The 109,499-nt window shown below is 52.3% G+C and overlaps 1 protein-coding gene across 1 annotated transcript; it reads right to left on the minus strand.

Annotated features, from left to right (window-relative positions):
* Positions 1-15,417: 15,417 nt before the first annotated feature.
* Positions 15,418-87,511, minus strand: MGAT5B (alpha-1,6-mannosylglycoprotein 6-beta-N-acetylglucosaminyltransferase B). Its single transcript, XM_053994629.1, has 17 exons — positions 87,279-87,511; positions 80,924-81,036; positions 60,822-60,966; positions 47,142-47,254; positions 45,998-46,071; positions 44,408-44,578; positions 43,482-43,646; positions 42,336-42,505; positions 33,357-33,488; positions 31,897-32,030; positions 30,290-30,420; positions 27,873-28,028; positions 26,747-26,893; positions 24,456-24,572; positions 17,801-17,875; positions 17,091-17,365; positions 15,418-16,041 (listed from the first exon to the last, which is right to left on the minus strand). The coding sequence occupies exons 1-17, from the start codon at positions 87,344-87,346 to the stop codon at positions 15,843-15,845; spliced, it is 2,385 nt and encodes a 794-aa protein (XP_053850604.1). The 5' UTR covers positions 87,347-87,511; the 3' UTR covers positions 15,418-15,842.
* Between the last annotated feature and the right edge of the window lie 21,988 nt (positions 87,512-109,499).

Here is a 109,499-nt window from a genome sequence, read left to right on the forward strand (position 1 = left end):
AAGGGGGGGGGGGGGGGGGACATAATTATAAATCTATAAAACTTCCCCCTCCTAGCATATACATAATATTTGCCCTTTCATTGTGAGAGTCAACCATGGCATTACTCATGTATCACACCACAATCCAAGCTCACACTGCAGTTTGGAGAACCCCCCTGGACAAAGGACAAACACCAAACAGGCTTGAGCAAGGCAGCCAGCACTTCCACAGGTCCCTGTTCCCATCACATCACACAGAGGGAGCCCACTGCTGCCTGAAAGGCCCTAAAAAGCTTTGTTCAATACCTGTGTGGTTGTTAAAAAGCCTGGCATCGATTCTCTTTGCACATCCCCGCCAGCCCATCCCTCCCTGACCTCCCAAACCGCAGCGCTGGGATCCCTTTGTGTGGCAGCAGTTTATGTAACACATTCAAAATGCATCAAAACTCTGCAGAGGCACCTGCAGAAAGGCCTTCTGAGCACACCTAAAGCTGTTTGTTCACCAGATGGGAGATACAGGGCACAATCTACTCACAGGGGTATTGCAGAGTGTGCTCTTTGCTCGCACGTCCTGGCACTACCCTGCAAACTTCCCAGGAATTCAGGGGTGCTCAGGATTTAATAGCTGCAGGGATGAGGCTGTGAAAAATAAATGGGCTTTGTTTGGTAGCTTCCTGCCACTTGTGGGAAACAAAGTGGTTTCAAACCCCACGGCTTTTAATGCTGGGTATTTTTGAAATAAAGAAGTGAAGGAGATTTCCAGCTGACATCTGAGCAGCAAGATGAGCTTGGGAAGAGCTGGGGAAGGAGATGGATGCTTTGGAAACACTCAGCCCTTCTTCCCTGCCACAGCAGCACTGGGAGAGAGTGAAAGAGCCTTCAGCCTCACAGGGTCTGCATCACACAGCTGTGGGATGTGACCCCCATGAATGTCACCTCTCCGAGGTGCCGAGGTTTTGTGCAGGAGCATAAAAGATTTTGGGCAGGAGCAGAGGGGTGTATGGGGTGAGCATCACCCTGCTCACCTCAGGCTGGCATTTGAGGCAGGATGAAGAGCCTCAAGCCCCAGCTGCTCACCTGTGGATACACAGCCCAGCAGCTGGAGGAGGCATTTCCCTTATTTACAGCAACTTCCCGGGACCCCAGGTCAGAACTGAAAGTGCTTTTTGAGAAGCTATTTAGACCTCTACAGAGGAACACACACCATCTCCATAAATTCCAGCTGTGTCGAGGGCAGCAGGATCAGAGAATGTGTCCTGACCACGAATCCATCAATCTCTTCAGGAAAGAATCAATTTTTATGTGCTCGTAGCTGTGGGGATTATTGTTGACCTTGTGTGATCATAAATAGAAGGCACTTTTGGCACAGTCCCTGCTTTCATCTGGCTCCTCTTTATCTTCCTCTCTCTCTCCACTTCCCCATTTTTGGAAGGTAGCTGCCTACTTTGCACCTGCCTACAGCAACCTCCTTTGGAAACATCCATGCATCTTTAGCTGCTAAAGGCAGAATCCTGTCAGAGAATCACAGAGTGCTTTGGGTTGGAAGGGAGCCTAAAGCTCATCTCATCCCACCCCTGCCATGGCAGGGACACCTTCCACTGTCCCAGGCTGCTCCAAGCCCTGTCCAACCTGGCCTTGGGCACTGCCAGGGATCCAGGGGCAGCCACAGCTGCTCTGTGCCAGGGCCTGCCCACCCTCCCAGGGAACAATTCCTTCCCAACATCCCATCCAACCCTGCCCTCTGGCACTGAAGCCATTCCCCCTTGTCCTTTCCTCACTGCCAAAAGTCCCCCCTGGTGCTCCTGGGCTCCATCTCCGTTAGGGAACGCAGTGCCTGGGTTCCCATGAGCAGGACACAGCCCAGGTGGGGGAGTGGGGCACAGAGCAGCCTGGGACATGCCCCCAGACCTTCACCATGCCCCTTCACACCTCCCCACAGCTGTGCTTTTTGCCACTCTGCACCCACAGGTTGATGACCCCAGGATGAGCTGGGCTGTTCTGCCCTCCTCCACCCAGCCCCCACAGCTGCAGGAGCCCGGGAGATCCATTCACAATCATCATGAACTCAGGAAAATTGGGACATGAAATTGGGACATTGGGACAACGCATGAAAATGAACTATTAATATTAACAGTGGCCAGCCAAGGCAGTGGGCAGCACAGAGCCAGCCAGCCCTGCTGGTTCTCTGGATTCCCAGCCCAGGCCTGCCTTTTCCTCCTTCTGCAGCACCCAACCAATCAACTGAATAAACGAGGAAGCAGCAATTAACCCGGCCTCTCCATCAGCCTGCTGCCCAGCCTCTCCCAAATGGAAGCTCCCTGCTGCTCCAGGCAGCTTCAGAGCACAAGATCACTAATTATTGTTCACCCTCTGCTCATCTCCACCCACACCTGGGTCAGCCTGAGCTTCCCAAAAACCAAGGAGAGGCTCTTCCACAAGGTAGCTGGGGTAGGGTATTGCTGCCACACCCGCTGTGACCTGGGGTTTTCCATTCTTCCCACTCTGCAGCCTCTCCCCAGAGCATCTTGCCTCATTCCTGGGAGCACCACAGCAGCTTTCAGCTCTGGGGTGAGCCACGAGGCTGGATCGTGGCTTTAGGGATCCCTCAGGAATGAGACAAGGCACAGGTTCTGTGAAATTACTGACAGAAAGAAAAAAAAAAATTTTTTTTTTTTTAAATTTTTTTACAGACCCATCTCCTGCACAGACAGGCAGGTCTTTGAAATTTGGAGTGCCTTGTAAAATCTAGGTCAGTTTTGTGAGATTATTTTGAAGGAGTGGAAAATCATTCTGACAACATCAAACTGCCCCATTTTGGCTTTTTTTTTTTTTCTTCTTCTCCCTCTGAATGAAGTGCCTTGGAATGACTTTTAGTTCTTTATAATCTAGTGAAGTTAAATCAAAGTTAGAGCCGAATAAAACGCCCCAAATGATTGGTGACAGAGCTGTGAAGTCTCTCCATGCAGCCGGCAGGGAGCAGCCGGGTCTCTCACCAGGCCAGCACTGCCACAGCTCATCAAGTGAGACAGTTCAATCGCCCCTTCCCTCTCCCTGCCCCTCCTGCAAGCCCAATTCCCTTCTCTTTCCAGGCCAGCAGACATCACCCTGAGAAACAGACCCGGGGAGTCCTGTTCCCATCTGGGAACCGCTGGTGGCCTCTTCATGGGGGAACGAGAAACGCTTTGCATCGCGGCAGAGCAGCACCCCGGCTCGGGGAGGAAGCTGGCACCCATGTGAGGAGACCCAGCTGGGGACATGAACCTGTGTGACAGCTCAGTGTGAGAGCCCTGGGCGTCACCAGGATCCACTGCTCCAGGGCAGATCCCCCTGATCAGCATCATCTGCACCCCTCTTCCAGGAGTGACTGACCCCATTTACTGCTGTCACCTGCCCTAAACACAGCCTGAGCAGAGCCAGGTGAGGCTGCGAGCAGAGCGGTGCCAAAGGGGACAACAAGGCCACCCCATGGCAGTGGGTCGCTCCAGACCCTTCAGGGAGGGCAGGGGATCACCCCAGACCCTTTGGGGAGGGCAGGGGATCACCCCAGACCCCTCGGGGGGCTGCAGCTGCCCCATCTGTGAGAGGGCCCCCACCCCAGGGTGCTCTCTTGGCCACCACCTCCAGCCCCCTCCCCGCACAGCTCATCAGGCTCTGCCTGTGAGGACAGCAGAGAGAGCAGGTGATAATTTCATTTCCCTTGCAAATGAGCCCACGTTCCTTCCCCATCCCCAGCACCTCATCAGCAGAGCCATCATCCCCACCCCACTCACTTCAGCTCATCCCCCAGCCCTGACAAAGCCATTCCCACCTCACCATCTCACTGCAGACAGGTTTGCTCACCAATGAAGTTACTGCAGTTAACTATTAATATTAACAAGAACAACTTGCTTTTCCAGCAGACATGGGTCCCTAAATCACCATCCAGCACCAGCTCCTGAAGCCATCACGTGTGGATTGGGATGGGATAATGCAAAAGGTGCCCTATACAGAAAAGGTCTTTTGTGCATGTGGGAACGGGGCTGAGGTGTGAGATGTGGGTGCAAGAAACTGGAAAACCCCAACAGGTCCCAGCCCAGCACAAGGACCCCCCCAAATCCCCTCCACTCCTCACAGGGAATATTTTATCCCTGTTTCCCCACCCCTTGCCTTCCTCCATCGAGGCTTTCCCAATCCCACTGCTACCCCTGCAGGGTGGGGGTCCAAAATCAGCCAGCCCAAATCCACAAGCTCTGCCAAAGCTCTGCTTTGCTGTACTTCAGCATCCCTGGGAGCTCTCCTGGACTCCACAGACCATTCCCATCACAGGTGCTTTAAACTACACCATGCTGGAGCTCAGGAATTAAAACCAAGCCTGAAACCTTCCCAAGGAGCTCAGAGCAAAACCTAGCTGCAGAAAACTCCAGAAAACAAAGATTGGGAGCTCCTGAGTCCCCTCCTGGTCAGGGGAAGGGGGCAGGCACTGGATGGGGGTCACAAGGGGCAGCCACTGGGTGATGGTGTCACCTCCTGAGGTGCCACCTGCCCGGGATCCCCACTGGGATTAATGCACACACCCCAGTGGCATCAGTTCAGGTCCCAGCAGTCACCAACCTCCCAGCGAGCTCTGATCCTGCCTTGCCTTGGCTGGAAGCCCTGCAGGGAACAGAGAAGGAGCCATTCAGGGGGGGATTCCTTCTGCCCCCCAGAGCTGTCCTCACCCTGACCCAGCCCAGCCCCTTGGTATCCCCCTACACCTCTGCCCTGGATTTTTTAAGGCACTGGGGAGCCCTGACACACCAGAGATGGGCTCCATCCTGCCCCCAGCCCTCCTCCCTGCAAAACAGATGGGGACCAGGAAAAGCCAGGAGAGCCAGCAGGATCCAGCCCCACTCTCCTTAATTTCTGTTGAATAATTAAACCCTGGGAAGTTAATACTTTCTGCTTAAAAAACACCAATTCCAGTGTTTGTAATTACTGTTTTATTGAAGCATTAAAAATTAAAGGGCATGCTGAGGTTACAGTGAACACGAGAGCTGTGTTCAGCCCCAGCCAGGGCAAGCTGAGCTCTTGGGCATCAGCCCAGCACTGGGGGGGCACAGCCCCTCAATCTACCCCCAAAACCTGGGGGTCTGGGCCACAAGCCCTGCCCAGCCCAGGCTGCCTCCCTGAGGAGAGAGCCCCCAAACCATCACCCCTGTGGTTGTCAGCACCTCCCAAATCTCCCCTCAGAGCACAGGGTGGAGATTTCAACCCCCAGAGGAACCTCAGGCCCCGCAACCATCCCTGCTCCTGCAGCCAGGGTCAGCCCAGAGCCCCCCACCTGCAGCAGCACAGCCCAAATCTCACCTCTAACAACACTTTAGAGGCCCCAGGTGCTCCCACCCTTCCTGAACCAAGGAATGGGCTCACTGAAGGCCAGGCTGGGCCCATCCTACTGTGTCCAGGCCCCTGGGAATAGAGAATAAGGGCAGAAAGGTGTTTTTAGTACCACAGCTGTGAGGAAACCTCCTCTCCTCCCTCCCCTAGGTCTCATGAGTTCCATCCCTTTGCCATCAATTCATCCCATCCCAAGGGGAGATAGCCTTGGGATTTGCAGCCAGAACATCTCCTGGCCCTGCAGGGCACGTCTGGGGGGAGAGGATGCCCTGGTATGGGGCAATTCCCCACCCCAGGGAAAGGGGACACGGCCAGTGCTGTGTCTGACCAGGCAGGGCCACAGCAGAAAATGAAGGGCTGGAAGTGCCCGTGAGTGTTTCCACGCCCATGGAATGGGGGAGTGGGCTGGTTGGAGAATCACCTGCCCTGGGGAGGTGCTCAAACCTGCAGATGGAGGATCCCTCTACCAGCTGCTGGGTGTGGGGAAAAAGAGGAGAAAGGATACAGAGCTGCTGGGGGCACTGGGCAGGTGACCCTCGGATCTCCCACCCCACCTGTGGCAGCCAGAGCTGTGCCAGTGATGCCTCAGGTTTTGGCTTTTATATTTTTCACATTCTGTGCTGCTTTAGTGTGAGGGTCTGGGCTTCATATGAGGGGATGGTGAGCTCTCTGCACAGAGCAGGGAGACAAAACAATTCCTGCTCCAGCTGGGGACCAAGGACAAATGATCCAAACCTCAGGCCCAAGAGCACAAACAACGTGGGCTGGAGAGAGAAAAACAAGCAGGATGGGAGTGCATGGGCTGAAGCTGGAATGGGACAATGAACTCCAAGGTGCAAATGGAGCAGAGCTGATCCCAGTGAGAGCCCCCGGGAGCGCTCATGCATTTTGGGACCATTTTGGTTCATCTTGGGTGCAGCCCTGGCTGGGCTCTGGTGCTGCCCAAGGTGGATCCATGGAGGAGATCCTTTGAATAAATCCCTGCTTTACTCTTTAGCTCTGTCCTGCCTCTGCTCTAGGCCAGCCTTCACAAGGCATCACCAGGAGCAAAGCTGGAAGGGCCAGAGGCATCCTGGAGTGTTTGAAACCCTGTGGCACAGGGAGCCTGGCCCGTGGGCAGGGTGACAAAAGCCACCTCGGTCCCCATTGAGGACACCTCCCTCTTGAAAAGGAGAGGCTCAGCCCAGGGGTGTCGTGGCCTCTCCTGTTTTCCCAAAGTCCTACTTCAGGAAGTGAAACAAACACAAAACCCAAACCAGAGGTGTTTTGCTGCTTTGGGTGGAGAGGAAGAGCAGTTCAGGGCTGTTCCCATTACCTCAGTGCTGCCAGGCCAAGAGCATCCCCATCCCTCCTGCTGCTCCTGCTGACCCTCATCCCAGTCCTGCTCTTCCCTGCCAGCCTCCCCTCAGGAGGTGCCTCATGCTGCAATCCCACCCTCGGCTGCTTTCGTGTTCCTGCGCAGCTCCCAGGCCTGGCTGCTGCAGGCTGGGTGGCTGGGAGCCCAGAAATACCCAGCAGCTCTGTGCCCAGAAATACCCAATACCTCTGTGCCCAGAAAAACCCAGCTGCTCTGTGCCCAGAACTGCCCAGCAGCTCTGTGCCCAGAAATACCCAGCAGCTCTGTGCCCAGAAATGCCCAGCTGCTCTGTGCCCAGAAAAACCCAGCTGCTCTGTGCCCAGAAAAACCCAGCTGCTCTGTGCCCAGAACTGCCCAGCAGCTCTGTGCCCAGAAAAGCCTAGCACCTCTGTGCCTAGAAATACCCAGCTGCTCTGTGCCCAGAAGTACCCAATAGCTCTGTGCCCAGAACTGCCCAGCAGCTCTGTGCCCAGAAATGCCCAGCAGCTCTGTGCCCAGAAATACCCAGCTGCTCTGTGCCCAGAAATGCCCAGCACCTCCATGCCCACCACGTTACCCCAGTCTGGGCTGCTCTGTTCCCCACTTTGGGCACTTGTTACTCCAGTTTGGCCCCTGATAACCCACATGGGGGGGATGCAGTGGGGTTCAGCCCTGCTCTGAAGCCTCAGACCACCCCAGCCATCCCATGCCACATGGATCACCACCCCCCCACCCGTGACCAGTGGGATGCCCCCATAAACTCCCACGGTTTCCATGGCAGTCAGTTTCCAAGCCTCTCACCAGTCTCCATGGCAATAACTCTTCTTGCTCCATCCAGGGTGGTGGGGCACTGCCAGGGCTCCCCAGAGCACCCCAGCAGATCCCCCAGTTTCCCCAGCACTCTGCCCTGCCAGCAAACCAGTACAACCAGTGCAGCTCACTCCACCTGCACGGACAGAGCCCGTGGGGTACCTGAGCAGCCGGGTGAGGCACAACCTTCCTGCAAACTCCAGGAAAATCCAATTTCCTTCCCTCTGCCAGCCCCTCACCCCATCCCTGCTGGTTCCCCAGTGCTGTCTGTGTTCTGGGGCTGCCTGGCAAGTACTTGGCTCTCTCCCAAGCCGAGGGTTGCAAACCATCCCCGTGGCAGCAGAAGGAGACAAGCTTTGTAAAAGTGACGCACGGCAGATGCAGATTAATTTTATTTTACAGTCCTGCTGAGAATTTTGAGCGAGTCACCAATACGGGGCTAAAAATACCACCGGGGGCCTCGAGTTTTTATTTTTCCTGTTCAACAACACTTACAACGAAAACACCCAGCCAAAATAGCAGCTACAAAACCGGCTGAGCCCCTGGTGGGTGATGGAGGAGCTGGGGGTGGGCAGGTGAGAATGCTCTGGCTGTGCTGGGGCGGCCAGAGGAGGAGGAGGAGGAGGAGGAAGAGAAGAAGCATTCCTCTGCAGCAGAACAGGCTTCCAAGGAAGAGAGCCCCGAGATCTGTGGTGCACAATTCTCTGCAACTTTGGATGATGCTGAGCCAAATGTAAGGAGCATAATCCTCTATTTTCTGTGCTGCTGAATATTGGCAGTGTGATTTTGTCAGTGAATTTGTTCTTTCTGGTGTATTTAATGGAGCTTTGTCTGACTGCCCTGGTGCATGCAGGACCCTGGGCATCCAAGATTCCCTTGTGGCCATGCTGGCAGCCAGCCTTTGGGGAGAAGCCTCTCCAGGAGTTCATCTTCCAGCCTCCTGGCCAATTTTCAAAAGAGCATTGGCAGAATCTTTCCCAGTGCCCAGGGAGGAGCCAGGCAGGTGTGGGGGTTTTACATCCCACGGCTCTGGAAGCAAATTCCCCAAGGTAACAGCAAAGGTGTGCTGGGGTGCTCCCACAGGAGCTTTGTGAGCAGGAGAGGGGTGCAGGGAAGAGGTTCAGGGGTTTTTCTGGTGGGATTTAGGGAGCAGGAGTGAAGCAAGGAGGGTTTGGAGGGAGGGCTGGGCACAATCCTGAGCTGCCCCTGGGATCAGAGGGGTCCAGAGCCCCTCGTGTGATCCAGAACAAAGCAGGAGGACAGGGCTGCTCCATATCCCTGCTGAGGCCACCTGGCACTGCTTGATTAACGTGCCCAGAGAAAGGAGGACAAGCAGATGTTTTTGGTCTTTGCAGCACAAAGCAGCAGTGGGGAAGTCCCTGAAATGTCCCTGCACTTTGGGTTTCCGGTAGGAGCCTGCTCAAACAGGAGCAGGAGCAGCCGAATTCGCAGCATTCTTGAAAAAGTGGTGATGATGAAACTCAGTCAGGGGACACTGAGTCACACAGGAGTGTCCCCTCACCTGTTCCTCACCCTGGGGAGCAGCAGGTCAAGGGACCAGACCCAATCCCCTCCCCAAGGGGACACCCGGGTGGCAGCTCTGGTGTCACGGACACATCACTGCACGACCTCCCCTTTGTGATGCAGTTAAGAGAGAGAGAGCAGCTGTGACTTGGGGGAAAGATGATTGATTAACCATTATAACCCCAATTACAGCTTCTAATTGGGATTAATTTGGTGAGTTAATTATGTGTGGAAATCTGTTGCCTCCCACTTTTCTTTTATGAACTTGCTCCCGAGCCCAGTCCCAGCCTGGCCACACCTGGGCACAGCTGGAAGGGCAGAGGGCTGTCACTGCTGTGTGGTGACACAGAGATTGTGGTGGCACTGCTGCTGACAGCCAGGGGGGCTCCACTTTAGCACCCAGCCACTGCCACTGTCTGACCTAGGTGCAGAGATGGCAAAGGGTGGGGACGGGAACCAAGAGGGCTCAGACCTCAGTGCCAAACCTGAATGAGCCTTTGCAGAGGGGCAGGGATGTCACAGGAGCCTGGGGACAGCCAAGGAACATCTTCTTGCCCCCTGAGGGGCTGAGGAACCTCACAGGTAAATCTGATGGAGCCTCTTCCCTGCACCCCTCTCCTGCTCACGAAGCTCCTGTGGGAGCACCCCAGCACACCTTTGCTGTTACCTTGGGGAATTTGCTTCCAGAGCCGTGGGATGTAAAATCCCCACACCTGCCTGGACCCTCCTTTGTTTCCAGAGCAAACCATGCAAGGAAATCCTGGTGTGCCAGACTTGGTGAGAGTGAGGGACAAGGGGCAAACCACACCCAGGGGCTCCGTGGGCAGCAGAGGTGCAGGACTGGGAATGCCAGGGAAGGGAGGAGCAGCAGCTCCAGTGCCCAGGCTCTGTGCAGCAGCCAGGGCAGCTGGGGGTGCCTTTCCCTGAGGAAAGCCTTGCTGGAAGTGCAGAGCAGGATCTCCCCAGCTACAGCTTCTGCAGAAGGACATGGGGGGGTCCCTGTGGGTCCAGAGATGCTAGAAATGCTCCAGGGCTGGAGCCCCTCTGCTCTGGAGCCAGGCTGGGAGAGCTGGGGGTGCTCACCTGGAGAAGAAAAGGTTCCAGGGAGAGCTCAGAGCCCCTTCCAGGGCTTGAAGGGAGCTGATAACAAAGATAGGGACAGACTTTTTAGCAGGGACTGTTGTGATAAGACAAGGGGTGATGGTTTTAAACTAAAACACGGTCATTTCAGACTGAATATAAGGAAAAAAATATTTATAGTGAGGGTGGTGAGGCCCTGGCAGAGATGCCCAGAGAAGCTGTGGCTGCCCCTGGATCCCTGGAAGTGTCCAAGACCAGGCTGGATGAGGTTTGGAGCAACCTGGGATAGTGGAAGGTGTCCTGCCCGTGGCAGAGGTTGGAATGAGATGAGTTTTAAAGCTTCCAAGCCAAACCATCCCATGATTCTGTGATTCCCATCTGTCCCAGCACTGTCCAGGCCTGCTGTGCTCCCTGTTCCATGTACAGACCCTGCCCTGCTCCCACTGCTGCACACAGCCAGACAGCTGGCAGAGCTGCTGGAGCTCCCTATTATTTTTCTCAGCACTCTCCTGAAAATTAATTAATTCCATTAATTCATTAAATAAACATTCCTTCACGCTCTGAGCCAGCTGTGCACGGTGTCAAGCTGCAAGAATATCATTCATTGCCAGGCTGAATTTCCAGGTCCCAGTCCCAGTGACAGCAAACTGGGGGAATTTGGAAGGAATTGGGTCTGGGAGTGAGGGTTGCAATGCAGCATTCAGCAAAAAATGAAAATGAAATGCTTTGCACACAAAGCTCTGGAGTGGCTGCATTTCCATGCAGGTTGGGAAGTCTTCCCTTATTTCTTAGTGATGCTGTCAGATGCTTTGAATCCTTAGATGAAAGGCACTAAATTAGGCCAGATCGTTGTTTCCTGTTTTCTGGTTTATATTTAGAGAGAAGCTGATACCTCTGGCAGCTCTAACACGAAAAACAAACTTCTCTCCTGTTTCTAACTGGTCTCTGCTGGAACCTCAGTTCCAGAGGGTGAAGGGTGGTGGGAGCCCTCTGAGAGATGGAGAGGAGATGGGAACACCCACCATCCCCTTTCCTCTGGCATTCCAGAGCCAGCAGCCAGGGCTTGGGAATGGACACTTCATTCATTCATTTATTCTTGCCCTCCTGATGCCCTTTGCAGGCAGCAGTGGCAGCTGTGCCAAGGAGCCCTGGCTGGATGCCAAACGCTACAGAGCCACCAAACCCCCCCAGGCATTCCCCTCTCTCCCCATCCTCCCCAGATTTAATTTCCCCCCTCTCCAGAGGAGCTGGATGCTGAGGGCTGGGTCCTGGCTCAGCTGCCACCCTCCCTGGGCTGGGAGATGTCCCATCTTGTCCCCTCCTCAGGCTCGGGCAGGAGAAGCTGCTCCCTCAGCATTTCTGCTCTGCTCTGGGGATGGCTCCTGGTATTTCTCTGCCTGCCTCGGGGAATAATATTGAATGGGCCTTATCTCTCCCGAGAAAATATCGATCCCGAGTTTTAAAGGCTTTCCACTAACGAGCCACAATGAGTGGTAGCACTGCTGGAGCTGATAAAACCGGGAATGCTCAGCCCCACTGCTCTGAAAAGGACTTTCACCCCCAGTCCACGTCCCTTCTGCAAGATACAATAATATAAAGAATGAAAAAGAAAGAAAGAAAAAAAAAGGCAGAAGATTTTGCTGCTCTTTTCACCCAGTAAGTCTGAGGACAGATTTTCAATTTGTTCACTTTCTTCACAGCTCTGGGTTTGCCACAGGGAGAGAGAGATGAGGGAAGGGGACAGGAGATTAAATGCATTCGTTTATTTTGGGAAAGTCATCCTAAAGGGGGAAAATAATATTAAAAAAAAAAAAAAATAAAAAAGAAAGAAAGAAAAAAAAAGTAGGAAAAACCCTGCCATCAGGGAGACAGGACTCAATTAAAGCAAGACCTTGAGATCCACGAGGCAGCAGTGCCGAGCAGGGTCCATCAGCCATCCCTGTCAGGCTCCCGGAGGCTGTGTGGCAGCGAGATCCATCACCTGGGGAAATAACCGCGGTGCTTACATCTTCAGCAGCTCCTTGATCTGCTGATAAACCCGTTAGGGGAAATAAATGGGTTTCTCCTGCCCGGACCGTCCACATCAGCGATGCGATTTGCCGTTTTACCCAGCCGCTGATAAGCAGAGGATCAGGAGGGAAAAGCTCCTTTAACCATTTGCTGATAAAGGCCGAGATAAGATCGGAGCAGCCCCGTGAGCTCCCCCGGCTGCGATTTCCAGCCCCGCTCGCTGCTCCGGGCTGGCTCCGCAGGGCAGGAGCTGCTGCAGGAGAGGTGCCGGGATGCTGAGAGGGGACGCAGGGCAGGGACCACCCATCCTCCCCCCACTGCACTGGCAGGGGAAGGGTTTGGTGCCAGCGACATTAAAATAGGGAGAAAAAAAAAAAAACAAATCAGCTCCATAAAGAAAGTTCTGGGTGGAATTATTTAGAAGAAGAGTGAGGCTCAGAAACATAAATCGCCCCTGGCTTCATTTCTAGGTAAGGAAAATGGATTTCCAGAACAATATCATTCTTTTGACACGCCTGTCCTGGTTTCACAGCTGCCAGAAAACAGGTTAGGAAAAAAATGCAAGACATTCCAGGAGACTCTCCTGGGTGGATGCTACCAGAAATCTGGAAATCAAAAGGTCCAACCCCACCCTGAGGGGACCCCAGGGCCTCCCCACGCACCCACTCTGGCTGTTAAACAAACTGTCCCAGGCAGCAGCACCGGAGAGTGCAACTGACAACTCCTCATTCCGTTTTGTTTGGGTTTATTCACAGTTTTGACACCATTTCCCCTTCTTTTCCCCCTCCCAACTGGGGATTTATTCTTTGCAATTAGCTGTGGGAATTAGAACCATTTTCATATGGCTGTGGCTCTGCTTCCCTTCAAATCTCTTTCATGCTCCTGCTTAATAAATTGTGAATTTGATGTTGGCATCCTCAGATCTCCCTTCCAAATGGAAATGTGTCCTGGCCAGGGTGACCAGGCTGGAGACCTACTCAGAAAGAGCTTGGGAAGGCAGTTGGGATGCCCCAGTGATCACCAGGCACAGCCAGGGCAGAGAAAAGCATTTCCAGGTGACAAAGTCCCTTCTGTTCCACAGCAGCTCCATTCCGTGCTGCCACCTCCACATCAGGGTGCCACTATGCCCCTGGCACGCACACACCCCCCACATAACAAATATTTTGATGCCAATTCTGTGCTCAAAAGTGATGTTAACACCCAGCACTGGCATTCCCAAAGCAGCCCAGCCCCCAGCCTGCCCCGTGGGATGTAATCCATGGGATTTTACAGAGCAAGGCATGTGGGATGTGGAAGGAGGGGCTGCCCCAGCACCCACACTCTGGTCCCTGCTACATCCAACATCCACGAGTGATGCTCCATCACCAAAGGCCAAAGGAGAAGCTTTTTCCCCAGGCAGCCCCTGAGCAGGACTCGGTGCCCACTAACGGGGCAGAGACACAACAGGCAACAGCAGAGCCTCACTCAGCCCCATCACCCACATTTACAGGCTGGCTTGAGATCCAACCAGGTTCCAGACAGATCATTATTTCCCATGACAGCAGCAAAGGTGAGCCAGCCACCTTTTATTTCAGCCTGGAGAAAAATTCTCCTGCCAGGGGATAATTAGGGCTCTCTGCAGTGGGAGGCAGCGCTGCACTGCTGAAAGGTGAAGGCTATTTTAAAAGCAGCTGAGCAGAAACTGTGGAAAAAGCTGCCCAGGGAGCTGATGTGTAACAAGTGCTGCCTCACGAGGCATCCCAAGACTCTTGGTCTTTAAAACTTGCTTAGATCTCCTATAAAATCTGGTTTTATTTGGCTTTTACAACCCTGGGAAGTGAACTGCTGGTGGTTCCTGCTGGCAGACCCCCGTGCCTCTCCCAGGCCAGCTCCTGCCCACCCAGCACTGGCAGCAGTTTGTGCCAGGGGATGCTTTGAGGCTGAGATGAAAGGTGCTGTGGAGAGGTGTTGCTGCTCAGGTCTGCAAAGAGAAGCTTGTGCTGCTTTTATTTAGACACACGCTGGCTGCAAGACACAAAAATTGTTTAATCAATCCTTCCCCTCGGCCGGCGTCACAGGCAGGATGGAGGCTGCCCACGCAGTTTGGAGCTGAAGATGATAAATTGCTCTGGGATAATAGAAGAGTCTCCAGCTCGTCCAGGGCAGGATGTGGCCAGGCTCACGTGGGGGGTGCCCAGAGGACACAGCACCCTGTGGTGACACAGCAGGGACACGGTGAGGGTGGCTGGGCTCTGCTCAGTGCTGCAGCTCAGCTGAAGGAATGGGAGTTTCTCCCAAAGCCTGGCACCAGGAGGACAGGCTGGAGGTGCCAGGGGTGTGGCACAGCTCCAGGGCAACCTCCTGCACTCATCCTGCCACTGCTCTCCATCAGTCACTGCGAGCCAGAGGGGACAATTCCGCCAGGGATCCTGCAGTGACAGTGCCAGGTCAGGCTGCCACCCCACCAGCCTCCCTCACCAGCCAGGCCAGGAGCGATTCCATGCAGGGAAGGGCTGAGAAGGAGTTTCCAGCCCCTGATTTTCCAGCCACACGTTTTATGGCATGCAGGAATCTCCCCATTCAACCTTGCAAACAGCACCAGCCTTACAGCAACACCTCGCCCTGGTGAGCAACCCTACAAAAACAAACCAGGTCACCCCAGCCAGCACCAACCCAGCCAGGGGACGTGCCAGGAGGGGACACATCGGCAGTGGGGGTGGAACCACCCCCAAAGCAAGAGGAACAGCACTAAGGAAAGCTGAAGAAGCAAAGAGTTCTATGGAAGATGGTTGCTTGGAGCTCATCCCTTGCTGTGCTGGCAACATCTGGGGCACACAGAGTCAGGATGTTGCTCTTGAGCTGCTTTGCCCTCAGTCAGTGCCCACTAGGAATTCCTTTCAGGTGCCCACCAGGAATTCAGTGCCCACCAGGAATTCCTTTCAGGTGCTGCAGCACATCCTCCCCTCTGCCCACTCAGCTGAACCCTGAGCAGCCCCTGTGCCCTCACCATCACCTCCAAACACCCCTGGGGGGGATGTTCAGCTCCATGCATGGCCCAGCAGGGTCAAGAGCAGCCTGGAGGCTGGAGGGATCGCTTTGGGCACCTCTTCCCTGCCCAGGGACCGGCAGCTTTCCCCAGAGCCCACCCCAACCCCATCCCACCACTGTCCAACCCACACTGGCTCTTCCTGGAGCTACCAGGGCGGCAGTCCCCAGCGTGCCCATCTAACCCAGCCACTCTCCTTGTGCTTTGTCCTCCCCCAGCTCCACACCCACAACAGCCACCAGCATCACCCCTGTCCCCCCCTCTGTGCAGCTCTGCCCAAGAACTCCCACAGAAGGGCTGGGTGTGGATTCCCCTTTAATTTACCACTTGTCAGGGGGAGGGTTAAAAAAAATCAATAAATAAAACCACTTAGGATGCTTGAAGAAGATGAAAACCCTGAAACTGCAGTCTTCTGGTGGCTTGTCCCTTTGCCAGAGGAGGGGAAGGGTGCCCCCAGCCCCTCTCTCTCTCCCCACCACCCCATCCCAGCGCCACCACGTCCAGGTGGGTTCGGATGCGATCGGACGATGCTCCTCGGGAAGAAAATGACTCCAAAGTTCAGGACGTGTTCACTCACAGCTGGCTGGTGGACGAAACAGCCCCCAGAGTCTGACAGCCCCGGCTCACCCACCGGGAGGGACCTGTCCCAGCTCCTCGGCTGCTGCGGAGTTCTGAGGAGAAGCCACCCGGTGCCGGTGCCACGAAGGCGGTGGGGACGCCCCGTCACAAGCAGTCCCTGCACAGAGCCACCTGTCCTTGGCGGAAGTCGCGGCAGGGGCAGAGGCGCCGGTACTTGGCGTTGTGGCCGGCGCAGCTGAAGAGCAGCGGCTCCTTCTGGAGGTAGCACTCGTGGACGTTCTCGGCCACCGCGGGGTACAGATGGTTCATCTCGTACTCGGTGCTGTCGCACGCGATGCTGAGCCTGGGGGCCAAGGCAAGGCGGTCAGGTCAGCTGAGCGGCCTGCTGGGGGTCACTGAGGGTTTTTGTCCTCCTTTGCTGATCTGTGTTTGCCACCCCTTGGCTACACGTGAGCGCCCGTCACCAGCCCAACACGCCACGCAGCAAGGGGAGAGCCTGGCAACTCAACCCTGCAGCCCAGAGATCGCCCTGTCCCACAGATGGCTCAGAATCACCCACAAAACCCCACCCGAATCTTTGAGCTGGACTCGTTGGTCCTTGTGTGTTCCTTCCAGCTCATGAAGTTCAATGGTTCTCTTACAGCCCCTTGTTGACCAACTCTCTGTGGACACCTCCTACTGCAGATAACATTCCCTGGAAGGGACAGGGGATCAGTGAATGCCCACATGCTCCCTGTTAGCTGGGATTAGCCAGAAAACTGAGGTGGGCATCAGCAAAAGCCCCGAGGAGCAGCAGAAATGCCCAGTGTGGGTTTTAACACCCCTCCCCTCCCAGATGGAACAGTAGCACTGGCATTGCCCTCCCACCAACCCTTCTCAACCGACGAGTCCCTGAGCCAGCTCGTTTTAAGGTCTGGAGGAGGACGTGTAGGGGGAAAGAGTGAAAGCCAGGCCCCAGCTGTAATTTATCACATAAAAATGTCAGCGGGACACGCGGCGCCTGCCTGACCAGCGTGACAGCTCCGGCAACGCTCGCATTTAAATTGCCCAGAGAGCAGCACAGAGCCCAGTGGCAGATTTATACTCTATTAAAACTTCACCACTGTGTGTTCAAAATGCACTTTTATAGAGAGAGACATTAAAAAGGAGAGAGCATGCAGGAGGTGGAGAGGAATGGGGTTGGAAAGAGGTGGAATCATGCCTGGAAAGGCTGTTGTTGCCTGCTGAAGAGTGAAACTGGGTCCTGCCTGCACTGCCATGGCCATGAGGGCTCATCACTGGGATTTTGGGAGGGGGAACATGAGGAAAAAGGGTGCAGGGGATGGGGTGAGCAAAGGGAACGTCATCTGGCTGGTGGCCCCCCACAAGCTCCCTGAGAAGGCCCCAACTCACTGGAGAAACACCTCCTCCTTGTTGAGGAACCTGAAGAAGGTGGGCTCGCAGACCAGCCCGTGCCGCCGGCACGTCTCCGTGCACGTGTGCTGGGGCTCCGACACCCACACCTGCAGCGAGGCCACCGGGGGCCACGCCTGGGGGGCCCACCCGGCGCTGGGGGACCACACCAGGTGGGTGGAGTTGGGGGACAGGGCCAGCGGGCTTGGAGAGCTTTGCATAGCAGGACTCTTGGTCTTGGGAGACGGAGGAAGAGATGAAGTGGTGCAGAAATCCTGGTGGCAGAGAAGATAATGGGTCAGTGCCCTGAGATGTTAACAGTGGGGAAGGGAGGCCGCTGGTGGGACAGGAGGGCACTTGGGATGATGACTTTGCTCATCAGGTTGAGGTCACCTGCATGCACAGATGGCACCTCCTGCTGTGGGAGATGGACCTCTGCTTCTCTCACCTCTTCTTCTCCCAGTGCTGCCTTACTCTCTGCAGCTGAAAGGCCCTGACCCAGCCCCAGCACCCCCAGGTGTCCTCCACCAACCCCCAGCACCTTTAGCCCATGACAAACCTCCCCCAGCCTCATCTCCTGGTGCTCTCTGCAATCAGGGCACTGGCAGCACAATGCCCACGGGAGAACAGGGATGCTCCCCAGGGAGAAGAGGGAAAGCTGCCACGAGGACAGAGATGGTTCCCCAGGGAGGACAGGGATTCTCCCCAACCTGGTGCTGAATGTAGGCGTGGATCCGCTCCAGCATCCCCTCGCAAGTGTACTCGTAAGGCAGGTAAGGCTCCACCTGTGAAGGGTAAGAGCAGAGCACAGGCAGCAGCTGGGGACAGCCTTGCCCTGCCCCCGAGACAGCAGAACCTCGGGCATGGCTCTCCCACCCACCAAAGCTCACGACTCGTGTCTGTCCAAAGCGAGCACGGAAGAATCCTAGGGCTGGAGAAAGCTCACAAGCCATAAAGTGATAAAGAGAGAGAGAGATGTACTTTGGGTTCAACCTACTGGTGAAAATGAAATCACCCCATTCCACTTTAATCTCCCTTTTCTCCACTTTTAGTAAGTTTCAAACCAGTAATCAGTAATTCAAATCAGTAATTTAGTAAGTAATCAAATCAGTTTTCATCCAATAGGTCACTTCAAACTAAAGCATGAACTGTTCCAGCCTACAAAACACTCTGCAGCTGTGGAGAAGGGAGGAGCAATCTTAAAAAAATATATATTTTTTAAGGAACTTTCTGCCCTGGCAAGACATATTTTCCATATTCCCTTATTTTTCCAGAGAGATTTTGCATGAGGTGCCAGTCCTGGGACCTCCCTTCCCCTTGTGTATCTCTGCAGAGCTTTATTCAGAAGGATTATAAGCAAAACCACCCAAAGATAATTAATCCAGAAAACACTGTTGCTTCTATTTTCTGAGCTCTGCACCTCCAAAATAGCTATTTCCCTTTGAAGTACCTGTCAAAACCAAGCTCAAAGGCTCAGTCTGCTGAGAACCCTCTAAGCATCTCCCTGCCATAAATATCCCACCTGAGATCTCAGCCAGGCTGGAAAGCACAGCTGCTTCATCTAATTACAGATGTGCACGCTAATCAGGGCTGACACAGTGACAGGCACCAATCCTGCCTCTGAATTCCTGATGGGCTCTCAGTTAACTGGGGCAGAGTCCTCTGAAAGCAAAACTGCCTGTCTCGGTTTCAGAGCCAGGCTGGGGCTGCCTGGCAGCAGTTTGGAGGAGACAAACCACCCCTTGCTCAGCATCACCAGTGCTCAGTCTCATCTCACCACTGCTTCCATGGGGGGCTTTGCCCAGGACCCCCTTTAGCCAGGCATAGTGCAGACATAATTCCAGGAACTGCCTCATCCCCCAGAATGCTGCAGCACGTCACACAAACCCTCCTTGTGCCTGCACATGTATCCAGAGGTGATGCTCCAGGTGCAATCCCACCTCTCCACAGGCTCCCAGGGGCCCTGGGGGATCCCTGGGCATCAGGAGTAGGCTGGAGCCCACTGCAGCCCCTGCTCCTCCAGCTCCTTTCCCTCTCAGGGGGACCCCAAAGGCTCTCACTTCCCTCTGCTCCCCTCTCCAGGTTTTGTTAGGATTCAGCTCGTGCACTCAGGACTGAGAAAATGCCAATTTTGAGAAGATAATTGTTTAATTAAAATCTGACAGGCTCGGCCTCTTCTCAACAGCCACGTTGTTAATGGCACTCCTCACGTCGGGGGAGCTCAGGATGTCCCCAGAGCCCTGGGAGGGACGAGGAGGAGGAGGAGGAGGAGGAGGAGGAGGAGGAGGAGGAGGAGGAGGAGGAGGAGCGGGGTTCTGAGGTGGGGATCACTGCACCCCACCCCAGAATGATGCACAGGATGGCATGGGAGGGAACGAAGGGGCTGGTAAGATGGACTTTGCCATCCTTTCCTCAGGTGGGAGAGCTTCCCAGCCCCAGTGCTCTCTCCATCAGCCAGGCAGGGAGTTACTGGCGTCCCTTGGGGATGCCACCACGAGAGCCCTGTATTTAGAGTCTCCAGCTGGAAGGGAGGATGAAGTCTCCTTCATTCAAAAGGAAAAGAAAGCGGGGCAGAAAAAAATCTGAACGTCATCAGACAAATAAGTAGAAAAAGAATGCAATTCTGTGCTGGCACGTAACAGCAGGCTGGAACATTTTAACCAGCTATTTTCACTGTGATGTTTAATGTGCCGCTCTTTCAGGCATAGTCTGAAATGTATAATTTTCTATTATGGTCCTGTATGTTTGACTTTAATATAATGAAGCCTCCTCCCTTCACTACACCAGAATATTGGGTCTATTAGATTGCTTGTGTGAGGACTGGTTTTGACAATGGGAAAAGCTGAAGGCCCAGAAAATGACGGTGCTTGCAAACCTCTCCTTCTCCAGCCTCTAACCCCAGGATAACAGATAGAATCCATCACTGGGACAGCCTCCACCATCCCCTTTCCCAAGGGGACACCGCTTGTCTCTCTGCCCCCTGTCCCTGTGCTGAGATTTGATCTCTGGGGTAGAGGGGTTCGGCGCTTCCCTGGTTTTAATTTTCCTTATAAATAGTTCAGGGATGCAAACCATCAGGGAAACCCAGAACTGCTCCCAGTGAGATGAATGGCAGAGACACAGCCTGCCAAAAACCTTGCCCAGCAGCTGGAGGGTGACCTGGAACGGGTGTCACCTCCAAAAGGATGAGAGAGGGCAGCACAAGGGCTGCTCTTGGGGGGAAAAACATAGATTGCAAACCCAAGCCACGTCCCAGGCATGATTCAGCTCTGCCTCCAGAAGGAAGAAGTTTCTTTCAGGCAGAACTAGGTTGGGAGGGACGCCGGCTGCATCCCAACTGCTCTGTTTGCACACAGGCAGCAGCCAGCCCTGCGCCTGGGGAGCTCTGCCAGCCCAGCAGGAGCTCTGGGATGGCACAGCCCGCCCCGAGCTGCAGCCCTGGGGGTCAGCAGGAGAAACTGGGGTGCTGCAGTGACACCGAAATACTGCTGGGAATCAGCAAATCCCCCTGGGACCAAAGCTTGTTGGCAGCTCGACCACACCAGAATTCCTGCCAGGTTCATCAGCCAGCTCCCAAATTCCCAGACAGGCTCCCAGCATCCTGGTGCCCAGCACAGCTTCCACCTGATGGCAGAGCCAGTTTTCCAACATGCCATATCCCCAAAAATGTCTTACTGAGTTCTGGCCTAGAAGATGCAAAGCATCTGCGGGATATGTGATTTTTCAGTCATACGACAACAAAAAAAATCCCTAAATTAAATCAATTTCAGGTCAGTTTTCAATTTTCAATGTTTTCACCCATCAGGGAGGGGGAAAATGTTGTGTTTCAGGTTCAATCTGTCTGAGTTAGTGAAGCAAAGGGAAATGCATCATTTCAGATCCAGCATTCCTTTCAATAAATTGGCAGGGTATTTCCAAACAAAGGCAGGCAGATGGGAAACAAAACCATAGTATTTCATTCCAGTAATTTTGAAATGAAATGTTTTGACAGAAAAAAAATAAATTGATGGTGGTTATTCTGAAACACAGACAAATTTATTAGATATTCCGATAACAGAACACCCCATTTTGCCTTTGGGGAAAAAAAAAAAAAAAAAAAAAAAAGAGTCAGTAAAATAATTTCTCCGAACTCCAGTAACTGGCTGGGAACAGGAACACTAAATTGCCCAGCTACCATCTTTCTGCTGCTTCTCCTGCTAATGCCCTTGTTTTCAATTCCTGCTGTAACAAACAGTATTTTAAAGACAAGATACCCATGGACTCCTGGAGCCAAAGCCCATAATAAGGCTTTTAAACCTGTAAGGTAGGTCAATTTTTAGGCTTAATTGCTTTGACAGCATCTCTAATAAAGCAGACCTTTCTATTTGAAAGATAAAAAGGTTGGGGGCGGGGTGGGGGAAGAGGCTGCTGTAAGTTATTCACACTCACTCCCTGTTCTGCTCTGGGAGGATTTCTACAATTTCTTTAAAACCCCAGAGAGGTGAGCTGTGGATTAACTCCTTGGTGGGAAGGAATCCCTGCTCTCCAGAGTGACTTCGTGTCCCAATGCAAATGAGGCCTCAGTGACTGGAGTTGTTCATCTGAGGCAAATTTAGGACTCCCAGCAGCTGAGGGTAATTCCAGAGGCTGGGATGCTTTATGGGAGGGCAATACAGAGTGGAGGTCCTGATCCCACAGTGGTGAGAGGAATGGCAGATTTGTCTTTACAAACAAGCTGTGGGTCTGCTGGTAGATTAAACCAGCACTGAGAGAAGGGGAAGGATTCCACTGATTGATGAATGGAAAAAAAGATATTTGCCTGTACAAACAAGCTGTAGGTTTGCTGATAAATGAAACTGGATATTGAAAGATGAAAGACACAATGGGGAAAACCCCTAAATTCTTTAAGAATGAAAAATTAAAAGGGAGGGTTGTACATTAGAGGGAAATCTCTGGTATCAGGTGTATTGGAAGTCTGAACCTCTCAAGTACCTCAGGCAATGGGGAAAGAGAGAAGGGAAATGTGGGAAATTAGGATAAAAAAGAGGCTGTGTCCTCCAAAAATTGGAGAGACCCCAGGGGAATGCCCCATGGCCTCTCCTTTTATTTGAATAAAGTAAAAGGACTCCTCTGTCTCCTTTTTGGACATAAACCTCTGATGTGTGGATTAATTTTCCTGACAGTGGGAATGAGGAGAAGAGCTGAGACAGGAGCTTGGTTTGGAGCACACCAGGATGGGCACAGCAGCTGCACACTCCAGTGTGCCCAGTTCTGGACACCAGCTCCTCCTGCCCAGTGCCCATTGCGCCACCAACCCCTTCCCTGAAATCCTTTCTAGTTCTTTAATTTTTAACCAGACCATTAGGCACCTAAATGACCTGGTGCACATCCAGTGAACACCACAGCAACACAACACAGCTGTTCAGGAACCAGCACAGCCCTTTCATCCAGCCTCAATCTCACCAGTCTTGAATTATTTTAACAGCACAGCAGCACCAGGCTTCACTATTTTCTTTCTTCTCTTTGGAAAAACGGAAAATTTCCTTCTCTCTCTCAAAATAGCTCCCAGTCTCCTACCCACAGCAATTCCTTCACTTCAGGGCTGTCTCCAGCCCAGATCGTGGAGGGTCAAGCTCTGACAGCTGGCCTGGCAGCACAGCAGCAGGGATGTCATTATTTTTAATTTAATTCTAATCGAGACACGGGAATGAATGTGCAGAACAACAACTGTTTTCCTAAGTCGGGCTTGATGAGTCTTTACAAACTCACAGAAAAAATGAGTGAAGAGCTGCAGTGATCTGGGAACAGGAATCCCAGAACAGGAATCACCTGGAGGAGGTGAGACACAGGGCGATGGCATGGCCACGTTACCTGAATCAGGTCCCCAGATTGCCACAGGCACCCACCTCTGCAGCTTCTAATGCAGGGAAAAGCAAGGATGACCCTTCTCTGACCAGGATCACCCCTGTCCCCCCCAAATCCCACCCAGCCCCTGGCAGAGCCCGGGTTCCACAGCACATCCCTGTCCTCCAGAGAGGATGGCTCATCCCAGGTGAAGCCAATGGCCAGCAAAATAGCAATCAGCACTTTCCTTCCTGCTTTAATAATCTGGACAACTTGAAAGGCTCCTGCCACTGGGTGGGAGCTAAATATTCATGAGAGAGTGTTTCCAGAGCGGGCGCAGCAGGAGTGCTGCCTTTCCTGGGGTTCTCCCCTTCCTTACATCCCTAACAGAGGCAACTCCTGAAGTCATTCCCATCGATTTGCTCCATCCAGAGGAAATGGTCAGTGAAGTGGGGGAAAGGCAGGTGCAGAGGGCTGCAGCTCTCTGCGTTTATCTTTGTTATCAACCAGCTCCCAGAACTGCTCTCCACCTCCAGCAACCTCAGCCTCCTGCTGCCAAACCTTATCTCAGCCTCCCCTTGCTCCAGGACTACCCCCAGGATTCCCAGGGGATCCTTCAAAGGCACAGCTCTGCCCTGGGGAAACACCTACAATGCAAAAGGAAGGTGGGAGAACATGTGGCCCTGGGGCTGCAGGAAGGGACCAAAAAATCCAAAGGAGAAAGGAAAAGAAAAGGAGAGCCAGGCTCCAACATCTGCTGCTGCTTGTTATCTTAGGTTGGAAATGGGGGTGTGTGTTCCATTCCCATCAGTTAGAGCTGGGGCAGTTCTCTGCTGTTCATTGGCAGTTTGCTTTATCTCTCCCACACCCAACCCTCCCTCCAGGAGATCTCTTCTGTTCATGGCCACTGAGTGTCCCTGCATGGCTGAGAAAATTCCATCATCCCATGGGGAGATGCTGCGCCCAGGGGAGGAGCCAAGCATTCCTACCTGGATCCAATCTGACTTTGGAACAGCACAGCAGCCTTTGCCCACTGCATTCCCAGAGGAGCAGCTTTCTGCCCCACTGCATTCCCAGAGGAGCAGCTTTCTGCCCCACTGCATTCCCAGAGGAAGCCCAGGCCCATCTCCAGCAGCCCTGGAGCTTCAGAGGAAAACTCCAGCCTTGTCCAGGATCCTGCTCCAGCAGGAGCACAGCTGGCACTGCAGGAGGGCTGAGCCCCCATGGAATGGCACTGCTGCCACCACCCTGACCCACAGGCTGCCACGGCCTGCTCTGACTCTGGCAGTGGTTTGTTTTCTTTTTTGTACTATTGCATTTGTATTTTTAATTTTCCTAGTAAAGAGCTGTTATTCCTATTCTTGTATCTTTGCCTGATTGCTCCTTAATTTCAAAATTATAATAATTCAGAGGGAGGGGGTTTACATTTTCCATTTCAAGGGAGGCTCCTGCCTTCCTTAGCAGACACCTGTCTGTTCAAACCAAGACACTTGTCCAAACCCAGCAGCGGGGAGGTCACCCCAAAACTGCTCTGAGGCGTACCTGTGTCCTCATGATGGTTTTGATGGCAGCTTCGAACTCCTCGGAGTTGTTGTAGTCAACAGTCCACACGTGGGGCTTCCCGATGAAGTCCTCAGCATATGGGTGTTGGGAGGACACCTGAAACACAGTGGTGCCAGCTGGGTTTTGCAATCCCTGCTGGAATGGCTGCTGCTTCCTGCTCACAGCTGGATGGCAAAGAGGAGCAGCAGCCTCACCGACAAAGTGGGGTTTGACCCACTGCAACAGGGAGTGCTGGAAAATGGTTTCCTCTGGATCCAGCTGCTCCCCAGCCTCAGGATGATGTGCTATAATTCCCACTGGGTTGGGATGCCCCAACAACACTGAATTCCTTTGGCAGCCCCCAGTATCTCCATCTCTGAACCCCAGGAACAATTTAACCTTGACCTGAGCCAGTCTGTGGATCTGGATGGTAAAAACACACCAAAGCAGGAAAGGTGTGTGAAGGCACCACATCTCCCAGGTTTGCCAGGTCTAGAAACAAGGCAGAGAGAAAATCCATTGCCACTGAAGGCTGGGAAAGGCTGGCACTGGGAGAGAGCAGTGCTGGAAGCTGCATCACCCTGATGCCACGGGCAGTCCACGCACTGGTACTCCACAGGTACTGACATCCTTGCTTTTCCCTGGGCTGCCCACCCAGGTGATTTTTGAGGATCTACCTCTTTTGTTTCAGCCCTGAGGTGCCTTTACAGCCCTGATCTCCTCTGGGAAAAGAAGAGAGATTTTGCTGAGCAGAGGATGTGTTTTGGGAGCACCACAAAACATCAGAGCAGGGCCTGAACCCCTACCAGCTGGAGGAGAAGAGCTGTGTGGTTTATCCCCCTCACTGCCGTCCTTCCTCATTTCTCTCCCTGCGGATTGATCACCTCTTTCCCCTTAGGCACAGAAACACCCCGAGGCATTTCACAGCCCTCACCCTGGCTCCAGGCTGAGATACAGCTCCAGCCCCACCCAAATGGGTGTTAACACCTAATTCAGGGGTGCATGGGGCAATTGGGGGGGCAGGACAGCCCAGTCCAGCTGCACAATTAACACCAAATTCGGGAGGTGCTGGGGCAATCAGGGGGGGCAGGACAGCCCAGTCCAGCTGCACAGCCCCCAGCTCGCTCCCTGCTCAGCGAGGGAGCCTTGCACTGCATTATCCACTTTATTAATAATAAAAGAGGCAATTTTCCCAAGCCTTTAACTTTTAAAGAGCTCCTGCTCTACTTAGATTGAATTCCCAGTGCTGGGCAAGCCTGGGAGGGATTTCATAGCCCTGGCACACTGTGCAGGTCCTGGTGTCCCTCTGGGGGGACAAAGGGATGAGCAGGGGGCATTGCCCTGGGCTGGGAGCAGGGTATGGGGAGGTGGGGATCTGGGCTGGTGGGGAAGGAGCTGGGAGTCTGCAGAAGGCTCCTGCACAACCTTCTCCTTGGAAACCCCAAACCTACAGCACAGCCCCTTCTATCCAAGGCAAATCCCAAACAGGAACCCCATCTGCAGACATCCACAGAGGAAATCTTGCAGAAAGAAAAAGTAACCTCAGCTTAGCAGCTGCCCTTCCCCAGGCTGGCCCAAGGCCTGGGGCCAAGGGAGTGGCTCCAAGCAGCCCCCACACCACACTCGTGTTATAGGTACATATTATAATATTGGCTTTTTGCAAATATTAAAATGGATTCTATATGTGTACTGTTAAAGTGGCTTTGCTATAAAGATACAGATTTTATTTCTGTTGTTAACTAAAAGTTAGAAATGGCTGATATAGATATGATTGTATTAAAATGCCTGCTTGGATGGGATAATATCCAAGGAATATATGATGAGGACCCTACTACTGATATGCCAACTACCAACATTTACCATTGGTAGAAAGTATGGACCAAAGCCCAAAAACTGAAGGTGATGATAAAAAAGGACTGAAACCCCAACCAAGGAATACACATGCTCTAAAAAGGCAGACCTGAGGAGGAACCATGCTAAACAGTTCTTGGAATATGTAATTAGTTTGGGGGAAAGTTTACTATTTATATATATCAATTTTCTTTTATATTTACTATTATATTTATATTGTTTTGTCTTTACTATTATAGTTCTATTGTTTATGAATATGTAACAGGCTGATGGAACAGAAATGGTCTGTAAAGGGTGTTTCCAAAATAGCTGGTGTGCTCCTGGCGGAGTGCCAAGAGGCACCCACCGTATATCTTTGCTTTATTGTCTTTGTCTCTTATTGTACTTTATTAAACCTTCTAAATGTTTGCAGGAGAGTGAACGCTGTTTTCCACACTTGCCTCTCTGGACGTGGGCTTCCCGCGGAAGAACTCGTGGTTGAGGGAGCTGTGGGGAGGGTTGAAGCGCGCCTGCAGGAAAACGCAGCCGTTGGCGATGGCCTCCAGCGGGGCCGGGCCCTCGTAGGGGAACCCAAAGCCAATGAAGAGCTGCAAGGCACAAACACAGTGCTGCTGAGTGATCTTCCCCACAGGGAAACCTCCCAGATAAACCCAGCAGCATCTCCTCTCTGCTGCTCTGCTCCTGCACACCAAGCCTCTAATGGGGTTCAACAAACTATGCTGAAAATTCCCCCTTTTCACAGAATTCACAGAATCACTGGGTTGGAAGAGACTTTCAAGATCATCGAGTCCAACCCAGCCCCAGCACCTCAACTAAACCCTGGCACCCAGTGCCACATCCAGTCTGTGTTAAACACACCCAGGGATGGTGACTCCACCACCTCCCCGGGCAGCCATTCCAGAACTTTATCACCTTTCTGTAATAAACTTTTTCCTAATATCCAACCTATATTTCCTTTGATGCAACTTGAGACTGTGTCCTCTGGTTCTGTCAGTTCCTGGAGAAAGAGCCCAACCCCACCTGGCCACAGCCACCTTTCAGGAGCTGCAGAAAGTGATAAGGTCACCCCTGAGTCTCTCCTTTTCTCCAGGCTGAACACCCCTAGTCCATCAACCACAGCCATGGAGTATCCAGGAGCTGCAAGATCCCCCGTGGTGCTTACAACCATCGCTTTGGCCCTGCATGGAGCAGCATTGCTTTGCCAAAGCTGTTTGGGCTGGTAAATCAGGAATATTTCCCCCGGCACCAGCTGAAGGCGACAGGGATGCACCCACGCCCACACACTCCAAGAATCTCGTTTATTTTTATCACAGCTATAAAGTGAAAAAAAAAAACCCATACCCACTCAGCAATAAATGAATTAATGAGGAAACTTTGCACTCTGCCTGTGGACAGTCTGCAAGGAGAAACTCCTCAGATACATCTTGATCCAAAATGTGCTCTGCTCCGTTCCTACCTAATTATCCGGGCTGAGAGGCTCATGGTTAATTATCCCAGCTGGGAGTGCCTGCAGGCCTGGGAGGAGCACAGATAATGGGGGACAGGTCCTGGGATGCCCTGACCCACCTTTGCCTTCCTCAGTAGCTGCTGGAACTCGTGCTGGGGCAGCAGCCCGTGGTTCTTGACGAACGCCGGCACCTCGGGTGGCCTCTGTGTCTCATAATAAACCGTGCCATGGATCTCCATGTACTTGTTGAGGATGGCCAGGAACTTCTCCTTGCCCTGGGGAGGAAGGCAGACATGTGAACTACACCAAAGGATGGGTCTGACCTCCTCCCCATGGTTATGGGGGGGTGGTAACTCTCAAACTGCTGTCCCAGAGCACCTGCCATGCTTCAGGCAGACCCACAGCAGTGCAAAATCCCCACCTGTCCCTCCTCATGCTTTGGAAACACATCCTGGACTGCCCCAGGCTCCTGGAGAGCCCGAATGGCTGCAGGATCCATCACTTTGATCATCAGGTTCCTGCCTCCCCGTCCCCTCCAAGGGCAGCTTCCACTCTGGAGCTGCTGAATTAAAGGCTTCAGAGGGTTCAGAAGGAAGTCTGCAAAGACCAGAGCTTGCTAATAGCCTCTTATTCCAAGTAACAAGTTCCAAGGATTTTCTCATTCAGATTTAATCCTGTTTCACTACCTGGAAAATGAAGAGGGTCATCAATTTTCTTCTCTTGGAGGCTTCCCTCCAAGCAGCCTTTCTTTTTAACAATTTCTCTACTGCAGAATTTTTTTTTGCTTGAAAAAAGCACAAAGGGCCCATCCTTTGGATGCCGGGTTTCCCAGTGCTGCAACAGCCCCAAAAGAGCAAAGACCAAGGGGAATAAGAAGTTATAAATGGGGAATTTGAGAAAACTCTGTATGTTGCCTTAAAGCCTCCTCAAATGTTGTATTTCTGCCCTCGGCCATGGATCCCTGGAATCCTCCAAGGCTCTAAGGCTTTCCCAGCTTATTAGAACTTCAGCTCCTATTGTGAGCCAGAGGCAAGAAGTTCAGAGGGGTAGGAAATGAGAAATAAAGGGAAGGGAGGTTTAATGAAATGTTTCTAAATGTCAAAAACATCCTGCTCTGGAGAGGGTGTTTGGTCCAAGGCTGGTAAATGAGCACCTGGCTCCAGAAGATGGAGGTGGTCTTTGCCTTTTTACACCTCAAAATCACTCAAAATAAGGAAAAACTCCTCTATTCCCTTCTCTATTCCATGGAGGGTACAAGATGGGAAGCAAAGGCCAGGCAGCCTGGCCTCAAGGAACCAGCAAGGCCCAGCCCCAGCCTCTTCACCCAGCAATAAATGACCCCAAATATGCAGTTTGGGGAAAACTGATGTTGTTTGTGAGTTCTGACTCAAAACAGCAAATGCCTGTAGCACCCTGTGTGGAGGGAAATGTCCTTTCTGGGGTTTGAACTCTCTTTATTGCCTTCCCAAATTACCTTGACTAAGCTCCAAGGAAACTTCTGGATAAGAAGGGGCAGGGGAATGGTAGAAAAATAAGACAAGATGTTGCAGTTCTCCTAAAATGAGATTTAGTGTGTTTCAGTATGGCTTTTAGGGAGCCCCCGAGCCGGGCAGAGGCAGGGGGGATTTGCTCTCAGACCTGGGCAGTGATGGAAAACCCACAAACATGGGTAAAGAGGAGATGGGGTGGCTGGATCCTGGCTCACCACAAGCATCCCTGCTAATTAGCAGCTGCTAATCAGGAAAGCTGGGAAGGGGAGGAGGTACAGCCCCCACTGCATCAACCCACATCAATCCCAGCAGCTCCAGAGGACCCAGCCCACGTCAAGGCAAAGTCAACTCCGACAGAAACCTTTTCTCTCCCGAGGAGAGGTGCAGAGGCAAAGCCCAGCAGCAGCTGGTGTGGTACAGTACCTGCAACTGGAGCAGCCCCAGGCGGTGCACAGAGGGAAAAATAGAAATAAATCAACAGACAAAGAGAATTAGCACCTTTTTACAGCCCAGGAAGGAAAAGCAGCTTGCTAGCTCTGGATAAGATGGGGGGAGCATGCAGAGCCCCTCTGGAGAAGCAGGGGGGTGTTTTGGGGGTCTGGAGGGGCTGTCCCCATGCAGTGACCCACCCCTCTCCCCCAGGTGTTCCAGGCTCGGGGAGCACGACCCCTTTTCACAGAGTGCTTGAAAGCAGACACAAATTATCCCCATCATAATGCAGCAATCACTGCAATTAATTAGTGGCAATGATTATGATTAATTACATAAAATCATTGATACAAAATCCTCAGTCTCAGAGCCTGCAGGGAGGAAGCACCACCCAGAGCAAGGAGCAGGGAACGGTGTCCCTCCAGCCTCTCCGTTTGTTGGAGGCTCTGGATGTGTCACATCACTCCCCCAGGACACAAGGATGGTTCTCCACAAACACACCCAGATCTGCACCTCCACAGCTCAGGGTGAGATCCAGAGGCTGGGGCTGCCTCCCAGCTCTGCCTGTGCCCACCCCTGCCTGCCTGGCTTGTCCCCACCAGCCCAAGGCCACCCACCTTCCAGATGCTGGCCTCCTTGCCGTACACCACGGCCATGCTGCTGACTTTGTTGGCCTTGATCAGCTGCCTCTCGGTCTGGTTGAGCTCCTCCGACACGAAGCCCATGAAGGAGTTGTCAGGGGTGTGAGCTGTGGGCACAAAGGGGAGGAGACAGGTGGCTGGAGAGATGTTTTTTGGGATGTCCCCAGGGTTGGGGATACAACCTGAGCTGAGCCCAGCTCCAGAGCCTTGCTGGAGCATGGAGGAAAATGGAGCTTGAATCCCTATCCAAGCAGCTCATGGAATCCAGGCTTCAGAGCCCACTCGAGCAGCTCTTCACACAGTGAGGCATTTAAGGCTGCCAGAGGGGCTTTACCCAGCTGGGAAAATGGAATGCCTGAGTCACCCAGCAGCCAGTGGGACACTGGGCTCCTTCCAGACACGCACATCTCCTGTCTGTGCCACAGGCAAATCCCACTGAGCTGCTCTCACCTTCAGAATCCCAGCAGAAAGCAAAGCTGGCTCTGCAACCCACACCACCCCAGCTGGAAGCTGCTGGCTGTGCCCTGACTGTGCTGGAGCAGTGGAAGGAGCCTGGTCTCTCTCCCTGCATCATTCTGTAGCCCAAGAGGTGGCCCAGCAGGAGCAGAGCCAGGGAGGACAGCACTGCCTGAGCATCACCTCGTGGAGGATCTCAGAGCCCCAGAACCACCTGGCAGGCCCCCACTGGTGCCTGAAGTTTTTAGCTTTTATATTTTTCAGATCCTGTACTGCAGTAGTGAATAACTCTGGGCTCCATACAGAGTGTTAGTAAGCTCTCTTCAGTTTGGTCAGACAAAATTCTCCCTCTAGGGCTGAGAACCAAGGACACCATCACAGCCTCAGGCCTGAAAAGTATAGATGTTGCAGTAAGGTAGAAAAATTATAAGAAAAAGGCCTCAAAAAATCAGGCCTGCTCTGTTGTATCAGTGGCTGGCCTTGTCAAGCTAGCACTTTGCAAGTTCCATGTGCAAGCAATCCTGTTGTGAGCAGTTAGTTAGCATAACAATCTATTCCTGGGTGAAAAACAACTAGCACCTGTATAAACTGGTTCTACACCGTTAGAAAAATGAAAACTATCTCTCACAAACAACTTTTCAGCACATACACACCGGGGGTTTGAGTGACCAATCAGTACAGGGTAATAACCTGTTACCTTGCTACCCTGACCAATAAAGTAATTGGCAAGAAAGCTCCTGGCCAATTGGAGTCACACACGAGGTTTGTAAAACTGGATAAAAAGGAGTTATGTGAATAAAGAATGGGCTTTTCCACCATGAAGAAAATGGAGTCTCGTGTGAATTATTCCGATATATAAACAAAAGTGAATTGGGGAGAAGCAAACTGTGAGAATGTGACTTCGTTACCTGAAGCTGTAATTGGACCATTAACCCCTGATAAGCAAAAAGACCAAACTTACATCTGTCTGCAAAACTCGTGACCATCGTCCATCCCGGGTGTAGCCTCTGCCAGGCTCCTGCACTGCCCAAGGTGTAACTATTGAAGGCCTTTGATAAATACCCACTTTGTTCTGCAACTGAGTCTAGCCCCTGTTGTAGGCAGGCACTGCAGGCACCCCCACTTACGGAACATGGTCATGAACTGGCTGGGCTGCAGGTTCCAGTAGCCCCAGTTGGTGCGGTAGCCGCGCAGCGTGGCGTACTCCTCGTGGTTGTAGGCTGGCTCTGTCCCAAACGTGTCGATGACCCGGACACGGCACCTGCGGGGCACACACCCCCTGAGGACATCTGTCCCCAGGAACCTTGTCCCTGGTCTGCACCCCGAGCAGAGTGAGAGGAATGAGGGATTTGTCTTCACAAAACCAGCTGTGGGTCTGCTGGTAGACAAAACCAGCACTGAGAGGTAAAAGAAACAATGGGGAGGGTTCCACTGAGTGATGAAAGGAAAAAGATATTTGCTTTTACAAATAAACTTTAGGGTTGCTGATAAATGGAATTGGATATTGAAAGATGAAAGAAACAATGGGAAAACCCCTAAATTCTATAGGAATTAAAAATCAAAAGGGAGGGTTATGCATTAGAGGGAAATCTCTGGTATCAGGCATTTCAGGAAGTCTGTACCTCTCAAGTACCTCAGGCAATGGGGAAAGAGAGAAGGGAAATGCAGATCTGCAGCTCCACAGCTGCGTCCTCCAAAAATTGGAGAGAGCCCAGGGGAATGCCCCATGGCCTCTCCCTTTATTGGAATAAAGAAAAAGGACTCCTCTGTCTCGTTTTTGGACATAAACCTCTGATGTTTGTGGATTAATTTTCCTGACAAGAGGGTGCAGCAGCATCCCAAGGAGCCCTTCCCAGCACTGCTCCCTCCTCACAGGACAATTTTCCTTTGCAGGACCCTTAGCTCCCAGACAGCTGCAAGAATGATGAACCTCCCAAAAGCTTATTAATGCCTTTCCCAATATCCTGGGAATGCTGAGGCAGGCACTACCAGCACAAGGCTGAGGACAGAAGAGGAACAACAAGCAAGGCAAGAACAAAACAAGCTGAATGCAAAAGCAAATGCATTTGTAATAAAAGCAATAACGCTGCTTGTCATTTTTCTCTCTAATAAAATTGTGTAGGATAGTGGAAGAGATGGTGAAAAATGTAATAAATAGCAGGTCTATCAGCACTAAATTAAACCGCAGATTTTCCAGGCTGGTGATATACCAGGGGATGATGACATTTGTCTTGATGCTCAAGGAGCCAGGGACAGGGCTCCTTACAAATTCCCAAGGCTCACCCTCCCCTGCATGCTGTGCCCACCCCTGGCTGCAGGAATGGAACGGAAGCACGCATCAACACACTGCAGGCACATGCAGGGTTTGGTCTTTCCCCAGCTCTCTCTCTTTTATTGAGCTTTTATCCTAAATACCTGAGGCTCAGAATGCCTCGTGCCGTGGCACCAGGGGACACAGCAAGGCACCAGGCAGGCAAAAATCAAAGGTAAAATCAAAGGGTCTGGCTCCTTGGATTGGTCATTAGCATTACTCTTTGCTTGCTAATTAATGAAATGGAGATCAAGAGTTGGCAGTGGCTTTGCTTACCTGTATTTCTTAAAGGAGAGCCCCATGTGCTGCTTCATCTGCTGGAGGCCGTGGTAGTCGGTGTAAATCAGGTCAAAAGGCAGAGGACTGGTCAAGGGGCAGTTCCCCCGTCCTGGAGGCACCCCTAAGTGACTGGGGAGAAGCAGGAGGGATCAGCCCCAAAGCCCTGCAGCACAAGCTCTCCTTTCCCTGCTGGGCATTGAGCAGGAGCCATCAAACAGCTCCTCTTTGATGGAGGGGGAGGCAGATGGTTCTTCTCACCCCAGTTTTTATTTCCCAGACCAAAGATCTGGAGGGTCCTGGTCCCTCCCCATCTTTGCACCTGCTCCAGCTGAGTTCCTGCTCCTCCCACATGGACTGTGAGGCACAGCATTCCCAGCCAGGGCTCACCAGCATCCCAGTCCCCACACACCCTCCCTTGGACCTCTCTTGTTGAAGACACCAGATTTCATTTACTTTCATTGCAGTCACACCAGTGACAGACTTGTAAAGCCACATCTATCCTCTCCTCTCTGCCTGCAAGGCTCCCAGCTGGGCCTAAAGCTCCCTGTTCCCAGCTCCCCATCCCTCCCAGCCCACCCTGGAATGTCTCTCTTATTCCAGTCCTTACCCACCACATCCCAGAGCACTCTCAGCTTCTCCTTGACTCTGCTGGCAATGCCTCTCCTTGGATGTTGGGCACATTTAATTCATATTTCTCAATTTTGGTCCCATTTATGAAATAATTCCATAAAACAGGGGGCAGCTGGGCCCTGGGTCTCATTCAGGGGGTTTCCAGCCAGTTCCTTACAAACAGCCACACTCAGCCCCTCTTCCCTCCTCCAGTGGATAAAATGCATTATGAAAATCCAGATAAACTTGACTGACTGTAATCTTTTTATCAAGACCATCAGTTACCTCGCTGCCAGGGTGAGATGTGATTAATCCAGCAAGATACAGGGCTGGTAAACCTGTGGTGTGTCTCCTTCCATTTCCAATTACCTCTGTGAACTGATGAATCTCTCTCTCTCCAAAGCTGTTTCACCAAGTGTACCACTGATGTCAGCCTGACAGCCCATCTGCTTGTCTGGACCATGTTTCCTCCTTCTCAGAAAAAAAACCTCCTGTGACACCTTCCAGCTTCAGCAGGTTTCTAAAAATCCATGTTGCTTGTACTTGTGATTTCCCAGTGCCAGTTGCTCAGAGGCTGATTCACTCCACAGTTTCAATGCTCTTGTATTTTGTTTTTCCTCCTAAAGATGATAATTCCTCATCCCCATAGCTCTATTCACACCCAAAAAGCAGCAGTATCCTCATGGAAAACCAAACTGCTGAGCTGATTTGGTCCACTCAGGCTGTCTCACTCCCACCATGCAGTTGTCCCATTCCATTCTCAGTCCTTCCAACAAGGCTGAGGAATTCCTGTTTTATTTCACAAGTCTGAGCTCAGACACTGTGAAATTTCACCCTTAGCTCCTGCCTGCCAGGACGTCTGTCTTTGTTTTCTTCTGGGCTCTTCGCTTACTCCAAACCCCTATTTGGAGATGGGAATTTGTCCCAGCCATGCCTGTAGGTATTTTCTCTTCTGTAGTTCAGGCTTTACACTCCCAGGCTTTGAATCTTTCCTTCTCTGTGACCTCTCTTACTGCTTCTCTCAATTTCTCAGCATTTTCCCTTCTGAACCTGAGAATTCCCTTTCCAGCCCTAGCTGGGGTTAATCTGTTCCTCAGCTGAAGCTCAAATGGACCCATGGTCCCGGGGTCCATCCTCTGAGGAGCACTTCCATAAGGTCCTCACCCCTTGCTGAGCCCTTCAGCATTTCACCTGTCAATTCCGTGGCTGCTTCCAGAGGGAATCGATGCTTTCCCATCCAGGGAAGGCCAAGGGACACAACTGTCACAAGGATTTGCTCTCCATCTCTCACTAACATCAGAAGGGGCCACACAGAGCCAGAAATTTGTTGGCCATAAGAAATATGATAAAGGGCTCTTGGTTGGCTCCTGGCCACACCTCCCTCTTCTTCTGAACCTGACCTGGTGGAACATGCCCCTGCTCATTGCAGGGGTTTGGACCAGAAGAGCTTTAAATGTCCCTCTGAACTCAGACTTTTCTATGACTCTGATGTGGCTCCAAGTCCTTGAGCACTGAGCACCAAGATCCTTCTTCCAGCCCCATCCCAACCTGACAACAGTGCAGGGTCACCCCAAACTCCCGACCATGACAGGGACACCAGAAAATGTGTAAATGTGGAACAACCACGCTGGCCAAAGCCAGAAAAAGCAGAGAATTTCAATTTAAGACAAAGAGCTGCTTTTGCAGCTGCTTCATTGCTCTTGTCACAAGGAATCTCAGCACCAGCTCAGGGCAGCCTGGCCGGGGATGCCGCAGGGGGAACAGGTTGCAGTTTTGTCACTTTTATGCACAATTTTACACGACAGGACTGATTGGGAAGATGGCAGGAATAGAAAGGCTCTCACCTCCCACAGCCACCTCGGCACAATAAATAGGGCACCAAGGAGACTCAACCTCCCAGGAAGGCTGAAGGGGAATTTTTAAGCCAGGATTTTGTAGAAATGGAATTCTAAACAACGCATTTGCTCACACAGTGCTGCTTTTTCCCCAGCCATCAGACAAACAGTGATTTACACCAACCTGCACTGTGGTGGAACCAATCCATAAACCTTGTATTTAACTAAAAATCCCCAAACCATTACACTGTGCTTGCAGCACACACCATCCTCTGGCTGGTACGTGTCACACAAGCCACTGCACTACAAAATAATCTGTAATTTAAGGAAGCCCTAACCAAGCTTGACGAGGGGCTGCAGGAGGCAGCAATTAGTGTAACTCATACTGAAGCTTCAAAAAAAGTTCCCACCAGTTGGGAAGAGCAAGTCTGATTCTCCCAGCTCCCATCAGCACCACAATCTGGCACACATCCCCTCTCCAGGTGCTCAGGACTTGCCACATCCATTTATACTCCCTGTACCATGGCTGTGTGGCTGGAATAGCTCAGAGAGCAGGAGCAGTGGCTTTGAGCAGAACATCTCTTCATTTATCCCCCTTATCCTCCCTAAACACTTTATAACCACTGATTTTAATATTCCACTCATGCAAATCCAGCCTGCACCTCTGAGATGGGGGCGGGGGGAGAATTTTTTTTTTTTTTATTCCTCCTTATTTAAACATTCTTTATTCAGGCTTTCATCATTTGCCAGTTAAGTCAACTAATTTTCTACTAAACCCAATTTCACTCATGGTTGGAGTGCAATTTCCCTGATTTTTCCTTGTGCCATGTACTATTAATGGCGCTTGAAATTACGCAAATAAAATTGATGAGCGCAAACGCCGCCTTCGCCGCCAGCACAGCCCAGGGATCTGCTGGGGAATCCTCCCCTCCCAGACCAGCCATGGGTGGTGACCAGCTCAGCACCCCTGGCTAGTGGTCCGGGGGTTTGTCCCATCCCAAATCCCGGATCAGAGCATCGGCTGAGCCCTGGCTCCTCTCTGGGAGGGAGCAGCCGGAGCGGCTCCGATCCAAGCGGATGCCAAGCTCGCCTCTCTGCCAGCTGCCTCCACCAGCTGTGCCTACTCCAGAATAAATCTCCAGCAGCTTCTTGTCCTGCTATTTTCCTCTCAGAGGTACTTTAATCAGCCAGGGGACCGTCCCCTCCCTGGGCATGGTGCAGGCGCTCTGGAGTCAGATGACTGCGGGGTTATCTTTACATCCCATTGACCTATTTTCAAATTAACCCCACGTTTCTTTCTGCGTTATCACTCCTGGTGCTGAGAAGTCCAGCACTAAATGGATCTCGTGGGCATCTCCTGGCAGCCTGGGCCAATATTTTGTATTATATTTAATTGCATCTTCTCTGCCCACATCTGCTGCCATCAGCAAGGCTGAGAACAGAGCAGGGATCCTGTCCTCGCTGCTCCCTCAGCTGAAAGAGCCCAGCAGGCACAGGGACATTATCCAGGCATGGAAGGTGCCAGAGCCAGGCCTGAGCAGCTCCCAGGGGTCTGTGACAACCCCATCACAACCAACAAGTGCAAATCTAAGTCCATAAAATGAACATCCTACCACCTGCCTTCTGCCTCCAGCTCTTCTTCCCCTGCTGGAATAAACACTCCCTGGAAATGAGGATTTCAAACAATTTCAGCACCTGCAATGGTTTCACTTTTGCAAGGTGCACCTGGACTGTTTCTCTGGTCCATCATTGATCCTGTATGACACAGCCCTACCCATCCAGGGAGGAAGTCCAGTAATCCTTTTATTTATTTCAGAGATCTGGAGATGCACAGGACAGTGCCAGAACAAACACTTCTTTCTGGTCGGAGATTAAGCAAATATGAAGGAACTTCCCAGGAAAGGAGAAATCAATCACTTGGATTCCTGCAGGGAGCAGCAGAAACTGAGCACTCACGTGCTGGTAGTGCCTGGGAAGAGATGGGTTGTTCTTCTGCTGTCCCAGCTGCTCCAGCAGCTCCAAAAAAAGAAAGAAATTTTCCCCTGTGAGGGTGGTGAGGCCCTGGCAGAGGCTGCCCAGAGAAGCTGTGGATGCCCCATCTGTGGGAGTGCCCAAAGGCAGGTTGGACTCGAGTACCAGGAGCACCTGATGCTCCATTAAAGGCTGAAGGTTCCTCCCCAGCGGTGCAGAGCTGATCAATCCACAGCCTTCCCATGCAGCTCCATGAGGATCACACGGAACCAGCCACTTCTGGCTGTTTCCACAAGCAGTTCCTTTCTCTCCCACACAACAGCAGGGCTGGTTTTGCCAGCTGGCGTGGGGAGTGAAGCCAGAGCCTGGGCATGGTGCAGGTTTTCATGTGAACAGATGCAAGACTGAAAGATGGCTTTAATCTGCCAGGAGACAATCAGAAATGTGCTTTCTGGACATCGTGTTTCCATCTGAACGGCCCTTTTTGCAGCCTGAGCACACCTCAGTGAGCACGGAAAGAGGAAAATCGCAGCTCTCACTGTGTGCCAGGCACTGAGAGGAGATGGGGGCAGCGGGAGCAGAGCCAAGTCCCAGCACAGCTCCAAGGGTCCATCCACCCCACCCCAGCACAGGGAGGGTGGCTCAGCACCCAAACCACACGCTGGCCACAGCAGGAAAGGGCTGCCAGCACAGGATACAGGCATGTGCTTCAAATCCAGCGCTTTGCCAGGACTGGAATTAAGAGTCCAGATCTTGACACAGGAGCAATTAAGCTCCAGGAACACTTTGTAAAGCCCTGACCCCAAGAGGCATCAAATCCCATTTCCTTCGACTTTCTGTCCTGCTTTATGAGCAGTTAATTTCATGGGGACCATTGAGAAAATCACCTTTCAGTGCTTTTCTGAAGTCCCCAGCAGCTCACAGGTCTGCAGCCCCTTCTCCCCCAGCCTCTCCCTTAGCCCCAGAAAAGCAGCTGGACGTGCCAAGATGACCACTCCCATGGCTCAGTGATGAGGGTAGGAGCTGGAGAATCCAGGAGTGCCCCTTGTGCTGCTTCTCCCAGGGAAAAAGGCTGAGAGGATCCTTCCTGCCTGACCCCAGTCCTGCCTGACCCCAGGGCACAGGTGCTCCAGAGGAAAAGCCTCAGTTTATTAAAGCTTTTTTTTGTGGGCACAGCCATTGCTCCAAAGTGCTGCTTGTAATTTTCCAGCATCTACTCATGAGCTGCCTCATTAACAACCCAGCTCAGAGCTTTCAGGCACTTCCCACTCCTCCCCTAGCAAGCAACAACACCAACACTGGCCTGGATTCTCATTTCCCTGAAAGCACTTTTGGGCTACCAACACAGCACCAGGAGTCTTCAGCAAGAATCAAGTGTTGCTGTTCAGATTTGGGTGCTTCTTCCCTCCCTGCTTCAAGACAAGGCTCAAAATGCTGCTGGCTGCCCACCCAGCACAAATCTCAGAGAGAAAACAGCTCCTGGCTCCCTGCTCCAGCTCAGCAGTTCGTTTTCCTGCTGGGAAGATGCACACAGAATCACGGAATGGTTTGGGTTGGACGGGAACAGATAACCCCATGATTCACCCCTTGCCTCTCCAGAGGCACCACAAGCAGCTCACAAATTCACTGGAGTTGAAAGGAGAATAAACACCTGCACTTAGCTCAACTACAGGAGAAAAAATAGCCCCTGGTAGGACTCAGCAGTGGAATTCACAGATCTTAAGAGTCTGTAGTGGGCAAAAGATAACCCAAATAAACTGTCCCTGAAAAACCAGTCTGTGATCTCAGACTTCACAGGGACATTTGGACAGTGCCAAATGAAGCCTGCAGATTCCCTGAGCTCTTTAGCTTTGTTCCAGATTAGCATCAGTCCCTAAACCAGAGGAAGAAGCATTTGAGCATTTGTCACCCTGCTCCTCACTGCTGGGCAGGGAGAGGTGCCCAGCACACCCATGGGTGTCAGGGTGTCACACTCCCAGCATGTTTACACCCCCAGCCCTCCATCACCAGCTTTTTTGACCAGGGCCTTACTTCTCCTCCTTCATTTTCTTGATCCTCAGCATTCCTGACCCACTCCAGACCACCTCCAGGCACTGCTGCATTGCAATCAATACAGATGCTAATCATGAACAGCTCTCAGATAACCACTGGCTAAAGTGTATGCAGGCAAATCTTCCAGTGATCCCTTGCCAATGATCAATACACGCAGAAAAATCAGCTCAGAAATTTAAAGAGACAAAAAAAAAACCAAAAAAACAAAAACAAAAAACCACACACACACACAAAAAAACAAACCAGGAGAGAGGTTAATCTGTGCTGAATAATTTATGGGCTCCAGTGAAGGCTTTGCTGGGCTGGAGCAGCTACAGCTCCCAGCCATGAAAAGAGCAGGGGTTGCCAAAGAAAAATACACAAGAATGGATTCAACGTCTCACACTGCTGGAGTAAAATATCCCCAAACCCACCCCAGCACTGCTGCAAGGTCAGCAAGACAGCCAGGATGGGAGAGGACAAATTCCAGCTCAGTCTACAGAGGTGCAAAGCTTTGCTGTTTCAGGAGGGTGCAGGGGGCAGGAGGGATAAGGAATCAGAGTGCCTGGGTGGCCACTTCCCCAGGGACAGGGATTTCTCTTTGCTGCATCCCTGCAGCCCAGCTCCAGCCCTTTGTGCATTCCTGGTTCTCTGCAACCCCTGCCCAAAGCTGTGCCTACAGGTAAAATGCCTCCAGGCTTTAAGGAAGAGCCCAAGATTAACCCTTAGCACACCTCAGGACTAATTACTCATGTTCTGCTAAGCCTCCCACTCGCTGCTGGTCCAGCAAAAGCTTTTCCCAGCACTCCTTAGAGGCAGCAGCCCAGCAGCAGGGATGTCACTGACAGATCTGCAGGATCCAGCACCAGGATTGCTGGCACCACTCGTTCCTCCCCTGGCACAGAACCTCTGCCCCCCTTCGTGACACCCACATTAACCCGTCTCTTGAGGGGCTGCACGAAGGTGCCAGTGCTGGCCCTCCAAGCACTGAGCTGGGTCTCCAAAGGGACAGAGGGGACATGCTCACATCCCCAGCTCCTGCCTCCACTCACCCCAGCCCATCAACATGACAGTGAGCACTCCATGTGGGTGTCCAGCATTTAAAACATCACCAAAGCCAGGCACAGGACACGTGCTCAGGGAGGTGGGGACAGTTTCTTGGACACAGAGAAGGGCAAGATGTGCAGCCTCAGCCCGGCTTGCTCACGTCCCATCTCAGCTGCCGAGGGGAAGAAATGGAGCTGCCGTGCCCAGGCGTCCCAAGGGACACATCCAAATATCCAAATCCACGTCAGAGAAGGAGCTCTCATCACTGAGAAGTGATGTGGATGCTCCCAGGCTTCTGGCACAGGCAAAATAATACAGGCAGCAGGGCAGCTCTGGCCAGAGTCACTCACAGGGGGAAATGGGTGCTGCAAAGGCACCCCGTGAGAGCGGCAGCTCCTTCCCCTCCCTGAACAGCCACCACGAGGTTTGTCATTACAAAACACAAACAAGAACCACACAACAACAACACAACCCTCCCAGCCATTAACTCCTTTCATCCTTGACTGCACGGGTATTATTTAGCATGTCACTCCCACCTCTTTGAGGAGATGCTGCCTCTTGCATTAGGACGGGGATTTTTTTTTTTTTTTTTAGTTAATTAGTTAGGATTTAATTCCGTCCATTAATTCTGAATGTTGCAAGGGCTGGGTTGGGGGGGTTTTGTTGTTTTTCTCCAGGATTGTTGGGTTTTTTTCACTCCCTTTTCAGCATGGCTCATTGTGTGGCTGATGCTGGCTTAGCATCTCCCAAAGCCTGCCCAGTCCCCGAGGCAGCTTCAAGATTTCTTGATTTATAACCCATCTAATTTGCAAACCTTATGAGGTGACAGAAGGCAGCAGTGTCAGCCCAGTAATAACAGAACAGCATCAGCAGAGGGGAACAAGGCCCGCTGTTAGCTTCTCCCTTTTTCCATCTATGGGAAGGGAAGGGAAGGGAAGGGAAGGGAAGGGAAGGGAAGGGAAGGGAAGGGAAGGGAAGGGAAGGGAAGGGAAGGGAAGGGAAGGGAAGGGAAGGGAAGGGAAGGGCAGTAACTGCTCAACCACCAGCAAAGCCCTAGGGGTTGAGTGCAGCCATACATGGTGAGAAGAGCCAGTGACCTGCAGGACACCAGCCCAGCAGGGAACATTCCTGGGGAATTGGGTGGCAAAGGGAGCTTTCCCGTGGCCAGCTCCAGGCAGGTGTCAGGGGACACAGGTGATGCTGTGTGCTGGCAGCAGGGAACCATTCTGCTCAGATCCAGCACTGAAGCCACAGGGCAGAGCCCTGCTCCAGATATGTCCACATCAGCTCCATGCAAAGCATCACCTTACACCAGTCCTTCCCATCTTCCTGGGATGTAGAAGGATGGGATCTCTCCTAGCCACGATGCTGGTGTTGCAGTACAGCACCAGCACTGTCTGAGATGCAGGTGGGCAAAGAGCCTCCCCCAGCCTTCTCAGACCTGGTGCTTCCACCCAAGACCTCGATGCAACCCAGCACCCACCTCTGCAGCTCCTTCAGGGAGACCGTGACCCTCAGGCTGTGTCCCAGCATGAAGAGGGCAGCCAGGATGTCAGCCCACTGCACCATCTCCCCCAGAGGGCCTCCCTTCAGCACCCGCGGGCTGAAAACGTCCCCGGACTCCTCCGTTAGGAAGCCAATATGGACCAAGATCTGCAGAGACAAGGAGAGGTATTGTAAAATGCAGGTGAGCCCAGTGGGAAGAAATGAAGATGTCTGACTCCAGTTCAGAAGGCTGAATGATTTCTTTATTATAACTGTGCTATAATACATTAATATACTATTTAAAGGAGATACTAAAACTACAAACCTACTTTTCTAACTACCATATCTAACTCACAACTTGTGACCCTGTCTGGAGAGTCCATCCACAGGTGGATTGGATTGGCCATCAGGCTCAAACAATTCTCACCAGAATCCAATCAAGCAATCACCCCAGGTAAACAATTCTCCAAACACATTCCACATGAGAAAAACAAGGAGCAGAAATAGAAATTGTTTTCTCTTTCTTTCTCTCTGTGCACCTCTATGAAAAATCCTGAGAGAGAGAGAAATGTGCTTGCCACAGAGAGGGCTCAGCACTGGGGAAAGGGACAATCTGGGTTTTCCAGCCCAGAATGACTTATGGGCCCTGATTCCCTCCAGCTCCTTTGCAGGCTGTAATTACTCAGGGAGCTCATTCAGGTGTGCAGACAAATGATCTATGTCCAATTAGCACAGACCCAATGGCCAGGGCCTGGCCCTTTGACTGCCACTGTGTGTCCCCAGGCCTGGCTCCTGTTCTCCATGTACATCACAGTCTGAACCACAGGCTGGAGCTGGATTTCCCAGCACACAGGGGCCAAAGGCCCAACAGAAACCAACAGGAGGGCAAGGAACCTCAGCTTATCCTCAGAGGAGACCTGTCACACTCCAACGGCAGCCGGACACCATCTCCACCCACTAGGACCCGTTTCCAAAATCCACCCCACCGCTCAGCAACACCAGTCCTGCCACATCCCAAATACCTGTGAAGTCATGCCCATGGACAACAGACCAACCCTACAGACCCACAGGCTCCCATAAATGAATTTTCCTCCCAGCTGTCCCGGGCTCAGCTGCCTGCCCGTTCCCCGAGAGTGCCCCGTACGTGTTTCTGGTCCCGCTGCCGTCCCGCCAGCCTCTGCTCGAGGCGCCGCGCCGCCCGCAGCCACTGCTGGGCCAGGTGCCGGATCCTCTTCTTCATGAAGCTCAGGGACTCCTTGCCCGTGCCGATGAGCTCCAGCAGGCGAGCCAGGTCCTTCCGGAAAGCTGCCTAGGGAAGGAGCACGCTCTGCACGGGGAGTGTAGGGAAAGCGGCCGCCAGAGGAGCCCCTGGGCTGCCCCGCGGCCTGGGGCAGCTTTGTCCATCTCAGCAGAGGTGATCCCAGCCCTTCCTGCTCCGCTGGAGCCGTGGCAGCTCCTCCATGCCCCAAATCCCAGAGGGACCCCACGGCACCCAGGGGAACCCAGATTCCTCAGCAGAGGAAAGGCACGGACGTGTTGGAGTGGAGGAGAGGAGGCCACAAAAATGATGGGAAGGATGAAGCATCTCTGCTGTGGAGACAGACCGAGGGAGCTGGGCGTGTTCAGCCTGGACAAGAGAAGGCTCCAGAGAGATCTTCTTGCAACCTTTCAATACTTACAGGGACTTATAAAAAGACAGGGACAGAATTTTTAGCAGGGCCTGTTGCAACAGGACAAGGAGTGATGGCTTTAAACTTGAGCTGATTCAGACTAGATATAAAGAGGAAACTTTTTGTGGTGAGGGTGATAAAACACTGCCACAGGTTGCAAAGAGAGGTGGTGGATGCTCCATCCCTTCAAACATTCAAGGCCAGGTCGGGCAGGGCTTGGAACAACCTGTTCTACTGCAAGGTTCCCTGCCCACAAAGATCCCCTCCAACCCCAAGCACCCTGTGACTCTGTGAAAACCCACCTGAGGCATCATGGCCCTGCTGACACTGAATGTTTATTTCTGCTGATGCCTCCCCCAAAACCCCTGGCCCAGCAGAAGCCAGGCTGGGCCCACCTTACCTGTGCCCGTGGCGGCGGCGGCGGCGAGGGCACGGCCACCGTCTGGTTTCGCCAGGGCAGGGGGGGACAGAACCACTCGACCTCGCTGAGGTAGATGAGGAAGGAGCACTCGGTGCCGTCCACGCCAAAAAACGCATAGCAGGGGTCAGAGGTCCAGCGGGCCCTCATCCACTGCAAGGGACAAAGAGACACGTGGGGCTCACGGAGGAGATGTGCCAGCCCTGCCAGCTGCCCCTGCTATGGAAAACCTCTGTTCTCCATCCCCTTTCTCTGTCCGGGAGATAAAAATGAAGGGCAGAGGGTGGAGAAAGGGCTGCAAACCCAGCCCCAGTGCCACGGGGCTGGTGTTCACCCACTCGGGGCCTCCAGGGAATGCGGGGCAGAGGAAGAGCCAGGAGGGTTTGCTGGGGGTTCCCTGGGTCTCTAGCACCGGTTCCAGCCTTCCCTGGGGGCACAGCCATTAATCCCCAGGAAATGATTCACCACCAGGATTTCTTCTGGCTGGCTTTGCTGGGGAGCTGCTGATCTTATCGCCCCTGGGGCAGCAGGGCAGGAGACAGATCTGCCAGCAATCCCCAGGGATGATTTCACACGAGGAGAGTAACCAGGGACCAGAGCAGCGATTTATCATCCCCCACAACGGCTCTTGCCAGCCTCTTCCTAATTCAACTACAAAAACAAATCTGCTCAGGGACAGGTTGCTGTGCCCAATCTGTAAAGCACAGCCATCACCAGGAGGGGAGATGGGATTACAGCCTTCCACAATTGCATTACATCCTGAATTTACTCAAATCGTGGAAGGAAAGGATGGCTAACACCCCTGAAAGTGAAAAATCCAGCCCTCCCCATAATTTTCTTGTACCCTTCAACATCTTTCCAGGGAGACTGGGCGCTGCAGAAGCCTGAGCTTGAAGCAGGTTGGGAAGAGGAGGGAAAAGGGCAATGTTTTTAATTAGCTGATGTAAATATGCTCTCTGACAAAGCCATCATGCTCTGGGCCAAGTGCCAGGCTGCATTCCAGTATGAAGAGCAGGTTGGGTCAGGCAGGGCCGATTGAGGTGGAGGTCCTGGCCACCTGAACGAGGTGCTGCTCTGGGCAGTGCTGGGCTTATTCCCCAGGCACCAGGGAATGCTCCAGATATCCAGAGATGGTGTGACAGAGCTTCCTCCTCGCTGTGCTTCTGGCATTGAACACAAACTGCAGGCAGGGAGGGCTGCAGGCAGACATGGTCTCACAGCTGATTCTACTGCAGCCTGTGGCTTCAGTGCTTTGTACCACTCCAGTTAAGGTACATTTGGGGAAGGTATTACTGGGGGAAAACAATCCCATTTTTGTAGCAAAGGCTGCCAGAGAAGGTTGGACACCTCCCTTGTGTTTTCTCTTCAAAGCACAGCCCTGCTTTGCTTTTCACACCTTTGGCTCTGCTCCTCCTCCTTCAATGGGCTGCACCTTTCCACCATTAACAAACATTTTATTCTGGAAAACATCCCGTTCCCCACTGCCCTTCCCAGTTTAACCCCCAGGGTCACTGCTTTGGGCCCTTCCATCCCAACTGGAGACCCTCTCCCAGACAGGGAACCCCAACTCACCTCCACCTTCCCAGCACAGTCGGGGTACTTGGGGTCCCTGGGCACCTCACACTGATCTCTCCTGCCTTCCATCACTGCAGAGAGACAATTGGGGCATGGGGAGAGCTGGGGCATGAGAGAGGAGCAGCTAGAAATGCTGTGAGGAGAGGGATGGGATGGGATGGGATGGGATGGGATGGGATGGGATGGGATGGGATGGGATGGGATGGGATGGGATGGGATGGGATGGGATGGGACAGGGCTGGCAGCCCCCAGGCATGCTCACTGGTGCCACAGCTGGCTGGGAGACAGCCCCATCCCACTGGATGGAGCGGGACATCAAGATGTGAAGCGTATACTTCCGAAATCAAGGAAGAAACAGAGGAAACCACCCTGCTTCAATGCTGGGAATGTTCTCTTTCCCTGAATCTCAGCAGATCCATTTCCAGCATTTCCCTGCACCCTCTGCCTGGTGCAGACCCCAAGTTCCACCTATCCCCACTCTTGTAAGTAAGCTGCAGGATCTAGGGAAGTACTTGACAGCCTTTATGCTGTAAACTTGCAATAGAAACTGTCCTGCTGAGCTGCTGGAAGAAGACTCAGCCCCCAGGCTGAGTTCCAGAATAAGCCATAAAGCGGTTAAAATGGCATCAGGATCTTTTCTCCCTTCATGGCTGGGTCAATAAAAGCCACCAGCCCACCTCTAAGCCCTCCTTTGCCCATAATTGAAAAGCATGAGGTGCAAGAGGCAGCGGAAGGATCTTCAGCCTAAACCACAAGAACCACACAGGCATGTGGGGAAACATCTGCAGAGCCCAGCTGCCCTCCCAGCAGTGCCACAGTGGGATGGGAATGTCTCTCTTGGTGCTGAATCCCAGCCCTGTGAATCTGGATCCAAACAACCAAATTTTTCTATCCAGGTGCTTGTGCTGGCCTTGCTCCTCACCTTTAATTTTGCATTTAATTCCCTGGCATTTACTCCTGACAGCCATTCAGATTTGTCACCACTCGTCCCCCTGGCAGGCACGAGTTTCCCAAGGAAGGCAGCCTCAAGATCAGCCTCCATTTCTGGGACTTTTACCAAATTTGTCATGGTTGGACCTTCCCAAGGGCACAGCACAACACCCAGGGGGTTTGGAGCACGGGGAGCCCCAGGGCCACTGACCTTTCCCATTCAGGAGGCTGTTCCGGAGAATCTGATCCACCTTTATTGCAATGTCCGACACGTTCTGAGCTATGGCCTGGATCCTCTCCATCAACCCAGCTGCTGGCTGGAACCTGGGAAAGAAACCAAATTAACCCTGAGAACTTGATGTCTCCCAGTGGTGACACTCAGAGGTGCTCAAAGCAAAATCCATGCCCTTGGAAGCTGCCAGCAGATTGAACTTAGCTCCAGGATGAAACATGGGAATGCCTGGTGCAGCATTTAACAGGCAAAGAAGTCACTGCCTTCCAGGAGGTTTGATTGAAAACCTATTTAAATCAGTGTTTTATACATATTCTGCCATTTTTTGAAGTGTGCTGTTAAACATGGATCCACCTGTGCATTTTATGTGGGGAAAATATTAAATAGACTGACAAAAAAAAATGGTTTTTTTCTTATTTCAGATGTGCTGTGTTTGAAAATCCTCTGCTGTGATAATTGGCCTTGCAGTAGGAAGCTGTGCTGGGAAAAAAAAAAAAAAAGGAGAAAAAGAATAAAAATACAGAGAAAAGAAGGTAAAACTGAGGATGGCTGAGGAAGTTTATGGGCTTGGAGCAGAGTGATGGAAAACACACAGGAGCCAGCCCATCCACCAAAGGCGGGGATCAGCTTCTCCTCCCGAGGATCAAGTGATAGGACCAGGCAAAACAGCCTCAAGTTGCACCTGGGGAAGTTTAGATTGGATATCAGGAAAAATTTCCTCACTGAAAGTGAGGCCAGCCATTGGAACAGCCTGCCCAGGGAAGCAGTGGAATCATTGTCCCTGGAAGTGTCCCAAAAATACCCAGATGTGGTTCTTAGGGACTGGGTTTCGTGATGGGCTTCCAGTGCTGGGTTGATGGTTGGACTCAGTGATATCAGAGGTGTTTTCCAACCTAGAGATTCTGAGATTCAGGTGAGTGGATGTCCAGCAAGGAGCAGTGTCACCCTTGCGCCAAGAATGACACAAGAACAGAGAGACGCAGCGCAAAAAGGAAGAAAAGAAGGCTTTAATGGAAAGGAAACTTCGGCTTAAATAGACCGATACGATACATTCTATTTGATTGGTTAGTTAATAAAAACATCTTTCTCACACACCATCCTTGAGGGGAACAGAAAAGCAAGGTGGAAAAACACCACCTGCAGATTGTTTAGATTAACAAGTTATCACATTCCTACAACACACTAAAAATTCTCACAAGCCCCTGTGAGAAAGGATTGCCACTTCTCTCTCCCTGACCAGGCTGGCACCCACAGAGCAGCAGCCAGGGCTGTGCAGGACAGGGAGCCGGGGCTGAGCTGGGGACTGCAGCCCCAACAAAGCCCACAGGCACCTTCCACCAAGGCTTGAGGTCAGATCCCACCAGCTTGGATTGCTGCACGAGCTTCCATGGAATCAAACCTGGAATCAACACCGTCCTGGCTGAAAAGCCCCATTGAAGTGATCAAAGGAACACGCTGTGTGAACAGGAAAACAGAGCTCTGTAAAGAGCCTGGGTGTCAATTAAAACCTGGTGTAAGCTAGAAAAAGGCAAAGAGAATTCCATCCATCAGCAGTGGAGCCCTGCCAGGATTTACAAGGAGCGAGCCCTCCCGCTCCAACGCCTCTCCTGTGTCTTGGTCTGAACAGACAGGTGTCTGCTAAGGAAGGCAGGAACCTCCCTTGAAATGGAAAATGCAAACCCCCTCCCTCTGAATTTTTATAATTTTGAAATTATAAGGCTCTCGGGCAAAGATATGGGAATAGGAATAACACTTCTTTATTAGGAAAAAATAAAAAATTAAATATATATATAAAAATAGAAATGCAGTAATACAGAAAAACACTGCCAGAGTCAGAGCAGGCCGTGGCAGGCTGTGGGTCAGGGTGGTGGCAGCAGTGCCATTCCATGGGGGCTCAGCCCTCCTGCAGTGCCAGCTGTGCTTCTGCTGGAGCAGGATCCTGGACAAGGCTGGAGTTTTCCTCTGAAGCTCCAGGGCTGCTGGAGATGGGCCTGGGCTTCCTCTGGGAATGCAGTGGGGAAGAAAGCTGCTCCTCTGGGAATGCAGTGGGGCAGAAAGCTGCTCCTCTGGGAATGCAGTGGGGCAGAAAGCTGCTCCTCTGGGAATGCAGTGGGCAAAGGCTGCTGTGCTGTTCCAAAGTCAGATTGGATCCAGGTAGGAATGCTTGGCTCCTCCCCTGGGCGCAGCATCTCCCCATGGGATGATGGAATTTTCTCAGCCATGCAGGGACACTCAGTGGCCATGAACAGAAGAGATCTCCTGGAGGGAGGGTTGGGTGTGGGAGAGATAAAGCAAACTGCCCAAGGAACAGCAGAGAACTGCCCCACCTCTGACAGATGGGAATAGAATACACACCCCCAGCACATATTGCATTTCCAACCTAAGATACCTGCACTTCCACCACAAACAGCCACCATGTCTCCACGAGTTATCCCAGTAAATAATTTCCCCTTTTACAGTGTTTGGGTCATAAGTTTTCCCTCGTGCTGCCGCTGAGGTCGTTATAATACAAGGGAATGTCACATGCAGTGAGCAAAACTAAAAGGGCTACCTTGAATCCTCATGGCACAAAAAATATGTGCTGATGTCAGGTCCTTCGTGCTGAAGTTTTATGTTTGTTCTCCAGCAGATCAGTGAACCTGAAGGCTGGGATTTAAAGTACCTCTGTCCTCAAGGCTAAAAAAATCCTGGTTTTATGAACCGACACTGCTTCGGTTGTTGATTTAAAGTCCATTTGCCAGCAGCAAGCAGCCCACATTTTTCCTTCTGGCATGGTTTACGACCATCAATATTCAGGCTGCATATCTCCACAGGGAGCCACTGATCTTGGGCTTTTAAGAAATAATAATTAAATGCAGAGGACACCATTGCCCCCAGGTCACTTCCAACCTTTGCGGAGAATAAACCCCAGGTATCCTGCTGTAACCACTGCAGCAGGGAGGCTGCTCATGAGACCCTGGGAAAACATGGGCACAAAAATAACCTGAGAAAGCTCTGCTTGTCAGCATGGCTCCGAGGAGATAAAATTGTCCTGGTCTGAAAGCTCACAACCCCCCATTTCTGAAACTCCTTTTCCACCAGCAAGCAGCCCCAGACCTTACAGGTGATGCAGAGGCACTCAGTAAACACCTGGGATGGGCAATTTAGGAGGAAACATCCCATGGATGCAGTGAATTTAGAGCCAGTGAGCCCAAACTCCTGTTTTCAACAGGAAAAGGATCTGGGCTTGGTGAAGATGCTCCCCAGGTTTCTCTCTTTTCTCCTCATGGCAAGGAGAGAGGATGGCCACAGGCACAGCAGCACTGTTCTCACCCTTCAGAGCACTTAGATTAGCTCACAGTCCAGCTTCTGCCTCTTCCCAGAAGCTATCCCAGTCCTCACTTGCTCCCAGACACCCAAGGAACCAGGTGACCCTTAAAAATCAACAGCAACCTCAGCCCCCACCTCCTCACTGATGACCTCCAGACTTCAGCTCAGCCAGGGCGGAGCACTGGGCAGCCACAAAAATGCCCAAACAAAAATCAGGATCGTTATCCTAAATAAATGGCTTTCTTCCAGCTCAGCCTTGTCCTGCAAGGCAGCCACAGTGCTGGCTGATGGAGCTGGCACAGGCTCTGTGCCAGCTTGCCCAGCTCTTGTGAAGCTACAGCTGCTCCCCAAACACAAAGATTTTACCTCAAAGCCCTTGATGCAAAATGTATTTCTGAGCATCACACTCCAGTCCTCCAAACAAGCCAGGCATCGCATGAGCACCACAAGGCTTTCCCCAAAACACAGAGGATTACTGGAAAGGGACACTAAAAATGTCCACCATGACTTCTGGAACATATGAAAGTCATGCCTTGTGAAGGCTGATGTAGGATAGAGGCTGGACAGAGTTACAGAATAAAGCAGGGATTTATTAAAAGGATCTCCTCCATGGATCCACTTTGGGCAGCACCAGAGCCCAGCCAGGGCTGCACCCAAGAGGAACCAAAATGGTCCCAAAATGCACGAGCGCTCCCGGGGGCTCTCACTGGGATCAGCTCTGCTCCATTTGCACCTTGCAGTTCATTGTCCCATTCCAGCTTTAGCCCAGGCAGTCCCATCTTGCTTGTTTTTCTCTCTCCAGCCCACGTTGTTCTTTTGGGCCTGAGATTTGGATCATTTGTCCTTGGTGCCCAGCTGGAGCAGGAATTGTTTTGTCTCCCTGCTCTGTGCAGAGAGTTCACCATCCCTAATATGAAGCTCAGACCCTCACACTAAAGCAGCACAGAATCTGAAAAACATAAAAGCCAAAACCTGAGGCATCAAAAGGAGAAGGAGAAAGGTAGAAATGTCCCTTCAAAACAGAACCAGGCTCAGATCTCCCATGCTCCTCACCCTTGCATGTCAAACTGGATGCCTCCAAGCCCTCGTGACATTTTTCTGAGCGAGGGATTTCACACCTGGGGAGAAGTGCCACGCTCCCAGCTGAGAGCAGTGACAGGTGCCAGTGTTTGTATCTGCTGGGTAACAAGGCCATCACGGGAGCAGCAAATTTCGTGTAAGGCATTAAGGAGGTGACAAGCAGGTGAAGCATAAGTTACATCAACTACCAGCACAGCGATTTGTCACCCAGGCAGGGGACAAGAAAATAAGGCATTTAAAGGTGTATCTCCAACATGAAAAGGTTCTGTGTGCCTCGTAGGAGTTTGATGCCTTGTTAGTAACTGGAGACACCAGGAAGGACAAGGTAAGTGATTTGTTCTACTCAACAACAGCTCAGCAGAGCAGGAATACCCCTCCACGTGGTTGTATCCAAGCCAGGATGCCAGCACAGACCTTGCCAGCCCAGCGGAAAAAGAATCTCCCTTCTTCCAGCATCACCACTGCCCAGGGAGCAGCTTTGTGCCTTTTCCCTTCCTGCTTTTTATATTTTTCCATAGCGACATGCTAAATGCCACCAAAATGTGCTGGCACTGTGCCAGCTATTGAAACTACACTAAATTACCACAGCTTTTCTAGAACAATTTTTTCCCTGGGACCTTAAAACCGTTTACTACAGCAAATACAGTATTTTACTCCTAACCATCAATATAGATTTTGTCTTTATTATTTTCAGATTTATATTTCCCCCCGTTGATTAAGATTCAGATCACACTGTGCCTTATAATGCTCTGTATACAGTATTCATCTCCTTTCAAAAACTGCTATTAAGATGTATCTTTCCCCACTGACAGATCATTTGCCATAGAATATAGCCGGAGGTTGGGTTTTCTGTCACTTTTTTATGCATTAATTTGGTTGCCTTCACTTTGCTCTTGTCCCCAGCTCGGCAGCACCAGCTCAAATTCAGCCTGTTTATCCCTTTACAAGCCACTGTATTTTTATTGCCTTTTATAAAAAGTGGCATTATGGAAAGATGAATCTCTTTCTCTTTGTGTGTTGTCTTCATAATACAAGCCCTAAACATATTTGTTTGCTCATCCGATATTTCTTGCTATTAACTTGTGAAAGCCATGGCTTTGGGAAGACCAATACAGATGGAGAAAAGCAGATGTTCTGAAGATAATACATCAACAAATTCAGCATTTGCACAGAGCAGTTTACCCAAGGATTTCCACTTGCTGACATCCAGTGTCTGTGCTGCCATTTGCCTCTTTAAATATGTTTTTAAGTTTTTTGCCCAAAGACCCAAAGCAGAGCAGAAAGCGGCAGGGCTGGGGCTGCTGTTTCACTGCTCTGGGGACACAAATCACATCCAGCCCCACAGCAGCCTCAGTCTCCAGGTCAGGGAGCTGAAATCCCACAGGGAAGGGAAAGGGAACGCCAGGGGACAAGGATCTTTCCTGTCCTCCTGATTCCTGCTGCAGCTTGTGAGGTGCTGCCTGTTCAAACAGCTGGGACATCTCCAGGAGAAATGAGCCCCAAGGGCATCTCCAGCAGGTCACCCTGAGGGCTCAGGCTGCTCATCCCATCCACCCATCTGTCCCTTCATCCCCAAGCCCTTCCAATGGGAAACACTCCGAGTGACCCAACTCTGTGAAGTCACCAACTCGGTGGCTGGAAAGCTCAGGGGTCCCAGGGATGTGGGGAAAAGCCCTCATCCATGTGCCAAATAACAAGAGAAAAATAATTTAAATGTCCAAGAAGACAGAGAAATTAAAAGCTTTGCTCCACTAACATAAGAAAATACAAGTAAAACTCATCCATGCTGGAGGAAAAAACATTTTTGGGAGATCCATGCCCTGGTCTGTATCTCCACATCCTCTCCGAGATGGCTTGTATCCAAAAATCCAGAAACCAGGGATGTCCTGCCCATGTGGAGAGGGCAGGACACAGACACAGGGCGGGTTTTTGGGTGGCTGATGCTGTAAAATTTGTGTCCCAATCCCCTGACAGGGACAATCCCAACACAGGAGGTGTAGCACGAGAGGCAGCAGTGGCTCAGGAGGCTCAGCTGTGCAGTTTATATTTATTGGCCTTGTAACCCTGGATTTAATCCTCATCACTCCAGTGCTGTTGCCCTGAGCTGGGATGAGCTGCCAGGCCTTGGACTGAGCTGCTGCTCCTGTGGGGGGAGAGCAGCACACCCCGTGCTGTGCTGGGAAGTGCAGGGAGGGTTCCACATCCTGCCCCACTTGGGAAAGGCTCAGACCCCCAGCGAGCAGAGCAAAAGCCCAAAGCTTTGCTTATGATCAGCATGGTAGAAATTTAGAGTCATACTGGAGGAGAAAAGTGCAGGGGCTGAGGCCCAGGTGCTTTGCTCCCCCCTGGAGTGGGCTCTGCCAGGTCACTCAGACCCTCGGTGCCTTTCCTGAAACTGGACAAGGACAGGGATGTGGCACCTGGCCTTACACATGTGAGAAGGCCTATGCCACTGAAAAGTGGTTTTATTCTTCACAGGCTGCTCCTGCTAGTGAACTGGATGAGAAATTAAAATTAAATAAAATTATTAAAAAAAAAAAAAAAAAAAAAAAAAAAAAAAAAAAAAAAACCTAAAAAAAAAAACCTAAAAAAAAAAAACCACAAACCAGAGGGCAGCATTTGTTCCCAGTTCATTTTCTGTGGTCTCTGTACATCCCAAGGTTTTCCACCTCAGGGTGACACAAACAGCTCAGTCTCCCCTCCACAAACACCTGAGAAAAGACCTGAGCTCACTCTGGCCATGTTTGTGCTCACTGGGAACTCACCCTGGGAAAATATCCCAGAGAACATGACTTGGGATGGGAGCATTCCTTGGAAACTCATTTGAAGCAAATACCAGATGATGCTCGGGCAGAGCCCTGACTGAACTGCTCCAACACCAAGTTACATAATAAATACAGGAGCATTTAACTCACTAAAGCACTTCCATTTGTTTTCATTTCAGTTGATTGTGGGTGATATTTCTCACACAAATACTTTTCTAAGAATCCCTGAGCTAACCCAAAGCCCATGGCTGCACACCCTGGGGGGGGGACACTGACATTTCAGTGAGCTGGCAATAAACTTCATGAAAAAAATGATGAAAACCAGCTTTCCAACCAAATCCTGTAGTTCACTAGCACAGCCAGCAAAGTACAACCAACACTATTAATTAAATTATTTTATCAATGCTATGAAGTGCTTTGAGATCTTCCCCAGGCAGAACACAAGGCTGAAGCCACAAGCCCAAACCTTCATTTTTTTCCTGACCCTCAGAGCAGAACTGGGCTGAGCCACAGGCCTGGGCAGCTGTGGGTTTATTTATGGGATCATGAAAAGGAGGGTTATGGGATCACCACTTTGTTGGGGCATAAATCAGATATATTTACCTACAGGCTTGAGTAGCCTGATGCAGGCTGGGAGAAACCCCCTTCAGTGAGCTGGGAAGGCATTGCCAGCCTCACAGTCTTGACTAAGAGGGACCTGCCTAAAACTGAGACCAAAACCACCAGTTTTGATCAGAATCCTTAGGGTAGAGGATCCCCTGGGGCAAGACACATTCCTCAGCTCCCCATTTCCTTTGCCAGCTGTGTGTTTGGTGGTCAGGCTCTGTTTAATTTTAGCAGGGGTATTTTGGCAGCCTGTGTTTCCACTGCCAGCACTACACCCTGCCCAGACACCCCCTTCCATTCTGTCCATGCCTGAAGCTGGGAAGCCCCTGAGCCCATCCCTCTGTTTGCTCCAAAATCAGGGGATCTGCTGGAGGTTAACAGGCTCTGATTTTCCTTGTGGGGTAAAGCAGACACACAGGCTGGGTAAAGGCAGCCCCACACCACTGCCCCAGCACTGCCCCTGTGCAGCCCCCCAAAACCAACCACAGCACAAAAAAACACCAGTGACTGCACTTGGCCTCAGGTGCTCATTCAAGAAGCCTCCTTTACCAGCCCTGTGATAAAGCAGTTTTCAGTGTGTCAATGGTTTGGCACGGAAATAAAATAAAATATTAAAAATATATATTATATATATAAATAAAATAATAAATATAAAATATAATAAATTTAAAACTAACTAAAATTTTAAAAATAAGCAGAAAGCAAAGCCTACTGCCAAATTAAGTTCAGCAAATTGAGCAGGAGGTGCTGGGGGAGGTGCAAGGCTGGGAGCAGGAGGGGAAGGTGTGAGTGACCTGGGCATACCTTGGCACCTGTCCTATCACCATGCTGGTGATGCCCAGCACCAGCCACCTCCCTGCTCTGCCTTAGAGAGAAAAGCAATTCATCTCAGCTGCCCAGGCCTGAATTCCCCCATTTATGTGCTCTCCTGATCCTGATGGGGACTCCAGACCAGCAGTGAGTCCCTACACTGTGCCCATCCCCTCCAAGTAACACTGAAATCATCCAGGGCCAGGTTGGAGACATCCTCAGGAGCTGGCAAGAAACAACTCATCACCTCTGCCAGGATGGAACGGGCTGTGGGACCTGTGAGGAAGGTGAGTGCTGGGGAGGAAGGCTCCTGTCTCCTGATGCACCCCTGCTTGGTCATTTAAATGTCCAAGAGGATGGAGAAATTAAAAGCTTTGCTCCACTAACATAAGAGAATACAAGTAAAACTCATCCATGCTGGAGGAAAAAACATTTTTGGGAGATCCATGCCCTGGTCTGTATCTCCACATCCTCTCCGAGATGGCTTGTATCCAAAAATCCAGAAACCAGGGATGTCCTGCCCATGTGGAGAGGGCAGAACACAGACCCAGGGCAGGTTTTTGGGTGGCTGATGCTGTAAAATTTGTGTCCCAATCCCCTGACAGGGACAATCCCAACACAGGAGGTGTAGCACGAGAGGCAGCAGTGGCTCAGGAGGCTCAGCTGTGCAGTTTATATTTATTGCCCTTGTAACCCCCAGAGCTCAGCTCAGCAGGACCAACACCCAGCAAAGCCAGGCTGGACCACAGGACGGGTCTTACCTCCCCTGGGCTGCTCTGCACAGCTTTGCCCCCTCCCCTCGCTGCAGCCCCCACTGAGCCCCTCAGGAGATGGGGAGACAATGCTCAGAGGGGTCCAGGTCTGCTCCAGGCTCACCTGGGCAGCAGGAGACCACAGCATTGGCAGTGATTTCACTGCAGCCAGCTCTCCACCGGCAACAATTCAGGAATTAATAGAGCCAGGCTGGCAGGATGCAGGAACATCATCCATTTAGTGTCATATTGCGAGACTTTTAATTACTGGGGGAATATGGAGTCATGTAATGATTACAAGAACAAATACTTAAAGTGTGTGGAAATTAACTGAGCCTTGGCAGTAATTAAGCTTGAAGATTAATCAGGAGTTAGCAAATAACATCCTTTCCAGGCTATCCACCATGTGGGGAGAGAGATGACCAGGAATGCCAGTGCTGCAGACCCCAGCCCCCCCCTCTGCCATGTCCCTGGGGGATGAGGTGGGCAGGGGCAGCCCAGCTCCTGGAAAAGGGCTTCTCCAAGCCCCAGCACTGCTGGGTTACAGTGCCAGCTTGGGTCAGCCACTTCACACCCCCTCCCCTCCTCCCCTCCCTCCTAAGCACTTTTCAGCAAGAGATCAACACTTCCCCTACAAACTAATATTTCCCTTGCCCAGTAAACAGCTCTCCAGGAGGCTTCCATAAGTACTCCTAATTTCCTTCCCCTCTGATGATTTACGAGGGTTGCATTCAATTAACAGCAGTATTGATTTTCCTGCAGCTGACTGGCAGCCTGCTCGCCCTCGTTAGGGAATCCATCCTTCCCTTCCCAGCACGGGCAGGGTGTGGGCAGGATGCAGGGAGCCCAGGCAGGGCTGGAGAAGGGATCCAGCAACCCCTGGGGTTCACAGGTGCAGCCTGTGTGACATCCCACAGAACCTTTGGGCAGCTCTTCTAAGGGGAAGAAAATTGGAGTGGGACATTTGGGTTTCCCAAGAGTTTTATCCAAAGCATTGCAAGGGGCTAGTGGGCTGGAAATGGAGGCACCTGTGGAGTATTCAATGAGACAGCCCCAACGGAGCAAGAAAGATTTTGCAGCTTGGAAAGCTGGGGGGCTTTCCAAGGCAGGCCATTAATGCCACCCTGCATATACAGACTTTTCCTTGCACTTTCCAAGGGGTAAAGCCACCCCAAGCCTCTGCTGGAGCAGTACAGTGCTCACAGGTTGTGGCATTCACATTCTCTGAACAGAGAGACATAGTTCTCTCTCTCAGGGCTTTTTTTCCTGGAGAAGCACAGAGAGAAGAAGAGAAAACAATTCTTATCTGTGCCTGTGTTTGTGCCCATGTGGAATGTGGTCTGGAGATTGTTTACCCAAGGTGATTGCTTGATTGGATTCTGGTGATGGTTGTTTGGATTCAAGGACCAATTGGATCCACAGCTGTGTTGGGACTCTCAGCAGAGAGTCATGGGTTTTTTCTAGCTAGCGATAGTTCTTGTTAGTGTAATATAGTGTAATATAATATAGTTTAATAAAGTAATTAATTAGCCTTCTGAAATCATTGGAGCTGAAATGCCCACGTGCCGGGCATCCCAGCACCGATGACAGATTATTCCATAAAGCTCAGCAAAGCCTTCACCTCCTTCCTCACAGCTGGAGCTCTGCAAAACCCAGCCCTCCTGATTCCATTGGAGATCCAGCCTTAAGCAGGAGAGCACTTTGTAAAAACAAGAACTAATCCACTTTTGGGCAACTGGAACCACAAAGCCCACGCTGGCAGCTGTGCAGAGCAGGAAGGGGACAAAGGCAGCAGCCGTGCCAAGCAGGGAGATGCTTTGAAGACTAAAATCCCTTTGAAATTACCACCCTTTAATTGTATTATCTTGCCCTGACAGCCTCAAGTCGGTCACTGGTGATCAAAGAGACAGAGACGAGGGAAGGAGACAAGCCCTCGGTGGAATCCCGGGATCCTAACGAGGAACAGCACCCAGGTGTCTCCGTGGGGCTGATCCGGGCCCAGCAGTCATTGCTGGGTCCAGGTGTAGCTGGAGGTGCCCAATCCCACCTCAGCACAGGGGTGCCCAGGACTGCAGCTGGTTACCCTCAAAGGGACAGGGACCTCAGCACCCAGACTCCACAGGGGTTTCACACCAGCTGCTTTTGGATTCCCCCTGGGATGCTCTGCTCAGCTCCAGAGAGCATCCAGAGCTGTGGGACCACCACAGAGCCAGCTCTGCTCAGAGCAGGACGGCTCTGAACCCTTCCAGCCGCCTCACGCCACCCCTCAAAGGGCAGCGGGGACAAGGACAAGCCAAGAAAGGTCACCCTGGATGAGGCAGCAAGTGTGGCAGCAGAGGTGGAGCCACTCAAACCTGCTGAGACCCAGAACAGCTGTAACACCTCCAACACATCACGTCCCCTCTGGCACAGCCCTCAGCCAGACCCAGGGCTGCAGGGAAGGAAGGGAGAGCTCAGGAAATGCTTCCCAAGTGTTGGCAAATGCTGCCAGTGCTTCATTAGAGACTGCCACAGCAAAATCCCACCCACAGGAAACTCCCCCGTGGTGGTTGCTCCACCTGGAGATGCTTTGCCCCATGACCAGAACGGGATCTTCAGGGGCCAGGTGAGAACAAGGAGAGGAGACAGATGGGTTTGGATGCAGAATCAGGTGAAGAGATTTGATTTCTCTTTAGGGGTGACTTATAAGGAGCAAAAGGTGAATAAACTCGTTGACCCTGACCTTCTGTTCCTGCAAATTAAGACATCTGTGATCTCAGCCACTCAGGCCCATCTGAGCACACACACAAAACCTGAGGCTCTTTTGATGTGGGTCCATCAGCTCCCATCCTCTCTCCAGGTAATGGCCCCGGAGCCATCACTCCCACAGCAGATCTGAAACACCAAATCCCCATCTGCAGCCATTGCTGCCAGCCCACAGAAACACTTTTAAGTTTCTCTCTTGGCTGCTGGTGTAGAGAAACAACCATCACCTGAAATTACTGGTTCTCTTAACACAAGACTGGCCAAGAAAATCGTTCAGTGTGAGCAAGCACCTTCCAGTGGCTGGCTGTAATAGTCCTGTCCTGGGATTAGTCTCTGGGATTATTGGTGATCTCATTCGCTTGGGTACCAGCCAGCCTCAGAACAACAAAATCCCAGCACCTACCATGGCTGAGGCAGATTATATTTTCTCAGTGCTGGAAATGATGCTACATAAAAGGCAGGACCACGCTTTCCACGGCTGCCCGTGCAGCTCCAGCTCAGGTGTGCAGGTACTGTGGCAGAGCTCAGCCTTTAATTACAGGCTCACTGGCTCTGTTTTCTGTTATAGGCACAAAAGAGGCTCGTGAGGAAAGCGAGGGAGAGGGATGGAAATGCTGATGGGAGCAGGGAAAAGCACAGTGATGGCAGGAGGTGGAGGTGGGAATGTTATGAGCTCCTGTGCTGTCAGCACAGAACAGGGCAGGGGTGACCCCTGCATGTCACATCCCTGCCATTCACCTCTCCTGTGTCACCCGAGGCTCCACCTGAGCAAAATCCACACTGGCATGTTTTCCACACTGCTGAATTTGTCCCAAGTGCTGCCCCTGTGGTTTTTCATCTCTGTTCCCCCACCACCAGTTACCATTTGTGCACTGACACTCAAATTAGTATCAATGAATGTTTAAAGGCTCCCAGAGCACAGGAAAATGTCTCTTTAGCAAATCAGCATGCTACAACAGGGAGGCTGATGGCATCTCTCACGCTGCCAGCTGAGATGTGCATCACAGGGAGCCAGGGCATCATTTTAAGCCCTTCTGCACGTTTTAAACCTTGCTCCAAGGCTGAGTACATCAGCCCTGGATTTTGAACAACCACCAGCTCCAAAGCTACCTGAGGAGTACAGGCACAGAGCAAGTGTCCTGAGCTCAGGGGGCACATCCCACACGCCAGGTGCTGCTCGGCAAGTCCCACCTCCAGCTGCACCACAGCACAGCAGTGCAGACACTGCCACACCTGCAGCTGGGACAGCTGCTTCAGGAGATCATGGAATCATAGAATATCCCAAGTTAGACGACACCCACAAGGATCACTGAGTCCAGCTCCTGGCCCTGCACAGGACAGCCCCAAAAATCACACAGTGTGCCTGAGAGCGTAGTGCAATCTTGGGAGTGTGATCACTAATCCTAAGAATCACAGTCAGTTCAGAAATCCCAAAAGAAAAAGTTCCAGACATGGCAAATGAGACTGTAAAAGATCTCCCCAAGCCCCATGTCCCGTTGGGTCCCACCACCCTCAGAGCAGCTCAGCACATTGGGGTGTTCTGCTCCTGCAAAGCCCCCACGCCCAGCGCTGCTCCACAGGGTCTGACTGACCTGTCCAGAGGGAATCGTGCTTCATCCCCTTTGTGGAAGTCAGTGCTGTTCTCCAGCCTGGCCAGGATGTCCATCCTCTTCATCAGCATCTCCAGCATGTCGCTCATCCTGCGCAGCACCCCTCGGGACTCCAGCGCGCCCATCACTGCAGCACACAGAGAGAGCTGAGACACGGCCACGCCTGGCACTGACAGTCCCACCCACGGGCCCCTGCCCCCTGCTCCAGCCCCACGGCTGCCCCTGGTCCTGTGCTCCCCATCCCCACGGGTGGGCTCGCTGGTGTATGGAGCGTCTCGGTGCCCTGCTGTCCCCGTGTCCCCTCCCTGGCTCTGCCCCACAGCCCCATCAGGGGACCAAGCAGGGTAAATCCCTGCCCAAATCCAGCTGGGCTCCTCCAGCTCAGGATAGCCAGTGGTTATCTCAGCCTGGATCCAGCCCCCTCACCAGCCATGAACTCCTGACTTATGCACCTGATCCAGCCTGTCCCGAGGGCTTACGGCAAACTGACTTTATTCCCAAGCACCAAGCAAGCAGCCTTTCATTTGGCACTTCTCTTTATCACCCTCCACCTAGCCCAGCATCCTGCCTTTGGCAGCAGCCTGCAGAGGATGCTTAAGGAAAAACACGGGACACTAATCAAAGGGGTGGTGCTCCCCCAGCACATCCTCCCAGCAGCACCGGATTTTCCCATTACAGAAAAGAAGACATTTTCTGCCCAAATCTGCACTGGATATAGCTCAAGTGCTGCATCTCAGAAACCCCCCCAGCAGGGAAGGCCCCAGTTCCCAGCCCTGTTTAACACGGTTTCCTATGGGTTTGCATGGCACTGACCTGCTGCCATGTGGAAAGCACAGGGGGATCCAGGAGCTCCTGGCTCCCAGCTTGATTTGCCATCTAGTGACAGGCAGCGAGCCCGGAGCCAGGGAACAGAAAATAAAGCTCCTGTTTCATCTCAGCTCGGCTCATTTCACGTTGGTAATAACTTAATCAGTGCATAATCCCCTGAACCTCTCCCGTTTAGCTTATCTCTGCCGTTCCACTCTCATGTGCTTTCCAAGAGGCAGCACATATTTAATTCAGGGAGCAGCAGGAGCCGGGGGGCAGCACCGGGAAGGCGAGAGGCTGCTGGATGTCCTGGGTGGCCAGCAGGTGGCCATCAGGTGGCCATCAGGTGGCCATCAGGACTTAGGGACACCTCATGCACCTCCAAACAGATGCACAACCAGTCTTGCAAAGCCAGAGGGAGTTTGGGATTCCCTATCCTGGCACAGCCAGGGCGGTGGGATGGATCAGGCATCCCAGTGGCATTGTGTGCCAGGGACAGCCCAGGCACGGGCTTCTCCTCACCACAGGAGCTGACTGAGCACGTGAAACAGCACAGAGGCCTCGGTGTGGGTGTTTGGGTGGTTTGGGTGTTCAGATGAGAGCGGGGTGTGGCCGTGGTGGGATCAGGGGCACTGTGGCAGCTCCTGCTGCTGCAGAGCTGCAGCCCCGGCTCCATCCCCGCTCCCCCAGGAATTCACCCACTCTTCAGCCAGAGCTCCCAGGGGTTGGGAAGGCTGCTTCCCAGGGAAGGCAGCATTGGCACTGCAGCTGAACTGGAGGCTCCAGCCCCTCTGGCAGGTTCTCACCCCGGCGGGCGCTGGGATAACATCGGATTGCTGTGGCACAGCACACGAACACGGGGTTATGAGCCAACCCTTAACCCCTCCAAGAAGCTGACACTGGGCCAGCCAGACCTCGCCAAAGGCTGCCTTCCACACTTGGCTGAGATTATCAGCAGCACATTATTTTTCCTGACGCTATCTAACAAAACAGAAGAAACATTGAGAGCAAAAGCAATTCCTCAAAAAAAAAGAGGACAAACCACCATTCATGGAGATTGAAACTGGGCTCTTCCCCAGACGTTCCCTCAGTTCCATGGCAAGAAGTCAGTGACTTCTGCTTCAATCAGTGGGTGCCCAAGGTCCTGTGCAGCCCCAAACCTTCCTGGGTGGGTTTGGGAATGCAGGAGCCATCTGTGCCCAACCCACCAGGAAGGTCACCCTGTCCCCTGGGTGATACCAAAGTCACAGCCTGTCCCTCTGAACAGCAGCAGCACTAATGAGCCTGCAATTAAAAGATGCTATGGGGGGGAGGGGGGTGGAAAGTGGAATCTTGGAACCTGGAGCTCCATTTTGACAAGGGCTTCCCCAAACACAGCTGAGCAAATCAGGAAAAGGCACAGCCAAGGGAAATAGAACAGCTCTGACATGGGCTCAAATCAGAAAATCCACTGTTTGTCCACAGACTGAGCCCATTCCAGTGACATCCCTCCCACAGCTGGGCTGTGTTCATGGGTTGCAGCCCCCAGCACCCTCTGTCCATCCCAGGACTGACCATCCCCCCAAATGGGGATTTCTACTCAGAATTTGCTCCTGCTCTGACATCCCAGCATGGCCAGCAGGTCAGAGCTTAGACCTTACACTCAGTTTTTGTGTGAGACAATGATTACCAATCCCTCTTGGCTGCTCCTGTGCTGCAGTGGGTGAGGCTGGAGGTCAGGAAAAAGACCTGACCCAACCCCTACAGCTGTCCAGAAAGGCTGAAACCACCACCCCCAGATACCCATGGAGTCCATCCTGGCCTGGGGATTTGGATCCCAGCTGGTTTGGGGGGTCAGGTTGTGATGGTTTGCTAGGAACACACAAAGGTTGTGCCTGGGAAGGCAATGGAGATGGAGATTTCCTGGCAGTCCAGGCAAGGATGCCTGCTCCAAGGCTTCATCACAGAAAGACAGCTGACAAGACAGCTCTGCTCCCAAATCACTAATGAGGGATGAGGATATTCCCATCAGGGCACAAATCCATTCTCTGTGGATCCCAGAGAGCCACAGCTCCAGCTCTGCACCAACCACCAGCCTGGCCCCTGACATTCCCAGTGGCTTCCCTGAATTTCCCTGAGATGTCCCCTCCTGTCACTGCCACCATCCAATTCCCAGCTGGTTTCGAGCCATTGCAGGATGCTTTGAGAGCAGAGCTCTGAGCTTTGCTGTCAACAGTGAGCCGAGATATTCTTTCTCAAATAAAGAAATATAAAAAAAAAAATCCCAAATACTAAGTAAAAATAGTAAAAAAAAAAAAAAATCCCAGCTTTCCCTGCATTATCTTTTGGGGCAGCCTGCCAGAAAGCAGAGCTGTGGCAGGACACATCTCCCCCAGCCTTCCCCTGGCACCCTGAGATGAAGTTGAAGCTCTTCCGCATCAACACCTCTCTCTTTCTGTTCCTGGTCTTTGTTGTTGTTGTTGTTTTTCCAGCAGCTTAAGGAAGCTAACAACGACTTGACATTTTTGGCAATGATTATTACATCTCTTGGAAAGTGTGTCTCATTAAAACCAGAAGAAAGGAGGAAAAGTGCTGAAGCGACTCTTTTAAAAATGCAAGAGCTAGGATTAATTTGTTAACCTGAAACAGAGACTCAGACTCCTACCCATGGCTGCTCAGCTGCCTGAGCCAGGCACAGGGATCCAGAGGATGGAGAAGATCCTGGCCAGGAGCTCAGGCTTCTCCCCAAAGCCAGTGATGAAGATCCCCAAGGAGACTTTACCCACAGCACTGCAGGCAGCCAGGATAAACCCAAACCCACTTTGTAACAGTACAAAAACCCAGCAGAACAGTTCTGAAAAATTAAACAGTGCTGAAAACCACTTTATTTTAAAAAACGAAGCCATCAATCTGCTAATTAGAAAGGAAAAATATTCTAATTTCCCCTGATAATCAGCAATGATGGGACAGCAAATACAAGTAAACCCAGATGATAGATTAATTGGAGTTTGTTAAAGTATGACAGGGTTTTGACAGTTTCCCTGAGTGGCAGCCACGCTTTCCAGGCAATCACTGAACTGACAGAGGTTTTCATAGCAGCACTAGGAAATAATGATTGCAATCAATCATATCTTACCGGATTTCATGAGACACGCTGGTAAACACAGCAGAGGGAGGAGAATTATTTATGGGGCTTCTGAAGAGCACACAGCTAAGTAATTGGATGAAATCGGGGGAAAAAAGGAAAGCAACCCCTAAGGGTGATGTCTTGTGGAAGAAGGAATAGCTTCTCTGTGAAACCAGCGGTGTTGTTGAGCAATAGTCAACAGCCAATATGCTAAAATTTGGATGGGTTGAGACCCTGGGGAATTCACTAATGATGCACTTGTCTTTAAAATACCTGCTTGGAGTGAAAGCAGCCATGAGCAGGCGTCACCCCCTGCCTGTACCTGCCACTGGAACCTCCAGAACAGGAGCCTGGATGAGCACTCAGGGGAGCTCTGCTGCATGTGCCAAGCTGACCGCAAAGGTGAAGCTCAGTGGAACTCGGTGATCCTTGTGGATCCCTCCCAGATCGGGATATTCTGTGTTTCTGCGGTTCTCTGACCATGCAGGAGTGGAGAGCAGCTGAGAAAGGAGCGTCTCTAGTGCAGGGGACACCCAGCTGGGCAGCCCAGCACGGGGCTGGGACTAGTGGGGGTGATGTGAAGTGGTGCTGGCATCTCGGTGTCTGCGGTGTCGCTGGGTGTCAGGGTGACCCCAAGATTGTAAAAGTCTTTGTTTTCCAGCCTGTGCAGCCAAAGGAGTCTGAATGCGCAGGGTCGGCTTCTCAAGGTTGTTTATTTTCCCTTATCTACAACATTCTTTCTCTGCCCTGCTGAGCTCTGTCCAGCAGCTTGGCCATGGCATTCTGTCTGCCCTCAGGGTGGTGTTCACATTTTATACCAAAAACTCCGTGTGCTGTGTTTACAATAACGTGCCAATATCTGTCATTGATGTTGGACAGTGTGTCTGTACCTTAAACCAACAGAAAAGTGTCACCAGCACAGCAAGACATGGAGGACAAGAAGAAGGAGAAGGTCAGGACACGCCCAAATCCCTCCATCTTGTCCCCTGAACCACATTCTAAAAACCCCACATTTCTATTTTTTCACCCTGTGTTAATTCAACTACCACACTACTCAAACCCTTGTGGCTTGTAATTCCTCATACAGAGTTGGCAGCTTTTTCCACGGGCTAAAATCGAAGCCACAGGTGTTTTTGACTTCGTGCCAAGGTCTCTGAGCCCCCTGCCAGGTCCTCAAGACAGCCAGGGCAGCCAGAGGGATGTCCTGGATTCTGACACTGGCAAAGCCCAGGTTGTGCCACAGGGAAAGGAGCAGACAGGAAGGAGTTTCCTCAAATTTTCCACGTTTTGGCATCCTTAGCATCCTCCAGCACTGCTCACGGTGGGACCCCTCCCCACCCTGCACTTCCCAAGCACAGAGGATGTCACCCTGTCACCCAGGCTCTGGGTGCTTGGGCTGAGGAGTTCAAAAGGAGTTAAACCCCCCAGTAAAATAAGAAGAGCACTCTTGGGCCTGTCCCCTTGTGCTGGTTTCAGCTGGGGTAGAGTTAATTTTTTTTTGCCAGTGGCTGGTGTGGAGCTGTGTTTTGGAATTGTGCTGAACTCAGGGTTGATTTTCCAGAGATGATTTTGTTCTTGCTGAGCAGGGCTCACACTGAGCCACGGCCTTTGCTGCTTTTCACTCTGCCAGGCTGGTGGGGAAGCTGGGGGTGCCTGGGAGGTGGCACAGCCAGGACAGGGGACCCAGGCTGACCAAAGGGATATTCCACACCCTACGGCATCACGGTCAGGGTATAAAGTGGGGGAAGAAGGAGGAAGGGAGTTCTGGCATTAGTCAGTGCATGGTGAGCAATTGCACTGTGCATCACTTGTTTGTTTCCTTTTTGTTATCATTATAATTTGCCATTATTAATGTATTTTACTTCTGAAAATACAGAAGAAGAAAAATACTTCCTCTGTATTTTCAGAAGAAATATTTCTGAATATTTGAACCACTGAAACCACCACAACTTCATTTTCAATTAATAAACTTTTCAACATACAAGTTTTACTCCAGTCCTCCCCATTCTACAGGATAGGGGAGGAGGGTTGACAGAGTGGCTTTGTGGTGCTTAATTTCCATCACGACATCCCTTCAGCCACTTGGAGTGGCTGAAACCTCCCTGATGGCAGCTCCCATCCCTGGGTCACTCAGCCCCTTCCTGCTCACACTGTTCAGCAACAGCTCCATACTGAGATGATGGGGGAAAAAAACAGATTTCCGCCCAAACCCAAGTTATTTCAAGGGCAGCAAAAGCCTCCCATGCCCTCCTGTGGGGAGACCAAGGCACAGCCTCAACCCACATCTCCACAGACCCATGTGAACAGCACCAAAGCATCTCCCTGACATTTACAGACTTCACAGAATTCACAGAATCTCTGGGTTGGAAGAGACCTTCAAGATCATCGAGTCCAGCCCAGCCCCAACACCTCAACTAAACCCTGGCACCCAGTGCCACATCCAGTCTGTGTTAAACACACCCAGGGATGGTGACTGCACCACCTCCCCGGGCAGCCATTCCAGAACTTTATCACCTTTCTGTGAAAAACTTTTTCCTGATACCCAACCTGTATTTCCCTTGGTGCAGCTTGAGACTGTGTCCTCTGGTTCTGTAGTTCCTGGAGAAAGAGACCAACCCCACTTGACTACAGACACCTTTCAGGGAGTTGTAGAGAGTGATGAGGTCACCCTGAGTCTCCTTTAAAATGCAATCCCACACTGTATTCCCAATATCCATAACCTGGCTGCTTGACTGTTGATCCCCTCCCTTCCCAGATGTGTCACAGCCCTGCCTGGCCATCCCACAACAGCAAATCCCCTGCTGGTACTGGAGCTCAGACAGAGTGAGATATTACCTATGTCCATTGAAAATACCAGCTGAATTAATTTCAATCTAAAACATCATTTGCTGTGGTTTTCTCCTTTAAAGGACAACTCCAGGCTACTTAAACCCCTCAAAAGGGCAGCACAGTCTTGAAAGATTTACTGCAGAGGAAACTGGAGGATCTCCAGTGGGGCTGAGGCAGACCCAGACCTCATGCCCAGCTCCTCGGGGTGGTACCCAGGGCTGTCCTGGGGGTCCCATCCTCCCATGAGGGCACTCACCCTGGGAGCAGAGCCCCAGCCCTTCGATTGCCTGCCCCTCTGATGTTCCTCTATTTACTTTCACTATCGATTTTGATTCAAGCAGATTAAAAGACCAAAGAGCCAACTAGCCAAGGACTGACTCTGACACATAATCCATTGCAATCACAGCCCAGAGACCCAGCTCTAACTGGAAACAAGAGAGCCCAAGGCCAGGCTCAGGTTTGCACCAATGGCCCCCTCCTATCTCCATCCTCTTGGGGAAGCTGCTCCAGGGACGGACAGTGTCCCTCAGGGTGGCTGCACCCCTTAAGGGCACCCATTCCCCAGCATGGGCTCCCAGCCAGTTATTGCTGCCAACAAATTCACCCACATCTGCCATTAAACTGCTCCAGATTTACTAATTTAAGTTACACAGAGAAAATACAGACCTGCTTAGCCGGTGCCCCAAAGGAAGAGAGCACCAGGAGGCCCACAGGGAGCTGCCAGGCAGCTGGAGGTGCCCACAAAGGAGCTCAGGGGCTGCTGGTGAAGTGGACACTTCAGCAGAGCTCCAGCTGCACCATCGATCTGCTGCCCAGCCCTGGAAGTGCCAGCAGCGAAGCAGCTCCCTGCTAATCAGCCAAATTAAGCAGCCTTAAGTCACTGGCTGGTAAAGTAGATTATGTCCCACCTGCCTGCTATCAGCTACTCCCGGATTTATGCCTCCCCTGTTGCACTGCTGTGTCAATGTGCAGCCTCAGGGTGTTTTCCCTCCCTCTCCCTGCATCCCTGGGCAGGCAGAGCCTGGCAGAGCCTCTGTGCCCTTCCAACAACCCGAAGGCAGGGCCTGACCCAGGGCTCTGCAGGTGCAGCAGTGTGACAGCAGCAACTGCAACCTTTCCCTGGGCTCAGACCCCCCCTGCCTTCCTGGAGCCCCCACAGCAGCAGTGCCTGGGCTCCAGGGCACCAGGGGACAAATGAGCTGTGGGAGTTCCCTGCTGAGAGCCAGACCCAGCTGTGCCCTGCTGCCCAAAGCAGCACCAGCAGTGGGAAATAACCCCGTTCAGCCCCAGAAATCTCTCCTGGAGGCCTCATGCCACCCCTACAGCCAGGCACTGCTCTGCCCATCTTGCTCCCAGGCTGTCACCATGTGAGAAACGACTGCTCACTTTTTAAGATTTTATTAAACTTTAACAAAAATTACAACAAAAGGACTAAATAAGGGAAAATTGCAGCACAGGGAGCCCCTGTGACTACCAGCCAGGTGCTCCTCTTCAAAACAGATGTTCACCCTTTTATATCTCTAGGACTCCTGTCAGTGACTCCTTCCTTGCTGTCCAGGGGTGGAGATCACTTTTTGACACCTTGGTTGGAGCTCAGGTTGAAGCTCAGCCCTCCCCAAATGCCCCAACTACCAAGGCCATCCCATGATAACAATGCAAGGGGCGAGGACATGTTACAGTAACATAACTATACATCTACAAAACTTCTCCTAACATATACGTAACATTTACCCCTTAATGGTGAGAGCCAACCACCTCATTACTCATCTATAACAACAGCAAAGCCATCCTTGGGATGCACAGCCAACAGCTTCAGCAGCAACGAGCTGCAGCTCTGCTGCCCTCCTGCAGCTCTGCTGCCCTCCTGCAGCCCCTGCCCCTCACACTGCGGGTTCCCCGGCTGGCATGATGCCCCAGGAGGTTTCCTGGAGGAGGAAACCACCCCGAGGTGTCCCTGTCCCAGCCCCGCTGGCTTTGGGGTTTCGTTCCTCCCTCCCTCAGCTGCAGGACCCCGAACTGAGCCTGCACAAAAGGGTCCTGATGCTTTTCCACCCATCCAGCTCCCCCGTCCCTCCCATCCCAAAGGAAAGCCCGCAGGAGCAGCCTGCAGCTCCACCCAAACATGTCCGCTCCCTATTTCCATACAAATAAGAAGAGGCAGGAAAATGAACAATACGAACACTCACACTCCCTGTCAGGAGCGGTTCATTGCTGCAAGGGACAGCCCAGGGCTGTTCTCCCCAGCCTTTATTGCGTCTTACCCTGCCATACACACACCAGAGACCTGATGTCCCCTCTGGGACACGGGGACAGTCCCAGGAGTCCTGCCATGAGCCATCCCTGCAGGTAAAGGCAGCTGGATCGTCTCCTCTCCCCCACAGCCCCTAGAGATGGGCTGGGGGAGTTGGGAAGCTGGGGAAGGAGAGATGAATACACACAACCCCAACACGAGCTGCAGTTCAGCTTTTATTTGTTTTAATATATCTTTTAACGCATCTTTCTTCCTCCTTCTCACCCCCCTTTCACTTTTTCTTTTAAAAAAGCAGCAGCAGGGAGTTTTTAGTTGCTTCTCTATTGCCAGCCAGAACTATTTTAAATTGCATTTTAAGCTGTTCTGCAGCACTTCAAACACCTCACACTGCAGGACAGGCTTCCAAATTACAAGATTAACATTGATTTTAAATTGCTTCCTAAAACACAAGGGCTCCAGCACAGGGATGGATGAAGGGCAGCTGCTGTAGCAAAGCCCAAAGGACACCAGAGCTCCTGGGGCATGGTTGGACCCCACACTGGGGTGGATGCTTTTGGGACTGGGGGCAAACTGGAGCCTGGATTTGCAGCTGAGACCCCCAGTTTCAGGTGAAAAGCAGCACACACAGGTCCCACAGGACAGGGACAGCCCTGAGAGCCCAACCACCTGGGTTCTTGGTGTTTACAAGAGGCATTTCTCCAAGGGCACCGGCATTTATCTCATCTGGCTCTCCTCCTGATGCTCCCCATTGCTCATCCAGGGACAAATGTAGTGCCAGGATCTACTGCCCCGTGGATTGCAGGAAAGGAAGGATGGCACCCAGCTCTTGCACAGCCCAAGACCAGCCAGTGGAAGGCTCCAGGAGGCTCAGCACCCCCATCAACCCTCCAGCCCTGCACATCCAGCCCACAGCCACACTCACAGCTGCCCTGAAAGGTTCAGCTCAAGAAACAGCAGAACTCACTCATTTACCACTTCTAAAACGATCACCCTTTCTCCTTCAGCCACAAAGATTGGCCAAACAGTGCTGGGCATCCTGCCACTTTGCTTCCAGGGGCAAATAAATCATCCCTTCCTCCAAACCCATCAATCTCCAGCGAGCCCAGGTGCCGGCTCCTCCAAGCAGCAGCAGAGCCCAAAGCAAGGCCCCCAGAGCTGGGGGGCACTGGCAGAGCTGCAGGATGAGCCTCAGCTAATCTCTTCTCAAGCTGAACTGAGCCCTGCTCTCTCATTTAAGCCAGAGAAACAAATAAATCAATGGGAAAACCCAGCTTTTACAGAGGCTGCTATGGTTCCCACTGTGCTAGTTTTATTTTCTGAAGTACCTGCTGCCTCCCAGGCTCAGGATGAATTTTGATTTAGGAGTGAAAAGGGGTAATAAAAGCATAAAGAGCCATTAACATTCCTCCTGGCCATGGTCGGGTGTTGGCTCATCACAAGTTGATGGAAATGCCATTTGACTTCCTTATGAGCTATAGAAAATCAATTAATTGATTTAATCATTCCCCGGGTGTCCCTGCTTATGGAGATAACAGAGTGCCAGGGCAGCAGGAAGCTGCTCCTGCCTCCTCTGACACAGGGCCAGCAGGGAAGGGGCCAGCACACATCCCTGCTCCGATGTCCTCATCACTGCTGCCCCACTTCAAGATGTGTGAATTCACACTTCCATTTTCCAATAAGTTTGGTGGCATAATTTTTTTTCTTCTCTTTAAGCCTGCAGGCATTCAATTCTGAGCAGTAATTGCATGAAACAGGCACTTCTTCAGGAAGAGACATTTTCCCATGGTGGATTAAGCCTTAACCACTACAACAGCAGCCCTGACACTTCTCTTTACCCCTCTGTGCCCTGCAGAGCACCAGTCTGCATTTTGCATTTTGCTCCCCCAGCACATCCCCACAGAAGTGGGCAGGAACCTCCAGTGTCATGTGGAGCCCCAGGGATGCCTTTATTTTCATTATTTCAATGGCTCTCATTTCTCTGCCTGCAACACTAATCTAATAAGGGCAGTAAAGTTTTACACCTCCACTTTAAACTCCCTTTCCACGAACTGGTCAAGGATGGGAGCACAGGGCACCTAACGATGGATGCAGAGCTTGGGACGCCAGCAGAAGGAGGAGAGGCCACATGCTTTTAATCAACCCTCATTTTTCACAGAATGATTTTTCCAAGACCTTCAAGATCATAGAGTCCAACCCAGCCCCAACACCTCTAAACCCTGGCACTCAGTGCCACATCCAGTCTGCTTTAAACACATCCAGGGACAGTGACTCCACCACCTCCCCAGGCAGCCCATTCCAGAACTTTTCTCCACCCTGGCAAAACAATCGTCTGCTCCCAAAAAACTGCAGGTGAAGGACCCCCCTGTGTTGGCCATGGGGGTGAAACCCCAGCACGGTGACACTGATGGCACTCGTGGGTGTTGTGTCACCTGCCCAAAGAGCCCGTGGGGCAGTTGAGCATCCAGCAGAGCTGGCAAAAGGCAATGTTTGGGGCAGAAAGCCCTCACCCTGCAGCTGGGCTCTGCCTGGCTTTGGTGTCTCCCCTAACTCCTTTCTCCCCACCAATGCTGGACAAGGAAGGAGAATGGTGTCGAGCTCAGCATTTCCAGGGGAGCCCAGGAGCCAACCTTGCTGCTCCAGGAGAAATCAGAAACCCATCAGGTCCCAGCAAAGCTCCTCACCAAGGAGATGCTCCCAGAGCCAGCCAGCTCCACTTGGCACCAACCAGACAACTTCTTCCAGCATCAGCTGGCTGCTCCAGCCTCTGAGATTCATGGAGTGGCTTTGGAAGGGATGGATGCAGAGAGGCTGGAAGTGAGCCCCAAGCACTGAAGAGCTGCCCAGCACGCTCCTCCACATGGCTTCCCCCTGGCTGGCACCCACAGGCTCCAGGAGAGTCTGATCCAGCTCTGCATGCAGCAGCAGGAAGATGAAGCACTGGGGACGTGCAGGATCTGCAGGTCCCAGCTGGTGCTGAGGAGGTGACACCACACTCAGACCCACACCTGGCACCTGGGAAAACATCCTGGATAACAACCCCACAGGCAGGGCAGAGAGGGGATGGGAGAGCATGTTGGATTAAGTTGTTTTTTTGGGTTTTTTTTAGAGATGGGGTAGCTGAGAGATGTTTTAAAAACACTAACAATAGTGTTACTCTTGATACTCTTAACAATATTTATCCTATTCCATAACATTTGTTATCTTAAAATTTACATACAAATACATGCTATATAAACCTTCTATCAAGTTCTAAAAATTTTCTACAAATTCATTTCCCACAAGAGGGGAACCTGCTGTCTTTTGAGGGAGTTTTACCTAAGCAAACTCTGGATTCAGGCCCTAAGAAGAGTCTCATCCTCCTCCTGGAGCAGCATCCCGGGCATCCAGCACCCGCTGATCCTGACAAGCTGCTCACGAGCGCTGCAGTTATCCAGGGCTGCTCAGCAGACAACATCAAAACATGACACCAGCAGCCCGGGAGAGGGTTATAACTCACTCAGGAAGAAACTGGGAATAATTAGTGCCCCGTTTGCTGAGCAGAGCCTGCCCTGCTCCCTCCCTCCCCTGTCACTGTCACTTGCTTACACGAGTCTTCACAACTGGTTCTCCTGTCGCCTCCGCTGAGCGTTACAGGCAGCAAGATAAATTTATAACTCACATGACTCCTTAAAAGCAAAGGGAACACGAACATCCCTGGAACCACACGTCTGTGGGCTGAGTCTCAAGGAGGCAGCAGCCCAAGCCCTCGCTGCCGGGTGCTCTCCCCAGCCAGAGCAGGTAAGAAAAGGGATTCCCAAAGCCAAAAAGCAACTTTTGGGTATTCTGCCCAACCCAAGCTCCTGTCAGAACTGTGTGCTCTGCCCAGAAGCTGACTGGGAACTGTCACAAGTGGCAGCGACCCAAATTTGCAAATGGGTCCTGAAAATTACCTTTCCCAAGGGAGAGGGAGGGTGAACACATCTGTGTTTTATTTTAAAGCTCTCTTGGGCTGAGCAGCATCTCAGTGCAGCCAGGATGGAGCTGAACTGAGCTGTGCCCTCCTCTGCTGTCAGCCCTCACAACGAGAGTACACAGGGGGTCAGGATCATGGACAAACCTCCTCCTCCTCCTCCTCCTCCTCCTCCTCCTGCCCTCCCGGCACAGCTGACTGCGAGGGGGATGACTGAGTTCCTCAAGCTCACTCTGATCATTAGCAAATCCAAGCTTGACCTTTCTGCATCCTCTGTGAGGACAAATGGTGATGTTACCTGGCCATGCTAACCCAGCTGGGACACTGCTGGAGCAGAAGGAAAAGCAGCAGAGCCGGGAGCAGGAGCAAAGGACCCCTCTGAGGAGATCATGTAGGTTCTCACATTTCTATTTGGCCTCTCTGCTCTGCTCCTCAGGGAGCAATCCAAGGCATTGAAATAACATGAGATCCCATTGCTTCACGGTGCTGTGGCTCTGAAATGGTGAAAATGCCCTACAAAACCCCGAGCAACCTTCAGCATTATCATCTGCAGCAAAATTTCCACCCCTCCACAACATCCCTGCTCTGGAGAGAAAGAGAAGCCACAAACACCAAAGCTCACAGCTGTGCTGCACAGCCCTAAACATCTCCCTCTTTCCTCTCCTGTGTTCACTGATGGAAGAAATCATTTTAAGCAGGTGAGACTCCAGGAACTGGAGCAAGCAACAGCAGCAGGAGAGGCAGAGCACTCCAGGAGCTGGAATACTGAGAGGATCTGAGGAGAGCAGGGTAGGATTCCTGCCAGGTGACATTACACACCATCTCCAGCACAACATGCCTTGGCTGTTGGCTCTGGATCTCTCCTGAGTCCTGTAGCCCAACATGACAAACCAGAGCCATTCTGACACCACAAGGAAGCCCCAGTGCTCAGCTTCCCCATGGTCTGCATGTGGGACAAGACACCTCAAGCCAGCAAGGGCAGGCTTCCACTTTTTTTTTTTCTTTTCCACATTTATTTTTATTCCCTCCAAAATGAACATAAATGACCAAATCTTTTTGCAGCAGAAGCTGTTCTCTGGTGACCTGCAATTCTGCTGGATCACAGAGCACGGGAAGTCCCTGCAGGGGCTGCTGCACTGCCCACCTCCAGACAGATTCCAAGTTGAGTTACCATTGCCCAGCTACAATGTCCCAGTGCTGTGGGACTGGGAAAATCTCTGTTCTAGCCCACAAGCTGCTTATCAACCCATCAGGGTCCATATCCTGCAGCCCTGAGATCAGACCCCAAAACACATCTCAGCAACACAGGACAAGGTGCAACAGCCTTGCAGAGGCTGAGCTTCACCTCTCCTTGCTTCCATTTTCCAGCTTGTGCTCTAAAATCATCTCTCCCCCACCCTTGTCCTTCCTTCACCCCATTCCCACCCATCCTGCTCCCAAAGCGATGGAGGAAACACAGCACAGGAGCCCAGTTGTGGTCAGCCACAGGAAACCAGCTGGAGATGCTGGGGTGGGAAAAGGCAGGTGTTGATCTCTGCAGCTGAGAAGCAGGAAACACTTAAAAACAAATTGAAAAAACAGTTATGGGAACAGCAAACACACAACTCCAGCCGCTCAGCAAACCCCCACTTCCCCAAGGCAGCAGGATTCCAGGACCTCAGCACCAGAACCGCGGCTGCAGCAGTGACCCCAGGCACAGAGATACCTGTGAACCACTTCAAATGCTTCTATCAAAGTCCCAGCAAGGTCAGCTGAAATCAAATCAGGCCCCTCTTGCAGGAAGCAGCCACCCAGCACGAGGGCAGAGCTCTGCTCCAGCCGTTTCAGGACCTGTCCTACACCTCCCCTGGGTCTGCAGCAAATTCCTCCAGCACCTGATACCCAACCCTGCAGGAATCAACAGCAAGAGGAATCCCAAGGCTTTTGATTCTTTGAAGCAGCTACAGCAGTTGCAGGCAATATTCCAGCCACATCTAATCACGTTTTAACACTTAATAACCTATTTTCCCTGGCTAATCCCCTGCAGCAGCAAGCTCCGCCAGCGGGATGTACATCCCACCAAATCCAGCCTGGGGCACAGCCACGGGCTGAGGGACCACAGCCAAATCCTCCCCAGCACCATGATTACAGAACTTGGTGCTTTTTCAGCAGCAGCCTCCTGCCCCCTGACTCCAGCAGTAAAACAACCACAAGAAAGATGCTTGGGGGAAAAGAAAAGGATCATCAAACATATTAAATTCTAATTGAGAGGAGAGAAGAGGGCACAGTAAACTCAATCTCCTGAGTCTAGAGCCCTTCCCAAAGCATCTCCCACATTCAACATTTATAGACTTCTCTGTTTCCCTTTTTTATCTACATCTTTGTTTGCAGAATAAATTCTTTCAGTGGCCATTTCAAAACAAAGGAACCTTTGTCTGTGTTTACTTGACAGCAGTGGATTAGGATAAAATAACTTGCATTTCAGAAGGGCTTTTTTTATTTATTGTTAAGATGCAAAGCCTCTGCTGCAGCAAATCACCAAGCAGAGAATCCATCTGAGGAATGATTTCTGGCACACAACAAGAAACTTGGCTTTTGGAGAGAACCTCTGAGAAAGGTATTCACATACAAAAAATCAAATTTTAAATGGGATTAACTTCTGGACTGTGACATTATCCATTTCTCCTCTTCATGCTCCTGCCTCACATCTATGTTTATTTTGGTTATGATTGGTTGCTCACACACTCCAGGAGCCAGGAAAGCTCTGGGCAGGGCTGGGGCATTTTCATGTCTCCCTTTGTATTGCAATAGCTGAGGCTCAAGGCTGGGCTGGGCAGGTCACTCAGGGAGAAACAGGAACAGCCCCAGCCTACACTGCACCACGAACTTCAGCATTCCTCCACAACCCAAAGGATTTTTTGGATGCAGATGATTTTATAGCAAATGATTTTTTGACATCCCCCAGCTCTCTGCAGCCACCCCAACCCCCGAAGGGCAGGGACAGCTTCCCCTGCACAGCTGGGTCTGGCAGGACACGTGGAGCAAGGAGCAGCACAAACAGCCACAAAAGCTGGGATCAGCCCCAGGAAGGACAGCAGGAGCCGACACTGACTTACCACAAGCCCACCCCATTTCTACCCCAGCTCCACTGCAGAGCAGCCCAGCCCAGAGCACGTGGAGGAGCATGTTGGCAGCTTCCCTGCAACATCCACCAGTTAATGAATAATGCTCCAAGGGGCCCTTCCAGGAGTCCACGTGGAGCAGGGAACAGCAGCAGGGACCAGGCTCCTTCCCCACCAGGAGCCCATTCCCGGGAAACACTCAGCCTGGGCATGGCAAACCTGAGGCCACAGCCCAGGAACTCTCCCCAAGTCACTGGCCATGAACCTGTCCAGGTTTGTGCAGATTCCCATTCTTCATCACACCAAGAGCTCGTCAGCCCAGCACAATTAACCTGCTCCTCTGAGCTCGCCTCCAGCCCAGCACTGTGTGCTTAACAGCCACCATAACTGCCAGGAATATTTCCTGGGCTTCCCTGGGATCCAGAACACATGTTAATTAAATGCCAGTTTGTTATTCAAACAGACCTTTGGAGACTTCACAGCGCTAATAAGCAGCACATCCACTCCTGCTCCCTCCCTCCCCACGTGGATGTTCACTCCACGTGAGCTGCACCTCCCCTCAGCCAGGAGGGAGCCCTGGGAGCCCTCCTTAGCCTCCTGCTCCAAACAGAGGGAACAACCGTGCCCACAGCCTCACCTCAGCTGGGTGTGCTCTCAGAGTCTGCAGGGATGGAGTTTCCCATCTCCCCAGAGGCTGTGACTCCCCATTTCCCAGGGAGGCTGCCCAGGATCCATCACCCTTCCTGCCTTTGCCATGGGTGGGACAGCTGGTTCTTCCACCATCAGATCCTCCTCCCAACAGCCAGAGCCTTTCCCAGGTGATAGAGGGAGGTCTGTGGTGACATTGGCCAGCTCCTGGCCAGCACATTCCCTGAGCCTTGGTCCCACTCTGCTTTGGGGCTTACTCACCCCTGGGAACAGCTACATCACCCTGGGGCACAGCCAGTCCCTACAAACCAGTGTGACAGGAAAGGCTGAACCCCAAAACCTGAACCAGGTGTTAAAGAGTGAGAAAAAGCCTCTCAGGTTGTGCCTGCCAAGCTCTGGGGACAATGAACACAACCTTCCTCCAGAGGCAGGAGAGAGGATGCTTTGTGTTTAAAACCAGTGTGTGAGGCCATGAATGAAGCTCATCTTCCCCAATAAGAAGCACAGCAACAGCCAAATGTGCAGCAATTCATCTGGAAGCAATAGTTTGTTTGGCAAAGCCACTGAATATAGGAAAAAAGAATTGGATTTGCATTGAATTTTTGAGCTTTCTAACAAAGCAGGATTTGCCTTACCCATTTAGAAAGCTAAGAGACCAAAACCTTGAAAAATTAGAGGACCCAGGTCATAATTTACTTCTTTTCTTCTTTGAATGAGACCAGTCAGGCATTACCAGAAGCAACATTCAACCTGCACCACCTGGGAGCAGAGCAGCATCTCTCCCAACAGCAAGGCTCACAGCGTGCTCACAGCCCTCAGCAGAGCCAAAGAGGGTCAGGCAAGAGGGTGAACCCATTTACACACCTTGATTTAATCACCTGAACCCCTGAATGTGCAGGATTTGAGGTGTAGGGCCTGAAAAAGGAGATTTGTTTTGCATCTCCAGGGCTGTGGTGACACTGCTCCCAGGAAACACGAGACAGGTGAGGATGTGCATTCAAAGGTCTGGATTAAATTAAGGATAAGGATGGGCAAAGCCACTTCCAGGCATCCAGAAAGGGAGTGAAGAGCTGAGTAATGGTCTTTTTGCCATTATTTCACCCCAACCTGGTGACCCCAGGTGCTTCTGCAGGTTTCTGGAAACCTTTGCTGCTCTTTGCAGCACAACCTGTGCCACACCTCAGCTGGCCCCACAGCTCATCAGTGTCTCTGCCTTTCTTTAAGTTCCCTACAAAATTTCAGGAACTCTGGGGATCCTCTGGGCCACAGGGCAGCTGTAACAGTGACACCTTTCATTTCAAACTCAGCAATCTTTTCAGAACCCATCTCCTCAAAAGCCAGGTCTGGAGAAGGTTTGGAGAAGGTGCTGGTCTGGGGGCTTCTGCCCACTCTCCTTGTGCTGTTTCTTATCCCAAGAAGGAAGAAATCCCCTCAAACCAGACTTCACTCACCAGCCAAGTGCTTGGCTCGGGGACAGGAACATAAAGCACACCTTCCCCATGGGGACACGTACCCTGCCCAAGTGCAGAAACACTGAAAAGCTCTGACCCTGCCACCGGCTCCAGGCTGAGGTCACCAGGAAAACACCAGTCCTCAGGAAAGGGGTTCAGTGGAGCTGGTGATGGGAACAGTAAGGGGAGCAGAGGGGGAGGAACATCAGCCACCATGTCCTCCATCCACAGGGAGAACACAGATCCAGCTGCCACAGGCTGCAAATCCAATCTTGGAAAGTCAACTAAGCGGTTTAACACCATCCAGCTTCTGGAAAGCACCGCTTTATCCCTCTCCTCCCGTAGGGAAGCAGCTGGCACTTCTTTCAGCACCTCAAGGAAAGGATTTAATGCTCCAAAATCACATCTTAGGTGAGGCTGTGGAGATCAGATCCTTCCATGGCTTTGGTACAGAGGAGGAGAAGACCACGGTGGCCTGACCAAGCCCATCTCACACTGCTCAGGGGAGCTCAAGCTGGGCAGTTCCCTCTGTGCATTTCATGGGACTGGAATCTCAGAGAAAAAGTCAGGGGAAGCTCAATTCATGGCAGCAGTGTCCTCCCAGAGCAGGGCCAGGCCATGACTGTCCCACCACAGAAGTGACTCCTGAGCTGACTTTGTGTCTCGCCAAAAGAGGTGTTAAATGCAACATAACACACACCTGCCAAAAATTAGAATATTTCTCTTCTACATTTCAGTACCTGCATAAAACCACAAAGGCCTTTTATTTTCCCTTCCCTAAGGAGCAATTCCCACTCCCTGCAGACCCCAAGTGCTCAAACCCACCGAGACCTCCAAGCACCTGAGCCAGATCCTCCACATGTCAGACCAGGGGCAGCCCACACAACCCACACCGCTGCCAGCTGAGGCTCTGATCCCGCTGCTCCCCATTTTCTGCCCTAAGCCAGGGTCAGCATCCACACCCCAGCACTCATCCCCACCTGTCACACCTCGGGATGCGAGCACAGCCAGGTTTGAGCCACACGGCAAAGCCACACATGGCAAGAGAGGCCAAAGGACCCTGAGCCATCCTGAAAATCCCAAAAAGGGCCAGGAGGGACCCATGGGAATGAAAGATCCAAGCACCTTCCTCCTGCATCCCTGGCACTCATCAGCTCAGCTGGACCGTGCTCGTGGAGGCACCACATGAGGATCTTAGGTTGGAAATGGGGGTGTGTGTTCTATTGCCATCTGTCAGAGCTGGGGCAGCTCTCTGCTGTTCATGGGGCAGTTTGCTTTATCTCTCCCACACCCAACCCTCCCTCCAGGAGATCTCTTCTGTTCATGGCCACTGAGTGTCCCTGCATGGCTGAGAAAATTCCATCATCCCTTGGGGAGATGCTGCGCCCAGGGGAGGAGCCAAGCATTCCTACCTGGATCCAATCTGACTTTGGAACAGCACAGCAGCCTTTGCCCACTGCATTCCCAGAGGAGCAGCTTTCTGCCCCACTGCATTCCCAGAGGAGCAGCTTTCTGCCCCACTGCATTCCCAGAGGAAGCCCAGGCCCATCTCCAGCAGCCCTGGAGCTTCAGAGGAAAACTCCAGCCTTGTCCAGGATCCTGCTCCAGCAGAAGCACAGCTGGCACTGCAGGAGGGCTGAGCCCCCATGGAATGGCACTGCTGCCACCACCCTGACCCACAGCCTGCCACGGCCTGCTCTGACTCTGGCAGTGTGGTTTTCTTTTTTGTACTATTGCATTTGTATTTTCAATTATCCTGGTAAAGAGCTGTTATTCTAATTCCCATATCTTTGCCTGAGAGCCCCTTAATTTCAAAATTATAATAATTCAGTGGGAGCGGGTTTACATTTTCCATTTCAAGGGAGGTTCCTGCCTTCCTTAGCAGACACCTGTCTGTTCAAAGCAAGACAGTGGGCCAGGCCAGGCACGGAGCCGCGCTCACCTTCGGTGCGGATGGTGAAGGGGGAGTCCCCCAGGCGCTTGGCTGAGAACTGCCCTCCCAGGGATGTCATCAGGAAGCACAGGGTGAAAAATCCAATGCCCAGCACGAAAATCCTGTGGGAGAGAAAGCAGAGCTGGAGCAAGGTGTGATGAGGAGCCAGCTCCTCCCTGCTGGGCCAGCCCCCCCATCCCATGCCCCAGGGGTAATCCCCTTGCACAGCACCAGGAGAGGCTTTGGGTGTCTGGGACAATCCCAGCTCCACCCCTGTGGCTCACCACCCCACCCAGCCCTGGCAGGGAGCATCTGTGCAGCCCCAGCCACGCCAGACCCTCGTGCACTTCACAAAGAGCCCAGGACACAAACCCTGGCACTGAGCAGGAGCTTTTGCCTGAGAACCCCCTCTGAAATCCCTGCAGCCTCTCCAACAGGCAGGCCTTGAGGAATCCTCCACTGCACTCAAGGGGGAGTGTGGATTTGCATCTTCAGTGGGGAAGCTGAGCCAGACCACAACTGCCTGTGATGCTCCACCAGGTCCAGCCCAACAACCCAGACCACAGGAACCACTACAATAAACAATACCTGTGTTCCTCTGGGACAGAGGAGCAAAGAGAGACCTTTACTTTCCCTTCCTCCCAAAGGATCTAAAAAAAACCCTTTTCGTTTTTTATACAAAGCCTTTTGTTCCCCTGTAACTTGGCCACTGGCATTGTCATTGTGTCCCCTGTGCATAACGGGACAAGGAGGGACCTGCAGGGCAGCACTCATGTGGCCTGGGGCCACCCCATGGGGCTGGCAGGGAAGTGGCTCCCAGGGGACACACTGGGCAGGATATCACCTCCAGGAGGGGCAGGAGCTCCCAGCACTGCTCCTGCTCAGCCCGAATTCAGGCCAGTCCCTCTTTTGGGGGTGGAAGGGCTGAAGGCAAGAGCTCTGTGCCAGCCTGGCTGTTGTGCACCAGGGAGCGCACAGCAGAGTGCTCTGTGCCAAGGGATGGATGTCTGGCCTCCTTCCACTGCTCAGACACGCTGCCATCATCCCCGGGACTCCCTGGAGGTGCAGCAGCCTCCAGCAGCCCCATGGGAAAAGCCCTGGCAGAGGCACTGCCAGGTGCCAGTGTGACAGCTCCCAGAGCAGCAGCGTGAGCTCAGCCACCAAACCCAGGGGAAATCTCGAGGAGGAGAAAGAGCAAAGACAACCCCCAGCCAGCCTCGAGAAACAACAGGTTTGTCTTCCAACAGGAAAGTCCCGTGTGGGACAGGGAGCTGAGGAAGCCCTCGGGGTGCCCTGGCATCGCTGCCTCTCAGCATCCCTGAGCCAAAGGGAAGCAAACCACAGAGGGCAGGAGCCTGCAGCTCTCCTTTGCAAGCTCACAGCATCCTCCACAGGGCTCAGGAGCTGCACACAGCCACAGCACAGCCACCCAGGCTCTTCCAGGTGCAGAAGAGCCCCCAGCCCTTCACCTAAGCATTCCTACACAGCTACAAGGCAGAGGAGGAGGAACCAGCCTTCAGCTCTGGGCTACAGCACGCCAGCAGTGCAATTATCTGCTGCTGGAAAGGGCTAACAAATAAAGTGACCTGCTTCAAAGCCCTTGTTAGTGACTGGAGATATTGTGGAGAGCTCAAGTACCAGGTCAAGCAGCTCAAGAAGGGCTGGGCTTCCCCAGGGAGATCCAGTGGAGGAGCTCCCAGGGCAACTCCTTACTGCGCCAGCCAGCCAGGCTTTCCTTGCCTGGAGAGATTCCTGGACAAGGCATGGCACTTCCAGGGGATCCCACGAGCTCCCTACCTCCATCCAGGCAGCTCTGACGCTGCTGTCACACAGACAGCACACACCTGAGGCCCAGATCCAGGGCAGCCTCACTCTCAGCAGCAGCCAGCTCAAGAACAAAGGGTTTCCTTTGCCTGCTCCGAGGAGGATCAGCCTTGCTCACAGCAGACAACTCCTGCCCATCCCCATGGATCAGCCCTGCCCCATCCCTGGGCTCTGGACAAGCAGCACAGCACAGCTCCCCATCCCCTTCTTACCTCCCACCTAATCAAGGGGAAAAGCAACACCCTGGGCTTGTCAGCGCTGATGAGCTCTGCCAGCAGCACACTCAGCACCAGCACAAACCCTCCCTGACAGCCAGGCCAGAGCTGGCCTGGGAGAGCTGACACACCTGGGAGAGCTGACCCAGCTGGGAGAACTGACCCAGCTGGGAGAACTGACCCAGCTGGGAGGGGGGATGCTGAAGTGCATCACTAGAACTGCCTGACATCCCCCGTGCAGTCTGGACCAGCTCAGGTCCCTTTATTTCCGAATGAGCTGCCCCTGGAGGGGTGGAAAGCAGTTTCTACAAGACATATAAACCACTGTGCACTCACTAATCCAGGCTCCCAGCCCTAAAGGCCTGGCTGCAGGCACAGCCCCACAAGCAGTAAGCAGTGGGGCAGAGCCACCCCCTCCCCAGCAGATGCTGATGAACCATGGAGCTGTGGGATCTGCACACAGACACGATTCAGAGCTCAGCCCCTCCCCAGAGCAGACCTGGGAGAAGGGTTTGCAGAGCGCTGTGGTCCAGCTCCAGCAGGGAGGTGATTGTGGAGGCAGTGGAGCGTCCCTGATGCTGCAAAGTAGCGTGGTGTCCCATAAATAGCTTGGAGAGGGGGTGATCTGGGGACATTAGTGCATTATCTGCCATTTTCACAGCCTGAGCCCAGTGCAGTGCTGGCTCTGGGAAAGGCTCTCAGGAACACCCTGGAAGGGATTGCTGCACCCAGCTTGGCTTGGGAAGGCTGAATTTGCCCTTAGGGAATGCTGTCTGCCATGGCACTTCCCTGGCAGGAGAGGCCAGCAGCAGGCTGGAGAACAAACAAGCTGAAAGGCGTCAAAGCCCAGGCAGGTCCTGCACCCCAGGGTCCTCCCTGGGAGCACATCCTGGTACAAAACCTACCCAAAGCCCTGTCCTGGTATCCCCTCCCCCAAGGGGCATTTCAACAAAGCATCACCTGAAAAAATAGCTCTGATCCTGCTCTTACACCTCCTATTGACAATATCTTCATCATTATGCAAGACCTTGTTGACGCTTTTTAATCTTCATAATTATAGTCTGGCAAGGAGGGATCGTTAAACACTGAGCAGAAAGAAAGAGGGGAAGGGAAGAAAAAGATACAAAGGTGATCTGTGCTCTACCATCTCCCTACGAAACAAAACCTTTTTCATTTTTACAGAGAAAGTAGGGGAGATGCAAGATGCTTTTTTCCTAAAAAAAAAAAAAAAAAAAAAAAGAGAAGAAGAGAAATTGGAGCCTTACTGGAATTGCTGTCCTTGGGAGATCAGTGGATCCAGCCCAGAGCAGTGCTCCAGGGAGCAGGGATGGTGCAGGGCTGGACTCTCAGCCTGAGAACCCCAACTCCTTTACTTTTGCTGATGTTCTCCAGGTGAATAAAAGTGCCTGGCCCAGACTCACCTGAGTGGAAACTCCTTATACAGGAAACAAATTTACCACAAAGTAGGTAAAACATACCAGATCCCAGATGGTCCAAATGCACTGGGTCCTCTCCCCTAAAATCAAACCTAACTCCTTGACGACTATGGAGCTCCAAGGACCAAATAACGCCTATCCTGCTTGCTGGCTTTGCCTGTCATCCCATGTCATGTTTAATTAATCACTCGGGCACAGTTCTGGTGCCAAGTCCCTCTCCACATCCTCCCCAAACTGAAATGTTCACAGTTCTGGGCTCTGGCTCGGTGCCCAAAAGAAAAGAAAGTGAAATTCATCAAGTCTTAAATGAAAATTGGAAGAGATGCCCCAGTTATGGAAGATTGTGGCCCATGGAACTGAAAGCTGGGTGTGACCAGGAGGGTCTGAGTGCTGAGCTGGGATGTGGTGGGGGGAGGAAGGCCAGCAGCACCCAGCAGGATGGGACTGTGACACTGGGAATGTGACACTGGGACTGTGCCCATGGTGCCACATCACCCAGCTGCCCCCACAGGGACAATCCCACACTGGTGCAAGGGGAAACCAAGGCTACAGAGTCAGGTAACATCTTTTATTGGACAAGTTTTCAACTCCCAAAAGCTGAGCCACCATTCCTACCAGCAGAGGTCAGGTTAATGAATGACTCCTCTCCCTCAAACCCTTTTTGCTTGGAGCCCAACAGGGTTGTGGTGCTGTCAGACTGACGCTGGGCCATGGGCACCGTGATCCATGCAGGGACCACAGTGAACTCTCACTGACCACTGTTACATGCCACAGAAAGCCTGGCTTTGGTTCCCAGCTGGCAAACAGAACTACAGAGCCAAGAGCTGGGCGAGTTGGACCAGGGCTCCTCGGTGAATTCTCACCTGGATCCAGCACCATCACAAGTGAGACCCCCTTTGCTGCTGGGATGGTCAGAGCCACCCTTGGACATTCCTGTGGTTTTCCAGACTGATCTGCTCCCTCTCTGCAGGCGCTCTCCCAGCTCAGGGCTCTGCATTGCTTTGCTAAGCGTGTCTGGAGGGTGGTTAATGAAATGTTTTGGTGCACAGGATCAGGTTTCCTGTGTGCTGTTTGCCGATGGCACCTCTCCTCCGATGGCAGCAATCCACATCAGGCAGGGGATTGCACCACGGGATTCCCCGGAGCAGCGAGGCTTTGCCCAGCCAGCAGCAGGGAACCCATTTACAGCACCCATCCTGAGTGCCAGGACCTTCTCCCACTGCTGGACCCACAGCAGCTGAGGATGTGGGGTGCTGATGTTGGGGGAGCAGAGGTGATTTGCACCGGCTTAAGGCTGGAGCTGGGCAGTGCCAACACTCACCCACGCTGGGCTGGGAGCAAGGTGACACAGGACTGTGGCATGGGGGGTCACATGCAGCATGACAGCAGCAGGGAGGAGGTGCAGAGGTCCTGGACACTGTGGGACAGTAAGGAGAGACTCTTGGGAATTCCTCCTCTTGCACAGGGAGAGGAGGACCTTGTTAACAACAAGGTAACCCCGCTGGTTCCAGTGGCACCAGTGCTGGTCTGTACTGGTTGGAGAGCAGAAGCCAGCCCAGGGCACACGGCCAGGACAGCGCAAGTTCTCCACCTGGACACCAGAAACCATCCAGCCGTCACAAACCCCTCATCCACACACATCCTCATCCCTAATGGGAGTTCGTGATCACCCTGAAATGCACTCCCTGTGCTCTCCCACCCTGACTGCAGGTCACTGCTGGGCTCCCCTGCCTCAGGGTGATGCCCAGGGCACAGGCATGCTCCAGCCAGTCACTTCCTCAGTGTGGAATTCAAACCCAGATTAGAGAGCAAACAGCCAGGCAGAGAGCATTCCCCGGGGTGAGTGTGCCCTTCTCGTGTCTCTCGCAGTCACTCCCTGCTCCACTCCTGAGCTGTGGGAAGCCTCACACCTCTGCCAGCGCTTTGGGGCATCCCCTTGGCCAAGTTCCCCAGTCCCAGGGCAGCAGAAATCGCTCCAGGCAAGCAGAGCCAAGCAGCTCCCGAGGAGAGGCAGACAACCTCCCCACACCTGAGAGCAAGCGAGTGGTGCAAGCCCAGTCTGTCCTTTGCAACGCCGGGCGGTAGCCTGGGCTAAGCAAAAAGGCAGCGAGCAGATCCCTCCGGTGACCCCAGAGCTCCAAACACAGCGAGGAGCGCTGGGAACCACTAGGCTGGGCTCGCCCCACCTTGAGCTTCGTCCCCCGGCACGTTCGCTTCTATCTCTAAGGGGTTTTGGTCCCTCTCCCCATGGCAAAACCATGCCAACATCTCCCAACATCTCCCGTGTGTCTCAAGATCGGGAGCAACCCAAGCCATCTCCAGTAAACCAAAGAAGCCGGAGAGCAGGGGCTGGAGAGGGGAAGCGAATGTATGGAAACAAAAATGGGGAGTTACAGCAAGGGGGAAAAGCAGTGGGTGGGTACGGGTGTGCTGGAGCCGGAGGGGTTCAGGTTTGGACATCCACCCCAGCCCCGGTGCCAGCTCAAGGTGGGTTTCGAAATCCCCAGCTGCACCAGCAGGCTTAAACCAGAGGAACCAAATCCCCCCCGAGTACCAACATCTCCGAGAACCATTCTCAAAAAAAGCCAGCGGCGAGCAGCCCGGCGATAACCCCAGAGACACCGGCGGCGGGGCGAGCCGGGAGCTGGCAGGCAGCGAGAGCTGCAGGAGCCGCACGCTGCCCCGCGGGCAGACCTGCCTGGATCCCTGCCCGCATCCCTGCCCGCATCCCTGCCCGCATCTCTGCCATCCCCAGCTGGGCTCGATCCGCACACCCGGAGCCCGAGCCCGGCCAGCCGCAGCCCCCGCCCCACGCGCGCTCCGCCGGCCGCTCCCCGCCCGCAGGAGCCGGGCGAGGCGGCAGCGGCCAGAAGGAAACACCAACTTTACCTAAAGGGTCTCAAGGTGACGAGGCATCTTCTGACCATTATCTTGCCATCCGCGTTGACAGTGATCATCGTTCAAAGTTGCGGGCAGGGGGCGGCCCCGCACCCCCCCAGCGGCAGCGAGGGCGGCAGCGAGCGGGGCTCAGCGGGCGGGGCGCGGGGCTGCGCGGGGGCGCATGGCGGGGGCACTGGGGGGACGCGTCCCCCCCGCCCTACCCTTGCCCCTGCCCGCTGCCGGCCGAGCCCATGGCCGGGCCGCTCCGCTCCGCTCCGCGCACCCCGCGCTGCGGCTCCGCTCCGCCCCGCACCGCCCCGCGGAGCCTCCGCCGGGCTCCGCCGGGCTCCGCGTGCCATCTAGCGGCAACCCGGCCTCGCAGGGGGGGGCGGGCTGGGGGGTAGGGGACGTGGGGGTACGGCAGCCCCCCGAGGTCAGGGGATGGCGTTTTGGGGGAGGGATAAGCGGGTTTGGGTGGAGAGGGCGGCAGCATCCCCGCGCAGGTGACAGCCCCCGGCGTGGGGACCTCGGGAGGCAAGGATGGCCCTTTGGCGGGGGCAGTCACACCAGAAATGCCACCGAGCACCGTGCCCGGGTGCTGTTTGATTTGGGGGGGTTTAGGAGCAGGACACACCTTCCTTGTGGGGAAAGGCGGGTCTGGAGTCTCTGACAGCACCAGGCTGCAGCTCTGCGGCCCCATCACTCTGTTTTCTCTCTGGGGGGCACAGCCACAGCCACGATGTGGCTCCCCAAAGTCCCCGCGTGTTCCAGGGTGCTGCCAAGAGGACCAGGGCGGTGTCCTTGGGAAGACAAAGGGCCGTGGGAGCTGAGGCAGGAGAAGCAGTGCTGAGCTCAGCAGAGGTGTTTCCGGCTCTCCTGTGGAAGGTGACAGGCACGAAAAGCCTCCCAAAAGTTGGGACTTAAAGGAGCCAAGTGTGCACAGAGCCCAGAGACGCCCCATTTCCAGCCCCAGCCAGGATGGATGCACCCCAGTGGGGGTGAGGGAAGGGATGCAGCACCCTGGAATGAGTGGCTGGAAGGACAACACTGTCCCCCCTTGGTCTGGGGGGCTGTGGTGCCAACAGGGCCCCCTCATGCCTCACTGGCCTCATGGCTGGCTGTCCCTCTTTGCTCTGGATACCACCACAGGTAACATAAAGCACAGGGTGACACTGGGGGACAGCTGTCCCTTTGCCTTCCCCACGGTGGATGCTCTCCTCCCATAGTCTTCCCCAGCCTTTCTCCGTCCCATTTCCCTCCAGAGAGAGAAAACTCCCTCCAGCCCCACCTGCCTGGCCTGGCTTAGTGATCTGCACCTCAAGTGCTGAGCAATTCCAATGCCCTCCCAGCACCAGCCACCCACTCCTCTACAAACTAACCCTGATTGTGCATAATCTCAGGGTTCTCCTGTGGGGCTGAGGAGGAGGAAATGCTGCTGTGGTACTGCATTTCCATAGGCACCCCAGATGCTCACACTGCTTCCTTCTTCCCAGTGGAAAGCCCAGCAAAGCTCCAGGGAGCATAAAACTGCAACAGCACCAGCCACAAGTGAGCTCAGGGACAGCAGCTGGAAATTTACCCCAAACCAGAAATTTCCCCATAAAACAGCACTTTTTTTTCCAAGCAGAAGTGAGAGGCAAAACCGTATTCTCCAGGACTTCTGAAACGCAGGAGGATTTTTGTGTTCATCCACGCTTTTCGTGGGCAGGTGACAGGGAAGGAGTCATTGCCACACCAGGTCTGGGTGGGATCACAGCAGGATGCAGAGGGATGCACAGACTGAGGATTTGCAGGAAGTGTGGCTCAGGAGCAGCAGCCAGCGCTGCCCAGCCAAACCCTCAGTTCATCTTGGCAAGGAACCCTTCCCTAGAGCCCAACCTGTGGGGACCTTATGGACACAACCAGTGCGTGGACAGACCCCAAACACCAGCTGGGGGCTCAGTCCCTGCTATTTTAGGTGCAGCTGGGAGCACCTGGCCTCCTCTGGAAATGCCACCTGGCGTTCCTCACCTGCCCATTGGCAAGGAGGGGAGCAGCAGCCTGGTGAAGGTGCTGTGGGGATCCTGCTGCCCCTGATTTCCTGCCTGCTCACTCCATTCCCAGCTCCTGACAGGAATTCTTGGTGCTCACCTGAGCTATAAAACCACCTCAAAATCTGGTGCTGCCCTCCAGAGCCCGGCTCCAGTCGGCAGCAGGAGGCAGAGCCCTTCATTCCAAGAGCTGCTTTCCAAGATCAGCTCAGCTCTGTGGGGCTGGAAACTCTCCCAGTGCACATAAACACTGCATGGAGTGGGTGGTGGAGCAGCCAGGCCACTGCCTGGCATGTGCCAGGATCCAGCTGTGCCTTCCCGAGAGCCTGGGAGGACAGGGAACATCCCAGCCAGGAGTGCAAAGCTCAGTGAGGGGTCAATTCTGTGGGGTGGGACCCTCTGACCTCCATAAGGATAATGCCAAGGTCCTTCTGTGCATCCCACAGGCTCTGGATTGTGCCAATCCAGCTCTTCCCACTGGCATCAGCTTCCCAGCAGGAAAAGCCTGAGGTGTGGCAAAGCACCACACATTAATTATTTAAGAATTAGGGGTGTGTGATATTGAGGGGAGAAGGGATGGTGTCTTCCCATTCCTCCTTCCAGAGCTGATCCTGGGCTGGAAAACACCCCCAAAGGGTTTGGATGTTTCTTGGCCAGGCAGAAGGCAGCTCAGCCATCTTGGCTTCTTCCAGGTACCTCCTGCAGCACTGACCAGGAAATTAAAATAAAATAAAATAAAATAAAATAAAATAAAATAAAATAAAATAAAATAAAATAAAATAAAATAAAATAAAATAAAATAAAATAAAATAAAATAAAATAAAATAAAATAAAATAAAACAAAACAGAAATCTGCTCTTGTCAATCTCCATGCACATCCTGGCAGGGTGCTGGGGTCAGCAGGGAGCAACTTCTGCAGCTCCCAATTCCCACCAGAATCAGCCATGCAGGATCCATCACCCCAGGGATGGGAATGTGTCATTCCCCACCCCCCAGGGCCCTCATCCCTGAGGAGAAGCGCTGCAGCAGCCAGTCCTTTCCCTGTGCTGCTGCTTGAAACAAAAGCTTAATTAACTACCAGCTCGCTGTTTAGAGGGATAAATCTAAAATCCAAGGATGGTAATAAAGCAGTGAATTATCTTCTTCGGCAGCTGAGAAGCAATAGCCCCAAAAATCAATATGCTGAAGTTATACTGCACACACACACACACATTTGTTTGTTATTCCAAATTCAGCAGCAGCGGGGAATGGAGAGAACCAACTCAGCAGCCAGCTGGCCCAAAAGGAACCAGTTTTGCACCAATTAGAGCCCCTGCCCACCCAGAGGCAGACATGGAGCATCCCCAGAGCAGGCTCCAGGCTGCCCCTCCCCAGCTGCCTGTAACTGGGACAGGGCCAAAGTTCCAGCTCCGACACCAGAACATCCTCTGGGAGATGGGACTCACCCTGCACCACTGGTCCAGTGTCCTGGTTTAGGACAGATTTGGGAGGAAACCTCTGAATGGGGTCCCTGTAGAAAGCAAATTAAGCGGCCCCTCCCTGCTACTGGTTTGGAAGACACAAACCTCCTACAAGAGAAGTGGAAAAAACTGTTTATTTAACAAGCAAAGTACTCACAGACATGGGAAATGAATAATGTCAAACAATGGAACCTCTCGCTGTTCTGAAGAGATGGCAAACTCAGAACGTCTTTGTCAGGCTGGGCTCAGCTCGTTCAGTCTCTTTATCAGTCCTTCCTGTGCTGGAAAATGCTGCATCCCAGGCCCAGTGGGCCACAGGTCTGAGCTCACAGTGTTTGTCTGAATTTTCAGCCCAGAACAGGGCTTCTTTTTCCATGAAAACTCCAGGGAATTTCTCTGCCTCAGCCAGCTAAAAACTAAAAGCCAAGGAGAGAGAGCTCTGTCCTGCTGTCTGTCCGTGCTGTAGACAACACAGTCCAGGAGAAGGAATGCAGAGGAGCAAGTGCAGTTTCCGAAAACCACACTTTGTTATGAACTCTGTTATTAAACAATAAGTGTGCTTAACGAAGAGCGTCAAACCACTCTTTGTTATTAACTTGTTATTAACTTTCTTAACAAACTCCACGCTTCTTCTCACCCCCTTTGCTCTCAAAATCAATCTTAAGGGTGCAGAACTTAACATCCAGCACAAACAGAACAGACAGCTGGGGATACAAGCATCATAAAGTCACCCTGGGACACCTGGCAAAAGACCTTGGGAATTTTCAGTTGATCCTTGGTAACTGTGCAGCCCCGAGTCCCAAAGCTCCCTAAGCAGCCATGGCTGCACAGAACGTCATGGATTGGGTCACCACAGCTGCAGGAAAGGGGTAATAAATGCAGGGGGGCTGTAACCCACCAGAAATAAAGCTTAAAATACATTCTTGCAAAGGTCACAGATGCACACGCATCACTGCTCAGCTGGGGGCCCCTCCAGAGAAGCCACAGTGACAGGATTTATCCGGGCTTTTGGTGAGCAGTGCCCATGTGCTGGGGATCCAAATGCACCCCAGGACCCTCCAGAGCCTCCCCACTCCAGCCCAGGACTCTCCTTCAGTGCTTTCCAAAGCCTGGGGGCTGGATCTGCCCATGTTTCATCTTGGAGCCTCTTCTTGAGCTTCAAGCTACTGGGTCTTCATGGAAAAACAATGATCCCAGAGGGGGAGAATGACAGCAGACAGTGGAGCTGTAATGTGCTGTGACAAGCCACTTCCTTAAGTTCTCCCCGCACGCAGCCCTGCCCTTGAGATAAGAGAGATAATTTGATTGCAGGAGCTGCAAAGCCCAGATGCTTTGGGCATTAGGATCAATTAGTCACCGTAACTCCTCTGTCCCCCCAGGCGACGTTGCTGGGGACAGGGAGCTCTTTTATTGACACGAAACAACTCGGCTCCACCACTGGCTCAGCCTCAGTTGCTGCATTCAGGCCTCTGCCCATCTCTGTAACAACAGGACAGAAAGACCCCGAGGGACCTCCTGTGCCAGAAGCATCACCAGCAAGGGGCAGCAAAAAAAACCCTAAATTTGCTCCTCTGTTGGTGTTTGGGGAGAACACTGGGCAAAGAGCAAGGAGGGAATGGCAGTGCCCTAAAGCCACCTTTGCATCCCCACACACGGGATGCTCAGGAGCTCCCCGAGACTGCTGAAGGGGACCAAGAGGGATCAGCAAAAACCCTGGGCACGGGTGGCCTTGCTGCTGCCAGAGCAGTAAATGTGAGTGCTGAAGATCCACCCACTAGATTAAAGTCCCTGTGACTGCAGCCTGCAGAAGATGCAACATTTCCCTTCAACACCTGAAATCCAGAAACACTGCTCGGCTAACAGGCAGCAGTGAGAGGGCACCTGACACTGCACTGGGGAGATTCACCAATCATGCGGGTCCCGGAATCTGTCCTCTGGTCCATGGGGCTGCTCTCTGTTCCCCAGGGCTGTTCTCTGGGGCAGTTCTCCAGTTCACAGGGCTGTTCTCTGGCCCCTGGAGCTGCTCTTTGGTCCCTGGAGCTGTTCACTGGAGATGTTCTCTGGTTCCTGGAGCTCTTATTGATGTTTTCTGGTCCCTGGGGATGTTCTCTGGTCTCTGGATCTGTTCTCTGTTCCCTGGAGCTGTTCTCTGCTCCCTGGCGCTGTTTTCTGGAGTTGTTCTCTGTTCCCTGGAGTTGTTCTCTGTTCCCTGGAGCTAGCTGCATGGCTGAGGCCTCAGTGGGGTGCACCACCAGGCAGACACTGATCTCTGTCCCCTCCTGCCCTGGGACAGCAGCCGGGAGCCCGGTGGTGATGTTCAGCACTTCGGCACTGCCTGAAGGCATCCCCGGGGGCCGATGCGGCAGGGCTGGGGCTGGCTGCAGCCCTCAGCAGTCAGGATGGGCTCTCAGCCCACGGGAGCACCCACTGGGGAGCAGGAGGAGCATTCCAGCCCTTGGATCCCCAGGGATGCTGCGGCGCCCAGCGCTGGCAGCACAGCCCAGGACACGTCCTGTGCTCAGGTGCTGCTGGAGGAGCACAGCCAGGTCAGGTGTAGAACACGGGATTCTCCAGCTCCCGGCAGCACAGGGCTGTCAGCGCTGCCTTGCAGGGGAATTTGAGAAGCTCCTGCTCTTCCAGCCTGTCAGCACTGTGAATCTTTCACTTCCATTAGCTGCTAATTCGTTAATTCAGCAGAGGAAAATAATCGATGTAGGGATCACTCCTCAGCTCCCAATAGGATTATGTGTTCTGAGAGCAGCGGGGAAGCTGAATTTCCCTTTCTTCTCCTGCTTAAATAAACTCATGCATTTTTCTTACTATGTTAATTAAACCCAGCAACGACCCCGGCTTCACCGAGAAGCAAACACAAAAGGTGAAAGGAAAACCTGAACCAGCTTTATCGGTCACAAAGGGCTCCTGGCTCCCCGGCTGCAAAGGGAGACGCTCAGAGGAAACATGAGCAGCAATTAAAAATTAAAGAGAGAGAGGAAGATGTGTGCAGCAGAGAAGGGAGGTGCATTGGGATCGCTGCAGTGCATTAAGGGGCACCTCCTGACCCCCCCGGGGAGCACAATTCCCTCACTGGGCAGCTCTGCCCAGCTTCATCCGGGCAGGGAAGAGGCAGAAGAAGGGACAGAGCCCAGGGTAATAGGGAGCAGCAGGGCAGGGTGGGAAACACTGAACCACCTCTCCTGAAGGGCAGAGAGCATCCTTCCTCCCTTTGGGTGGGGTCATTTGAGGCTAAACATCCCAGAGAGCCCTAACCGGGAAGGGGACCAGGGGAAGAGTCAGCCCCGAGGGCTGGACCTGCCCCTTTGCCAGGCAGATTCTCAGAGCTGCCAGTTCAGGTCTGCCTTCCCCCGTGCCTCTGTCACACTCAGCTGAGCACATTTCCCAGCCCGGTGCGGTCCCAGGAGGACAATACATTGCTCAGCCGTTGGATTAGCATCGAAAGGACAAGAAAAATCCTCTGGAGGAGCCTCCCAGGCTTGTTAGCACGTTATCCTGAGCTCCTGCAGCAAGTGCTGCCTCCCCGGAGAGGGAGAATCCAGGAACTCCCCCAGCCACCCCACAGGATGAGGATGGATTTTATACCCTGGAGAACAAGCCCGGGAGAGCCCAGGAGCTCCCCCAGCATTCCACAGGATGAGGATAGATTTTATCCCCTAGGGAACAAGCCTGGGAGAATCCAAGAGCCCCCCCAGCACCCCACAGGATGAGGATGGATTTTATCCCCTGGAGAACAAGCCCAGGAGAGTCCAGGAGCTCCCTAAGCCATCCAACAGGATGAGGATGGATTTTATCCCCTGGAGAACAAGCCTGGGAGAATCCAAGAGCCCCCCCAGCATTCCACAGGATGAGGATGGATTTTATCCCCTGCCCCCTGACCTGGTGGCATCACCACACACAACATGGAGACGAGGTGGAGCTCAAGGTGAAAAGTGTTCCATATGGGGCTGAAGAAAGGAAGAAGGGAGAGCTGAAACCCCCCCTGACAGGCTCCTGTATCCACAAGGACTTACCCAGCGACCCAGGGCTCACTTCAACACTCCAAAATGAGCCCAGCAGGGCTCACACCCCCTGCAAGGGGCTGGGGAATGCCAGAGCTGCGAGCCCCGGCAGTGAGCAGCGGGCTGCTCCAGCAGGAGGAAGGTTTAGCCAAATTAAGAGGGACAAGATACATCAAGCTTCAGCTGTAATAAAAGAAAATCAAGTCAGGGGTGAGAAGAGCAAGAGGTCTCCAGCCTTTTAATTACTGCAGGAGGGTCGAGGCTGCTGCACAGCACTCACAGCCCTGTTGCTGTGTCAGGAGGCTGAGAGGGAGAAGTCTCATTTTGCAGCCCCATCTCTGCCAAAAGACTTCAAAATTAATCCAGGAAATCCTAAACTGTCCTGAATTATTCAAATTCATGATGAAACAAATGGAAAGCCCCCAGCTATGTGCTGGGATCATGCAATTAGACTGTTAGAAAATAAACCTCTGAAACCCTCAGACATTCAAACCTGAGAGACTTCATGAAGAAAAATGTTCGCTTTTCACATACAGTGAGTGAAATAATTTTAGATTTTTATTATTATTATTATTTTAGAAAGGAAATAAGCATATTTCAATTCAGTCAAGAGTGAAATTGAGTTGAACAACAAAGCAATTTCTATTAGTGGAGACCAAGGGGGAAAAAAATATGGATGAATAGGAAACTCACAAAGAAATGTGTCAGACAATGGTGGAATTAGGAATTAAGAGACTTTGCTTTACTGCTGATAATATAAGCACATAATGATTTACCTCATCCCTTATGTGCTCCCTTCCTGTAACAACACTGTAAAATCACAACAGTGGAAAAGATAGGGGTTTAATTCTGCCCTCCATCCAGCAGGGGAGGGAATGGGGTGCTGTGCTTTGTGACCCCCATTAGGGCTGGTCCCCTTTTCCTACAGAACACCTCCTCTTCCCTCCCATTCCTCTTCACCTTCTCCACTCACTGCTGGTGCTTTTGGGGACAGGCAGCATCCAGCTGTCCCCTGTCCCTCCTGAGGATCCCCATCCCAGGCCACACAGCAACACCACAGGTTCCCTCTCAAGGTGTCGCTGCTCCTCATCTCATCTCCATTGCCAAGGATCCAGGTCCTTTGGTTAAAAATTTAAAGTTTGAATAGTCTTAAGCATCAAATCTTAAAGCAATTACACTGCCCTAAATCTTTATTGGCTTTAAAGATTAACTTCTCATCTCCAACAAGGCAGCTCCACTTGTTTCTGCTCAGCAGGATCACAATTTGAATATGGAGACAAAGGAATATTGGTCACGCCCTATATTGCTAAATGGAAATTTTTGTACCTCTTTCCCTCATTTTTTCTTTCTTTTCTGTAGTTCTTCTCCTACAGACAAGCCAGTGAAGGTGAACTGCTGCAGGAGCTGAGGCTGGAGCTGCCAGGTGCTCTATCACAGAGGCAGGGAGGAATGCAAAACTCAATTTCCAGCAAGTCCTGTTCCCTTTGAAATCAATTAGGCAGCTCCCGAGGCCCTGGGTTGAAAAGAGACGGACGGAGGCAATCAAGGGGAGCAGCACTTGAGTAAAAGAGCAGTAAAAGCACAGAGCAATTCCCTAAAATGCTGCTGATCCATCAGCTAAGAGGCTCTGTGAAGGAAGCCAGGATTTGAACAGCTGGTTTTGTACCAGCTCTCCTTCCCAGAGCACGGCTGGGACACGCAGCCAAAGCCACCCCAGTGCCGTGGGACAGCTGGGACACAGCACCTGGTGGCTTTTCCCTGGGCTTGGATCTAGCCCAGATGTGTCCAGCAGGGACAAGACCTCATTCCCAAATGGCATTTGGCCCCATCATGGGGTGGTTCCACTCCTTCAGGCACAGAAAGTGACACCACAAGGAGCACACAGTGGCATTTGTGTGACCCAGAGGGGCTCTGGCAGGGGGAAAAGCCAACAGAGGACAGGCAGTTCCTCAGGGAAGAATGGTTTGAGGTTTTTTCTCTCCATTGCCTTGCTCAGGAGGGAAGAGCACACTGCTGGCAGAGCTTGTTCCCACATTTACCCACATCAAAGCTCTCTCAGAGCCTCTGTCTTGTGAGTTTCCAAAAGGAAGAGGAGAAAATCAAAATCAGCAAACTGAGGAGCAGTTGGAGCTGCACTTGGGCTTAAAGAGGATTGATAAATCTCCTCCACACCAGTAAATAACCATTCTTTGCTCCTTGCCCAGAGGTGGGAGCAGCCCTTCTCCAAACACCTGCAATAAGACTCTTGCAATTACTGCTTTGTCTCCTGGAAACTAGTAAATAATTCAAACAACCCTGCTTTTTTTTTTCCCCTTTTGTTTTTCATTTTAATTAATCCACATAGAATTTTGTCCTCCAAACACAATCACAGCAGCCCAGGAACAGCCAGCAGAGGATCTCATTACGCAGCTTCCCAGCCAGATCCTGCAGCCATTTATTAATAGAGACTTCACCGAGTGAGGAATTAATAAACCCTGATGGCAAGGGGGAAGGGAAGCACTCCTGGTGCACATCAGCCTCTCCTCTTGTCCCTGGGATGGCTGGTTAGAGGTGCCAGGGGGCTGCCATGCTTTAGGGACAGCCAAATCCTGCCTCCTGCAGCTGAGTGCCACCATCCTCTGTCAGTGCCGGTGGCCCAGGAGGAGATGCCGGGTTCAAACCCAGTGAGGGAGTCAGGAAAGCTGGCTCAGCACACACAGGTCACTGCACAGCCACTGGCAGAGTGCAAGGGTGTGTTTTCACAGAGCTGTGCTAATCCTCCCTCTCTCTGCTCGCACCAGGAGCAGCCGGTGCTTGGAGCCCTGCCTCGGCACCAGGAATTGCTCTCACCTGGGGGTGGCTTTATGGAGTGAAGACACACTGGGCCCCAATGTCCCTGCCCTGAGAGGAGAGAGCAGGATTGTGCCCCCCAGCACCTCAGTGTGGGGTAAAACCCCGTGTCCAGCTGGTTTTGGGGGTTTGGATCCTGCCTCAATGCTCAAACCCACATGGTGCCTGTGTTCATGAGTGTCCTGTGGTGAGCATCCACCCATCCATCCCTCCATATATCCATCCACCCATCCATCCCTCCATCCATCCCTCCATCCACCCATCCATCCATCCATCCATCCATCCATCATCCATCCATCCATCCATCCATCCATCATCCATCCATCCATCCATCCATCCATCCATCATCCATCCATCCATCCATCATCCATCCATCCATCCATCCATCATTCATCCATCCATCCATCCATCCATCCATCCCTCCATCCATCATCCATCATCCATCCATCCATCCATCCATCCATCCATCCATCCATCATCCATCCATCCATCCATCATCCATCCATCCATCCATCCATCATCCATCCATCCATCATCCATCCATCCATCCATCCATCATTCATCCATCCATCCATCCATCCATCCATCATCCATCCATCCATCCATCATCCATCCATCATCCATCCATCCATCCATCCATCCATCCATCATCCATCCATCCATCCATCCATCATTCATCCATCCATCCATCCATCCATCCATCCATCCATCCATCATCCATCCATCATCCATCCATCCATCCATCCATCCATCATCCATCCATCCATCCATCCATCCATCATCCATCCATCCATCCATCCATCCATCCATCATCCATCCATCCATCCACGCTGGATCTGCTCTGGTTGACCCCTCAGGAAGAAGAAAACACCTCCTCCATGGAGAACCCCCTGTTCCAATGGGGTTTTCCTGACACAAGGCAGTCTGGATGGGACCACACTGACTGCAGGCATGGACACAAGGGACACCCTTCTCCTGAGGGATACTCCTGTAGGAAAATGCCAGCATTACCTGGAGTAACTTGCAGAGGGACCGGCCCAGCCACAGCAGGCTGGCACCACACCCTTGTTCCTGTCTGGATTTTGCTCTCCTCGCTCCCCAGCCCCAGGAACGCCGTGCTGGCTGTGCAGGCTGCAGGAGGGTGTGATTCACTTCAGCTCCACAGCTTCTCTGCCTTGATCAGCTGCACTTAGATAAACAGCAGTACATCAATAAGCAGCTCTAATTAGAGGTGTTAATAGCACTGGGAGCTGGGGAAAGCACATGGAGGCGGGAGGGAGAGCAGTTGGCGATGTGAGGAGAGCGAGGGGAGGAGCAGGGAGACCTGGGATGCTCAGGACTTTCCATTTCTGCCTTAGCAGGGCTTGGCACACACCCCACGGGTGGGGCAATCAAGCTCCAGGAGCCCCCATGAAATTACCAGGGAAATATCCCCCATCCTGATTATCTTGAATAATTTATGCAGATGCTGTCATGCATTCATATTCTATGGAAGTCTTGCAAAGCCGTGGATGCTCACAGCCATTTGCTCCCTTCCAGAAGTCTCCGTCAGTGAGGGGTGCTGGGAGCTGGAGTGGAAATTACACCTCAGGGACCTCAGCTCCCTGTGGCACTGGGGACAGGGCACGGAGCTGATCAGGTCAGCCACATTCCTAGGGCTGGGTTGTACCCCTCCATCCCAGCATGCATCCCCCAGTACCTGCTGGGGACAGCCATCCCAGGGCAGAGGGGACAGGGCACACTGGCACAGCAGCAGGGCACACACCACCACACAGCCCTCCCCAGCCCTGATTCCCCAAAGCAAAGAGGCTCTGTGGTCCCATGGAGGGACCTCGGAAAGGGTCAGTTCCCACAGCACCATTCCCCGTGCCCAGGAAGCTGCCACAGCGATGGTGAGCAGGACAGATGGGCAGGAGCCGCTCCCAGGGGTCCCTGTGTCCCCTGATGGGTGGGATGCAGCCTGGAGCAGAGGGACCCCAGGGCTGCCACTGCCTGATGGTGGGCTGGGCATTCCTGCCAGCTCCAGCCCTTCCAGTGCTTCCCCAGCAGCTGTCTCCCTGGAAACTGGAAGCAGGAAAGGGCATCACTTCCCTTTGGGAAAGGTGGGTGGACAAGCTGTGCAGCAATTCCTTCCAGGAAGGGGGCTGGATGAAAGGCTGTGGCTCCTCTGCTGCCCAGCTCCAGGTGAGTCAGGCAGGATCTTTCCTTCCAGGGATCCTCCAGGCTGTGGAGGGGCATGAGCCATTCCCACACCTCCCCAGTGCTCCACATCTCCATCTGCTTGGGGTCAGGAGGGATCAGTGCCACATGGGAGGCTGACAGTCACTGCAGGAAAAGGAAAGGACTTCGTGGAGAGCCAACAGAGCAGGAGGAAGAAGGAGCAGGAGGTGGACAGGGAGGAGGAGAACAGATGGGAGTAAGGGGAAAATTTGAGGAAACCAAGAAGAGGTGCTCAGAGAGTGCTGGAGGAGGATGTGGCCTCAGGGGAGCCTGCCAGGACCCAGCAGAGGAGAAAGTCAATGATCTTAAAGCAAAGACACTGGATATTTTCATTCCCTGAAGCTCCTGCTCCTCAGAGGAGAGCGAGGCTGTCTGAAACACAGGCAGAAATTCAGCCAGAGGCACTTCAGTCTGCTTGTTCAGCCTGTAAAACATCGTGGAGCAGAGCAGGGACACGGCTCAGAGGGGACAGAAAGGACTGGCACGTGTCCCCAGGCAGCCCCTGTGTCACACACCCCACACTCTGGTTCTGTTTGCTTTCCCTTTGGGGACACCCCAGGAAGCCTTTGCTCAATCCCAGCTGCCTCTGCCTGCAGCAACTCCCATCCATCTCAATTAATGAATCTTCCCCAGAAATGCACCAGAGGCCTCAGCTCCTGTGAGCAGAGCTGGGGGACAAAGACAAACGTCCCCTGCCACGCACGGGGGGCTGCTCTGAGCCTGACCCATCTCACTCTGAGCACGGGCACAGCCGCCCCACACCGGGCAGGGCACGAGCAGCTCCCAGCACCAGCAGCTCCATCAGGGCTGGCCTCTGCCAGCAGCACTCCCAGCCCAGGGAAGGAGCAGGCTGCGGATCCAAAGGCAAGCAGGAGCCTGGGGGCTCACCCGGAGCCCAGTTTCCTCCAGGAGCACACATCAAGCTCAGAGCACTGATGATTTATTAGCAGAGCTACTCCTGGGAGCAGCTGTGAGGCTGCAGAGCAGGCATCTGCTGCACCAGGGAGCAGCACAGGGAGATTTTGGGGGCAAAAGCTGCTGGTTTAGCTCTGGGTTTTCAGCACAGGGTCACCCTCTGGACTGCAAAGGAGGCTACAAGCCCTGCTGGTAGCAAGTTAAAAAAACAGGAGGTGGAGAAACCACAGCTCAGCTCCAAACCCAAAAATGAGGCTCTCTTTTCAATCTTTTCCAGGGAAATGGCTTCTCCAGTTTTTGTCTGGAACAGCCAATCAAACCCAAGGATTTGCATCCAACTGCGAGGGGAAAAAGAAATCCAAGTCTATTAAAAATTATGAAAGACACCTTGACAGTGTCCCTTTAATGTAATTAAAAACCTATTTAAAGGCATGCCAAATGTTTACCAATTAAACAAGCACTTCATTCTGTAGCCATAATGAAAAAAGTAATTGGGATACTTTGAGCAAATCCCAGGTTTTTAAAGAAATAATTACTTTATAGAAAATTAGTTACTAAATTAAACCATTCTTTACCTGCTGTTACTTTGGCTCTTTTTCTTATTTTTGTGCAGCTGAATCCTGAAATTACCTGGGACAGATTTTTATCCTGGATAATGAATTTTTCAAAGGACATAGGAAAAAAGAGGAAAAGTAGGAAATGCTAGCAGGTGCCCAAATGTTAATATGGGGCTGGTGGACAAAGCATGGCTTGGTTGGCACAGACTGAAATGTGCCCTCGTGGGGGAGGTGCTCTGTTGTAGATGTTGGAGAACCCAGTGGGAAGAATGCTGATGTCTAACTCCATTTCAGAAGGCTGAATGATTTCTTTATTATAATTATGTTATAATACATTAATATGTTATATAAAAGAGGATACTAAATACTACATGCTACTTTCTCTAACTATCATATCTAACTCTTTACAGCTCATGACCCTGTTCTCCAGAGTCCAGACACAGGTGGGTTGGATTGGCCATCAGGCCCAAACAATCCACCATGATCCAACTAAGTGCTCACTCTGGTAAACAATTCTCCAAACACATTCCACAAGAGAAAAACAAGGAGCAGAAATAGAAATTGTTTTCTCTTTCATTTCTCTCTGTGCACCTCAATAAAAAATCTTGAGAGAGAGAGAAATGTGCTTGCCACTGTGCTCTGTTGGCAAATCTCCATCCCACCACCCCTCTGCTGCCCCAGCACTGCCACTGAGGCAGACCAGGGCCACCAGCTCAGGTACAAAGGTGGCCCAGCCCCCTGAGCCCCTCTGCTGTGGTGTGCACGGAGTGAACCCATCCCCTGAGGGGAGACAGGTGGTGTTTGCCATCCTTGGAGGTGTCTAAAATCCAGCTGGAATAGTCCTGGGACACCTGCTGGTGGTGGCCTCGCTTGAGCAGGGGGTTGGACCAGGCAACACCCAGAGGTCCTTTCCAACCTGATGCCTTGTGAAGGCTGGCCTAGAGCAGAGGTTGGACAGAGCCAAAGAATAAAGCAGGGATTTATTCAAAGGATCTCCTCCATGGATCCACCTTGGGCAGCACCAGAGCCCAGCCAGGGCTGCACCCAAGATGAACCAAAATGGTCCCAAAATGCACGAGCGCTCCCGGGGGCTCTCACTGGGATCAGCTCTGCTCCATTTGCACCTTGCAGTTCATTGTCCCATTCCAGCTTCAGCCCATGCAGTCCCATCCTGCTTGTTTTTCTCTCTCCAGCCCACGGTGTTTGTGCACTTGGGCCTGAGGTTTGGATCATTTGTCCTTGGTGCCCAGCTGGAGCAGGAATTGTTTTGTCTCCCAGCTCTGTGCAGAGAGCTCCCCATCCCATAATATGAAGCTCAGAACTGCACACTAAAGCAGCACAGAGTGTGAAAAATATAAAAGCTCAAACCTGAGGCAACAACTTCAGCCTGTCTGGGGTTCTGTGATGTCCAGCCTGAGGAGCAGGAGGGATGGTGCTGTAGGACCACACCACAGCCCTGCCTGCACATCTGGGCTCCACGCTCAGGTGCCATCGAGCAGTCAGGTCACACCTTTGTGCCCTCCATGCAAAGAAAGGTCCCCAGCTTAGACCACAGATTCCTCCAAGGTGGGACTGTCCCCTTGGTGACCACCTACAGACCTGACACACATCCTGAGGTGCCAACTGCGAACAGGCCTGAGGTCAATGTCCAAGCACAGATTGGATGGGGCCTTGCACAGCCTGGGCTGCTGGAAGTATCCCTGCCCAGGACAGGAATGAGATGATCTTTAAGGTCCCTTCAACCCAAATAATTCTGTGATTCAGAGGCAGGGGGAGGAAAACCAAGCACTCCCACCTGTGTCCTTCATGCACATCCACCACAGGAGGTTCTTTCTGTCTCCTCCTCCTGCAGACTCTCTCCAATGCAACCCTGGCCAAGACAAGGCCCTCATTCCCACACGGGAGCACACAGCACTGAATTTAACATGGCTCCATGAACCACCCACTGTGGGAAATACTAAAGGTAAGAAGACTTTCAGAAAGCTGTGATGGCAGGCCTCAGAAACAGAAAGAGCATAGAACTTAGAGCTAGCTGTAGCTGCAAAGTGTAAAAGTTACGGTAGTACAGCAAGTAAGGACTTCTAATTATGAAATTAAACTATGAAACAATAGTTTGAGTTTTAGACTTGGCTAAGATAGACTTTAAGACTGTAGAAAAATATGTTTAGCAAGACAGTAGAAGGTTTTAAGCTTAATAATGGAGTATTGTGTATTGTTAATAGAAAGCATATAAGCAAGCATTGTGTGAAGCAGGTGTAGGTGTGTTTTTGGGGATTGGCTAGAACAATTATTGTTAGTGCAACGGGCCTGGACCAGGTAATAAATGACATAGACTCTATGCATTTACAAAAGGCTAATAATAATAATCTTTATTAGGAAGCCCATGTTTTTATACCCTACTTTGTTACAGGTTGACTTGATTGGTCCTTTAATTAAAACACCATCACCATTGGTTAATTAAGAAACCACCCTTTGGTAAACAAATCTCCATAACGCATTCCACATGTTCACAATACTAGGTGTAGCAAATTAAGATAAGAATTGCTTCTCATTTTTTTTCTCTGATCTCCTTCCCAGCCTTTCCCAATGCCTGGGAAAGTTTTCTGTTGCTCTCTGTGACCAGATAGCTACTACAACAAATTATCTTCAAATAATAAGCTTTAGCAGTATGTTATTGGCTAGAAAGTATTTAAGATGCTCTGTAACAAAGAAATCTTTAGCTGCTGCTGGTAACAGGTGAGCTGTTGCCATCTTTCAATTGTCTCAACCATGCAATGAGGCTGATGCTGCAGTAAAGCCCAGGGAAGGTACCCCAGCAGTCCTGTCTCATTTGTGCAAACCCCTAACATCCACTTGTTTTCCAGCCAAGGTGTGCTTGCCTCAGCCTGTCAGCTTTACCTGGCTCCTCCCGAGGGCAGGCACAGGCTCTGAGCACGAGCCCACTAATCTGAGGTGACACCAGGCGGAGTCCAGAGAGAGGCAGCGAAGGCACACGGTGACCAAACATCTGTGCAGGAGGCAGCAGGGGCTGGCTCCCAGCTGTGGGGCTGCAGGGGCCTGGGATAGCAGATGGAGAGTCTGATTGCATTTGCTGATAATGGATTAGGAGGCTTTTCTTGGATCTCCACTTTCTCCTGGTTATCCAGTTCCTTGAGGGGCTCTGCAGGGAGGCATTATAAGAGATTTATTAACAAGATGAAGTGCAATGCCAGGAAAAGCTCCTCCTGCAAAATGCACTTTCCCTCTCGTGTGCACAGGCTGAAAGCCACCCCATGTGAGAGCACTCAGCACCCTTCCTCCTCCAGCAGATCTGCTTCTTCCCTCCCAGCTGCTCTTTTACCACAGTGATGGGAAAATGCTGTTGTCCCTCCTCAGCCACCCAGCAGCCTCCAAAAAGCCCTTATGTGCCAACAACAGCAAATATAAGTGCCTTAAAAGCCAGGAAAAAGAACCTGTGGGGAGGTGCAGCTTGTCCCCAGCATCCCCAGCACTGCCACAGCTTTTCCCCAGGGCCAAACTCCTCCTGGCTGCTCTTGGCAACAGGGCACAGGCTCCCAGCTCTTCCCACTGGAGTTCCTCTCCAGCTCCCAGCTGGGGAGGAGACAGGAGCTCCAAAGGTGTCTGTGTAAGGGGAAAGACGGGGTTTAACACCCCCAGGGAGGTGTTGCAGCTGGGTCTGCCTGGCAGGCAAGGCTTTGGCACAGCTTCTGGAGAGGAACTGGATGCTCCCCACTTACCTGACAGCCTCCAAAAATAACTGAGAGCTTCCAGCAGCATCTCCTGCTCCCAGCTGTCCTTCAGGGCACACACACACAGTCCCCTCCTGGGTGCAAGGCTGATTATTTGGGCTGCCTGGAGCCAGGGGTCACATCTGGAAGCCCTACCTGGCCCCCAGTGTATCCATCTGCAGCCTAAGGCTGGGCAGTTCCTGCAGGGATCCCTCCCAGCCCAGGGAAGGTACTGAAACTGAAGAATATGTTGCTGGCCAGCAAGTCTGAGTAACCCATTTTTACCTGTTTTCCCCTGAACCTGATCCTCCAAGCACTGATCCACCTCACGCTGCCCCAGACATGGGCTGTTTCAGCAACAATCCCACCCTGCAGGTGAGGAAGCCAAAACCTGTCCTAAGCCACTTAAGGCCAGCAAAGGAGCCAGGATTAGAAATCTAAAGCTCAGCTCACCAGACTGACTCACCTGGACCACACATGGACACAGCCCAAGGTGACACTGCTGAACTGTCGGAGTCCAGGACATCCCTCTGGCTGCCCTGGCTGGCTCGAGACCCTGGCAGGGGGCTCAGAGACCTTGGCACGAAGTCAAAAACACCTGTGGCTTTGATTTTAACCCGTGGAAAAAACTGCCAACTCTGTATGAGGAATTACATGCCACAAGGGTTTGAGTAGTGTAGTAGCTGAATTAACACAGGGTGAAAAAGTAGAATTTTGGGGCTTTTTAGAATGGGGTTCAGGGGACAAGATGGAGGGATTTGGGCATGTCCTGGCCTTCTTCTCCTTCTTCTTGTCCTCCATGTCTCGCTGTGCTGGTGACACTTTTCCGTTGGTTTAAGGTAGAGACACACTGTCCAACATAAATGATAGCTATTGGCAAGTTATTGTAAACATACAATATGGAGTTTTTGGTATAAAAGGTAAACACTGCCTCAGAGGGCAGGCAGATTGCCATGGCCTCCTTGCTAGACGGACCTTGGCAGGTCAGAGAAAGAATGTTGTAGATAAGGAAAAATAAACAACCTTGAGAACTTGATCCTACACATTCAGACTCCTTCTTTGGCTGCACGGGCTGGGAGAACAAGGACTTTTACACTCTTGGGGTCATTCCAGAATCGCAGACCCCGAGACTGAACCTTTGGGACAGAGGTGGCCACAGCTCCCTGCCCAGCAGGAGCTACAGGGCAAGGAAGGGTGAGGGAAAGAGAGGCAAACTGAAGGAGGAGGGAGACAAGAAGCAAGGAAAATAAAGGAGAGAGAGCAAAGCAGGTGAGCACAGGGGTGCAGGAGCAGGAGCCTCCTGGTGTATGGTTATGCTTCACTACAGGTGAAATAAATTAGCTTTTTCTGAGAGGAAGGATACAGAGCACACCATGTGTGGGAGCCTGACAGCACCTCAGAACCCATGTTCAAGGGGAGCTGAGTGATTCACCAAGTGCTAGGTCAGATCAGAGCAGTTGTGCTGCCTTTTAGCAGCTCCTTGAGAATGAACCCCTTGTCCTGTAACCTGATCTCCCTGAGGAGTGGTGTTGGACTGTCTGGGCCCTGAATGCCATTGCAAAACACCAGCACAGGTAATGCCCAGGGACAGAGCCCAACAAGCCCTGGATCTCCATCAGCTCATGGGATATCTGCAACAAATGAGGCTGCAGATGGAGGAGTTACACCAGGCTGCACAGGAGCTCTTCCTGTGTTGCTGTCAGACCCAAGGATGAAAAATGAATTCAGCAACTCAGCCACAATTCATCTCAGCTGGCTGAGGCTGCCTTTGCAGCCCGGATCCAGGCACAGGCACCACTTAGCCCAGCCAATTTCCTGTGCTGATGCTTCACCCCAGACCCCAGCAGGACAGAGCCATTAATTACAGAGGCTGGAATTGTCTTTCCTGTAGATAAGAGGGAACCAAATGCTGCTTCAGGAGCTCTACGTGACCGACAGGGGAATGAACTCTGCCAGCAAGTGCTGCTAAAGCCAGCCTGGCTGGGATGCCACCGGTGCTGTGTGCTCAGCCAGCCCAGCCACAGGTCTGGCTTGGGTGGAATACAATTCTTTGGGGAACAGGGGGCTGCCATGCTCAGGGTTTAGTTGCCAGGAGTAGCCAGTGAGAAGAGGCTTCTGTCTTGGTTTGAACAGACAGGTGTCTGCTAAGGAAGGCAGGAGCCTTCCTTGAAATGGAAAATGCAAACCCCCTCCCTCTGAATTATTGTAATTTTGAAATTAAGGGGCTCTCAGGCAAAGATATGGGAGTAGGAATAACATTCTTTACTAGGAAAATTAAAAACACAAATGCAATGGTACAAAAAAAGAAAATAAGCCACTGCCAGAGTCAGAGCAGGCCGTGGCAGCCTGTGGGTCAGGGTGGTGGCAGCAGTGCCATTCCATGGGGGCTCAGCCCTCCTGCAGTGCCAGCTGTGCTTCTGCTGGAGCAGGATCCTGGACAAGGCTGGAGTTTTCCTCTGAAGCTCCAGGGCTGCTGTGGATGGGCCTGGGCTTCCTCTGGGAATGCAGTGGGGAAGAAAGCTGCTCCTCTGGGAATGCAGTGGGGAAGAAAGCTGCTCCTCTGGGAATGCAGTGGGCAAAGGCTGCTGTGCTGTTCCAAAGTCAGATTGTATCCAGGTAGGAATGCTTGGCTCCTCCCCTGGGCGCAGCATCTCCCCAAGGGATGATGGAATTTTCTCAGCCATGCAGGGACACTCAGTGGCCATGAACAGAAGAGATCTCCTGGAGGGAGGGTTGGGTGTGGGAGAGATAAAGCAAACTGCCCCATGAACAGCAGAGAGCTGCCCCAGCTCTGACAGATGGAAATAGAACACACACCCCCAGCACATCTTGCATTTCCAACCTAAGACATCCTCACATGCCCAATCACACCAATATTGTGCCCACTGATCCCCTTCCAGCTGGTCATGAACTCCTCCCCAAAGCCACAACATCTCCCCATCCTTTCTGTGTTCTTACTTTCCCTCTCCGAACATGTCCCCCGCAGCTGGGAGGGTTTGCTCCAAAATCCAGTCCTTCCCAGCAGAGAGCAGGTCGGCCCCACAGCTCTTCCAGCTCCTCCCTTGGTGTCCACCTGAGCTGACCCCAAACCCAGGACCTGCAGTCTCCACAACCATTCAGACAGGGACAGCAGCTCCTGCTGGCTCTTAGCTGGAGCAAGGAGTCACCTTCACACACCTGGGTGCTGCTGCAGCTGCATTTGTTCCTCACAGGGCGCTCCTGTCCCAGCCCAGCAGCAATTCCTGCTCTGTGTCCTGTCACAGCAGAACAGGACTGTCCACAGTTAGTGCCTCAAAGCAAACAACATCACTTCGTTCCTTTCCTTTTGCTCTGTACAAAACACACTACAGAGAACTCAATTAAAAACTAAACCCATCTTCCATCTCTGCTGTGCCACACCAAACAACGTATTAATGAAAACCAATTATAATTGTTGACACAGAGGTAACTTCAGAAACTCCACCAGAGCAGCTCGTGTTTGGGAGCTGCTGCATCCCACAAAACATCCCGTTCTGAGCACTTCAGGAGGATGCAGGACACCCTTTGCACACACCCAGGACAACCTGCCTTAACCCAAGCCTCTCCCTGGTTTTCAGTACCGAGGAATTGGCTCACATCCCTCAGCACAAGGTCTAAGAGCCCTTCTGCTATTTCTGTGGTCATTAATTATGACAACTGGGTCTCTATCAGGGTTTTACAAGCTGGAAGGTACAACAGCTAATTAACATTGTGCTCTTGGTCTCCACAGCCTCCCAGCTGAGCCACAGCTCTGCCAAAATACTTGCTGGAGAGAAGGAAGGGGGAGAGAGGAAAAAAAAAAATATAAAGAAAGGCAGAAAATCATCTTGGCTCCCAGCCCAAACCTTTCTCTTTTTAAGATGCATTTCAAGAATCTGCTGGCTGGTAACCTCCCTGAGTTACAAGGGAGGCTGCTTGTCAAGAGCTGACCTGAGCTGGATTTAATTGGGAGCCAGTTGGAACAAGATCCAAAGGGCACCTTGGGGAGGCTCCATGGAGGGTGCCAGAGGGTGGGAACAGCCACCACGCGAGCAGAGAGCACCCTCTGCAGCCACAGGCAGAGCCCAGACCTGCAGTGGGCTCTGGGTTGGGCAGGAGAGCCCCGGGCTGTTCACAGCTCCAGGCAGCTCCCAGGACAGCAGTGCTGACTGGGGATTTACAAACTGGAGTAGCTGGGAGCAACCAGCTGCTAATCCCAGCTCCTCCTCTGAGGCTGCTTGTTGCCTAAGGCACAACCACTGCCCTTCTGCTTCAAAATTCTCCTGTTCTGCAATATTTATTTCCCACATGAAGTTGTTTTTTTGAGGGAAGGAATATATTAATAGAGGAAAAACAAATCAAATATTCTCCAGCAGTATTTTCCAGTAGAAAATATTGACCAGTTTCCACATCTAAGTATTATCAATATCCTAAGTCTTTAATTCCACCAGAAGCAAAACAAGTCCATTTGAGAGTTTCAG

Source organism: Vidua macroura, chromosome 19 (genome assembly GCF_024509145.1).
Source record: "Vidua macroura isolate BioBank_ID:100142 chromosome 19, ASM2450914v1, whole genome shotgun sequence".
Taxonomy (NCBI): domain Eukaryota; kingdom Metazoa; phylum Chordata; class Aves; order Passeriformes; family Viduidae; genus Vidua; species Vidua macroura.

Bases quoted from the DNA above. Each gene is read 5' to 3' on its own strand.
- MGAT5B (XM_053994629.1), bottom strand. From the start codon at position 87,346: ATGATCACTGTCAACGCGGATGGCAAGATAATGGTCAGAAGATGCCTC. The intron at 26,894-27,872 runs GTGGGTCAGGGC...TGTGCCTTGCAG, and splicing joins AGCTACTGAGGAAGGCAAAG to CTCTTCATTGGCTTTGGGTT. The intron at 24,573-26,746 runs GCAAGTGTGGAA...ACTGTGTTTCAG, and splicing joins GGAAGCCCACGTCCAGAGAG to GTGTCCTCCCAACACCCATA.